The sequence below is a fragment of the Martes martes genome, assembly GCF_963455335.1.
Source record: "Martes martes genome assembly, chromosome: 3".
NCBI lineage: Eukaryota > Metazoa > Chordata > Mammalia > Carnivora > Mustelidae > Martes > Martes martes.
Window position 1 is genome coordinate 177,793,889 of NC_137890.1, and position 144,179 is coordinate 177,938,067.

Here is a 144,179-nt window from a genome sequence, read left to right on the forward strand (position 1 = left end):
TTCCTAATCCCAATAAGGCCAAGCAGTTCCAGCTACGGAGGCAGAATATAAAACACAAAGGAAGGACAGTGGGAGGACATCACACCATGGCTATCCTCTTTTGTGAGGAAAGCAAAAGCACCCCCCAAAATCCATACTCCTCTCATGTTATGGGTTGAATTGTGTCTCCCCACCCCTCCAAGAATATGTTGGAATATTAATCCCCAGGACCTCAGAATGTGACGTTATTTGGAGATAGGATATTTACAGAGGTGATCAAGTTAAAATTTGGTCACTTGTGTGGGTCCTAACCCAGTATGACTTGTGTCATATTGGACACATTTGGACACAGAAATGTGCAGACAGGGGGAACACCTTGTGAGTGGGGCACACTCATCTGCAAGTCAAGATACTGGGAGCAGATTTTTCCTTCATAGCACTTGGAGGGAACAGACCTTGCACACACCTTGATTTCAGACTTCTAGCCTCCTAAGCTGTGAGACAATACATTTCTGGTTTTTAAGCCATTGTCTATGGCACGTTGGTATGACATCCCTAGCAAACTCATACAGCCCATGAAACTTCTATTTACACCTCACTTGCCAGAATTGTGCCCTTGACCATCCCCTAACTTCAAGAAGTAAGTATGCAGGTAGCTGATCATATTCTAATGGAGGCATTAAGTCTCTGGTAGCAAATTTAAAAAGCAGTTGGCTGGAAAACTGAAAGCATTTTCCACAGGGGAGAGAGTGTTTGTGCTTGGTAAGTGGTGCTAGGGTGGGTAGCTCTGCCTTCAACACTGCTCAGATGTTTGGAGCAATACTTTGGAGATACAGTTGTTCAGTGAAAAGGAAGCAAGGGGTCTGGATACTTGCACGGATGTTGCCCCTACTTGCTATATGGTTTCAGAAGAGCTGCTTTAACCTCTAAGCCTCAGCTTTCTTATCTGACAAGTGGGAATAATAAGCAGTGCTCTGAACATTTTAAGACTAGCTACGTCATAGGACTGCTGGGAGTACCAAGTACAATATCAGAGATGAAGATGTATTTGAATGTATGATTGTCTATTCAGATGTGAAAAGATGATTAAAGAGGAGACATTTCAGCTTCCGCATCTTGGAAATAAAGGAAAGTTGGAACAAAATAGACTTCTCTTAGAAGTTTGGGGAAGTGAAAGGGGAACAGTCGTTCCTCTGAATCTAAATCTTACTGGCAAGAAGGCACCAACTGATAAAGTGGGAGTGCCACCACAGGAGAAAAACCCATGATCTCAGAATAAATAGGAGGCAGGTAGGTGGGTGTGGCCCGAGGGAAATGGGTGCTTTACTACAAGTTCAGAAAAAGAGAGGGCATGAGTCCTTGACCTATAACAACACTTCTCAAACTTTGTGTGTACACAGATCACATGGGCATTTTGTTAAAATGTATATTGCAATTCGGTAGGTCTGGGGTATGATTTGCCAATGTACAATTCTAACAAACGTCAGCTATGTTAATGCTGCTGGTCCAAGGATCATACTTCATTTTATTATTTTTTTAAAAGATTTTATTTATTTATTTATTTGAGAGAGAGATCAAGAGTGAGAGCAGGGGGAGGAGCACAGGGAGAAAGACAAGCAGAATCCATGCTGAGTGCAGAGCCCAGTGTTGAGTCCAACTCAGGGTTCAAACTCATGACCCTGAGATTATGACCTGAGTGGAAATCAAGAGTCGGACACTTAACTGACTGAGTCACCCAGGCGCCCCAGGACCACACTGTTAGTAGCAGGGTCTCTATCATTGAAAGAGAAGCTGAACCCAAGAGGAATAGGACACTTTCAAAACTGAGATTCTGACAAAATATCAGTGAGTGACTCTACTGAGGAGAATATGTAAAAATACCTAAAGATTCTGCCCTATCTTGGGGATATCTTTAATAAGCTCAGCTTCTAAAAGGATGTGTAGAAGTTGGAAGGAGAGACATATAACCAGGGACAATTATAAGCAGAGTGTAGACTTACCTAGAAGACATTAGAACCGAGTGAGCTATGATCTAAGAATTAACTGAATCTATAAAACAGTGTTAGGGGTACCCAGGAGGTAGACCCATGGCCAAGAATCCTTTTTTCTTAGTAACATGGGTAAGCTTATAACAATCTATTTAGAGACCCACCAAAATCACCTCCTGGGTCAGAGTATATTTTTCTTCTTCTTTTTTAAAATGACTTATTATTTCTTTTAGAGAGAGCATCTGGGAGAGCACCTGGTCAGAGGGAGAAGGAGGAAGAGTCTCAAGTCAAGTCCATGCTCAGTGTGGAGCCCAACTTGGAGCTCAATCTTGCCACTCTGAGATCATGACCTGAGCCGAAACCAAGAGTCAGACGTTTTATCAACTGTGCCACCTAATCACCCCAGATTATATTTTGATTCTAGACATCATTTCTTAGCAAAATTTTGGAATCAGTTATTAAACTAGTGGCTTCCACAGTCCCCGGAAAGGAAGCCACTATCCTCAGAAACCAGCATCTATGTCCCCAAATGGAGTCAGGTCCAAATAGCACAATATCCCTATTTGAGGATGACCTAGTCAGGCAAAAGGGTTGTGGACATGGTATATCTAAACAAAGTAGCCAGTGAAATCCTTCATTGTGTCCTCATACATAAGATGACAAGCTATAGAATGTGATAAATGGTCCATTGACTTTATAGTCCCCCCCAGTGCAGTCTCAACTTGGAGGATAGTCTTTAAAAGGGTTCAGCATTTTAGTCTTGTCTGTATAAGTTGCCCTCAGAGATCTGAGGGGACAAAACATAGGGTAGAGACTGAACATGCAGGCTGTGGATTCAGCTGTGTGGCGCACAGCTTCACTTCCCTGTGCCTCAGTTTTTAAATATGCATAATGGGTATATGATTAGTACCTAACTCAGAGGGTTGTTGTGAGCATGATACAATACATGTAAACACTCAGAACAGTGTTTGGTACCTAGGAGTCTTTATATAGTTAGCTGTTATTATTAGGTCTATCCAATTTGCAGGTGACATGTAATTTTAAGTGTTATACTACAAAATCAAGAACCTAAAAAGATTTTTGACACAAAGGAAATTTGAACTGAAAGCAACAAAATTTCCCAGTGAATAACCATACACTCACCATCCATATTCTATCACTAGCATTTTACTATCCTTGCTTGCATATCTGTCTATATATCATTTTTAAGTAGTTCCAAATAAAATTTTTTTCTGTGATATTGTCTTTAACTCATAGGTTATTTAATAGTATATTTCCTAATTTCCAAATACATGAAGACTCTACAGTTATCTTTTTATTATTCATTTCTGGCTTAAATCTCATTGTGGTGAGATAATCTATTCTGTATAGTTTTCACTCTTTGAAATTTGCTGAGACTTTTATATGGCACAATATATGGTCTATTTTGGTAAATTTTCTGCATGCAGTTGAAAGTGTGTTTTCTATGAGCATTAAGTGCCAGGTTCTATATTTGGTAATTAGGTAGAGAGACATCTTTATGCTCAAGTCTTTGTATCTTTACTGATTTTTATCTGTTTGTTCTATCAGTTATCAAAAAAAACTAAACTCTATCAGTGTGATTGTAGATTTTTCTACTTTTCCTCTACTTCTTCCAGTTTACTTAATCATTTTGAGTCTGTATCAATAGATCTAGAAATGTTATATCTTTAAGTGGACTATTGTATTATAAGGTACCTTTCTATGTCTACTTTGTTTACTAACCTCAAATCTGATTTGTTGAATATTCTTAGAGCTAAGACAACCTGGTTTTAGTTAAATTTGCATGGTTTATCATTTTTCTTCCTTTCATTCTCAACCTTTCCCCCATGTTCAATAAATATCTTTTATAAATAGCATCCATTTCTGATAAAAGTACTTAAAACTGACAATATTAGACCATTTCCAAACTACAAAATGGAAATTTCATTATACTTGAGTTTTGTTTTTTACTTAGTTAGACACTGTCTTTTAATTGGATATTTTAATCTATTTGCAATGATTGAAATAACTGAAAATTTGGGATTTAAATATACCTTTTTATTTTCTATTTTTTCTATTTATTTTATTTCTATTTTTACTACTTACCTTATTTCTTTTGGTCTCCTTTCCTGGATTAATCATTTTATTTCCTCCCTTTTATTAGCTTGTTATGTAAAATTCTTAAATTATTTTTTTAGGTTACCTTAGAAATTATAGCATTTCTCTTTGATTTCTTGAAGTCTAATACACATTAGTACTTTTTCTATACCCTGAGATGACTGGGATGATGCAAGGGTATTAGACTATTTTAACTTCATTTACTCCTCTACTTTTGTGTTATTTTAATTTCATGTAATTTAAAACCTCATAGACCTAATTATTATTGTTTTTTAGTAGGTATAGAAATCTAAATTGGCAGTTATTTTCTTGTAGGACTTTGAATATGCCATTCCCTTGTCTTTTCTTCCAAGGCTTCTGTTGCGAGTGAAGAATGAAGTCCTATCTTTGTACTCTTGAAAACAACGTGTCTCTTATGTAAATGCTTTTCATATTTTCTCTTTGATAGAAATTTCCCCATGAATCACTTAGCAATAGTTTAGTTGTATTATCCAACTTGGGGATGGATATCCATGGATTTAGATGTTTTTTGTTCTATTTTGGAAAATTCTCAGTCTTTAAGCCCTCACATGTTGCTTGTCTCCCAATCTTTCTATCCATTTTTATGGAATCCAGTGATGTAGATGGGAGAATGTTTCACCTTGCCCCATTTACCTTTTGCACTTTTTTTCCTTTTCACCACATTTTTCATCCCTATCCTTTTGCCTGAATATTTCTTGCTTACCAACTTCCAATTATCTCACCTGTGTTTAATATATTGTTAAACTCTGTATTAGTCAGGGCTCTCTAGAGAAACAGAACGAATAGTATATATCTATATATCTATACATCTAGATACATACAGCGGTATGTATCTAGATGTATACCAATCTATACATCTATACCAATCTATACATCTATACATCTAGATACATACCGATGTATGTATCTAGATGTATACCAATGTATGTATCTAGATGTATAGATATCAATGGGAGCTGTATATGAAGAAATTTATTATAAAGAATTGGTTCATACAATTATGAAGGCTGACAAGTCCCACAATTTGCCATCACCAAGCTGGAGACCCAGGAAAGCCAGTAGTGTAATTCAATTCAAGTCCAAAGGCCCGAGATCCAGGGAAACCAATGATGTAGATTCCAAGATGGATCAATGTCCCAGCTCAAGCAGGCAGGCAGAAAAGGCCAAATTCTTCCTTTTTCTATCTTTTTGTTCTCAGCCCTTCAAGGGATTAGATAGTGCCCATCCACACTGGGGCAGGCAAACTGTTTACCAAGTACAGTGATTCAAATGCTGACCTCATCCTGAATCACCTTCACAGACACATTCAGAAATACCTGGGCACAATGTGAGCCAGTCAAGTTGAAACACCTCAAACCCTTCCATTAAATTTTTATTTCCAATTGCGATTTTTAGTTCCAGAAATTGATTTTTTGTTATAGTCTCCAATTCTAGGCTAAAATCCTCCTTCTTATCTTTTAAAGATTTTATTTATTTATTTGACAGACAGAGATTGCAAGTAGGCAGAGAGGCAGGCAGAGAGAGAGGAGGAAGCAGGCTCCCCGCTGAGCGGAGAGCCTGAAGGACCCTGGGATCATGACCTGAGCTGAAGGCAGAGGCTTTAACCCACTGAGCCACCCAGGCGCCCCTCCTTCTTCTTATCTTTTAATTTCTTATTTATGTTAATGACAGTTGTTTCAAAGGGCAAGTCTAATAATAACAATATTTAGATTTCCTATGGGCCTGTTTTTATTAAATTTTTAAAATCTTGGTTTTGGGGAATTTTTACCTTTTTATGTTTTTAAATGAGTATTGGACATTGAGTATAAAAAATTGTAGAGTGAGTTCCAGTTCTGGATTATTTTTTTACAGAGAGGATTTATTCTCCTCTTCTGAAGGCAGCTTGATGAAAGGGGATTACTTTACTCCAATCAGGTATTGTTATAGCTCAAAGTCAGACTTCATTCCTGGTAAGGGATAGTCTTTTTCTGCCCCTCACATTTCTTCAACCTCTTGGCTAAACTCTAATACTTATACCCCAGGCTTTTGGATTTAGTAAAACCTTTGCTTACCTTCCTTTTCACTATATTTTCTGCTCAGCTTCATAGCTCAACTTTCTCTTAGGTAATTACTGCAGTGGGATAAAACCATGCTGATTTGGGGGCTTATCTCTTTGGCTTCTTTTCTTTTCAGGATCTAGGCTTGGTGAGTTCATGCTCCATTGTTACTTCTTCAGTACCTTCATCATGTAATTTTTAAATTTTTTCTAGATTTCCCAGTTGCTCTTAGAAGTTGAGGATGGGGATTGGTGCTCACCCAACACTAGCTAGTACACGTTTGCTGGAAGCCACATCACTCACTGGTATTTTTTAAGCTCTATTTAATATACATCCAGGGCTGGGAATATTGAGTTTAAGAGTGTTCTATGCCAGAAACTATGTTGAATCTCACTTTCATTTAGAGTTTAGCTCAATAATTCCTTATTATCTTGTCAGCTCATCAATGCTTATGTCCTAGAATTTTGGTTATTTTTACATAGAGAAAGTCTGTCCCAATAATCTAGTCTGCCATATTATCCATATTAGTTTTTATTTGTATCTTTGTTTAACATGTTTGTTTGACATGTCAGGTAAGAATCATATCTCAGTCCTCATTATAGGCCAGCCCCCAGTCCAGTGTTGGACAGAACAGGTGCTCAATAATTGTTGAGTAAATGAAATTATATGTCTTTAAATAGGACTACTTGGTCATCTTAGTAGAGTCAACAGAATTGAAAAATATGAAGCTCAGTTTTGCCAACTTATACACCAAACAGTTAACATCATAGAGGTGAGACTCTGTGCTCTAGGGGTATGGGTTCACATTAGGCAAATGTACAAGGAAATAATTTATAAGTAACAACATAGCTTGGTCAGTTTTAATAGGAGACACAGCTGAAATGGTAATAGATCCTTACTACTTTTCTTCTTCCCTCTTCCTTTAGTACTTGACTCCTGTCTTTTAGTTAATGCTAACGGTTTTTTGTATTATCATTTCAATGTTTTATTGTCTTTATTCATACTTCCTCTCTGAAAATAGAAAAATAATAAAATATGTACATAAATAAAAATAGACACTACAAGTTTACAAAAGGCAATCTCATATAAGTAAGTCCACTCAGAAGACCAAATTACAGGTTAGAAGGTTGCTATGGTAAAGACAAAACAAAGAGGAAATTCAGGGTTGTCAAATACTTATTTTCAAGTCTGCTAACATAGATCTCTTTATATTCTAAGTGATTTTTAAAGGCCATTTAGCATCAGGACATTCTTTATTCCAGGTCTGTGTGAAAGAAACTTAAATTTAACAAATTCTTGTTCTCTAGCTTTCCTTTTGCTGAATTGTTACTAGTTCCCAGAAAAGTCTGTTATTACACCACTTTGTGAAATGTTCTAATATTCAAGATTACAATCTCTCTTAAAATGTAACAAATGTAATAGCCACTGTTTCCTGATAGACTGGGACATACCTTATTTTAAAAAATATATCATCTCTGGGGCACCTCAGTGGTTCAGTTGGTTGAGCGTCCAACTTTTGGTTTTGGCTCAGGTCATGGTCTCAGAGTTATGGGACTGAACTCCGTGTTGGGCTCTGGGCTCAGCATGGAGTTTGCTTGTTCCTCTCCCTCTGCTCCTCCCCCACCCTCATGTGCTCTCTCTCTCTCTCTCTTTGTCTCTCAAATAAACAAATAAAATCTTAAATATATATATATATATATATATATATAGAGAGAGAGAGAGAGAGAGAGAGTCTCCAAATCACTCTGTGAGGTGGGTTCTTTGACAGTGTGTCTCATGTACTTTATGCAGATGTTGGTAATTTTAATTACAGCCATTTTTGCTAAGTGCCTTAGATCTTCTATTTTCTTTTGACCACATTTGACATCATTTGAGGTAAAGCCATTTCCTCCTATTTAGGCTAACTTAACAGAAGCCAGCACAAACAATACAGTGTCCAAACAATACTAGAGAAAGAGGAATATTATTTTTAAATTTTACTAACAACATTTTGTGTGATCTCTTTTAAGTTGGGTTTTAAAAAGTTTATGTGTACTATAACAGATATTAGATTCTCTGTAGGGTGATCAAGCAAATGTTCCCTAGAAATGTCTCATCTCAGGGTACCTGGGTGGCTTACTGGGTTAAGCCTCTGTCTTCGACTCAGGTCATGATCTCAGGGTCCTGGGATTGAGCCCGAATTGGGCTTTCTGCAAAATAGGGAGCCTGCTTCCCCCTCTCTCTCTGCCTGCCTCTCTACCTACTTGTGATCTCTCTCTCTCTCTCTCTCTCTCTGTTAAATAAATAAATAAAATCTTAAAAAAAAAAAAAGGAAAGAAATGTCTCATTTCTAAAGGGACCAATGCTCATGAATATGTGGAAAGGACATTTACACTCGGCATCAATTTAACACAGACAAACCTCCACACTCAAGAATCAGTATTACAGAAAGGCCATGGACAGATTAATGCGTGGCACAGAGAGAGCTGGGTAGAATTTCACATTTGGACACACAGGTGGAGGGAGTGAACCTCTTGGACTTACGCTGCCTTTTGGTCTTCATCAGTAGGACTGCCCTACCTTTCAAGTAATGATCAACCACTGAAGCAAAGCAGAAGAGCATGTCCTATGTGGGACCCAGCCTGCTTGAGAGGCCAAGATGAAGTGACTCTCTGTAAAACATGACCATATTTGCTTAGGATGGTCTGTGAGCATTGCAGAGCAGTAGGGAGAGCTGAGAGCTGACAGAGGGATGTGAAGCTATGGTAGACACTGAAGCAAACCTCCCAACCCCCATTTAGATCACCTAAGGGGAAGGCCAGGGCACTCGCCTTGCTAACTCCTGGAAAGAGCAGTAACCAATATTAAACACTGTGACTCAGCAGACTGTTCTAACCATTTAAATGAGCATCCTTCTGGTAAAGAAAATTCAGGGAAATTCAAATGAGCAACCAGTCAGCAAAAAACTGCTGCTGACATTATTAATCTTCCCAACTACCCAGATCTATCATACACATAAAAACTCATCATTGGGCACTTGTGGAATAGGTATCTCTCACTTAAAGGAATGGTCACTGTCAGCAAAGTTTGCGGCACAGAGACTTTCTATCAAATCAATCCTATTCTCCCATTGATTTCTATTACAAAATCCGAGACACTTGCTGTTAAATCCCATTAAGGGTGTACCAAACCTTTGGAAATGGCATGTTTAAAAGAAAAATGATAATACTCTGATAAAATATTGACAGTGATATATAACATATTAATAGCAATGCTGGGTTGTATTCAACATGTCTCAACAACAAAAAAATACTCAGGATGAAATATCACACAATTCTACAAACTGTGCCTCACATGCTGCAGAGGGTTATTACTAATCCTGAAAACATTAGCAACTTAATTTCTCACTAGCTTCACAACTGTCTTGGCATTTCTATCATTACATAACCGAAGGAATTCTTTTTATTATTTAAAAATCTTTTCTCATCTTCTGCTGGCCTCTTTCTCAAAATCTTTGTCCGGAGCCCCCTGAGTAGCTTATGAGGCTATTCTTAGAGGAAGAAAGTGAGCTAGGGTCAGTCATAGTGGTTTATCCCAGTGCCTGCTCAGATTTCCCCATCTTTGGAACAACTGGGCATCTCCTGGAAGGAATGTTGCAGAAGGAAGTAGTGGTCTGTGAAAGTTGGACTAGGTATTTCCCATGCCTTTTCAAACTTCTGAGATATAATACCACTAATGTTAGTAATGTGTCTTTGCTTATACTTCTGTTTCCAATGTATGCATTCTACAGAATGTTAAATGACCAAATGTTTTGGATAATATGAATGTTTTACATAATATATATTGAATAACTGATTGAATTTAGATGATGATTTTGTCCTTCATTAGAGGATACTGACACTTCTAAGTCCTGGTGGCTCAAGCTGGAAAAGTGACAACAGATATTACTCTCCATAGGAATTATGTGCCACAGGTCATAATAACATTAACTGTCCAATTCTAAGCTCTGGGCAGGGCATTCCTAACAATAAACTTTTAAAGACATTTTTTATTTCCTTACCTTTATCACTATGGTAAGTCAATTTTTGTTAAGCAACAGACTACTTGAATCAGAACAACATGCCATCACCAGTAGTGCACCTTAGGTCCTCTCTTTACCCCATCAGTGTGACCCAATATGATGAAGAATTCAACATTCAGGGTTGGCTTTAACATTCCATTAAAAAATTTTTTTTTATTAAGCTATAATATACCTAAAGAATTCCGAAAAGCCAACAGCAAGATTGGCATGTTTTCTGGAGATCAGTAAACTATCTGCCAAGAAATTTTGGTTAATTCATTAAGACCAGGATTTCCCCTCCCTCCCTCTCCCCCTCCCCCTTCTTCCTTCCCTTCCTTCTTTCCTTCTTCCCTCTCTCTTTCTGCCCATCATGTCCAGAAACCTCAACATGTCAGAGTCTCAATATTGAACACATCCAGGGAGCCAGACCCATGCTAACTACACTCACAAAAAATACAATTATAACTAAAATGTTTTTGTATTGACAAAACAACCGAAACTGTCACAATGAGCACCAGGCTCCTGTGGTTGTAGCCAGTACATTCTTTCCCTGCAGGCAGAACAAGTGGGAAACCAAATTATGAGCAGAAAGTGAGTACAGAATGAAAACAAAAGGAGATATCTATCCTTGAGGAATATTTTATCTAAGATATGAGAGGCCTGAAGAAGATGCCATCTTTTTTTTCCAAGCATGAAACAACTCTCTGGTTATATGTACATATGTACATCATTTATTGCATGACACATATGCACATACTTTTTCTTCCAGATTCAAACTGTGTCTCTCAGTCTTATTTACTAACCTCCACCTCTTTGACAGGCATGTTCCCTAAGTTCACACTTTCTTTCACCATAGTGAGATTGTGAAGGGAAGCAAAACTCATAAGTAGATCAAAATATTTATTAATGATATGGCAACCTATAAATTAGTTACCTGTCCAAAAATCTTTTAAACATTAGACTCCCCTCCTTCACTCCCCATTGTGGTAACCATTTATGACTCAATGCAAATATTCAGTTGTATTGTGAAGTGAAATTGCAAATCTTGCAAAAGGTGTAAGGTTTCATGGTATCAATGAAAGTGAAGTTGGTAAAGGAACTGGCAAACGAGGGTCTACAGAGTTAAACAAACAAGTGAAGGTAAAGTCAACAGGGATGATGACTATATTGATTCAGAAGAAATGAAAAGAATACTGTGAATATCAAAAAATTAAGTGAGATCCCTGGGAAAACTGATGAAGCCCTCAAACATTTTTACAAAACAACCCTCTTTTTGATTATGGCCTAAAAGTGAAATATGAAATAAAGCATGTTGTAAGGTGATTCATATCTGTTAGAAAAAAATTAAGCCAGCAATAATCTTCTTGATTTATTGTTTATTCATTCCATAATTAGCACATCGTTGTGCTTACAACATAAATTTTGTTCCATAGAAGATAGGCTAAATATATTTTAATAACACCGAGTTTTATTTTCAAATAAAGTCCACTTTTCACCAATTTCTCTGAAATTTAGTCTCTGTTTTAAATAGAATTATTTTAAGGAGGCTTTACCAATGTTAATCACACAAGGCTAATAAGGACTTCCTGTACTAATGAATCAGACTTTTCTAGTAGAAACAGTCTGATGTCTTGGTTGTGTTTATTTACATACTACATTTTTACTATGTTGTTCATAAAATAGTTCCATTTCTTAGTTTTGCTGGGGGAGGCAGGTTAACATTATTTACTCTTAGCTGTTTCCTATGGGATAACTTCCAGAAGGTGATATTATTAAAAGTAGTATTAGTGTCTTATAAGATTAACATATGCAGAGGACACAGACTTTGGAGTCATCTTGGATTCAGACCTATATTTGAATCTGCTTCTGCCACTTAACAGTAATGGGCAAATTGTGTGTCCTCTCTGAACTTTGATACGTTCATCTGTGAAAATCGAGCAATGACCACTCCATCACAAGATTGTGGTGAACACCAGATGAGAAGAACATGTATAAAATGCCAGGTACAGAGAAGGCATTCAATATGTGGTACTTATAGACATGCTCTTTATTATTGGTTTGTTTGACTGCCAAAGTTCCCTTTTGATCTTAATTTGTTGATTATTTTATACATTCAGATTCTTTGCATGTGTTTTACAATGTGAACCTAGGGTCTCAAGGCCATAAAAGTAGATAAATATGACTGATATTAAAAATGTGACTTTAGGAGTGCCTCATTGCATAAATTTCTCAGAATGCATTCTAAAACATTCTATAAAGCTTTGAAAAAAGTCATAATGAGGTCTTCAGAATTTATATTATAAGATTTTGGTTGAGTTCTTCTGTATATTAAAATGACTGATATTTACATGGAGAAAAAAACCTCAAAGGAAGCCCCCCTTCTCTATGCCCAAGCATTTTTATAAACAAATCTTGACTTGAAACAAGACACTTAAAGGCTTTCCCCACCCAGAGATCTCCATAAAGCACAGTCTTGAAAGTCAGATGCTTCTGGATTTGAACCCCTGCTCAGCTGCTTCCTAGTTGTGTGACCTTGACCAACTTGATATTCCTTTTTTTTTTTTAATTTATTTATTTGACAGACAGAGATCACAAGTAGGCAGAGAGGCTAGCAGAGAGAGAGGGGGGGGGGAAAGCAGGCCCCCCGCTGAGCAGAGAGCCCGATGTGGGGCTGGACCCCAGGACTCAGGGATCACGACCTGAGCCGAAGGCAGAGGCCTCAACCCACTGAGCCACCCAGGCGCCTCCCAACTTGATATTTCTAAGCCTGGGTATTCTCATCCATAAAGCTGGAGATAACAAAAGTATCTGCCTCACGTTGTCGTGAGGATGAAATGAGACATTGCATGTAAAAAACGTTTATGTGCCCATACAGCCTGGCACACTGGAAGTGTTTAGTTAACTATTATCTGTAAAATCTTCAAACTTAAAAGTTAAGAAGAATGTCATATTTTGTTTAAAATGGTAATGGTGTAATACAAAAAACAGAAATTAAGTTCACTTGAGTTCAAACATCAAATTACATGCTTTGGTTTTGCCTTGCCTTCTGCCTCTTGAGTTCCCTATGTCTAAGTTCCTTTCCTTCCCCTATTCACTGAAGAACTTGTTTTCTACCCCAGCGTTTTTCAGTGGCCTCTTTCCCATCCCCCCACACAATAGGAACATTACATTTGTAATACTTACAACAACTGGCAAGGGGCTTCTACCTCTCCTCTTTCTCTAAGACTCTGGTATGTCCCCCCATGGGTCTGATTAGTTCAGATATATTATTTAGTTTACTTAGCTAAAACCAGGAGATAATGATAGCTAACATTTAGAATCCACCTAAAAGCCCCATATACAATGCTAGGTGAGTTACAAATGTTACTTTGATTCTTCATAACAACCAGGCAAGGCAGATACCACCCTTTATATTTCTGAGATGGGTAATTAGAGCCGGTAAGCTCAAAGTCACATGGCTAGCAAGCAGCAGCACCAGTGACCATAAGGATCAAGTTAATGCATTAATTGGGATGTGATGGCTCTAAGTGGTTTTCTACTTCTGGGAAAGGCCCATCTGGCCTTTCAAAGAAAGGCCTTCTCATACAGGTGCTAACACATATGTGTGCTAGCATAATATCACCCTATTCATGTATGACGTTTAACCTTTTTATGCCATTTATCCCCTAGCACCACAAATGTGTATGTATAATATTAAATGCACTAACATCTTTGCACATCCCATGCACATAAACTCCAGCAAATATGCCGATTAAATTCCTACAATAGATGCTGTAGATCTGACCAACAGAATTCCAGACATCACAAAGTAAATAAACTAGACTTTCCTCAAATCCAGTAATTCCTCTTTGATTTTCCCTGGCAAGTACTGAATTTCGAATTGTGCTAATTCTATAAAGCAGAATTTCGTAAATATTATGATATGGAGTCCCACATATTCATCAGGAGGGAAAGCTGAGAAGGGCAATTAAGGTGGATGTGTTTCTTTCCTTACGTGCAGAATTAAGTTTCTCATCTGAGTAAGTACGAATTCTGCAGTCATTCCAAAAATGTAAGCTCAGCTCACAGAGCATTTTGGGGAAACTAGAATGACACTAACCACATAAGGTCAAACAACTGGTCGACCCTTTAAAAAAAAAAAAAAAAGAAAGAAAAAAAGTGTGTCGTGCAAAGTTTTCATGTAAGAGATAAAAGTATCTCCACCTATATATTTCTATACGCCAGCTCCAGAGTCCGATCCGGTTCCGCCTCTCACCACCGGAGCTCGGCAGACTCTTCTCTCGAAGCCACTTCGGGGAGCTTCAGGTTTGAACACCACCCCCACCCCCCCCATCCCCAAGCTGCCGGCTCCTGCTAGCGCTCCGCGTCTACCCGGGCGCCTTCCATTCTCTGTGACTCACACTCCAGCGAAACGTCCCCTTTCGATCAACTCTAACTGGGAGACTGGCTCCCGGCGCAGCACCCCCCGCGGGGTCCCAGCGCAGGGCGGGCGGGCGGCGGCGCGCACCGTGGCGCTGGCGCTGGCGGGGCGGGGCGGGGCGGGGACTGCGCGCTGCGCGCGGGGGGCGGGCGCAGGTTGTTCGCTCGACGTTGTTCCCCTTTGTTCGGTTCCATTGTGTGCCACTTCCTCCTCGGGCGCTTTTTCCAGCGCCCTGGCAGGTTGTGGGCAATTTGTGAGGGGGCTTTTGGTGCCTTTTGCTTTTTTCCTTCTCGGTTTGTTTTATATTAAGTGAGGCCCTCCTTTGCACGCCTCTCCCTCGCGGCTCTCCGCCCCCGGGCCCCGGAGGGAGGCAGAGTAGGAAGTCTCAGTGCCTCCTCCCCCACCCCCGACGGCGGCTCCGCCGGGCTCCCGCCCCGCTCCTCCTCCTGGAGGCATCCTAACCCCGCATTCTGGACTTTCACCTCCCGACCGGCCGCGTCACCGCCAGGACGGCGACACGCGACCCCACCCCTCCGAGGGACGCAGGCTCCGGCCGCCCAGGGCTCCGCCGGGCACCGGGGCGAGGGTCGGAGGCCGCCGCGTGGCCCCAGCCCGGCCGCTTCGGCGTCCCGGGAGCCGGCGTGAGTGTCGCCGAGGCCCTCCCCGTGCCTAGCGCTCGCGCTCCCGCTCCCCGGCCGCCGCGCAGCCGCCTCAGCCCCCTTATATAGCCCTCTAAAAATAGCTCGCCTCGCACCGCCTTGTAAGGCAGCAGGGAGATCCGCAGTCTGCCAATCCGCGCTCGCCGCCAGGGCCAAGCCCCGCCCCGGACCCCGCTCCGCGCTCCCCATTGGTCCTCAGTGACTTCATGAGCCCCCTGTTTACCTTACATGGTCACACGCGGCCTAATGGACGCCCTCCTCCGAGATCCCACGGCTGCGCGGAGCGCCGGGCGGAGGGGGGGTTAGTTTGGGGAGGGGGAAGAGCAGGAGGAGGAGAAAAGGAGGGGGGGAGAGACTACAAACTAGCAAGGATGGGGTGGGGGGTGGGGAGGGAAGGGAAGGGGGGGGAGAGAAGCGATCGCGAGAAAAAAAAAATGCAACCTCCCAAAATAAAGAGCAAAGATTGCATTAGGAGCGAACAGCGCTGCAGAAATAGATGGCAGCTTCGTGTCAGTGAGTTTGCATCCCCCTTCCTGATCCACGAGCTGGAGTGATTAGAGCCCTGGAAGGGAATTGTTACTCCCGTGGAGAAGTCCCCTTTTCCTGGCAGCCGTCTGCACTTGTACATGCTGGATGCCTCTCTCCATCCACCCCACTCACTCTCTCCTCTCTCACCTCCTCTCTTCCTCTCTCCTGCATTGATTTTTTTTTTCCTTTTTAGTTGACTGAAACAAAACAAAACAAAAGGGCCACTGGATGTCTGCCTTCTTGGGGGGTGAGCCAGACAGACTGACAAACAAACAGACCCAACTGTGTTCGGGGGAGGGTTTCTCCTCCCGTTTTGCCCGGCAGCAGCAGCATGGACGTGTTGGCTAGTTATAGTATATTCCAGGAGCTACAACTTGTCCACGACACCGGCTACTTCTCAGCTTTGCCATCCCTGGAGGAGACCTGGCAGCAGGTGAATGATTTAAATTACTTGTGTAAATCGTGTGGTGGCGGCGGAGACGCAGGGGCTGCGTTGGTGTGGGCTTGGGGTTGAATTTTTTGTTTGTTTGTTTTATTTTTTACCCCCTTTTTGGCTGTTTGTTGTCTAAAATGTTTTCGGAAACAGTCATCTGCGCTTACCTCTCCACCCACCCTCTAACCCCTTAGTGTGCTGAGCTGAGCAGCCGGTCTGAGCTGCCTGCGTTTCAGTCACCAACACACATCCTTGCGCACACGTTGTCGGGCTCACTGTCCCCAGCACAGACCTGCGTAACTTCTGGGGTTCGGAGGAACCGGGTGGGAAGCCCGTTTGGGGCTTTATGGGCCATCGATGACAGGATACTGCGTCCCTACATGCTGGAGCTCTACCTACTTGGTACCTTAAATCAGGTTCAGTTCTTTCAACTGGTGCTGACTACCGTCAGATGGGGGTCAGGAGGTAGGAGCATAGCGGAGTGTTTTCCCAGTAATTAGCGAGTGTCAATAAAAGATAGAAACTTGATTTTGAGAGGAGAAGGTGGGCAGAAGGGAGAGGAGCCCAGTGACAAAAGATACTCAAGGATATCTAGGAGGACGACGGGAAGATGTATCTCTTGAATGCTGACCATGCACTGTAGATTTCCCCAGTGCAATGCCTCCTTATGTATCCTTGTTTTCTCTTTTTTGTTTGGGGGGTCCCTCCCTGGCTAGAAGGCACAGCCTCTGACAAAGGGTGGTGTGTGCTTCCACGCCTCTGACTTTGTCTTAGAGGACTAGTTAAGAAACTCCTATGATGCTGAAGGGCACTGATGCCAAGTTGGCTAGGCATCCCACTGAGGGCAAAGTGGGTCTGGTGACAAGTTCACTGGGCTTTGTGAAGTGGGATAAAGAAAGTGCTGGTCAGTGGAAAGTGCTAAATCTGCTGCGGAAACAGTCGTTTTCTCAGCAAGGATTAGGAAGTGCTGAAGGGACACTCTGCAGGAAAGATGGTGGGTGGGGGGCGGGGGGGTATGGGTATTCTTTAAAAATACTCCAGTGTGCACCATGGAACGTCCAAGGAGACAGTCTAGATTTGCACATTGGAAGTGTGAACTCGCACAGTCCATCTTGAAGAAACCAGCCTGCCCTTGGGGAGGACTGCGAGAGGCTTGGTGTGTGGCTGTTCATGTAACTTCACCCAGTGACAGCAGCTTGTTAAGGCTAATGAACGGCTGAATTTCTTCTGCCAGGATCCGAAGCGGGATTTGCCAGCTTGAGGCTGGGATGTAACAGTTGCTGCTTTAGCGAGTGAGGTTTGGGTTTGCGTATAGGGAGCGGAGAGGCAAAGCTGATCCTCTGACTGTACCTTTGTTACTAGTTGCTCTTCTGCCCTTATTAGAGGCGGTGAGTTTTCCTCCAGGTGCTGGCCTCTGCTGTCTGTGTGGCCACAATCCATTGCTGTCCAAGGATGCGGGCAGAGACCCTCGACTTTGTCTCTGAGTGCACACATAGTTCACGCCTTCATAGCGCAAGGCGTTTCTTCAGTGCATCCTTTCCCTCATCCCTAATGAGACTGTCTCAGGAAGGGTCTCGCTAGATCTTTTCCTCCTTTTATTTCACATGCTAAGGAAGCCAAAATGTTGCCAGAGTTTCATTTTCTGAAATAGCTTTCCTTTCACGTTGTCAGCCCACTGGTGTCAAACCGGTTGCATATTAACAACTGTCTAGACAGGTTAGGGTAGGGAATCTGTTGATTTAGTCAGCCTGCCCAAGGCAGCCCTTGTTTGTGACTAACTGTTAAGCAGTGTTGGAGGGAAAAAAGTTGGCTTTATTTGTTACAGCGTTCCCTCCTGATGAATCACACAACTTTGTTTTGGTTCAAGTTTTCACAGTAGTAAAGCCTGCTTTTGGGGAAGGCCTCTCCAGAGGAAACCTGCTTTTCTAGATCTGGTTAGACCATCCAGGAGAGAGTCTGGATCTGTAAAGAAACATCACTGGTTTGATAATTAGGGGATGTATTAGATCTATTGTTTCCTCGGAAGCCTTCTGTGCTTTTCCTTCCCCTCCTCTCCATACCCCTTTCTACTTGCCTCTGTCAAGGAACCTGTAGCTTAGTTTCTATCTGCAGGCCAAGGAATCTCACCCCCCCCTACCCCCCATCCCCAACACACACACCTCCCTCCTTCTTGACTTAACCCTCCCCAACCAGCAACTACTCTTACCTTAAAACCCTTTGCCAAGCTATTTGAGAGGCATGCTCATAGTCCACACTGAAACATAACTTGTGGGGAAGCTCTGCTAAAGAAGATATCGCTCTAAGGAGCTCTCTGCCCTGGTCTCTGTAGTCACAACTGCTCTCTTGAAAGGTGACTGTGACTCTAAGTTCATGCTGATGACAAAACCTCCAACCTCCATCTCTTCCTTCCTCCCTCTCCTGCCCCCGCCCCTGCCGACCTGTCCCCCTTGCTGCTTCTGAGTGTAAGGAGGGGGGATGGTTATATGGAAGTGTCGGGGCCAAGTCAACCATCACATGGTGAAATTTTGAGACTCCTTTGCTCAAAATGGCTTAAGAAGATTGCTACAAAGAACCCCCAGGCAGGAGGAAGTTTCCTGATGCTCTGGGGTAATCAGATTTTAGAGGTCAGATGAGGAGCAATTATTAGATGTTCTCTGAAAGTGAACAGTGTACCTGGCCTTGAGGAGATGAGCGAAATACAGAGATTCCAATAATCTGATTTGGTTTGTAGAGAAAGAGTGGCTTGGATAATAAACCCAAGAACATCTGTGCATCTGAAAATTAAGGATGGACTCTTTGGGGATTTTATTTTAAACTGTGGCCTGGAATAATTGTCCTGCTTAACAGTCAGTGAGCTTGGGATGGTCCTCCTGTCATGGGGGTCATCATTTTGACATTGGGCTTTCAGGCAGTGATGTCTTTAGCAACCTACAGCTCCAACTCTGAAAATCATTGCCGGTGTAATTTTAAAATCCAGATGCACATCCTACATTAACAGCTCTCCATTCCTGGGCTCTGACTGCATACTTAAGCACTCGGCCCAAGTAACATCATCTCTGCCTGTCATATAACTGTAAATTACACTGTGCTTATGTGGTCTATTATTTTATGGAATTCAGCTGACGCACAACTCTTAAGGCTACCAGCCTTCGGTTCTTCGGAAACTTGCAGGAAATTTTCCAAGAGCCATCTGAGCAAAAGTAGGAAAAAGTCAAAGGTAGGACAGAAGCCGGAGTAGCTTATAGGGTGCCACTTGATGATTCATGAGTTTTGTTGCCTGTAGAAGTCGTGATTTTTCTGGACCCACTGCTGATTTGGAAAATAAAAAGGATTTGGTATGATACTCTTGGTTATTTTTTCCCAAGAAGCTACAAAGACTTTTAGAATTTGGATAGATTTTGTCTACCTAGTCTGCTCTTTCACGAGTGCAGGTCAAGTAATGAAGTTCTGAGTCTTATTTGCACTTAGCTTTGCTCCATGCCATTGAGGAGCATGGTATGTTTACTTGAAAACTCTTAGGGAATTATGCTTGTTGTTAATGCTGATTCATAATTGGCAGATGGGGTCAGTTTCAGGCCTCCTTTTTGCTTAGAGAAAATTTTCCACTGCTACTGGAAACAAATAAATAAATCATAGAACATTCCTCCCTCCTCCCCCCATTCCCCCATTGTTTTAAACTAATGGCATACTTGGCTACTGTACGAACTAAAGTGTCCCCATAACACTGCAATTTCATCTTGGTTTCAGGCACTGTGGAACGCTTTTTACAAGGGCCTTTGATATGAGGCATCTCTAGGGGACAACCTACAAAAATGGTTGCCTTCCAAGAACAGCCTCATGATACAAGGGATGGGATTTGTTCTGGGAGCCACATTGCTTCTTCCTCTTTATGGTGATCTTGCCTTTGCACTGACTTCTACAGACCTGAGCAGCGAGGTGCTGTCTCAGCCGGAAAGACAAAGCAAACTATAGGGTCCCTGCATCTGCAGGTCTGCCTCTGTCCCCAATTTGCAGAAAACCTTGTCATGAATTAGAATTTCTTGGCAACAGCACCACCCAGGGAAATTTGTAGACACAAAGGAGCCTTGCTAACCACACTGAAAGGATAAAATAGCTGGCTTTTTTTTCCTTTTTGTATGTTATTTGTATGCTCTTCAGTTACCATAAATCTTTTTTTTTTTTTATTTGAAACAGTGACTTGGTAGATGAAAAAACAAAATGAAAACTGTCCCGTTATTCAGATTTTCTATATAAGGATGCAACCACTAAATGTAGCTTTACAAATGAGAGCACATGTGAGTGCAATCAATCACACACTTAGCCTTTCTTTAATAGACTGGTTTCCATGTTCTTTTTAGTAGATACATCTTTGTGTAGATTTAGGGGCTCACAAACATTATCATTCGGTCTACCTGTTTGCAGTTCAGTATTTTAAAGTGAGTGGATGTTACACTGCAGATATTTTTACTACATCTGTCTTTCGTGGGAGGATAAAGGAAGTGGTGACTTCTTTGTTCTCCATGAAACTCCCACCCCCCCACTCCCTACCCCGAGGAGAATGTGATGTTGGGGTCCAATCCATTTAAAGGGCAGAGCAGAAGATGCACGGTGACAGCCTCACCCTGAAATGATTTATGTTATGGGTATGTCAGAGACCTTCAGATGTGGGCTCTTCCTCTCTTCCAGCCCATTCTAAATATAAATGCCAGTGGGGGCTATTTGCCTCTCCGCTTAAATGGGAAGAGTTTAGAGAGGGTCCTAATGGGGCTTTTAGTAGCCCCTCTTATAAATCTTCAGATTCTTCTCCCTTCTGAGGATTCCTGATTTTAACTTTCTGAGCACAAGAAGGCATTGCAGTCTTCTTCAATCACTCCGTGCCCATTGCGCGAAGAAGAGTACCGTTTACTCTGGCCGGCCCCCACTGGCTCATGTTGTTGGAATAGCTGACGCCCCCTATCTCTGCAGTTTGTAGTAGTGTGCAAGGGTTTTGTTTTGTTTTCTTTTCTTTTCTTCACCTATGCTGGACCCTGTGACTGGCCAATGCAGAGAACGCCTTCGTGATTCTGGTTCACTCAGTATATCCGTGAGCATGTATGTTGGAATTGGGATTTGCTGAAAGTTTAGGACAGCTCCCCAATTTAACCTGAGTGGTGCCAGAAGTGAGGGGTGGAGAGTTAGTCTCTCTACGGAACAAATCCCTTTGTTTTCCTGAATCATCTGAATGCTTACTTAGCGTAAACCAGTAGAAACGTTTTAACCCAAACTCCTGGATCTACCCAAGTACAGTGATTAGGAAGCTTTACAACTACTAATGGTTTAAAGTCAGTGGAACAGTTTACAGTATCTCATCATTAATGTCACCTGTAACCTGGGCAAGCCTGCCCAAGGCACTCCACCACCCCGTTCCGTTGTGTGCTCAGCCTAGAACATCCACTTGAGAAACCATCCTTTTTCAATTTAGTTTAAGAGTTCCCAAAATAAATGAAGTCTTGCTCTTACCAGCACATGCTTTTACCTAAAAATGGTCATGATCTTGGTTGCCTTTATCTGCAGCTGCTGATTTGGAGAATGAGTTCTACTGCCTTGAGTCCTTTTTGTTTTCCTTACTTGGCATTTTGGTGTGACGGAGGACTTGCGAAGTGTCCTGCTATTGTGGCCATTTCTGCCTCCATTAGAGCAACTTCTACTAGCCCTACCCACCACACATGTGGTCGATTGGTCTTACAGCCAAGGGTCAGCTGCAGCCTTGGAATATGGGCCTAGTGTCAGCCTGCTTGAGGTGTGGGGGACTTCTGATTTCATAGTGATACCATTCCTGGTTGAGCTGGTGGGTGCAGCCAGTCACACCTTGTGAGATTTCCTTTGTTTATGTTAAAATATAGAAAATATCTCACAGTAAATCCTTCATTCCTTAATTGTGGTTATGTACAAAAATACTCTTTGAGTGACAGTGCACGTATAGAGTCTGACCTGTAAGCTTGACTCCAATAGGGGAGAGTAAGCATGTTCAAAAGTAAGTGATACAGAATCAGAACGTAATTGCCAAAAAAAGAAATTTTAAGTCCTGTGAGTTTTCGAACACTGACCTGTGCTTGTCTGTATTTACCCACTTTTGCCACAAGCTTGTTTATAAAACATGCTTGAGATTTACTAAGTCTTGTTGCTCTTTTAGCTAATGGCACTTTGGGGCTGGTGGCGTTTTTTAGGGCAGATGAATATACAGTGTGAATACACATGTCTGTAATGGCCAGGAAACAGCATCCATGTCATTTGGAAATGATTAGATGTAATTAAAATAATGAATGTAGAGCCACATGTGATATCTATTTCTGAATATGGGTTTATTGACATTTCCTGAGGGTCATATTGAAAGTCAGGCCCCAGGCCTTGTACTAAACCTAGGACCATAGCTTCTTGGAATTTCAAATCATGAAAGGGGTCTGGGTTTCTTTAGTTCTAAGATGCTAGTGTTGGACCAAGTGGTTGTTAAAGCAGTTGAAACATTGAACTCTGCAAGGTCATAGCTATTGTTAACGCTGATGGCTCTTCCAGGACTCAGGACCCTTTTTGGATGCCCACATCAGTTTGCTTGCTTTTGGTTATACTGTCTGGATATACTTGGAGTCACTTCTCGTTCTTACCTCCTCTCTCCTTCCGTCCCTCCCCTTAAAGGGAACAAGAAAATCCCCCTTTTTTACTTAGAACACCATGGGTACATGGGATCTTGGAATTGTCTGGGACTTAAACCAAGCTATTAAATATCTTGGTAAAGGCTTATGAGTCTGACTGAATCCCTTTTCCACTTTTATAATAATGTGTGGTGACCTGGAAAATATATACTGTCCTGAAAAAAAAAATAAGCCCCCAGTTTCAACTCTAGTTTTACTTTAAAAAAAAGTCTGTCACGTCAGTGATAACAGGTAGAGTGGGAGTAAAGAATGTGCATGATGTATATGGTAGGGCTTTGGGATGGACAGTAGAACTGGGGTTTTATGTAGAAAGCATCCAATGTGAAATGGCTTTTTCTCTGACAGCTTGCCAACAAAGAGACCGCACAAAATGGTAATAGCAGTCATGTGCCAATTCAGGAAAACTTTTTTTGAAGTTTTTAAAAATTACTAGAGTAGGCTGGATGGGCATTGAGGTTGTAATATTTTACAAATTTGAACAAAAAAAAAAGCGACATATTGAGATAAGCAGTTGGGAAGAAAGTCAGCTTCTGTGCACTTTTCAAAATGTCCCTTTGGGGCTGGTGGATGAAGTAGGCCTAAGTCCACAGTATACCTCTGAAGGAAGGGAAACACAGGGTGCTCTTCACCCCTCTGCCTGGTGATTTTTTTACCTTCTCTACCCAGTCTTGGGGACTTAACGATGGTGAGAATTCTCTGTGGGAACTCATCTCACTGATCTGTTTCACCTCTACAACCTTAGAAACTGCAGTTTCCTCTCCAAATGGAGACTTCTTCATTTCTTCAGAGCTGTATCCTGAATCTCTAACTTCGGATATTTTCCTGACTTTCAGGTCCCCAATGCGGGGATGGGTTGCAAACATGGAATGGACAACAAAGGCTTTTGGGGTTGTCACATGATTACCTCAGTTGACTGTGTCACAAAGCTTGAACTCAGCAACATCTTTCCTCCTTTCCTGGCTGCCTAGTCTATTTTATTGAGATGGTCTTTCTTCTTGTGATCTACGTTTGAAGCTCTAGTCATCTTTGGCTGCTCTCTTCCCTTGCATCCAGTCAGAGGAGAATCCCACTGCACTACCTCACCGTGGGCTTCACCTTCCCGCTCCTTCTCCCATTCCTCAGGGTAGCCCTGACACCGCCCCTGACTCTGTTTCTACCTCCATCACCATGTTTTCAAGCTCTTGATGTCTCCCCGTTGCACACAGAATGAGGCCAAACTTCTAAGAGTCAGGATGTTCTAGGATGTTCAGCTTGGCCTGGGGAATTATCACGTTTCCCCCTTTTATGTGCAGTAAGCGCCATCCAAACTGGATCGCTGTGCTTTTCCTGCTCTGGTCTTTATTTGTGTAATTTCCTTCAACTTATTATTTCTTTCTGCCTCTTCCCTTCTGATTCTGTTTGTCCAAATTCTATGCATCCTTTAACTTTCAGATGGTTGCCACATCTTCCAGGAAACTCCTTTCCCTTCCCTTGGCCGATAGTAACTTACTATTTCTACACTCTTGTGTAGAACTTTTTAATTTTTCATGATGCCTTTTAGTTTTGTTTTGTAATAGACTTTCTCTTTATTTCCCTCCCTCCCTCTTTTTTCTTTCTCCCTTTCTTTCTTCCTTCCTTCCTTCTTCCCTCCCTCTATTTCCTTCCTTCCTTCCTTCTCTTGTCTTTTTTTCCTGTTCACTTGTTTTTCCAGTTAGGTTGTTTGATGTAGAGCAGAGTTAATGCCTTGCTTATAATTTTGATAATCAGCTTTTAATATGTAACCCTTTAGGTTCATAGAGAGCCTTGTACACAGTATGCATTCAGTTGATATGTAGGGATTATGATATGTTGGTGCGTTAAAATTTGACTATGTCTGCAGCAGTGGTTTTCAAGCATGGCTGCACCCCAGACCAATCAAGTCAGTATCCCTTTAGGTAGAATCCAAGCATCAGTATTTTTTAAAGCTTCCAGGTTATTCCAGTATGCCGCCAAGACTTTGAGCCATTAAGCTATGGAGAATTAATCTTAGATATATCAGAGTTGCAGGTGTCTGCTGCTTATATGGAAATTCCTGCTTTCTAGTGTAACTTGGAGTCCAAGTGTAATGGAGGTTTAGAATAAAGCAGGACAGTGCTGGTGGATGTACTTCGTCCAGCTCAGTGGCTAATAGTGATGGCCCAAGCGTTGTTTCATCCTTCTTGTTTTGCTTTCCCTTGCCTTAAAGTGTCAAATGCAGTCCCATTTGGCTCACATTCCTGTGACCCACTAGAGGTTTGCTTAACCTGGTCAAATTCCGTTTCTGGTACCTTTGTGGTGTTGGGCATTCAGTTGCAGCCATGCAGTGCTTCAAATAATTCATTCTCGGCAGGCCCTCGACCATGAGTTTCCACTTACCTCAGCCTGCTCTGTGGTTTTAAAGGGATGGGTGCATGCATGAACATCTGTGGGTGATGCCAGGTAGGCATTAGGTAGCAGCTCTCCATACTTACTGACCTCACTGTTTGGAAGTAGACTCTGTTTATAAAGGATTTCAAAGGACCCATGTTTCTAGTAAGAGGAGCAAAAATAAACTGTGGAAGAATTGCCACTGAGGACATTCAGGCAAGGAGGCTGCCTCCTTGTCCGTGGAAGGCTTAGCTCTTGTGGTAATGACCATGGCATGTGGTGATCTTCACAAAGAAGCCTTAGAAATGCCTCTGTTTCACACTGTGATGTTTGCAAAAATGTATGTACTATAGCTACATCCTTTTATCTATAAACTGTCTTTGATGGGGGTATGGTTGGCAAGAAAGAACATCATGAGAGGAGCTCAGAGCTTAGGGTTGAAGGATGCCTTTTGGAAAGCTCAACCCAGCTGTGAAAACGGCAATTAGCTGTGGAGCAGTTGCTGTGCAAGGGAGTGCCTGCCTGCTCCCGACCCTGCTCACAGACTCACCTTCCGGAGCGGTTAGCCGGAATTCAATGGAGTGGTCATAGCGCTGGCTCTTATTTTTGGAGAGGCGGCAAATTTGTCAACGTACAAAGGAGTGGAAATAGATTCCCCCTACCCACACCTTTTGAGCTTTCAGTGTTTGTACAGATGGCCACTATAGACCCTGTTCATAGACCCCAGTTCCTGCCTATGGTGGCAGGAGGGGTCTGCTGCAAGGAGGACCTATTTGGGGCTGATTCTCCTGTGAGCCACCGGACATGCTGCTCAATGGCAAACCGAGTTGCTGTTCTAAGGTTATTCAGCCCTTACTGGTGCGTTTGCCTCTCTACATCAAGGTTCCTGTTTTTTTTTTTTTTTTTTGTATGGACCAAGAGATCATTTCCTCCGTGATGGGGATTTTCCTATTTACTTGGAGAGTCTAACAAGCATCTGTATTAAGGGTTCAGTCAGAAGGGCTCCGAGTGTCTTGCTCATGGTCTCTTGTCATTAACACATTCTTTCTGTAACTAAGGAGCAGGGAGATATTGCAGAATTTCCCATTCGGAGGTGAGAAAATTGAAGCAGAGGAAGATTAAGCAAGTTGTCTTTTTCGCAGTTGCAAAGCAACTGCAAAACCAGTGTCCATGGAACGCACTTTCCTCTTCCCTCTTTTCTCTTGGCGACTCTTCCTGTCGTCATAATAAGCATTATTATGATATTAGGTATTAGATATTATTACAATATCTAATATATATAAAAGATTCCCTGGAAATGATCTCATTTGAACTCATCATATGCAGCATTTTATTTAATCCTCCCAACTCTGTGAGGTACAGATTCTGCATATCTCCATTTTACAGATGGAGACATTGAGGCTGGAGGTATTAAATGACTCGCCTGAGGTCACACAGCTTGGAAGTGAGGATCCAACCAGGCAGTCTGCTCAATACTCTGAGTTTTTAACATTTATACTGATGCTTGGCGAGATAGGAGACACCAGGACAGAAGCTAAAGGTCATGGCCTGGCAACTGATGGACCTATATGGATTTGAATAATTCTCTGGTCTGTCTTCTTCCTGGGGCTTGTTTTTTTCATCTGTAAAAGGACTGGACTATGCTGTATCTCCTTCAGGTCACAGTGTTTGGTGGTAGTCAAATTACATGGAAGTTTTGGAATAAGGCAGAGCTGAAACCTTGAGACTATCTCTGAGCCTCATTCTGTCATCTGTGGAATGGAGTTAATACTGCTTCCATAAGGCAGGCATGTTGACTCTCTGGCCCAATGTCTGGCATTAGCATCCACTTAACAAACGCTCATTTCTTCTCCATTTTCAACTATCTTTCCTCTCAATAGCAGTGCGAAGTGGCACAGGCTCTTTTTCTAAATGGTATCACTGATCTATGATACCAGTGATCCTGGAGTATCCAAGAGAAGGTGAATGATGGAAAGCAGGGCAAGAGAGAGGTCTGGGCATTGGGCATGGTATTCCTTTATCCATCCCACAGGGAAAGCTCTTATGAAGTCACTTGTACTTAGAACTGGGGAAAGACTAGCATACCCATTGTCCCCTGAAACTGGGCCTATGTGACATGTTGAAATTTGGCTGGCCTGCTCATGCACATTTCCAAACCCATTCCCCTTTCTTTGTCTCCAGTCTTACTTATGACTTACTTCCCTTAAGTTTTTCCAGCATGTGGTTATTTTTTTTAAGAGCCAGAATTAGGCATATATAACATAATACAGTGCTGGTTACTACACCTGCCATTTCTGCCTTACCTGATGACTGAGCTTACAGCAGCTTATGAGAGTGAATCAGGTTTTATGAGATCTATAAATATCTCAGATAGGATTTTTATTTCATTTTCCTCCTTCAAATAAGATATAATGGAAGCACTCACATACACAAGGAATATTCTTTCTGTGATAAAGTAGGGTGTTTTTGAATTGGCCTCTGAAAAGCAATAATTTGATGTGGTTGTTCATGTTGGGAGTTTTATGGGGGAGGGGGAAGAATCATGCATATGCTGCCATAAAACTCAAAGATTATTTCCTCATATTGAAGGTTTAGCCCAGCACCTATGGAGAGATTTATTTCAGAGATGCCTGCCGGGTGCACAGACTGCATTTCCTCTTTCTGAGGAGTGTGTGTATTTGTGTTTTCTTTGATACATAGAAACCAGGGAAGGAGGGCCCCATTGGCTGGCAGGAAGGGGGCTCCTGGAAGGAACATTTCCAGTTCTTTCTCTAGCCTGCTTCCAGCTATCCCAAGGGAGAATGTCCTCATCCTTCTCCCCACTTCAAAGATTTCCTGGGAAGTCTTCACACCACTTAATATATCAATGAGATCTTTTCCTGGAATTTCATTAAAAAAAAATCTTAAACTCTTTTTTTTTTTTTTCACATCCAATTTTTTTTTTTTTTTTAACTACACATCAACCAATACCAGGAATGGAAAGGATTTTTCTTATCTTGCTCTTGAGAAGTATCTAGGAGGAAACTTGAACATGTAACTTTAAAAAATGTATTTTAAAAAACAAGCTGTAAGTGTTGTAAGTACCCTACTCCATTTGCCATATCTAATCCAGGGCCATTGTGACAAATTTAACTACAGATTTAACTGTCTGACTTTCTGATTACTTAGGTGTTTTGGTTTGTTTTGTTTTGCTTTGAACAACCTCTCTCTACATACATCTTCCCCAGTTCTCGTAGCTTTGTGTTCAACTAGATGGTAATTTGTTCTCATGTGAACTTAGTATACCTGAACCAAAGACATGCAGAGGATTTTTGCTTTAGTATCATTTAATTTTTTTTTCTATTTAACATCATCTCAGTGTGGAACATAATCCTACCATTTTGGCTCTGCCACATATACCCACTATTTTGTGCTTATCTTCAAATGATGTGATCCCTTTCCTTCTGGCTAGAACTTAGTTTAGGGTAGAGCTAGGAAGAGTTAGATTATCAGGGACACAAACAGGAAGCTTCTAGGCTGAACTGGCTTGAAGAGGTGTTTTATTTGGCCAGCATACATATTTCAATTTTCTTTTTAATTTGAATGTTTTTAGACAGATTGTGTGCTCATCAGTTAACCTTATCTGCATTATTTCTACCTAACTTCATTTCTGATCTCTGACCTGGACAGCATACGTTTGGATTTGTGAGTCCTAGTCTGGCCGCTCTCTGAGGCACCTTCCCCGCCCCCCCCCCCCAAAATGCTATGATTTGGGAACAACCTTTATTTGTCCACCCCAGTCTCAAGCTGGATTGCTTTATACTCTCACCCAGAATTCATTTTCATTGTGTCTTCGATTTCTCTGCCTTATTGAATGTCTTTGTTTGGGAGTCTATTTTATAGAGCAGCTTCCAAATTGCATCTGAATTTCTCCTAGTCATCCAGGTTCTGTTGCAGATCTTTGAAATCTGGGGTGGAAAAGACCATCTGGTTTACCCCTCTCCCTGCCTGGGCTGAGCAGTTGCTCCAGAGCATGTTCATTCCTTACTGGTATTTGCAACATTTTCCAATTTGGAAACTGAGTTTCCTGAGCTTAAATCCATCCCCTTCTTGGTCTAAGTGAGAGCAAAATGGGACAATACCAAACAAAAAGTATTTTTTGGTCAGAGAGCCCTCATTACCAAATGGCTGCTATTGTCAGGGTTTCTTTTGTCTCTCCCGGAGACCCAGTGGGTCAGTAGTGGGAAAGACTCCTTTTTGAGGAAGAAAAACACATAACAGGTTTCTCAGTCTGACATAGAGGCATGTTGTACAGAATCCCATTAATTGCTTTAACTGCTTATTTTTTGTTGAGGTGGATTTTATATGACTTGTTTCACGGAGGAAATGATGCTTTTTGTGTGAAGAAGTCCAGGACATTATAATAAAGTACTTTCCTGAGAATCAAGTAATTTGCTTTCTTCCTACCCTTGGCACGCAAATACTGCCAGCAAGGCACTTGGCCTTCATTTTCTAATGCTTTCAGGATGCTGTTCTACATTAGAGGTATTTAAAAAAATTTATTATTTTATATTGGCTCCCTTATATTACTAAGGATATCACTTAGGTTGACCAGATGGTGAATTTCAGGGTCGTACTTTTCCTGTTTAAAAAAGCCATTTCTTTGAAATACTTGATGCTGAGGGTTTCTCCTTCCTTTCTCCAGTCTCCCAATTCCTTTTCCTTTTTTTTTTCTTTTTAAAAACTTGAGTGCTAAGTAAAGGTCCAGCATCATTATCCTGTTACTATACATATTAAATACTTTTTAGACTAATAGCTATTTTACTGTGCGAATTAGCTTACCATTAAAATATTTCCGAAAAAAATATTTCAAGGAATGAGGGAAAAGAAAAGAAAAGGGGGAAAAAAAAACAGGCATGTGGACTTAAAGTGTCCTTGCACAGTTTTCCTATGAAAGAGAAGCAGAATGCAAAAAAAAAAAAAAAAAACAAACCCTTCGTTTTCCTACCTAAGATGTGTCTGCCTACTTTTTCCTCCTGCTTTTACTTCCATGATCTCCTCTTTTTGTGCTCCCTCTTCCTAAAGACTAGAATTTTACAAATATTAGAATTTGAAGAGCATGGGACACCTCATTACAATCTCTCTTCCCCCTCCTCAGTTTGCAGGTAACCTCCCTGAGCCTTAGAGATCATTATTTCAGTCCAAGCCAATATTGGACCTTCAAGTATTGTGAGCCCCCTTTTCAATAGTTTAAATATATTCTCATGTTAACACAATGTGTGGTGCAGCATGGTTCAAGGCAGTGCCTCCCAAAGGGTGGGATGCACTTCTTAAGTTTCAAGAGTGCAGTGTTAAATAACAACAAACTACCATGGGAAGCGGTATTTTTCCCTTTTTAGTTTTTTTTTTTTTTCAATCCTTTTGACTAACTCAAGGAGAAAGACCCAGCTTTGTGATAGTATGTCCTTAACACCAAAGGCTTGATAATCTTTCTTTCTTCTCTTCCTCCTTCTCCATCTTCTCTTTCTGCTTTTTTGCTTTCTCACTTTCTCTCTCCCCTCCTCCTCCTCTTCCTTCTCTTCTTCTTCCTCTTCCTTCTTCCTCTTTTCCTTCTTCATCTTCCTCTTCTCAGAAAGAGAGAACAGATCTCAGAACCAGAGCTTCTGGCACACAAACATCCAGCTATAAGTTAATAATATCATTTTGGTTTGTTGTTTTTAATTCTATGGTTATCTTTTATGGATAGCATTTACAGGAAAAATATTTTAAGATATATGCAACCTTAATACATAACATCTTAGGCAATTAAAAAAGAAAATGATAGGGAAATGATTGTACAGATAGAATATTGATTTGGTAAAAATGCATAGAGGTGGAATGAAAATGAAGTTTGAGAAATACTGGTGTGGTAGAAAATTCAAGAGATTTGGAGTCAGAAAACCTGGAATTTTGTCCTGACTTTGGAAGTATAGACCAGGCAAATTGCTAAACGGCATTTTCCCATCTGCGATATGGGGATTATAATAATAGGATCGTCATAATCAAATGATATATGGATGTGAAAGTGACTTGTAAACTGTCACATGCTATACAATATTATTGTTTTCTATTCTGTGGTAGGAAAGGCTTTTGTTTCAACCTTTAAACTAGCACTTCTTGTTGGCTTGCTTCCTCCCTATGATTTCTGTTCAGTTTTCTGAGGAGTAGCTTTTTATTTGTCCAAATAAGGCTATTACTTGTGATATACAGCACTTGGAAAAACTTTTCCTACTGGTTGTCTAAAAGTGGGGACATTTCTGTGTGTGTGTGTGTGTGTGTGTGCATGTACACACGCACACATGTGCACTAGTTTTTACATAAACTTTGAAAAAGTAACTTTAGTTTATAATCTATGGCATGCCAAAACTTCTGGATAAATATAGCAAATTTGCTTAATTTTTAGGTGCATTTTTAAAAATTAAAGTATTTTACCATGCAGGAAACAGTTGTGTGTGTGTGTGTGTTAGTACCCAAGGATAAAGATTGGTTTGGGGTTTGTGTAGAAGTGAGAATCCTGGGGACAGTTTGCTTCTGAAAGTGGAAGTCTGTGTGGCTGAAATGACTCACTAACAATGTACTGTCACATGTTGTTAGATGATAAGAAGATGGGGACTTACCTGCGTAGGAAGTCCAAGACTTACCATGACTTCTTAGCTTGACTTCCAAGGAAACCCAGCTTATGTCCTATAGGTATTGGAGTGACAGATCACCACGCATGCTGTCTGGAACATGAACTCTTATCCCAGCCTAGGGCAACCCTACTAGGAGGTAAATTTAGATAAGATGGGAGGTTGATCTCTCTGATGAGGACCACACTGACTCCACGACGGATGCTGAGATCTCCGCGCCACTGAAGATAGGCGCCATACTGATGAGGATTTAGGAGACCAGAATGTCAGGTCAAAGGCTGCTCAATACCGCCTCACCTGGAGCACTGGTGGAAATGTGGGTACACTTAGATCTCTGCTTGTGAGGGGCCACCAGAGTTTAGTCCATCTCTTCTGGGGGGGGAGTGGCTCTGTTTTTTTTTTATCCCCATGAGAAGTAGAAGTTTGCACCTGGGATGGCCCTGGGAAGCGGCCTAAATGGTAGCTTGGCATGGGCCTCTCTTGCTCTGTCTGTTGGGTCAGATCGAAGACACAGCTCTCCCCTGACAGTGGGTAGAGTGGGCTGAGGTCCCTGAAGCTCACAGCTTCCAGGTTGCTCTAGCTCCAGACTTTCAAGGAAAAGTGAGGATGAAGAGGGTCAGGAATGTCAGCCTCCCAGCCTACTTCTCTAGGGACTTGTCAGGACATCCCTTTGGCTCAACCTGCCACATGAGAAATTTGATTCTGGGGTCAGGAATGTGACAAAACACTTGAGTATGCAGCTGGGTTTTTGCCGTCAGTGTGATTTGCAGGGAAGTGTGGCCATAAAATGCTTGAGATCACGAATTGGATGACTCCCCATCTGGAGAGCCATACCTTTCTCTGCAAAATTAAATATTTATGTACTTTTAAGGTTTAGTTTTGATTTTTTTAAAGAGGATAGAAACACACTCAACTATTAAAAAAAAAAAAAGACAGCATAAAATGCTTTAGATCTAGTGGTAACATTTCCAAGTTCATAACAAATAGCTTTATTGGAAAACATTGTTTTGTTCTTTAAAGAAAATCAAACCAGTCCTAAAACATTTCAAGAGCCAGCTGATCTGCAGCCCTGGCCAGAGGACACTGTGCAGGGAGCAGAGGCCAGGGGCTGACATTGGTCTTCAGCACATTATGTTATCGAAGAGTTTGGTCATTGTCGTTTCCTCCTCCTCCTCTCCCGCTTTAGGGTTCCTCTGCTGTGGCTTTCTCCATGAAGCCCTGACTTATTTTCCCTTTTAAAAACACTTTTTATTTTGAAATGATTATAGACTCAACGGTGAGTTGCAAAAATAATTCAGACTCCCATTCACCTTCTACCCAGCTTCTCCCAGTGGTGACATGTGATTATATAGTTATCCAGTGATGGCTTGGTTCCTTCTGAGGCCCTTGGCTCTAAGGGAATGGGGTGGGTGTGGGAGGAGGAATCACCTAGAAAAGGTGGGGCGGTGGAGGGAGCTATCTATGAGTTGGGGTAGAGTGGCAAGCTAGAAGGAATCCAGGCCTCCCCCACCCCAGCCTCTTTGCAACTGGGGTCTCTTGACTGTTAAAATGAAAAGCCAATTATCTTCTGCAAAGGAGAAAAAAGAGAATAAAAATGTCTATTGTACATGCTGATATGCTTAGCATTTCAAATAAAAGAATATACATAAGTACTTGTTGACAGTTTCAGGGAGAAGGAGGGAGAGGGTGCTGGGGGGTGAGGAAAGGGACTTTTTTTTTTTTTTAGAAGATTTTATTTATTTATTTGACAGAGAGAGACATAGTGAGAGGGGGAACACAAGCAAGGGGAGTGGGAGAGGGAGAGGCAGCGTAGCCTGATGCCGGATTGAGCCCAGGACTCTGGGATCTTGACCTGAGCCAAAGGCAGACGCTAAATGACTGAGCCACCCAGGTACCCCCATTTTTACTTTTTATATCCTTTCTGTTCCATTGAAATGTCTTTGCTTTCGCATATGTTCATTACTTTCATTTGTTTTTAAAAGAGCAGTTCAGGTGATGGAATAATGGGCCACTTATGTTTTCCTTGTTTTTTATATATATAAAAGTCTTATATGTTAGTTTAAAAACTACCAAGCTTCTTGGAAAGATCAATAATTTGGACTGTTAAAAATTATCTATAATTATAGCACAATTGCTGTTCTTTCATGCAACCAGTAAATGAAGTCTGCTTCTCCCCTCCCTAACCTATTTGAGAAAATAGATACAAGAACCAGAGAGAGAGAGGAGGGAGGTTAAATATCCAGTATATCATTGATAAAATTGGATTTAGACCCAGTTGGGAAGGGCCATTTCATTCTGGCTTCCTGGTATTTACCCTGTCCCCACATCCTGCTAGCTTAGGGGCAAACCCATCCAGGAAAGCGTGTGGTCCACCAAACAGCAGTTCACCAGGTTTCCCCAGGCCTACCTCTCCCCAAGGTGCTTCCCATATGGCATCGGATAGCGTCAAGCCCTCCAGGAAGGGGTCAGGTTGAACAGAGATGAGTGAGCACTGCACTTTTTTTCCTTTCTTTCTCTTCCTCCCCCTCCCCCTCCCCCTCCTCCTCTTCTCTTCTCTTCTCCTTTCCTTTTCCTTTTCATTTTCCTTTCCCCCTCTTTCCCCTTTCCTTTCCTTACCTTTCCTTTCAATCACCAATTACTTTCTTTCCTGAGCAGGAGTGAATAAAGGAAGTATAAGGAAATTTAGAAGCTTTGCTGCCAGGATATTCTGGAAAGTAGTTATTTCTGGGGGAGGAGAGCCCTCAGGGAAACAAAGTACAAGGGAAAGGCTTCCCCCTACCCAAAATGAAGTCTGACGAAGAGGGAGCAGCATGCCTCTAGAGGAGGGGAGGAAGGAGCCCCACAAAGCAAGGGGAAGGGCCCAGAGTGCAGGAAAGAAGACAGGAGGCCTCAGGGGTGGTTTTACATTGGTTTGTCTGACTCAGAGGAAAGGATCAAGGGCCCCCTATCCTTAGCCCTGGTACTTAAGAAGCCCCTGTCAGAGAGAGACTGGGAGTAGTGAGGGAAGGGGAGTGACCCAAAGTGTATTTGGTTCTTGTGGGTTTTGATTTCTACCAACCTCACCTTTAAGTGAAAATGGGAAGAAATTGAGGACTATAGAGCAGAAGTCTTAATGGAAGAGTGGTCTAGGTGAAGAGAATAGAACAGAAGAATCCCATGTCTCTAAAACACTCTGGCGATGGGGACTACTTTGTCCTTTTCCTGTCCACCTGTCCACCTGCCTTTTCTTGGCTACTTCACATCAGAACAGAACTCAGTCCTAGTCCCTGAAGTCAACTGGCCCTGCTGATCAGAGTATGTCATCCATTAACAAGGGATGAACATATTAGGATAATCATACTGGGACATAGTAAACCTTTGAGATTATTGGGAAGGAAGTAGAGAGTGCTTAATTTTGTAGATGCGCTTCACTTTTCTTCTGTGATTTTTTTGGGGGGGTTCTCTTTCTTTAGGAGTTTCTCAGTGGTGTCTTGTTGATGAATAGTTGTTAGTTGCTCATGACAGGGTGTAAAGTCAAGAACAACCCATGACACTGTCTGGATGGCATCACTCTCCTGGTTCTCTTTAATTCATACATTCAATTCCTCCCTCTCTTTCTCCTTCCCTTCCTTTTTTCTGAGGGCTCTCTATGTGCTAAGCACTGAACTAGGTGCTGAGGATGCAGTAGTGACCCAGGTAGACATTGTCCCTGCTCTTGTGGAGTTTAGAGTCTAGCAGTGGACCTGGAAGATAAATACACCCAGAAGTATATATCATGACGGGATATAAGGAAAAGAACAGGATGCCAAGAGAGAATATTTCTTTAGTGACTTTCTCAGTCGCATCAGAAATAGTCAAGGAATTTTCCTGTTCATCTCACAGCTCTTTTATATACTTCCCCTGAATGTTCTCAAAATGTTTTCCTGGAAGTTTACAGTTACCACTCAAAAGGAATCTAAAATGGAACAGACATTTGGGGTTGACAAAACTTGGAACCTTTAGATACTTTTATTTCATTTACTACTAGTCTCTTGGGTTTATAACTTCCCTGCTATATTTGTGGCTGGAGTTTTAGTCTTGCTACGTAAAGAAGTCCTTACATTCCATGTTCTAGAGATATTGTTAGCATTGAGTAAATGTATTACTGGTTAAAGGTTTTGTTTGTAACCTTCTTTTTAAATACATTTATGTTATTCCTTACACAGACAAGAAAATGAGGGAAGGAAAGGAAAGAAAGAGTTAAGAGTCTTTCCATGTCACACAGCAAATAGCAGCAGGCGAGAGATTTTGACTGTGCGTGTCAGTGGAGGCCTTTATGATATCTTCCTGCACATCCTTTGTAACAAAGTCTGTATACGTAAACTCAAGAGGTGGCTTATGGTCAGCAGTTGGTGCCAGTTTGTTTTTTTTTTTAATATAGATATTATGAGCATTTCTTTCCTCAAGTTCTTCCCCAGGAGTGATTGGCAAGTTGCCATTGTCCCTGTTGAGTGATGTGAATAGTATCAATAAATGTATCAAGCTGTATTTGTCTGATTTTGGCTTGGTATGTGGTTAAAGGGAAAAAACCTTTCTGACAAGCGTGATTCTTCTTTAGCAGCCAATGGATTGAATTGATGTAGGTATGATTTGCAACGGGGGATGCTTAACCTACTATCTAGATGGAGAAGCTGAAGGCAATAATGACTTTACAAAGATAAGACATTTGCTTGATCTGCATGATTGGAGGAAGGACTTTGGAATGAAGCTGTATCTGCAAATTTAGTTTACCTTTAATGTCTGCCAATTTGCAGCCTCGCAATGCTAGTTACTGTCACTGTTGAGGGATGGTGGCAGGATAAAGGAGAGACTAACGTGTGTGTCGTATTAAGGGAAAGATGAAATGAACCCCTCCCTGGTCATTGGGTGTGCACAGGATTTGTTGGTGACACTGACTTGGTGGTGGAAGCAGTGGAATTGGGGCATTTGACCTGTGTGTGGGCAGTGGTCTCCCAGCTGAGTGGGAGTCCTCAGCAGATTAGAGGTGACACAGTATAGAGTTGGTGGTTTCATGTCCATCCAGGTATAACAATAGCTCTGCATTTTCTTTTGGTGGAAACACTCAACATGTTTCTTTTGGTACTTGTAGGTAACCCAGGAAAACTGAGTGAAAAATTAGCAACAATGGGATGCTTTAAAATTCGCGACTACGGATGAAAGACTATCACATCTGAATGATGTATTTACAATTTTGTCTTTGGTTAGTCCCCTGGCATTACCTTGTGGAAGTCGGTACCATACAGAAACTCTTTGCCATGCAGACCTTGCTTTGTCCAGCTGTACTTGCTTTCACTCTAACTCCTCGACCAAGGGCAACATTGTTATGGGAGGCTGTCAACACCAGATTCATCTGTTGAGCTAACATGGCAGCTGCCTCCCCAGAGTTAAGACTTTAATGAAGCATCCTTTTCCTTGAAGCCAGCCCGTTTCTCCCTGTCTTCTCTCTCTACCCAGACAGAGAATGAAGCCTTCCTTCTCTTATGATATTGCAAAGTTAATAATGCTGCTCTATTGATTTTGTGAGCCTCTCAGTCACTGGGGGATGCGTGGGGGATGGGCCCAGCACTCACAGAGCGCTATCCTCCAACTCTTTATCCAGCCCTGGAGCTTTTGTTTTGAATCTGGAAGCTTCCAACCAGGGCTGGATTTCCAAAGGTCAAATGTGCCTGCACATTTTGTACTTAATGAGTTAGCTCTGCCCTGAAGCCCTTGCGGGAGCTCGCCAGTGTTCAACCTGAGCGGTAGGAGAAGTAGCTTCAGAACCAGATCCAGTTGCTGACACTCCACCCTTGAGAAGTGCCTCAAGGAGCCACAGAGGGTTATTGGCCAGGAGAATGTGGTCATAAATGCATGTCTACAGGAATGGGTGAGGTTTCCTCTTTGCTTAGAAAGCCAGAAAAACATCAACAGAGACTACAAAGGAGAAAAACATATCCAGGCACTGAACCTTTGGTCCCCTCACCACCAAAACATTTGATGGTTTTTAATGAGGGAATTTTACGTCTTTAAAAAAAAAAAAAAAGGTGGGGGGAGATATGTTTTTAAATTATCTCCTTTCTTCCTTTGTTCTTTTTTCCTCATTTTTCACATTTTCTTGTCCTCTTCTATTGCTTTAAACCTGATATGCACAGATCAAGTGATCTCCGAGGAACTGATGTTTCTTTTATTTGATGATGAGAATTTCTTAACTTCTTGTGGATCTTTTTGCCTTGGCTACCAGGATACTCAGGACTGAATTAAATCTGTGCTTGATTTAGTAGCTTTTTTTTTTTTAAGCTAAGATTTGGGGGGGTAATATTTATTTCTGTCTTCTTTTGTTCTCATTTTAAGGAGTGTTATATGTGTGCTTTAAATTAGGAGTATAAATCTGAAAAGGAAAGTGCCTTAGATGATCGTTTAAATCATTTAGGTTCAGGGATATTACTTGGCAACATTAATATGACCACTGGGCTTCACTGCTGTCTTTTGAGCTCTTAATCTTTCCCTGAACTACTGAGCATCTAGAGAAACAGCCACTGCTATTCATAAGTATAAAGGCTGCAGCCAGAGCCAACAGGGGTGACAAGGGAGGGGGAAGGCCCTGAGGCCAGAGCATTATCAGCCAGAAATATTTGGCATTTTCTAGGCCCTGGAGATGCATTTCTTGCTGCCCTATCACATGTACCCCATGCATCAGAACCCCTAGACTGCTCATCCTTTTCCAAATACACAGGGGTGCTTTCCTGTGTCTGCACTATTGCTCATGTCATATGTGCTTTCTAGAATGCCATTGCTCCCTTTCTCCACTTGACAAAAGCTCACTCATTTTGCAAGGTCTAGCTTAAGTGTGTTTCTTCGTATGGCCTTCACTGACCTCTCCAGGAGAGTGAATTGTTCCTTCCTTATGTTGCCATAACACTTTGTTTACTCTATTTATTAGACACTCATATACCTTGTTATCTTTAATTGTTTGCATTTCTATCCCTCTTTCCCTACTATACCATGGGCCCTTTGCCAGCAGATATTGAACTCTAGGATTCCCTGAAGTCTCTAGCAAAGCATCTGGTATAAAGCGGCAAGCTCAGTAAATAGCTGTTAAATTTATTTAAAAGACGTAGAAGATACACTACCTCCCCCTGAAAGGCCAGCAAAGTTCTAGTGGGTGTAACCTGCTTATCCTAGAAGAGTTCTTTCTCCTTGGTCATTATCCTGTTGGACAATCTACCAGTCTGATCAAGTCACTCCAGAGAAGAGCACGCAGTGAGAGGTAATAGTGGCTCTTAATTAAGATTTTAAAACAATCATTTAAGAAGTATTTATTAAGCAGCTGATTATGCCAAACACTGTGTGTTAACCCAAGGGAAGTTTAAAACTTGGTGCCAGACCTCCAGGCTCTTAGAGATTTGTCATAGTTCTTACTGTCTCCTGCGTGACATTTCATGGTGCCGCCTCTGCAGATTTCCATTCTTGTGACAGGATTCTTGTTAAGAGCAGAGATTTAGGCTGAGTGGTGCCAGGCAAGAGTGGCTGAGTAGAAGACTGCTGAAAGCTGAGTTTATCCTTAAATAAGGGATTGGATGGAAAACTGTGGGGAATGTTCACCATAGTCTCCACCTGTCCCTACAGTCATATTCCTTGACTATTTTACTAAGGGGTGCGCTCCTCTGGGTCCCTATAGGTATTTGAGTTTGTGAATCTTGACCTAGATTTAACAGGAAGGGCATTGTTAACTTCTGGAGGAAAGCATCTGTAGAAACAACACTTGTCTACCTCAGCACCTCAAGGACAACCATGTGGCCTTGTATCATGGGACCTTATCTAAGAGACAGGGCAGAAACGGCAGTCCAGAGTCTGAAATTGAGATAGTTGGAGACATGGCACCCCTACGGACAGAGGGATCAGAGTAGTATATCCCGTCTTCCTCATGCCTTGTTTCCCTTAGGCAAGCAAGATTTGATCATGAGAAGCCAAAGACCAAAGAGGAGCTGACTTAAGGAAGACCAAAGGTAATTACAGAGGACGAGCTGGTTAAAGTCTTCCCAACTTTGGTCTATATTCTCTCCATGACAGTGCACTGCCTTTGACCTTCTGTATTTGTAAAAAAAAAAAATCCCAAAGTTGAAGGAATAAATCCAAGATTGATTAGGTATGGGATCCCAATATAATACTAAATTAACCTGATTTTTTTTAACAAAGATGGTTTTCTACCAGCACACATTTCTGAATCACAGTAATGTTCTTCACCCACTGACCATCTTCTTTTCTAGTTTGTTACTACCAGATGATTATAAACAAAACCACTTTAAAATTAATGTTCAGGTTTCATGTAGGGAACAGGGCCAAATGTCAGTTTTGCCCTTGAGCTGATCTGTCCGAAGTTTGATGGATTCCCTTGGTTAGAGATGTGTAACCTGATAAGAGCTATTGGCATCCAGGATTTTTACATAGGAATGAGATACTTGCTGTTCATCTATTTTCCACTGCTGCTATTTTTTCCCCTCTTCTTGCTGCTTCTATTCCTTTCATGTCCTTTTTAAAGCTGTGTTTTCTGTTTGACTCTTGAACAAAAGAGAAGAGTGATTGATAATGATGGTGTTAAAAGTGGTCCCAGAACCACTATACAGAAGGACACTGGGTGGGACAAATATTGAATCTGGTTTACTTAAATTTGTGTTTTTATATTTATTACAACTAGGACGTTTTTCATTAAATGTTGGATAGCAGGCTTGAATTCCCTTTTAAAAAATGTATGACTTCCAGTTTTTATTTATTTGACATTATCCAATAAACAAATAAAATTAGGTCCTCAGTAAACAATTATGATAAGTTCTCTCAATTCTATCTCAAAAAAAAAATGATACTAGTTTCATTTCTTTCTTTCTCAACAATGACACTTGATATGGACGGGTTGAAATGATTGAATTCCTATTTACTTGTAACAATCCAAGCAAGATATAGAGCCATCAGAGAAACCTCAGGAATCTCTTAATAAAGGGTGGTGTCAAAACCAAGGCTCTTCTTCCAGTCTTACTGGCAGAAATTACACACTGATATGTAGTTGAAAAGCTGGTGATAACGTGTTGTGTCTCCAGTTTGGGGAGATCCTGAACCTTGGTCAAGGATCCTCTTCCTTCAGGGTTACTGAGGGATGATAGTTTGTTGAATTTCTAGAATGTTTTGAGGTCCTGGTAGAGGGTTTAGAGTTGGACCAGAAAAAGCCAGAAAGTCACCAAGAAACTTCTGGTTCTGTTTCCGGTCTTATTGATAGTATGGCTACAGAACTGTGGAAAACCGAGTTTTCTTTACTAGGTTAGGCTCCCCATAAATAGGATGGGGATTTTAGTCCTTGCTGCCTGGGTGGTCTCACAGGGGGACTCCAAGGTTACATGATCAAGGTTGATAAGCATTTTCAGAAGCTATATAGGAATTCTCTGTAAGAAAGTAGATGTCATTTCATGTGGATTGGATTGGAAAAGTCCCTGTTTCATCTGGCTGCTGTAGTTATGACTCTGTTCCTGATTCTGTCAGCCTGTTTTCTAGAGAAAATGGAAGGTTTCTATAGATCTCTGATTCAGTGGATTGTGGGTTGAGAGCCCAGATTGTGCTTTTAAGAACTGCATAGATAAAGCACCCTTACCTTATCGAAAGTGATCCTTTCATTCACATAGTTGTTTGTACATCCTGATAGTGTGGATGTCATTTTCATTTTCTTTTTCCAAAAAGCACATTCAGGAACTCAAGTTATTGAAGATCCAGCCAAATATGACCAAATTTCAGGTAGAGAAGCAACATCAAAGTATCTTCTTAATTAAGGCAGCGTCTCTGTGGGGCCCACATTCCAGGATTCTCAGTAGAGAAAACATGTTTTCTTTATAGGGGAGTTTTATTAGCAGCAGTGTTCCGGTATGTGGTTCAGGTTAATTAATGATGTAGTCACACTGGTGTCTTGCCATGAATTTTATTCTAGCAAGTAGGGTACTAGGAAATTGTATTGGCATAGCCTGTCATGCCAAAAAGGAATCCTTAATTTGGACCATCTCAGTGTTTAGAATACATCTTGGTGAGTTCTGTCAACAAGGTAGTTAAAGAATTCTTAATGTGGGTACTGCTTCGACTGAGAATTCATTTACCATCAAGTCCGTTGGTTTCAGTGAATATATCCTGTTCTAAAATATTTTGTTGGTTGAGATGATTGAGATCTCAAAGACACAGACCACCCACAAGCTCTGGGTAGAGTTGACCCTCATTGTGTAAGGAGATTTGTACCAAGAGCCACCTTTTCCCCATGAGAGTTTTTGTTAATTTTGAATCACGGTGGTGTTTTAAAACTTAATTTATGTTGTGCATATGTAGGAACCTTCCTTAGAGGTTGAAACAACAAAGCAACTGGATTGGAAATTAGATTTTCCCCCTTATGCCGCTAATGTAGTTCTTGTTCCTTTGGGATTTCCCCTTTGCATGGGCTGATGATTTCTTTGAAACTGTATGGAAATTGGTTCAGACAGGAACAATGGGGAGAGGGGATGGCAGTGATGATTCAAATTAGTGTCTCTTCTTCAATGAGGATCTGGTGTGCCTGAAAGTGCGTGTCACCCGATATCAGCTGAGCCACCTGAGGTTAAGCAAGGGCCCCGAGCTACTGGAATCCAAATGTCAGGGCCCCAGCACTTGATTCTTCCCTGTCAAGTTGGGTTGAATTGTTAATTTGAAACCTGCAACATTGTTATGCGGCTCCAAAATGGGCCAAGCACAGTTATACTTTTCTTTCCGTGATGGAAAACATTCTCTTCATTTCCCCCCATCTTTGTCCAGCCAGCATGTGAAAGATTCCTATTGCCTAACATAATGAACAAGAAAAGGAACAGCTTTGTGGCTCTGGGAACAATGATAGGTTTAGAGAAAGGCTTTCGGAAATACATGAAAAAGAATCTACATTTCATTGTCAGTGACACACGTGTGCATGCACACACACAAACCCTGTACAGCTATATTCAACATTCTCACCCTTAGTTCTTGCCTAGTTCAAACGCCATACCCTCTTAATTGGATTTTGGCTCACTTCCAGGTTCAGTGTTTGAGGGCTCCGTATCTGTGAAATAATGATCCTGAAATAAATAGCACCTCTCAGTAGAGATATCTTTTTATGTAAAATTCTTAAAGGGAATGGAGAGGAATGAAATCCTTCTGTGTTTAGGAATTTGTGGGAAAGTCACCAGAATGTGCCCAAACAGGAATTTCTGGGGACCTCACCTATGTAAGTGGTATGTGGCACTCTTTAAGGTGACGGAAAACACAAGTTCTTGATGACTGCTAGATTTGAATGAACCTCTTCTTTTAAGGACTGCTGGTAATAAGGATGCCAATGTTGGGGACCAAACTGATGTGACCGCTCACGTGCTTTGGAGACCAGTGGCCAGAGTTGCCTTTCTTAGGGAGGCCTTTTCAGGTGATAGAAATGGGAATACATGATCTAAGGTGGATTGAGCCTCGACCTTTAATCTATTCCCTCAAGGCACCAGTTAATAAGCACCTGGTGCGGAGGCCAGGTGAGGGGTGGGTTTTGTTCATCCGAGCGAGAGTGACACTTGGAGCATATGATGCAACGTGGACTGCTGGGAAGAAATGTCCTTTTGGCATCTGTTTGAAATGGGCAGATTTAAGGACCCAAGATTGATCTCTTTGTCTTGAGAAGAGGCTCCCATTTTACTCCCTTTTGATGAATGCACATCAGGGAGTGACATCTCAATGCTGAATGTTGAGCTGAGGAGGAGAAATGATGATGAAGCCTTCGTCCTAATAAAGTCGACATTTTAGGACAGATTTAGGGTAGACCAGCTGGTCTTCCTTGGAATTCCAAGATTAATTAATGGCTTGGCTGTTTCACTTGTTCATTCATTCGGCTAGTATGTTTTGGGTATCTTTTCCAGGTATTTTACTAGATTCATTGACACATGAGACTAACTCTCTATTCTCTTGGAACCTCCATCCCAGTACAGAAAGGTAGAGAATAAACATGCAAATAAATAATTTGGATCTTTCCAGGGCTTCGTAAAAAGCAAATAAAACAAGGTAGTGTGATGGAGAGCAAATAGGGTGTTTGGGCTACTTCAGGCAGATCAAAGAGGGATGCTGAATAGGTGGCAATTAAGCCCAAACATAATAGATTTAAAAGGAAGCAGGTATGCAATGACCTGTGGAACAGTGGCACTGTGGCTCTGAGAAAGGTATGAGCCTGGTCTGTTTGTGTGAGTGAGAGAGGGGTCAGAGATGAGGAGAACAAGGCCAGATCCTATAGCAGCTAATGGGCCAAGGCAAGGAGTATGTGTGATGGCAGGCTACAGAAGGGTTGTCGGCAAGTAGTTTGAGCTAGAAGTGGTCTATGAGAGTATGGGTCACTCATTTTGCAGAGAAGAAGGTGAACGCCCTGTTCAGGTTCAGTAGTTTAGTTAGTGGGGAGGGTAGAGACAGTGTGGGGAAAGTGGAGATCAAGCCTGATTCCTAGGCCAGGTTCTTTTCATCAATAAAGAATGAGAGTTGAAAATTGCATCTTATCTATTTGTCTTTATCGCTTCTCTTCCTGGTGGTTTCTGGAGGTCAGATGAGAAAAAAAGGACATAGCGGAAGAGAGGGAGATACTCTCTTAGGTGAGCAAATGGTTTTTACTTCCTACCCAGGTACATATTCCCAGGGTTGCCCTATAGCCTTTTAAGAACTTAAATGTGCCTCTAAGTTGAGAATACTGGATATATCCCAGACAGTAAACATTTAAAGATTTCTTTACTCAAATGAAAACACCAAGGAGACAAGTAAATATCACCTATAGTTGGATCTTAAAATACCGATGTATCCTACAAGAAATGTTGGTAATAAATGCATACACTTTGTTTCTGATGTCCTTTATTCTAAGAAGGAAGAATTTTTGGCTTTCATCATACTCTTGTACTCCTGCCTGCCCAGGATTGTGATCACTGTTGACTTTTGACCAGCTTGTTTAGGAGTTTTTCCATTGATTCATTCATTCATTCGATAAATCCTTGAGACAGGCCATGATTCAGTACTATTCCAGGTGTTCGAGGAGCCTCCATTCCAGTGAAGTTTATGTTTAGTTGCTGGTGAGGCTGATATCCTTGGGGAACCAGAGAATTAGTTCCACTGTGTCCTGGCCAAGGACCATCTTCTTCTAGAGTCTCCAACCGCCTTCCTCTCACCACCCGACTGGGCAGCAGAGCCTGTGTTCATTCCTTTGAGCCTGTTCTGAATGAACCATTCTCACGTTTGGTCTCTACCTTCCAGTGTTATTTCACAGCAACGTAGAACTCTAGACTAGTAAGTTCCTTAGAAGTCCAGCCCATTTGCCTGGGAAAAGAGAAAACTGAACCCTCAGTGAGACATGTCACCCAGCCAGAGTCCCCTATTATATGCAATGGGTTTATTTTACTTTGATAATTATTTGGTATTTTTTAATCTTCCCTTTCTGTGTCATGGTTACATATGATCATATTTACTATCTTCTTGGAAGTGCAGTGAAATAACCCTGGCTGGGTAACAGCCACAGCAGACATAGTATGGGTTTTAGGTGCTGTTAGAAGCACTTGACATGTATCAAGTGATTGGACTCTCACACACTCTTATATGGCAGGTGAGGAAGCTGAGGCACAGCGGGGTTAAGTAACTTGCCCAACAGCATTGCAAGCTGGTAAATAGTGTCACCTAATTTTGGACCCAGGCTGTCTGGCTCCAGGGCCAATACTCCTAAACCCTTGTCTTCTGTCCCTTCATGTGCACAGGGCGCTCTGTTTCCTTACCTGGAATGAGCAGCACAATGGCACATACACAGTCGCCTTAAGTATTTTGGGAAGTTGATTCTAAGTACCTCAAATTAAGTAAATGTACAACCATCCATGGCAGGAAAAGCAGTTTAGGGCTTGGTTTCATTGTATTTTGGGTTGCCATTTTACACAGTCTGAGGAGTAGAGCAAATACCCCTCCTAGTGAGTGCTCCCACATCAGCTTTACCTTTCCACAGTGGGAGTTTCTGAAAACTCTCTTGGATTTGAAAATATCCTCCGTGATCACCAGCCACTGAATTGCAAATCCCCAAGGGATTTGAACCTGTTGGTTTTGGGAAATTCACACTTGGAGTGTGTGTGTGTGTGCGCGTGTGTGTGTGAGAGAGAGAGAGAGAGAGAAAGAGAAAGAGAGAGAGAGAGTGTGTGTGAGAGTGTGTGTGAGGGAGTACATGCCCAACACACATGTGTCTGTACATTGTACATGTGTGCAACTGTGCTTTGGGATAAAAGAAGCAGTCATGTATGTATTTTTATGGGGGGTTAGGGGAAAAGTATATTTAATTAATCCAACCGAGAAGGATATAGCAATGTTCCACAAAGGGAGTCAATGAAATGAGTTTTGCTTTAAAAAAAAAACTTCCCAGTAGCCTGAGTCAGCCTGTGCGAGTGATTTGGGAGAGGCAGGGGAGATGATGTAATGGGTTCGGCATGTTCCCATCTTGGCCACTCAGTGCAAAGGGGCCCCTGGAGTTTGGGGAGGGTGTGTGCATGCGTGTGCAAAGTTAACGGGAGCAGGCGGGGGTTGAGTAAGAGTGGGTTGTAAAACAGGATTAATAACCCCTTGTCAGACCTTTCCCTGTTACTGTGTTTTTCAGTAATTTTGGTTTGAATGAAGGCTCTCTAGCCAATTAATGTTTATTTGTTTCCTTTGGCAAGACCCGTTGGGGGAAGGGATGAGACTGGTGAGTTTAAATTTTTTGTTTTGTTTTTGCATTTTGGAAGAAGAGACAAGTAATGTGAGTTTGGGTTTTCAATGAAGGCTCTCGTACCCCCACCCCCACCCCACCCCCTTAAGAGGCAGGAGGCAAGACATGACCAGCTGGTGCCTTGAACTGACACAGGTGCAGAGGCTGTGGGGGGTGGGGAGCCAAGAATAATTACAGGTTTCCGAAGCATCAGGCCCTGCCTGACACAAGCGCTCATCGAGAAAACTGCTCTTTATGGAAAATTAATGGTGGAGCTGAAAAACTGTCAGGGCCATTGTTGTTCTTGGGAAGCCATCACTTCTCAGAGGGGAGGCCTTTTCCCAAGGCCTTGGGTTTCAGGAGTTGTGGGGATAGCGTGCCTCCCTTCCTGAGCAAGGACTGGTTGGCACTCTCATGTGTGATGATGGGTTTTCCTTTAGGAGTACCTCTTCTGTATTTGTTTCTTTCTCAGACCTCATTGGAAGCCCGCATCTAGGGCTTTGTTCCAGTGTAGGATGATTTTTTTCATTGACTCTTAAGGCATGAATTTCATTTCCTCCATGAAAGCATCATGACCAAAGCACGGGCATCTCTTGAAACTAATTTTCAAGCTATAATGTAACGAATGGGGTTTTCTCCAGTGTGTGTCAAACCAAGTAGGGGGTTGGTATGAATGACAGCAGACCCAAGCATCTCGTGTGATCCCGCTGTTCAGGAGCCCTCCCAAGTTTGAATTTAGTTCTAGTCCAGCGGCCTGGTGATAGCGAGGGACCCTTCTGAAGGGCTGAAAGGAGGGTGGGCACAGCAGTTGTGGGTAGAGGCTAACATGACAGACTTGGAATCGGTATGCTGTAACAGGTAGCATCTGGGGAAACAACCCTGAACCGAGGTAAGAAGCCATCTCAGGGCATGGGCCGTCCTGTTCCTGATGGACACTTAATTTTGAGGATCACAGGTTTTCTGAAGGAGGAAGTGCTTTTTCAAGTTGTTGGAGGCGTGGGGGACCCCAGTGCCTTCCTTCAAGGAGCTTGAGACCTGGGACCCAGCTCTGCAGAGGTTCCGTGATTGTAGAATGCACCTTAACGTTTAATTTAGATTGGGGTTGGTTTGGGGATTTCTTGTATGCACGGTAAGTAAGGAATCCTTGGAAGATGAAAGGGGTATTTGAGGCCGCTTATTTCAAAGGCAGCTCCCACTCCCAGGCCTTTCATCTTCTGTCCTTCCTCCCCTTGCCTCCCCAAAGAAAAATATACAAACAAATATTTTCTTTGAATGTTAAAAATAGTTCAGAGAGGAGAGATTGCTGAAGAGGTTTTGGGAGAAATTTCCCAACTTTCATGTTTGTTTAGAATTCAATTAATTTTCACAGCATTGTCTCTCAGAATTTACAAAGGATGAGAGGGAAATATTTAATTTGGTTTCATCTCCAGCAACCAGTTGATGTGAGAAGCAGAGGGAAGGAATACGATCTGACGTGGGTTACAGTCCTGGGGTTATTTTTGTGGAGTTGGGCAGTGCTGGCAGTGATGCGTAATGCTGTTGCACCTCTGGGGTGTGCTATTGATGTGGGTTTGGGGTATTTTTTTTTTTTTTTGGCCTAATAGCTAAAACATGCAAGAAGAGATTTTCACTTATCCTATATAATTACTTACCTGTATTTTCTAGACAAAATCATTCTGTCCTAGCCTTCCACTCTAATATTTCTTGGCAATGAAAGTCAAGAAAAAGTAAATATTTGTTTAAAAAGACTCATTTTTTGAGACTTACACAGTTTATTCTTGTCACTGGCTCTACAGAGACTCTGCCATGAGTTAGTATTATATTCTCCTCCTCAAACTCACTTTGAAATGTTGAAACTCAGGAAGATGGGCAATAAAGTTCAACTACTTGGTGTCTGCGGTTCTCCCATGGGCTTAACTGAACTTATTAATCATAACCTTGGTGCTTCTTACCTCTCCTTTCACGCCTGAGAAAAATGGCACCAGAACTCTCCGACCATGCTGTCTGCTTCCTTTCCCATCTTCCAACTCCGACCTAATTTTAAAAGACTAGAAACGTATCAGAGCCATTGCATCATATTGTCTTTAAAGGGGGAAAAAAAATCACAGAATTCCCATAAATACCAGTCTTTGCAATCCTACAGAGTTGGTTTCAGGAGTCAGAGGAATAAGGATTTTGTTAAAAAGTGTGCAGTATACAGATATCTAATAAGGAGTTAGAAAAAAGTTGGCGTATTTTAGAAGATCTCTTAAAAGGAAGCTCGGATTTCCCTGCTATCCAGTAGCTTGTTTTGTGTCACTTTGTATTTCCATTCTGGGATGTGTGCGAGGATTTCAAAGTACAAAAAAGTAATTAAGCTTTGGGCCAATCCCAGGAGGAAAGTAAGGGATTCATCTCCCTGTTTCTGTACTTCATGCTCTCTGGGGATGGTGGCACCATGGTTAATAGCACGTGACAAAACCACACATAATAAATGTCAGGAAGGGGCTCCCATGGGCAGCCAAGTGCAGTCACCTGCGTGTGCAATTACCTGGGTGAGCATTCTTTCTGGGAACTAGAGTTCACCCCTTCCTTACTAGAAGCATCATCATCACCATCATCGCTGTCATCTTTGTTGTCATCATCATCATTATTAGGTCCAGGTCTGATCTCAAAAGGACATGACTTTGCAAGTTTCTATTGTGTTAAACTCTATTTCCTCTTATTTTTGTATTTATATTCTTTCCCCAATTTGCTTTATATCTTTGCCATTTTAACTCTTGGATATTTTAGGTATAATATAGGTAGAATGATAGGGATTAAAAGTAGCTGGCTAAAAGGACCACAGGTGACTAATTGAGTATAAACATAGATAGTAGTAGGTGGGTTTTTATTTCATTGACTCTATATTATTCCAGAAAAAAATCATTCACAAAATGCAATTTCTTTTTTCTTTATCGATTCATCAACTTGAGTATTCATGGATCCGAAGATGCCAAGTAATTAATCATCATGACACAGTAATGAGTGATGGCAAAAATATTGGACAAATGACTTTATCTTATGTTCAGATTAAAAGACAGAAATGAAAACAAGAACTTTTTATGTTCTAAACACTTGGTTTTTAAAGGGATGACATTGAGGAAACTGGACTAGAGTGTGCCCATGTGGACGTGGATGTAGTTATGGTGGTGGTTGTGCATGGGAGTTGTGAGGTTGTTATGGATGGGGGTTGTTGCTCATTCTTTTGGAAAGTTCTAACTCTCGCAACTTTACACCACTTTAAACACTGAAGTATCTTTGTCATCTGAGATAGCAGAGGTAGAAATTTTGTCCTAAAAGATTATTTTTATTGTTTGAGTACCCATGTGCGTAAGGAATATGATCATTGTTTTTAAGAAGATTGTAATTTTTAAAAATTTGTTAATTTTTTTTCTTCTTATTGAAAAATAATTGGTATATATCACTGTGTAAGTTTAGGGTATACACCGTGATGGTTTGACTTACATATATTGTGAGACGATTACCACAATAGGTTTACCCAACATCCATCTTCTCATATAGATAAAATAAAAAGAAAGAAAAAAAAACAAGGAAAAATTGTCCTTATGATGAGAATCTTTAGGATGTACTCTCTTAACAACTTTTCTTATGATCACATAGCAGTGTTAGCTGTAGTCATCGTGTTGTACATTTTATTTCTAGTTCTTATGTATCTTAAAACCTTTTGACCATCTTTTCCAATATCCTCTCCTCCCACCCCTCCTCTACCTCTGGTAACAAGTTTGATCACTTTTTCTATAAGTTTGTTTTTGTTTTTGTTTGTTTTTATATTCCACATATAAGTGAGATCATATAGCATATTTCTTCCTCTGTCTGACTTATTTCACTAAGCATAATTCTTTCAAGGTCCACCCATGTTGTCACAAATGGTAGGGTTTCCTTGTCTTTTTTTAATGGCTAAATAATATTCCATTGTATATATATTCTATAACTTTATCCATTCATCTAATAGTGGACACTTAGGTTGTTTCTATGTCTCAGCTATTATAAATAATGCTGCTATGAACATGGGGGTGCAGATATCTTTTTGACTTAGTGTTTTTGTTTCCTTTGGATATATTCCCAGAAATGGAATTGCTAGATCATATGGTAGTTCTATTTTTAATTTTTTGAGGCTCCTCCGTACTGTTTTTTATAGTGGCTGCACCAATTTACAATCCATCAACAGTGCACAAGGGTTCCCTTTTCTCTGCATCCATGCCAGCATTTGATATCTCTTGTCTTTTGGTGATGACCATTCTAGAAGGAAACATGGAATAAAACTCCTTGACCTGGGTCTTGGTAATGATGTTTTTGGATATGACACCTACAGCAGAAGCAACAAAATAAAACATAAACAAGTGGGACTATGTCAAACTAAAAAGCAAAAGAATCATCAAGAAAGTGAAAAAGAAAACTGGTAGGGGGGGGAGTAGTTGCAAACCATGTATCTGATAAGGAGTTAATTCCCCAGATGCATAAAGAACTCATAACTCAATAGAAAGGAAGCAAATGACCCAGTTAAAAAATGAGCAGAGGACTTGAATAGGTGAACAGGTACATGAAAAGGTGTTCAACATCACTAGTTATTAGGAGAATGCTACTAAAACCACAAGGAGATTATAATCTTAATAAACCAGGCATACCACCAATCTATGGACTCATAGATTCATTTTGGAGACACTGTTTAGTTGTGTCCAGGATTGAGGTGGTGTGTCTTTCAACACTTGGCAGTCAGCTTATTTTCTTAACTCCATTTTTTTCCTAGACTTCCTAAAGCAAATAGACTTTATGTTGAACTCTGAATGAAACAATGATTAGTGGGAGGGAAGTTGAAAGATTGTGTGAAGCATATGAACGTGAGGGAAAGTAAAGAGTGGAAAAATGGGTAAAGGAAACCTTTAAGAGAGAGTTTTGGGGGAAATGGCAAAAGCGACTGGAGATGTTTGCAGTCCTGAATGACAAATTTAATCTAATTTATGAAGAGAGAAGAACAGGTTTAATGAAAACCATTTGGTAACCTTGGCATCATCATGCCCATATATGGCCAAATTTCTTGTTATTTTTTGATCCCATGAAAGTAACTACCTCTTGCCAACAATGGAGGAGATTTTGTTGATCTTAATTTGTGCTAGAGACTTGGGTTGTCCTGTTCTCTGTCAATTTCTGCCTCTGGAGCCTGTCACAGAAGTAGTAGGCATGGCAGTAATAGATTTGAGGTTTTTTAAATTTTCTAACTAGGTCTTAGATTATCACTTTTTTTTTTGAGTTTTTAAATAAATTTTTAAAAAGATTTTATAAATAAATAAAATAAATAAATTTGTCAAAGAGGGAGAGAGAGAGCACAAGCAGGGAGAGTCCAAGTGGAGGGAGAAGCAGGCTCTCTGCTGAGCACGGAGGCCAATGTGGGACTCGATCCCCCGACTCTGGGATCGTGACCTGAGCCAAAAGCAGAGGCTTAACCAACTGAGCCACCCAGGCATCCCAGATTATCACTTTTAATAAGCATGTTCCAAGAAGTAATATGAACAAAATGGAGAGAGTATTAAAAAAGATTGTAGGATGATCATTTCAAAACCAATTTCAAGTGAAAACTTCTTAGGTAACTAGGAGAATAAGCCACATTCAAAGTTGAGATGTTGGAGAGTCTTCACAAAGCTCATATGTACCTTATAAATAGTAAGAAAATCACTTTGCAGTTGGGCACATTTCCTTCCTGTTGCTGACTGTAGTGGATGTTTGAGGGAATGGAGGTTGCTCCAGTGGCTGATCCCTTAAGTCTTAAGTTGTATTGTTAAGTCAGGTCAAGGGAAGCCTTGTATCTCCAAGGTGAAGTATTGGCAAGGTGTAATTTATGTAATTAAATTGACATCCATGGACTCCTGAGTTGGAGTTTGCTGGTTAGAGTGTCATTGGGACAGAGTAAATCTCTGGTTCTGGTACATAAACAAATAGTTGAACTTTACATGCAAATCTACAATCTGGAGACACTCCTATTTTGCTAATGGTTCTTTCTTCTTCTTTTTCTTCTTTCTCTCTCTCAAAATTATTTGGACTTACAAAAAAGTTGCAAAAATTGTACATAGAGTTCCTGTATACACTTTGCCCAGTTTCCCTTAATGTTAGTGACCATAATACAATGATCAGAACCAGGAAATTAATATTGACACAACACTATTAATTAATCTGTACACTTTATTTGTATTAAATTATTTTTTCCATCAATGTCTTTTTTCTCTTCAAAATCAATTACATTTAGTTATCATATCTCCTTAGTCTCCTCTGATCTGGGACAGCTTCTTAATGTCTTCTGGACAATCTCCTTTGTTCTACACGATCTTGATATTTATTTTCAAAGATTTATTAATTTTTAGAGAGAGAGAGACAGAGTATACAAGTAGGAGGGACAGAGGGAGAAGGAGAGAGAATCTCAGGCAGAGTCCACACTGAGCACGGAGCCCAATGCAGGGCTTGATCTCATGATCCTGAGATCATGACCTGAGCTGAAACGAAGAGTCAGATGTTTAACTGACTGTGCCACCCTGTTGCCCCCATTATCTTGATATTTTTAAAGAATACTAGCCAGTTATTTTGTACAATGGCCCTCCATTTGGATTGTTCTAATGTTTTCTCATGATTACATTGAGGTTATGTATTTTGGACAGGAATGGTGTAGAATAATTTTGTACCCTTTTCAGCCTTCATACTAGGTTACATGATATCAGTATGCCTTATTATGGGTGCTACTAACTTTGATCATATATTTAAAGTGGTGCATGCTAGGCTTCTTCACTGTAAAATTATCATTTTTGTCTTTGTAGTTAACTAATATTTTGCTGAGGGGGATGATTTGAGACTAGGCAAATATCTTGTTTTTCATTATACTCTCCTGTACTAATTTTAGCATCCATTGGTGTTTCTTGCCTGTAGTCATTGTTATTTTTTGTTTGCCTAATGGTGATTTTCTATTTCCATCATCCCTTCTATGTTTATTAATTATAATTTCACTGTAAGGAGAGGCTAACCATCTCCATTTGTTTATTGATTCAACTATTTATATCACCATGGATTTATAGATATTAATTTTATTCCATGTATTAAAATCCCATCATCACTATTCATTTCTGTTGCTCATATTGTCCAGATTTGGTTATTAAGAGCTCCTTCAAATTGGCTTCTGAGGTTTTTTTTGACATAGCTCTATCTCTTTATGAACACTTCTTACCTTCTAGTACCACAAGATATTTTAGACTCATCTTATATTTTCTTTGACTCAGACTTCGAATCAACTATTTCTCCAAGGTGCCCTGGTTTCCCTTTATCCTCTTATTACCATTATCCTTTGTATAATGACACTTAGAACCAAGATCTGTATACTAGGTATACTTACTGCTATTGGGGTGTCTTTCCTGTAGACTTTTCGTAAAGACAGAGCTAGGAAATATATGTATGTATACTCATAGATACACATTTATTTCTATATATACCTCTCTGTGTGTATGTATTAATATCTATGAGTAAATACCTCAGATTTTAATTAAACATTGTAGGCATTTCTTAAGGAAGTCCTTTGTATTCATTAAAGAAAAACATTGGAGGTAAACTTTCTCTTTGGCTTAGAAATAATCTAACATGAAAATTCTCTTCATTCTTGACATTTTAGATTTCCAGCACTTCTGATGAGTTTCTGGTTCACAAAATCTTCTCCTCTAAGTAGAATATTATAAGAAGTGGATTTCTCAAGACAAAAACCATTTCAGAATGATTTCATAGGGCTATCCAGTCCATCCTGATGGGTACTCATGCCTCTCTCATTCTCAGATGGAATAAGAATGCCCTGTATTGGGGTTGCAAGTGATAGCTGCTCTTAAGTGGTCCAGCATTTTCCACATTTTAGTAGATGTGTCTCTATCTTTAGATCATTATTGTGACCTGTGTGCTCCTGGGATTTAAACTAGGACATACTGGGTAGATTATTTTTTAACCTTACCAGAAAAGTATGTAAATGTGTTTAGAATCTGTTTCCCAGAACTCTGAATATGAAGAGATCTGAGCTTCTTAACGATCACAACAATTTCTCAGTGGCTTTCAAATCTTTGAGCTAGAAAGTATGTAAGAAGACATGACATACAAAAACTATCGAAAGACAGTGGTGACTAGGTTGTGAAATAGTCTTTGCGTGTGAGGCAGGGAACTGCCTCAAGGACAACTTATAACCCATGATTCAGCTGATTTTTACCTGAAACATATCCATGTCTCAGAAATCCGGTTGGACAAAGCTAAAGAAGGATTACAGTTGTGTTCCAGAAGGCATTTATTAGTGGTCATTTCTAAGATTGCTAGCCTCAGCATCATCCAGATTTGGGAGTCAGGAGATGACTTTCATGGAATGGAGGAGTTAAAATAATCAAAGTAATAGTATAAAGTTGATTTTGTCTTTGTCTGATAGATATATGTACCTGTTGGGTGCCAGGCACTGTGCTTGGTAGGTGAGGGTTTTAAAAAGGAAAGGAAGCTTTAATGGAGGCTTTAGGAGTAAGATCTCATAATTCGGGAGTGAATTGACTGGAGCTAAGCCCGAGGGTTTCAGTATTGGAGAGAAGCAAATGACAATTTCTAGCAACGAGATGGAAAAAAGGAAAGGGAAAATTTTTGAGACATGGAATTCAGAAAGGGGCAACTGAGGATAATGTAAATTTCTAAACCTGAGAATTCAGTAGTATTGGTTTCATGTATAAAGTGGTGGGAAGCTACTCAGCCAGAGCTATTATTTAATCAATACATAAAATAGAATCAAAACTGACTTTTCCAATAAGCTTTCCTTGATGAATGCCTTCATATTATAGAGTGTCGACCTCCTTGCCCACTCATCCCCTAAGAACTTATCAACACACTTTATAGTATTTTATTTGGTATCACTTTGCTTTGTAAATTCATGTCATTTTTGTAATTATTTATCCTGCACCTACATCACATGGATCTATTAAGATATTCTCCTTCCAACACACAGAAAACCTTGCCCTTTGCTGTGGACACAGGAGTTGAACAAAAACATATGCTATGAGTGTTGAATGAAGATTAGAATCATTGGTTTATGCTATTAAAAGTCAAAGGTGAAACCCAAAGTTGATTCATAGTTAAAAATCTGGTTTTCTTATTCTTAATGCACAGTTTTGCCATAAGGCTGATTAAAAACCAGTCTTCTGGTAACTAGACTTACTGTGGTGATCCTTTCGAAGTGTATACAAATATGGAATCATTATGTTGTACACCTGAAATGAAGAGAATGTTACAGGTCAATTATACCTCAATAAAAAATAACAATAACAAAAATAAACAGAAGACATTAGACAAATATATAACCAGTGGAAGAATATAAGCAATAATTTAAATTTTGAAGGTCGAAGTATATAAGGTGGTGTTGGATACTTTGGCAAATAGGAAAGAAAACTTTGCATGTAGAGTTTGAGTTATTCAGAAAACAGGAGTGGAGTGAGACAAGCAGGGTGGGAGGAGGTGGGCCCTTGATGTCATAAGGATACAGGTGGGGTTTGGTAGCCATGAAGGGCAAGCTGGCAGGGGATACTAAAGGCAGTGACCAGCAATGGATTCTGGCCTAGAGGTTAAATGCTAACCCTGGATAGGCAGCTAGAATCTTATCAAAATAGTGAGCATGGAATGGCTATCACATGCAGTCTGAGAAAAACAGGTAAAATGCTGACATGTGAACATGTTAGAGAAGCACAATCTACATAAAATCTAGACAAACAGCTCTGAAACTCCATGGTTCTATGATTCTGTATCTGGGAAATTGTAAGCCCCATTGCTAGTGCATCTCCTAATGGAGAAATTTATGGGAGAATAAATGGGATAAGAAAGAGGAGACAAAAACAACCTTTTGAAATGTCACCAAACTAAAATCTTTAGCAGATACAACACAACCAGGTATATCATTAAAATATATTCTTAACAGAATAAAAGCCTAAGATCCAAACATTGGTTGAAATCAAAGATGCTCTACTAGGGAGGCAGTAAAGAAGGAGCTAGTCTCATTCTAAATTTGCCATCAATGTTTCTTTGTTGAAGCCCAGAAGCCAGAGCAAATTGAGCTGATGGTGCAAGTTAGCACCATGGTTTTATAAAGGTTCTGGAAAAGCAGGATTCTTAACTGAGGAGAGCTTTTCAAGTATAAACTTAAATACCCACTTTTGCCTTAAGAGCGCTTCCACCATGTTACAAAGACTACCATGGATGAAGGTGTGTTCTAGCTCTGAACTTTTCAGTTCTTTTTCTCTATTTCTTTACCAGGTGAAAGCTTTATGTTGAAATATATTGGGTCCTATCTTTAGCAAGTCAAGTAGCTGTGTTTGAACTTATTTTTGTCACATAGAGATGCTAAACCATTGTAACTGGATTTACTTCTGCTCCTTGCCACAAAACAGGTAGCAATTGTATTTTGAATAACTTGCTGTAAACAATGGGAGTTTTGTCTTGCATATCAGAGGTGCTGTGAGAGCCATTCTTTAGAACAGTATCCATTCCCGCTGGTTAGAGAATCCAAGGCAGGGCTTGCTTTTGGCTGATTGTGACTGAGGTCACCTCGTAGTTGGGGAGGGTATGGTTTGTCCTTTTGAGCAAGTCAGAAAATTGATTTTTGCGACTTGCTCAAATCTATTTGAAAATTAAGTTGGACTATGGGAAGTCTTGTTTTGGTTAGAAGAGTCTTCGATTCTATTTGCTTCTTGGTTACATGGAACTCCTGGCAATGCTTGGAGCATCTCACCTGCTGACTTGGGTTGTGGAGCAAGAGGCCATTTTATCATTGAATGTCCTCTGGGATCTTGATGGTGTGAGAGAGCCCTTCTGGGCCTCTAGTTCCCCTTCATTAAACTTGAGTGATGTGACCCTCATGAACCCTTCAGAAGAATTCAGGGACTAGATAACAAGGTCAGACCTTTCACCAAGAGAATTTCAGATTCCAGCCACAAAACCATTCCTTTTGTCTCTTACTGCTCTGCCTGTCAACATGTGGCCTCGTGGTGTTCTTTGCCTCTGATGGCTGTTTCTCTCCCTCCCTCCTTCCCCTCTGCAGACATGCCTTGAATTGGAACGCTACCTACAGACGGAGCCTAGGAGGATCTCAGAGACCTTCGGTGAGGACTTGGACTGTTTCCTCCATGCTTCTCCACCCCCGTGCATAGAGGAAAGCTTCCGGCGCTTGGATCCGCTGCTGCTCCCCGTGGAAGCCACCATCTGCGAGAAGAGCTCGGCAGTGGACATTCTACTCTCTCGGGACAAGTTGCTATCTGAGACCTGCCTCAGCCTCCAGCCAACCAGCTCTTCTCTCGACAGCTACACAGCCGTCAACCAGGCCCAGCTCAACGCAGTGACCTCATTAACGCCCCCATCGTCCCCTGAGCTCAGCCGCCATCTGGTCAAAACCTCACAGACTCTCTCAGCCGTGGATGGCACGGTGACGTTGAAACTGGTGGCCAAGAAGGCTGCGCTCGGCTCGGTCAAGGTGGGAGGGGTGGCAACAGCAGCGGCGGCCGTGGCGGCAGCTGGGACAGTTAAAAGCGGACAGAGCGACAGTGAGCAAGGAGGGGTGGGGGCCGAGGCATGCCCCGAAAACAAGAAGAGGGTTCACCGCTGTCAGTTTAACGGGTGCCGGAAAGTTTATACAAAAAGCTCCCACCTAAAGGCCCACCAGAGGACTCACACAGGTAGTGGTACAAGTTGGCCGCACGTGGTTTCTTCTTCTTCTCCTTCCTCCCTTAGCCTCGCGGTGGGACGGGCTCTCGTGTCCCGTGTCCTGAGGAGTGGCACTGTGCTGACTTGGAGGTGGCAGCCAAGCGGGAGGGCTGGGGCGGGGCAGCAGAGTGACGCATGTGACCTTGAGCTCTGCAGATGTCCTGGCACAGGCTGTGGGCTTGTCGCTCGCTGGCTGTGTGATCCTTTCAGAGGCAAGACCAGCCACGGGGTAGGAGCACGCAGTTGCAAAGAGGCCTGAATGGGGCTCTGGCGGTGTGACTCACAGCCGTACACCGTACACACACTTGTCACCTCCCTGACACTTTCCATTGTTTTATGAGTGTAGCTCTGCAGTTTCGAGCAGCCCTGGAATCTGAGGAGGCACATTTGAAAGAACTCAGTTAAACAAGGTAGTTGGGGTGTCCCTATTCACTGTTTTCCCAGCATCCCTGATTTTTCATCAAAGTCACCAACAGCAGGAGGGTTTCAGAGTTCATTAGATGTGATCATTCTATAATTAATTGGCATCTCCTCTTTTGCATTGTTCTCTGGCGCGTGCTTTATGGAGAGATGGCAGAATTGCTTTTTAATGAGCTTGTTACTGAGAAGTTGCTAAAGTGATTACACTGCTATGTGTGTGGTAAGGGAGAGTGGGGACCGACGGGGACTGTATATTTTCCTCAGGACTTCTGCGGTGATTCCCCGGGATCATATTGATCGTTGGAGCAATGGGGTAATCTGGAAGAGTGGGGTTTATAGAGAAAAGAGTGAGGTTGACATTTTCCTTGAAACCGGTCTTTGTTCTGTGCTCTGAGATACAAGCTTAGGGCTGGTGTTTCTTCTTGGTGTTAGCATCCTAGGAGCAATTACTGTCGTTGGTGAGTTTTAAATGGGTCCCGGCTGTATCGCCTGTATGGTTTTGCATGCTGCTTGCGCAGGACAGCTGAATTAGGGAAGAGCTCCGAAAGTAGGAGCAACAGAGTAAGAGTGCAGTCGGGAAGAAACGGGTGATCGGGTTTGAGCCGGGAGAAGTGGCTGGTGGGAGTTGTGGTCTCGAGGCTGGTCTTCCTGGTGCTCTGTGGTGAGTTGCGGTCTGTGCCAACCAAGGAAATGTGCAGTGCAAAGCTCATTGCCTGGAAAAGCAGAAGAACCTGGGTTCTCATTCTAACTCTGCCGTTAACTAGCTCTGTGACCTTGAGGGTGTCCCTTTATCTCACTGGGCCTCATTTTCTAGATCCGTCAAACGGACTAGCTTAAGGTCCCTCTCAGCTCTAATGATCTGGGTTGTGAGAGCATGAAGTATCTCTGTGCAGTACAGAAGCACTTTTCTAAAGTCAGATGTGTAATATGTGTCTGGAAGAAATCACCATTTCGAACCTCAGAGTCAGTCCCGTGCATGGGAGGACGAGAACACACTGCTTCCCTCCTACACAGGGCTTGGGCAGGTACTCCAGTTCTGTACTTAACTTCCTATTTAGGTCTTGCTTGGTTCATGGGAAGGTCTCCTAACATGACTTTTGAACCCTGTGGCTCAAGTGCAGACTCTTGGGTTTCCCAAGAGTCTGAGTGTTCCACTCCACAGACACCAAGGCTAACGCTTCCTGCTCAAGTCAGCTTTTTTTCCTTTCTGACATTGTCCTGAAGGGCATTTTTTTATTTATATTTCTTTCTTTCTCAAGTCAGTGAGGAAAGTCATGACAAGACATTGCAGTGCTCCCAGGCTTTGATGGTGACTCACTTCCCGGTCTCCCCAGGAAACCAGAGAAAGCAGAATGAGGCAAGAATGTTGAGCTTTGTTGGGGGCATGGAAGTCATGATTATGGACACGTTTCTGAATTACTGACCTGAAGACAGGCTACATCCTGTCTAGCAGGAAGGCTGGACAGCTCTGGGGAAGCAAGATTCTTTTTTTCAAGGGGGAGTTCGGAGCATTTTTCTTTTTTCCTATCCCCTTCTCCCAACAGATATGTCAGAAGGAGATCTCTTTAGGAGGGATGCCTTATTTGGTGCTTTGTTTTTTGGGCATTGTCTACTCAGAGTGATTATCAAGGTGGAGCTCATTATGTTCCCCAGCACCTGCAACCACTTGCCCTATGGTGGACTGATGTGGAAAGACTCCTTCCCATGGGGAATATACTCAAGGAGGCACCCTGCCCTACTGAAAGGCAGAGTTGCGGAGTGGTTAAGAGTGGGGGCTTTGTTGTAGGTGGATTTGGGTCTGAGTTCTGGCTCTTTTTGTGACCTGGTTAAGGGATGTATCTTCCCTGAGTCTCAGCGTAGTCATTTGTAAAATATAGAGATAATTTTATCTATATCCTAGATTGTTTTGAAGACTAAATGAATCAATATATGTAAAACACTTGGCAGATCTTAAGAGCTCATTGAAGATAGTAGTGGAGTTGGTTGTAGTTATTATGATAGCTGTTGATATTGATTAGTGACAATTGTGTGAAAAAACAGCTCTACATAAATGAGAAATAAGGCAGTTAGCCAAAGTTAAATACCATCAAAAAGCGACAGGCTTTTTCCTCTCTCTGTGTGGAGGTTATGATGCTCAGGGACACCAGCTGTAGAGTGCAAAGGGACGTGCAGGCATTGGCTCATTGAAGATGGCAGCGCTGTAGACCTTGGCTTTCCTAAAACAATACAGAAAGCAATTATCTTGCATCCTCCCGAAGCATTTTGCCTGTAAAACCTTGCTCAGAGATCAGCATGGAAGGAAAAGTAGGTGCTATAAGAAGGAAAAACAGGAGGGGAGCTAGAGGTGAGGATGGAGGATGGGGAGAGGGAATATGAATTAATTTGGATTAAATGGATGAGGATCAGAAGTATTTATTTGGAATTGGTGTGAATGGGGCACATGGGGAACTGAAAACAAAGGTGATAATTTATGTGGTGTGGATGAACTAAGAATAATGAAAAAAGCATGAAGGATGGAATCACATTAAGTGCAAACATATAAAGGCAATGGACTAGTAAAAGCTTGAGGGCAAAGGTATATGGCGATGGGAATGCTGGTAGGGAGAGTGGCTGATATAAGCTAGTGGAGGGGCAGAGCTGCCCACCAAATGCTGAAATGGAGTTTAAAAAAATGGGCTGTGGTTGGATCGGGGCAAGCTGTTTTAACACTGGGCTCACTTTAATTCAGTGGAAGTATTTCTTTATCTTTCAGTTGGGGAAGTGTTTGGGGACAGGGAAAAAAAAAGAAGACGAAGAAGAGAAAACCGTCGGGTAAAAAGAGGGAAAATATTGGCATTCTTTTCTCCAGAGTCATATATATGCTGTATCTCTTCTATATGGTAATATGTTGAAAAGGAGACACAGTTGCAAAAGTGAAATAAAATAAAATGTGTGGGTCTCCCTCTATGCATAAGAAAGACAATACATTCTTGGTAACATGGATTTGCTTGCACTGAAGAATTTTTAAAATGTTATTCATTTAATCTTTATATAGATAGAATTTACTGAGCTGGAAAATATATGCCTTTTTTTTTTTTTTTTTTCTTCTGTGGCTGTTCTTTTGAGGATGCTGAATCCTTCAAACTTTTTGCCCTGGAGGATGTTAGGCAATGAGGTGATTTTTTTTTTTTTTTTTTTTTTAAGGTAGCAGATGTTCAAGTTGGTAGCTAGGGCACAAATACTGTTTGCCCAAGGAGGTGAAGTTGGGGATGGGGGAACCGAAGGAGGGGGAAGACAAGGCAGGGAGTGGGACAAAGGGAATATTGTGAAGTCGCAGGATCTTAGTGAAAGGAAGCATATAAAAATGGACATATGGTTTATTCATTGCAAAGAGCACTTAGTGCTGGCATGTGTGTAAAAATGTCCTTTAGCAGCCAAACCATTACAGACCTTTCTTTCCCTCTCTGTTTTCTGGTCTTTGTGTAACATATTTTTCTTGCTCGATAATTCAATCATTATTATCACAGGTTTATTCATCTTCTTTGAGTCAGCTAAAAATTCCTTGTATTTTGATGCAAAGGAAATCTTCACTTTTAATTTTTAAAAAATCACTTTAATATGCTCATGTTCAGCAAAAGTCAATTTATTGAACTGTTAGTAGTTTCTACATAAAAAGAAAAAGAATTGTTTTCCACATTTCTTCTTGATCACTTCTAAAAAGAAAAAAAAAAGCCTGTGATTAAAATGGCACTTTTTGTTAATTGAGCCGATTTTTCTAATATGGAAATTCATATAAAACCATGTCCATATTTGTACTTTTCAGCGTGAGTTGTGTTGATAGTCAGGACAAAGGCCAGCAATGAAATCGTTGGTCATTGGTCACAGAGGAGGGAGAAAAAAGGCCATGTTCTCACATGTTCTACTTGGAGGAGCCTTTTTATGGACAAGGGTAGCTGTTAGCATAGTCCATGGGTATGAATGAGGACATTCTGGATTTTGTACCAATGAATGTAAAGGGGTGCATTTTAGGTGGAAAGATAACACAAGGGTGCAGTTGAACAGTTCATATTGCTGTGGGGCAGGTCTTAAGGTGCTACCATTTTTAAGTTTAACTCGGATTTAGGGAAATAGTTTGTTTTCAAATGAAAAAGGTAGCTAAAAATATTATAAATAAAAAGATGAGTGTCATGTTTAAAAGACAAACAGAAGTGTTTATTTTATGCATAGAATGAAAGTTCTTTAAAGTTTGGAATATAATTTATTCAACAAAGATAAAGCAGTTGTTGTGTGCTAGGCATTGTTCTAAGTCTTTTACAAATACTACCTTTTTTAATCTGATGACGTAAGTACTATTCTTATTTTATAGTTGTGAAGGAGTAAGGCCCAGAGAGGTCAAGTAACTTGTCCAATGTCACACAGCTCCTAGGTGGCTGGCCCAGGATTCAAACCAAACAGTATTCCTCAAGTCTGAGCTCTTAATGTCTATGCTAACGAGCAAGGGGAAAAGAAATCAAGTTGTTATTCTCTTAATAACTCATTATTAGGAGGAAATGAGAAACAGTTTAAATACAAATTGACAATGAAAACCACTTTGAGAGTCTTCTAAACAGAATAAAGTTGGGAGGGTCCTTAAACATACTGCCTCATCAAGTGACTAAGAACCAGAACAAGGAAATTACAAAGGGATGGTCTTCCGTTTCTAGGCCCATTATTGTTACGGTTATAGTTATTGTTATTATGGTCATTACTATTAAACCATTTTTTTTTTTACCTTAGAATTAAAGAGAGACTTTGTTGTAACAGTCCCAATTCACTCATTAAAATGACAAATGCTAATACTCCATCCCTTTGAAATTAGGGCAGGCATTATCACATATGGGGGAAACTGAGAACCAGCAGTGTCAAAATGCCTTAGCTCAGGTTCTCTGACCTGCCCTTGGCAGAATGAAAATTTGACCCAGGCCTCCTGTCCCTGGGGCTTGCGTCCTATTCGATAGATCATCATCTTATTCACTTTGTTTGTTCTCTCGGTCATTCCCCAAATGGGTAATAAGTAAGCATAGATGTCAGGCGCTGTGCCACTGAGTAAGCAGTCCCTGGGAAAGGGACAGCCCTTCCAAGAAAGAGTGCAGAGGGAGGCAGCGCTGAATGCGAGTAGGGCTTCCTATCAGAGGTCTGAAGCAGTGGGGACAATTCAGAAAAAGTTGCTTTTCTCCTTTTGGACAGGGTGTTTATTCACACTATTCATCGTTTCAAATGATGCCAATGTGATAATACACTAATTTATATAAATAGAAGCCCTAATTCAAGGTCAGGCATACCAGCAGGATAAATTAAATACCTCAGTCTGGAACTGTAGGGGGCCCATCGAACACTTTCAACCTCCTCAGCCCCATAGATAAGAATTCTTTGAATTTATACAATAGCAACTGAAACAGGGCAATTTTAAGGCATTAAAAGGCCTTTAATATGCTGAGACACATGGCTGCTAATGAAGTTTATCCATGTGTTGAGGCAGAAACTCATTAAAGCCCTATTATGGGATGGAAACTAGAATAAGGGTTAACTGTTCAGTTCAGAAGGTGGAGAGAGTTTAATAGAAGGGTGTGATAGTTTGGATTTAGCATATTGGAGAGCTTAAGAGAAAGAGTTTGAAAAGAACGGGTGTGAATGAGATGAGGGAAAACAATTGACGGGAGAATTTTATGATTCAAGAAATTCTTAGAGCTTCACCACATGATAATTTAGCAATGTGCTGGCTCCTAACATTTATGAAGATAAATTTCGGTAAACCTATATTGGATGGAATGGTGTGAACTCAGCATATACACAGCAAGAACATTTATTTTATTATTATAATATGGTAATAAATGTAGGCTTCATGGGATGCCTATTCCAGATGTCCTTTTAATGGATAATTGGTAGTCATGAAGTAAATAAACATGTTAAAATGAGAATGGAAGGAAAAGAAAAAAGCATGAAATTACTAAGTATTTCATCATAAACAATATTTCTTGAACACCCATTACACTACACACTGTTCCTTCCCCCATCTCCGAGGACCTTGCTCTTTTTGATGCAGAAACCTGAAAATGGCTTTATAAAGTCACTATATTTGGAACCTGATCTCAAAAGAGAAGAGAGCGTGAATTGGGGGCGGGAAGTAGGAATGAGGGAAGAGAAAAGAGGAGTCTCACTTCAGAAAAGGCAGTGGAAGTAATAGCATTTTATAAATTCTAAGATTTAAAGGTTAGGCCAGCTCTGTTTGATGGAGAAGAGGAAAAGAGGATCGTGAATAGTCTGTGCAAATGAAGGAGTGGCATTGGGAAGGCCAAGGGTGGACTTAAAACCAAAACTGTTCTCTTTGATAAATAGATAATGTACAGAAGCTGTTTCTGTTATAGTAAGAATGTTAATGATGGTGATGATCATGGTTAACCTGTACATATTATACTGGGAGGTTTGAGGAGATTCAGTGGACTTTTGTAAAGAGTACAGGCTAAGTGACATTTTAAGAATGAGCTGGGGGTAGACAATACTTATGTCTCTCGAAATTAAAACAATGATGAGATTCTGTTTGAATCAGACAACAAAGGAGTTTAAGAAGGTCATGTGTAATTTAAAAAAAAAAAAACCCAGTTTTTAAACTGGAATAATCCTTTAAAAGGGCTTAGATAAAATATAAGGAGAGATGAAAATATATTTGTAAAATGATTGTCTTTTTTTGAAAAATAGCCAGTTTGAGTTTAGTACAAATTAGAGTTGAAACCTCGAAAATGGATCAAGAGAACACAGACATTTCAGGTAAGGAGGCTAGTTCCAATAAGCAAGTGGAACTCTTTGGGAATCCAGGCTACTGTGGGCATATATGTGTAGTGGGACTCAAAGCTGCCAGGTGACTCAGGTATTAAATTGTGAGAGCCCGGCTCTTTCCAACCAGACAATTTCTATTTATCCCCACCCTGATGGAGGTGAACTGGATGGCCTGGGGCAAACCTGTTTGCCCAAATCTCAGTTCCTTCTTCATGCCCCACCTAAGAACCTTACACCTGATGCTTGCCTGCACTGACTCACTTCCTGCCTTTGAAGCCTTCCTTTATTACCTGTCTTTATGTCGAAATGAAATTCCTTATTGTTATTATTTTTTAAAATATTCGACTATGGGAGGTTGTTAGTGGAATTTCAGGAATCTTCAAGAAGTAGGGAGGGAAGGTGGGATGGATTGGAAGCTGGGGCAGCATTTCCCACCTTGACTCCCTCCCCTTCTCTCTTCTGCTACTGGATTTTCTACATTTTCTAAGAGAAACTTCTTTTCAACCATTTTTAAAAGTCATATATTGACATGACAATTATTAAGCTTAATGTTAGTGGAAGCAAGACCATTCAAAGTAATCAAAAGTTAGTGACCTTTTATTGTGCCCGTTATTTGGCCAACCAGGGACAGAACTGTTCCTCATTCCTGCGGTGTCTCCATGTTTGGTTGCCAGTGTTAGAATCTGACTAGCTTATATAATGGAGGTCAACCCACTTAAATTATTTAAGAGTGTCTGCAGAGAGAATAAGCTTTTCATGGTTTGTCCCATATTTCTGTTCACCTTTCCTTCTCCTTCACCATCTGTGCTTATTGAGGTAGGAGAGTCAGGGACTGATGCAGGACTGGACCCCAGAAGCATTTAGGGATGGAAGACCAGGACACCCCATTTCCAGTTCTTTAGAGAGCGTAGGCCCAGCTTTGTCCTGAGCTAGGCCTAGTTGGCAGAATCCTCCTGGTCCCCGGTTTTTGTTTTTGGTTTTTTTTTTTTGACCCTGCATCTTCTCCTTTCTTCCCTTCAAAAATTACCTGCATTCAGGTTAGACCCCTTTTATTTTGTTTGTAAGATAAAGTGCATTTATCATTTAAAACTCATTTTATATTGTAAGCCATTCATCTGATATCATAAAACATAGAGGTTAGGCTTCTTTTGTTATTTCTGCCTTCAGAATGCATCCTCTTTTCATTACTATAATTGACATTTAATTTATGGAATTCAGTAAAGTAAAATTGTCAGGTATATTGTTTTCAGGCAAATGAGATACAGTTTTTTAAAATCCCAACTTTGTTGGGATCAGGTCATTTCAGCTGTTTCACTAGGTTACTTAAGTTGGTAGAAGCCATCGATCCTTTTGTTTTAGGGAAGGAAGCCAGCAACCCTTCAGCTGAGAAAGCCCTCTCCTTTCATGGTAGATTATTGCCCGCTTAAGTGTGTTATGGTATATAATGTCTTCCTCTGGATCCCTGGCTATTTTCGTATGAGGGAATGCTTTGTAAGAAGGACTATAAATGGTTTCACAATTGAAGGCACTGTTAAGTGAGAGAGGTTCTAGGAGTCTAATGGATGCCCTAAAAAAAAAAAATGTAGAATTATATAATCTATGCCCTGATGAATAGAACCCACAGAAAAGCTTGACTGGTACATATTCTGTATGTATGCTGCTCCAAGAGCAACAAGGTGCGGTAGGAATGTTTAAGAATAGCGGTGCGTAGTCGCTTCTAAAAGTTTTCTGTCTTCATTTTGTGTGTTCTTGGGGTTTAATGTCACCTCACTGGAGGTGACATTACTGGAATTATTACTGGGATTATTAATTTACCACGTTTGAATCCCCTAACTGTGGGCCAAACACACTCTTTACTTGTACTCAAGTCCTCTTGTAGAGAGGAAATAATGATTGTTCGTACTGAATTCTCAATTGGTCATGAACTTGTTGAAACTAGTATTGGTATTTTTAAAAGAACAACAAAAGATACATCTCCCTTCTCTGATGTAGGTAATAAGACATTTTATGTTCCTAGCGTTCAGGAGAGAGTGTCAGAAAATCAATATGAATAAACTCAAGCACACAGAGGATTCAGCCTCTTCGGAAATGTAGTGTATGGCAAAATGACAGTATGCATTATTAAATTTTTTTTTTTTTGCTTCCCTCACATGTAAATATTAGCATATAGAAAAGGTACCATAGGCTACTTACAAATTTAGGCAGAAGGCGATTTGCTGGCTTTTTTGTTTTTTTTCATTCTTTGTTGTTGTTGTTGTTTAGTGTCTCAAGGCTTACAGCTAATCTAAATTTGAAACTAAATACTGTCATTATGGAAGATTTTTTTCTGAGTTCTCCCAATTTCTCTGGGGACAAAATAATGGCCGCTCGAAGCAGTGGAGAAACAGTAATTAGGGCAAATAGTAATACTGTGCATGATTGAGGAAAATGTGAGGAAGGGAGGGAGAAAACGCAACAGACAGACTTGTACAGCCTGTTACTAGGAAACCACATCAGCATTAAATACAGTGTGCTAATTGGCTATCCTGTTTCTGCCTGGGTACCAGCCTGGGCCTGCTACACAGCTGTTTCTGCTCTTTCTGGTTGCTAGGTAACTGCATCATTTTTTTCCCCCCTCTTTGTATTCTGGAGGCTAATTGGCTACTTCTGCTCCTGGTGTTGCTGCTGGGTACCAGTCTGGGCCTGCTGCTCTGCTGTTTTCCAAAGGGATTTAAAGGGGGGAGGGGAGGAAAAAGGAAAAGGAAGATATGCTGGCAATTAATGGAGCATAAGTGCAAATTCTACACAATGTCTGGCACCTGCGTCCCCTCATCCTGCTTTCTCAACTAAATCTTTAGCTATGAAAACACATTCGAATCTTGGAGTCTTTTCTTTTCTCTGCATACCTTTTGAATGTAACTTAAAAGAAATAAGATATTTGAAGACTACTTAAAGGATGGATTTCGTCTTCTTTTGAACTAGCAAGTTGTTACACATTTATATTTGATACGGGCATTGATAGTATTTGCACAAATATTAAAATTACTAACTTAATAACAAAGCAGCATCTTTAACATCATAAAGGCAGTGCCACTTTATCTCTTAAATGGACCAGATTCTTTTGTAGCCAGTCTTCTGGATATCATACAGACTATAAAGTAAGAAATAAAATGGACTAAAAGCAATTATCAGGTTTTCCCAACTGTTTTATTCATTAAGAAGGAGTAAAAGGAGACTTCTAGATCCATGACTTTTCATTATGGCTTTCATTCCTCTGTTGTGCCCAGTAAATGTCTCAAATGCTTTTTGGTGGTATGTGCCTTTACCCAAAAGTAGTGCATGTTTTGCACACCTTATTTCCTTTCCCTATAGCAAACGAACAAATGTGGTGCAAAATAAACCTAAAATCAGTCTTGTGATCTTAAAAAAAAAAAAAGTGTAACTCCTTTCTATCTATCGTATTTCCTATTTAAGTAGAGGTTTCCATTTCTCACTGGAAGAGTGGGGAGAATTCTTCAGAAGTGAAGTGATGCTTCGTGAAGGATTCACTTTAAATGGTCCAGAAGGGGTATGCAAATTGAGGCCCTTGAAGAGGCAACTTCATTGCCCTGCAGAAGAGCTATCTTATTGAGAAAACTCTGAGCACGTTGTGTGACTGTGCTCAGAAATAGTTAGCAAAGGCAACTCTTATTTGACGCTAATGGCTGGTACTGGTTCTCCATACTAATGAGATCTACAATCCCCTCTGGAAAGTGAGGCAGGGAGAGTTGTATTCAGAGCAGCAAGCCCAGCCACTATCAGACCAGATTAGGCTCTGTGGAATCATTTCTGCGTTAAGTATCCTTAACCTAGGTAGGAGACCTCAAACTAGGCTAGGATGATGAAGAGAATATTGTAGTGTTCTACAGACCTTAAACCAGCTAACCACTAGTAGCTTTCCAACTGCAAAAGAAAACCTTATATCAGAGTAAAACTACAGAGCAGGCAAAATATTATGTCTGCTACCAGTTAATAAGCACTCAGAAGTGCTTCCTAAGTACTTACTAAGTAAGTCCTAAGAAGGACTTAGCCATTTGATTATGAGAGCCATCAGATGTCAGAGCAATCCTCCATCGCTCGACGGGTTTTATATTCTGACTTTGGGAGGGATTGGTTTTGGTTGTTTGAGCATTTAGTTTTTGTTGATGGTGGATTGTCAGAGTAACTTTCCATGTGTGTGTATATGGATCGTCCCTAGTCCACCGAAGCAGGATCTGGAGTGAAAAGTCCAAAGATCTCTGGGTGTTTGTCTTTTCCGCCACTCTTCTCCCATCCATTGGATGTGGTTACATATCTGCACTCTGGCTCCGGTAAGACCTGAGAAACAGGGGTTTTCGAAGGCTGAAGTAGTCATGGAAAGCCCCAGACATGAATGAACACCAGTACCCACTTCTGAACCTCCCGTCCTCCTCCTCTTCTGGGTGAGCTATCTTTATTTTTTGGGTGAAAGTAATTGTGGGAATGCAGGCATGCTTTGGGGGTTGAGGAGAGATGGCATTCCACCTACCGGCTTCAACCTTTCAATTCTCCTCAGTCATATGCTTTCCTGATTCTCATCTCCACGTAATACTGCTGCCTCTTATGTGAGGTAAATCAGTTGACAGACCTGGAAGAGAGGAACCTGATGGCTGCCGTCTGCCCAGCAGGGCTGTTGCTAACCCACATCATGCCTTTGTGTGAATCAGAAGCAGGTGCCTCTTCTGTGGGGCAGATTCAACCCTGTGCTGGAGGAGCGGAGCTGGAGTCTGTCCTTAGCCCTTCAGGGACACCTTGTGCTCACATCTCACATGGCTGCCTGCTCACCCCAGGAGCTGAGCCACTCCAGCAGGCCTTTGCTGACCCTTCAGGAACTTGTGAGGCTAATGAGGGTCCAGCAGGAACATGAAAGTCGCATGACTGTGTAAGGGTGATGGTGGTGGGGGGTTCCTGGGGCCTCCTCTCAATGGCTAAAGAGGCCATTATATGTGAGAGCAACCCTTTTAGCCCAGCCATTCTCCCCAATGTGAGATCATTAGTTGCCTAATGCACTGATTCTCAACTTGGGCTGATTTTTCCCCTCAGGGGATGTTTGGCAATGTCTGGAGATAGTTTTGGTTGCCCATCTTGGAGGGGGCTGCTGCTCCTGGCATCTGGTAAATGGAAGTCAGGGATGCTGCTGAATATCCTCTAGTGCATGGGACACCCCCCACCAAGAATCATCACACTCTGAACATCAGTGGTGCCAAGGTTGGGAAACCCTGGCTTCACGTCACCTTAGCTGTCCTTTGCTTGTCTTTGTGTTCCTTTGAACCATGTGCAAAATATTTCCTCATCCTTTTAAGACCACCCACCAGGCGTTGGTTCCCTTTTATGATCTTTTAAATGTTGACTAGGTATAACTATTGTATAATTTATTATTTTTGTCAGGACTTAGATGTGCTGGTCTCCCCCCTTATGACATGAGGGAAATCTCTCCACCTCTGCTAGATGCTTAGCTTTCTGAATTTCACATTTGTGATTGGAACTCTTCACAAGCGACATCCCCCGCTCCCCGACTTTGCGGAAGGCTCCTGACCTGTAATAATTTGAGATTTTGCTGAGGCAGGGATTTGAGTCACATGAGCTGCCAGGCCGGTGTGTGGGAGGGCAGCTTTCGACAAGTGGGCTTAGCCGACCGGGCACTAATAATCATCTTCTACCTGTCCTCAGACGTATAGCAACCTCACTGAATTACAACAGTTGTTTCCTTGTTATCAGAAAGAAGGTTGACAGTTAGTGCAGAAATAAGTGTTTTCAGTCAGAAAAGAGAACTTTGATTAGGAAAACTGCATTGCATTCAGATGGGCTCCTGGGTTTCCTACCGTTCACGATTCCGGTTCACACCAACACCAGGCCAAAAGTACTGAGAAGCATTCTGAGTTCTCAGGGAGAAAGGTGGTATCGAAGGTAAAGAGATATAAATGGCATTATCTAATGGACACATACTTTATGCTTACATTTTGTCAGGAGATGTGAATTATGCATTGACCCTTTCAGCTACATTCACATGCATAGAAAATAACATTGTCAGACGTGTCATCCCCACATACAATGGACAATGTGCTATTATAATTGTACGGCATTGTCCTTGCTGTTTGGAGATAATACTGCTGACATTATTCCTCTCATACATGTGAATGTGGCTGGAGGGAGTACGTGACATCTGTGTCTTTCACACAGATTAGCTTATCCCTTGCCTCTTGGAGGGATTGCGATTAGCGAGCTGGCCTCCTGGGGTCATGGTAAGTGCCATGTTTTGGATCACAGTTGTTATCGGACCTTAGTTTTAGGCCCAGTAGGGAATTAGGAATATTTAGCTTGATGACCTGAAGAGGCAGTTGTTATTGAGACCACTCCCCAAAGCAGATGGGCTAAAGAAAGGGTAGGCTGAGACATTCCTACTCGGATTGGCCTTGGGAATGAGAAGGCAATTGGGTACCCAGACTGGGAGTGGCTGCCTCCATATTATTGTTTTGTCCAAGAAAATGGGCCATAATATCACTTGCATTAGTCTTTATAGTTTACTAAGTGCTTTCACATACCGCATGTCATTTCACCATCACTCACCTGTAGCGTAAATATTCTCATTGCCCCCATTTTATAGACAAGGAAATGGAGGTTCATAGGTTTCTCTGCTGAGCTGTAGAGCCAACCTTATGCTGTTTTTCCTTTAAAAACCTTTTTTTTTTTTGCAAGTGTGCCTGAGTTAAAATAGGATATAAATGAATTTAGGTATATTGTCATAGTTCAGCAAAATAAATGGTCTAATATTTGTCATTGTACTTATTTCATACATTCCTAAGTAACACATGAGTTATTCTCTTAGTTGTCCAATATGACAGCAAATTCAGAAGAGCTAAGAAAACGGAATCATATAATGCATAGGAATATTGTATATTCCTATATCCTGTCTATTTTGATTGAACTTAGAAATCCTTGATCTTAGTTGTTTTTTTTTCCATTTTAAGAAAGAAAGCTCATTTCAAAGATGCAAACGTATACAAGGGGTTGATTCTTGAAGTAATATCTTAATACCAGTGTATTTGCATATTGTAGAAAATTCGTGGAGAGATGTCATAAACAGAAGCTTCACCCTGACCCCTTAAAAGAATGTACCTTAACAGTCCTCGTTTATTACTATACTGGAAAATCCAAATGAAGGTGCCTTCAGGAAGTTGGAAGAAGCTATGAATGGATGAATCTTGGTGTATAGGTTGCCCATTGCTGTCTTGGCCGTATCAGAGCTTTGCTGGGGGGGGGGGAGGGTGAACAAACAATTTGTGCTTTTACTTTTATTTGTATGATAAATGTAGGGTTAAAGATAATCGTGTTTTATCCCTTTTTTGCCCCACTTTTTGGAGGATATTAAATGTGTTATGGAGAAAAATACTTGCTCTGTGAAGGGATTATAAATCCCCTAATGGTCAAAGACCCCAAACTCAGGTTTAGATTATGCTGCTGTGTGTAGCAGTCTGTCCTCTGTATTCACAAAAGCACGCAGTGAGGGAGAAGAGTGGTTTTTCTCACATTGTCACAAGGATGTACAGGAACCTCCAAGCAACGGGCACTTTCATTGTCTTCCAGAGATCTGCAGAAAGAAAAGGTTTTTAACACTGAAAGACAGATCCCTGGAAGGTGGAAGGAAAGGCACATATGACCCCTGTGGGCTCTACTTTTTGAGGGTTGTTTGCCTTTAGATATTTATTTTTTCCCTCTGATCCTGTGTTCTTATATATCCTTGTATTTTCAAATTTACTTTTCTCTTTTATTTATTCTACCTGCTAAAGAAATAACCATCATAAATCGTTAGAGTTGGCAGGGCCGCCATCCCCCTTTGATATTTGCCTTTTGGTTGCGAAGTTTGCTGCCGATGATGCAGAAGGCTTCCTTAACCCACCTGTGTGCTTTCCTCTCACCACACTCAGGTCTCCAGGCTGTTTTGTCGTCGTCTTCGGTGTCCATCTTCTCCACAAAGAATGTTTAATAAGCAAAGGCAGGTATTGGAAAGAATCCTTTTGGCTAAGGAAACCTTGCATACTTCCTTCCCACTACTGTCATTGCTCGAGCTGGAAGGACCATAAGCACAAAGCTTATGGGATCAGTTACCACCGGCTCACTGTTAACCATTTAAAAATTTTTTTTTACTCTGTTGTGGGAAGAATAAAGCAATAATTAAAATTAACTGAACAGCTTTTGCTCTATTGAGGCGTTAAATCTTTGTGTAAACACAATCACATTGTGCAAACATAGGTCTTTTCAGCTGGCTGATTTAGACAGTGAGGCCACTGAAGTTTTGAGGTCTCTGGGTCAAGAGCCCATTTTGACACGGTTTGAAAGGTCACCTGCTCATTTGTGTCTCTGCTGTGCCGCACAGAGTGCCCTGAGCGGGTATGATCCCTTACCCAGTGACACAAAGAGGAGCCGGCTGGCATTTGACAGAGAGGGGGCTGAGCCGAGGGGGCAGGAAACCTGCACACAAAGCAAGACTGTGGTGCACAGGGCATGTGGGGAGTGCTTGCGAGCCCCCAGGGCCCAGGAAGTGAGACAGCTCGAATGTGGAGAAAACAGCAGTTATAAAATATAAATGTGTTTATTATTACGCTGGGCCCGTGCTGTATAACTTTACACACACTCATATTTGTGATTTACGGCCGCAACTCCATACGGAGGAGAAGCGTGCTAATTTACCCAAATTGATAGGGAGGCCTCTGAAGATGATCAAATTAGAAGCAGCAGTAACTGAGAATAAAGGGCCTCCTGAAACAACAACAACAAAAAGTGGCTGATGTGTCAGTGGCATCCTTTGTTCATTTAGTTTGATAAGCAGAGCTTTGCTTTAATTATTCATGATAACGCTTGCCCTGGAAGTAGCGTGCCTCTCATGTCCCCGCCGTGTGGCGTGGTGGTTGGTTCTTGGTGCGATGAACAGTGAACCAGCCTGCCCAGCTCTCCTGCAGTTTTATTGTGCTTTCACCTCTGAGAGGTGAGCTGGCTTAAGGTTGGAAGGTCCCGATGCACCTGTCACCCCTTTCTGTGGGCGGATGGGGCCAGCGAGGAGGAAGGCCACGTGGTTCCGGGTCTGGTTTGGGGCAAGGGTGCTGGTGCCCTACCTGTGGCCTTGTCCTGAACCCTCCCAAGGTAGGCGGGGCTTTTTCCAAGGAGGGAGGAGAAGATGTCAACCTGGAAGAGCCCAGGGGTACCCGGCTCGTCGGGTGTTGACCTGACTTCTGAAGCCGGTCTGCCTCCAGAACCCGTTCCCCTGCTGCAGTCTCCTGAAATTTCCCAGGAAGGACGCCAGGAAGAGGTCTGGGGAGCAAAGACCCCACCCTGCTTCCACTGTAGCCTGTCCCAGTTGTTGGGCTTTGAGCTTACTTCTTGGTCTCAGCAGCAGTGACCCTCAGCGTTTCCAACAGCTTTCCAAAGTGTGTGTTGTCTTGGCAAACTCTTGAGTTACTTGTTCTGGGAGCTCTTCAGAAGGGAAGCACTTTGGAACAGCATGCGCTGGTTCCAGAGTCCCCCAGAGGATCCGTGACCCCTGGCCCTTGCGGGGGAGCTTCATGCAGACAGCCTGCTGCCGTCCCAGGTAACTTGATGGGCCATTGTTACCCAATGTGTGCTTATTAGGGTGTGGAAGCTGAATGGCCACCCAGTCTTCACCGCAGAAACCCGGGGGCATCCCTGATCCGTACCCTTTCCTTTTCCCCTTATGCAATCAATATCCGTGTCTTGTTGGCACTACTTTCTATTTGTCCACTTCTCTCCATCTCTGCTGCTAGAGACAATGCCATCCGTGTTTTGGCCACCATCTTCTGTCACGCAGCCTGTGTAGAGCCTCCTCGAGGGCCCTCCCGCGTCGACTCATTTCCCTCTGCAGCCCGTTCTCCATTTTGTAGCCAGGGTGATATTTTGAGAATTCACGTCTGATCGCGTTATGCCTCAGCTTAATGGTTCACAATGGCCACCATTGTTCTTAGGATAAAGTCCAAATTCTTAAATGTGTCTTATATGATCACTGTCCAATAGAAATATATAGTGCAAGCCATGTGTATACTTACATATAAGTTTTCTGGCAGCTTTTAAGATTTTCATTAGTTTATTCATTATTAATTTATTAATTAGCTGTGCTAATTAATTACTTTAATCCTAGACTTTAACTCAATATATCCAACCTTACCATTTCAATACCCAGTCGATATAAACAATTGTTAATGGCCAATTTTACATCCTTTTTTTTTTCATACTAAGTCTTTGAAATTCAGTGTGTATTTTACATTTAAAGCACATGTCAATTCAGTTTGTTCATATTTCAGGTGCTCAAGAGCCACCTCCAGCTGGTGGCTACCAGATTGGACCATGCACATCTTTCTTTTTTTTTTTTTGAGAGGGAGAGAGAAAGAGAGCATGCTCAAGGGCAGGTTGGGGAGATACAGAGGGAGAGGGACAGAGAGAATCCCAAGCAGGCTCCATGCCCAGCACAGAGCCCTACGTGGGGCTCAGTCTCACTACCCTAAGATCATGACCTGAGCTGAAATTAAGAGTCGGATGCTTAGCTGACTGAGCCACCCAGGCACTCCTGGACCAAACACATGTTTAAGCCTTGTGGTCTTAAAGCACATCTTGAGGCCCTGCTTGGTTCTCCAGCCCTAGTGTGACTTTTGTCCCTGCAAGACACACACTGCAGATCCTCTGTGCCAGGCAACTGGGCTAGGTGTGGGAGAGGATGTGGCAGAGGGGCAGACAAACTCACCTCTGCTAAGGGGTTGGAGGTAATATCCCAACAACGGGCCATCTTCATTTTATGCTTCTACTCTGCAGGGCTCTCAGGCACTCCTAGGTATGGGTTAAGAATGAAGCCCTTGCTTAACTGTTGGCCTAGCGGGGGTTCCATTTTTGGTTTATCTCGGGGTAAGTCAGGCTAAACAGATGTTCTTTGAGAAAGTAGAGGGACTTAAATGGAGAAAACACTGGTAAAGTTGATATGTGGTATTTTCTGAGGGAAATTGGCTGCGTACCCCACATCTAGGTGCTGTAGCGAGCAGCGCTGTTCTGTGAGCTGAGGTTGGGCCTGGGGGCGTGGGCCTGATTGTAGTTCACGCTCCTGGCCTCTTGTCAAAATAGATTACTTATTTACTTATCCACTTTCAAAAAGTTGGAACAGCTACTGTAGGGGTACCTCTAAATATTTTGGACATCCTTTCCGGTTGAAAGATTTGCTTTATCAGAAAATATTTCCAAAGGGAATGTAAACATTTATTCTATTTTAATTGTTGGCATTTCAGTAAGAGTCAGAATAAGCCTGTGGACTGAAGGTAAAGCTGCCTGAGTTTAAATCTGGACTGTACCACTTATGAGCTGGAGAACTTGGTGAGTGGCTTTATTTCTCTGACCCTCAGTTTTCTCATCTGTAAAATGGGGAAGATACTAGCTTATGTCTCACAGAGCTATTGAGAGGAGTAAAAGGAAAGAATGTACATAAAGACCTTGGGTGCCTATAGTGCCCAGGACGTAAGGAGAGCTCACTAAATACTGCCCCAGGATTTGTAAAACACTACCATTAATTGAGGATAGATGGATGGGGCCACAGTCTTTGGTTCAGGGTGGGCATTCAGGGTGCTTTCTCTGAAAAGATACATTTATTGTCCCATTTGTATATAACGTTTTGTCTTTCTCTCACACTTAGTTTTGTACTCTATGTATATATCTGTGAGGAAGGAAAATAGACATCTCATCATGGTTTGAGTCTGCCAGTAGGAAAAGCCAAACATATTTCAGTGCCTGGTATATGAGGCATGGTGAGATATACACCATGTTTTATTGGTACACAGGCTTTGGGCTTCCTTTCTATATGCCGTGTTGGGTTTGTACTGTTTGGTCTAAACTCTTTGGCTTTCTAATCAAAGACATGTTGCCGGTTGAGGCCCCTGGGGCTTGGGGTATTGAGTTAAATGAAAGGCAGTTTGCTCCTAAGACCATAACACTGATCTTTAACCATTTTAGCTAAAAACAGTAACTGCAGGCCCTTTATTCATGGGGAAAGTATGTCCAGCCACTAGGTGTTGATATGAGCCACCTTGCATAAAGGAGGATATTTGTTTGGAATATTTTAATAACCGCCTTACCTGTAAGTGCTTTACACTATACAGAACGCTTGCACAGATAATCGTCTTTCTTCAGACTTCACAATAGTCCTGAAAGGCCAACATCCAAGAGGGGGTTAGGCCCACTTAGCAGAGGAGGAAAGTGAAACTCAGAGAGTATGTAACTTTCCTAAGATCACATAGTAAGTAGGAAGAACTGGGATTAGAACCCAGCTCTCCTGATTGTGAGTCCTATGTGTGTGTGTGTGTGTGTGTTCAGCTAAACTGTACTTGCACACACAGGACACCGTTTACAGAAGCTCTGGTAACCTTCCTGGATTAAAAAAAAGTGTGACTGAGATGTGAAATAATGCTTATACTGTAAGTGTGGGCCATTTAGGCATGTATCATTTTCATTCATCAGAATCTGTTACCCTTTGAATTATTAAGAACATAGATGAAGCTGTTTGTAACAGAGATGCAAGCTAGCAGAGGCTTTAAAAAGATAATATATATATTTTTTCTATTTCACGTAAAAATCCAGAATCTCAGACAGCTGTGCCCTGGGAAGTTGTCAGAAGCTCAGACTCCTTCTGTCCTGTTTGTCCCCTGTCCTTAGGGGCACTGTCCTTCAGGAAGTGCCCGTGTCCACACAATTCAAGATGGCTGCCACCAAGCCCACTTTCCAGGAACCTACTTTTCGTGCAGCTATTTTGAAAGTGGGAAGGGGAGAGGATGTCCCAACCTTTTAAAGTACAGCTTGAAATTGCACTTGTCACTTCCACTCACATCTCGTCAGCCAGAACTTAGTCATATGTTAACACACTACTGCAAAGGAGCTGGGAAATAGTCTTAATTTTAGATGGCAATGAGCCCAACTAAAATTTTGGGGTTCTCTTACAGAAAAAGGGCAAATGAATATAGAAAGTCAACTGGCAGTTGCACTATGCTCTTCGTCTTAAGAAGAATTTCTTTTTAGCCTGCAATACAGACATTTGAACATGAAACACTTGAGTTCTGAAATTCTAAATGTATAATATTGTAAAGGAAAAATTTTAGTATAGTTTGTGGCGCAGTGCAAAATCAAAATAACTGCATGAAAACTAGATTCCTGTGGAATGCCAGAAGTTCTGAATGGAAGCTTAATTTACATTTTGCATTTTATGAGAATAGTGCATTACTGGAATAATATGAAGTGCATGGGGAATTAATAACTTGAGAAAGCAAGCTTATAGGATCGAAATAACCATATCTTAATATTTTTTGCACGTTTCCCCTCAACAAAGTAAAAAGTCACATTGCCTTGACACTTTTGTCCCAGGATGAAAATTAAGTAGAAGAATAAGGAGAAAGTATTCTGTAGCTGTGGGTTTAGCACAGACAAAATTAAGGCTGTTTAAGGTTAGAGGTATACAGCTGACAGATTGTGTAGGGGTGTTTCTCTATATGTGGGTGTCAATATGTTTGTGCTGAAATGTTTGCAGATTTGGGGGGGATGTCGTGTGTGTGTGTGTGTCTGTGTGTGAGTGTTAATGTAGATTCTATGGGTGGCTTCAATCATGGTGTTTTCTCCCTAATTATTCATATTCTGGAGCAGCAGAAAGAGGATGTAGGAGGATCTAGGTTACAGTGTTTAAAGAAATTTGAAGAAGGTCTCGTAATGTATGTGCGTGTTCATTTAGTTAAGTTCATCAGGGATCTTTGACATGGCTTCAGCATCCCGAGTCTTGGAAATACTAGAGTGAATAAACCTGGTCTCTGCTCCTGAAGGGACCATTGGGTTTTGTGAGGCTATAGCATGTAAAAAATGACTCAAGCAGTATGATAAGACTCTTCTAAAGGAAGTTATAGGAACAGAGAGGAAGCAACACCCAACTCTATCAGAGTTGGTCTAGAATCACTTCCCAGAGGATATGCTTTTTAAAGTAGTAGTGCCACACACTGGACCAGGCCCTGAGGATATAAATATGCAGAAGCGTGGGTTCTGACCTCAAGGCAATCAGTCTCCTGGGGGGAATAACTTGTCATCGAGGCCCCATAGGGTCTGGCTCTTACCACCTCTCCAGCGATTCTCGAAATTCCTCCTTATACACTCATCCTTTACCTCAGCTCTAACAGACCACTGTCTCTCATCTCTGGGTCTTTGCATGTGCTGTGGCCTCATGCTGTTTATATGCACGCATGGGGCTTCCCTGCCTGGGAACTCCTCTGACGCAGAGATCCTTTGCTTCTAGCCTTTATCTCCAGCACTGTTGTTGCTCAGTACGTATTAGACTAATAATTAATGTAGATTGACTCTGCTTGTCACATTAAAGGGGCTGTATTTTCACCATGAGTGAATGAGACCAGAAGTCTAGACATTTGACTTTGCCTGCTCACCCATGGACAGAGATGAGGTATTTCCGAGATAATGCATGCTAGGGCTTTTGAATCTGGAAGACAAAGTGGTCACAAAGCTTTCTGTACTGTTAATTTTTGATTGATCACCAATCTGTTAATTAGCGAGCATCACATGGAGTACATATGATGTGCCTGAGCCTGTGCTGGACATTGTGGTTGATGACAAAGAAGCAAATGAGAATCATCTAGCCCTGTGCCTGGACACACACTGGGTTCTTAATCACAGTTGTTGAATTGGTGCTGTTAGGCGTCCCAGTGTTAAAAGCACTTCCTGTGTTGTGGGGGGGCAAGCCGGGCAAGGGACCAAGGCATAAGAAATTAAATATCTCACAGAACATAGTAAATAAGTCGCCAAAGACTGTAAACTCTGACAAGACTGTAGATTTCTATGGAGGAGAAACTAGGCTGGGGTGACGTGAAGATGGATACATTCTAGTAGAGGACATTCGAGAAAGTGGGACAGGGTAGGAGGGCTCTGTGAGGATGCTGGAGAGTGAGGGGTTTATGTAAGGTAGATTAGGGTAGAAAAATAAGTGAGATGGTTTTGGGGACATCTGTTTTTAAGTGCATACGCAGTGGTAGGTGAAGAGCACCTGTCTTGGGTTATTATTTGTGACACCTAAGTTTCCCTTCTGAGTTACCCTTTTCTTAGACTTCATCATCGGGTAAGGTACATATTTGGATTGCTTTAGCTAATGAGGAAATTCAGTCTCTGAAAAACAGTGTTTGATCATCTTGGAAGAGAGTTATGCAGACAAATTGATGTTTAAAGCTTGGCTGATTTAATATTTGCCTCTGAAAATCTCTAGAGAATTAGATCCATATCTATTCAACTTGAATAGTAGCTGGTCCAGGGGAGAGCGCATCTCTTATCATCTCTGTGTAAATTATCCAATTTGGGCTTCTTGGGGATTGATAAAGTTACCTTTTCCCTCCCTCCCTTCGTTTTCTTTCTTTCTTTCTTTCTTTCTTTCTTTCTTTCTTTCTTTCTTTCTTTCTTTCTTTCTCTTTTTTTCTTTCTTTCTTCTTCTTCTTCTTCCTCCTCCTCCTCCTTCTTTTTTGCTTTTTAATTTTAGGGCAAATTGCCTATAAAATAATCATGTGCTTGGGTCACTTTTTCTCCACTGTCTGCATTTATATAATCAGGGAATAATAACTAATATTAGCTTTAGCCTAATCAGAACACATTCAGGATGCTGAAGCCAATCATTTGATAGCTTCCAAAATCATATCTATGATGGTTTTTGGATTATCCACTCCCATGGGTTTTCTATACCACTGATGCATTTCTTTTCGTATTTATCAAACATGTAGCAAAAAGTTACCTTTCATCCTCATCGTAAATGATTTATATTTTCTCATTTTTAGTTAGTGAAAAATTCAGTATGCCTAGGACAATAGATTAGGCATCATCAACTACTGTGATATGTGCCAACTGATGACACGCATAGGTTCTGGGTCCTGGGTCTGGTGAGGTTTGTTTCAGCCTCCCCTCCATTCACTCCCTGTTTCCATGACTCTTAGGTACCAGTCCTTTCACACTGGCCTCAGGCCCCCTCCAGTCCTCTCTGGGAGGTAGCAGGTAAGCCCGTCTTCCTCAAAGCTGTGTGCTCCACATTTGTTCTTTTCCTTACTACTACCCGCCATGCAGAAGAATCTGTTTCTTGCGATACACACTCGAAGTCATACATCTTGAGTTGCCAACCTCTGCAATGAATTGGATCTTTGGGAGAAGGGTTCTTGTTGTGGGTTGGTTTACTACCGAGGGGTGCCTGCCTGCATTAGAGATGTCACTTTCTGTGTGGCTTGTTGATAACTTCTGATATTAACTAAGTTTGGAACATGTGTGGAGATAAGGTAACATTTCTTTCTCTGCATTCTTAAAATTAAATTTATAAAAGTGACTCAAAGATTAATAGTTTGGTCATTGTGGTGGTCATAGCCTGTGCCTGCATAATCCTCTGCAGTATGGCTGTCTTTATATTTGAATGCAAAAGACCAAAGATTGGCCATGAGTTTAAAATTCATATTTTGAAATAATCAATTTCCTATCTAAATACATCAAATTGAATTGTGGGAAATAGTATCTTTACTACTAAGTGAAAGAAGTGTCCTATAAATTTGTTTTCAACAAATTCACATGGTGTCGTCGTCGTCATCTTGACAGGAAAAAAGATGAAAGTTTTAAAAACTTTTTTCTTCAAGTTTAGTTTATATTTAGATTTGACTTTATCGTAGCTTTGATAATCACCAAAATACACTGAAATTTTCAAATTGACATTAAACCTTCTTTGGAGTGATCTCTGAAAAAGATGATAAAAATGATTTTTAAAAATTAATCTTGAGGGGCGCCTGGGTAGCTCAGTTAGTTGAATGTCCAACTCTTGGTTTCAGTTCAGGTCATGATCTCAGGGTCATGGGATTAAGCCCCGCATTGGGCTCTGTGCTGGGTGAGGAACCTGCTTGAGATTCTCTCTCTCCCTCTCCCTCTATCCCTCCCCTGGTATGCATGCATGCACATTTGTGCTCTTTCCAAATAAATAAATAAATTTTTCTTTAAAATTACAAAAAAATATTAATCTTGAATAGCAACAACAAAGACAAAAAGGATAAAACCAGCATAAGAAAAAAATGCAAAAAAAGAAAGAAAGAAAGAAAGAAAGAGAAAAAAAAAAAGAAATTAACCTCAGTGCCAGAACAGTAGGTAGTTTCCCTACCTGGTCATGCTTACCTGTTTCACAACCTGAGAACATATCACTTTAGGTATGAGTGTTGAAGTCTACATTTTTAAGTGAGTTTACAGTCTTTTGAGAATTACAATAATACCTATCCTAAGACTTGGGGTATTTTTTTTTGTTTTTTTTGGGGGGGATGGTATGGGTTATACGTCACTCAGCCCACTAAAAATATTAGAACACTGTATATAATTTTTAATTAAATAAAGATTCAGTTTGACTTTGAGAATATTATGAGAGCCCGTGGCCTAGTAGAAACATGCTGTGGTTTCTGAAACATGCACTGGGACCAGTGGTGGCACACTAAAAGAGCTCCAGTTGCCAACAGCTATACTTAATTCCAGCATCTGGGGTAGTTGCAGGTTTTTATGACCAACCCAGTCTTCCTCCAACATTTCAAACAAATTCACCAAGAATCTAACACCTCACTTCCAAAGACACCTTTTGGTAGAAGTGAATACTCATTAAAAATGGAAGCTGGCACCCAAAGATTTGTTTAATCTTGTGTATATCCTGGCTGTGCTTCACAAGGTAAGGTAGATTTGAGACGTGCCGCTTGGGCTCTTTAAGTCTCACGGAGAAGCCCCTGTGCCCTTGTCCTGCACACAGAGCTGCACGATCTCTGTGCCGTTAGCCTTCTCTGGCCTCTGCATGCCTGCACACCCTCTTCTGATATCACCATCATCACTGATGGCACCCTTCGTGAGTTTGGTCACTTCCATTTACGAGATTCCATTGAATCATCATAACTAGAAGGGAAGTAGGACAGACTTGTTTCTATTCCTTCCCCACACAGTTAAGAACAGTAAGTCCTAAGGAGAAGTTTACTGACTCTGCAGGGCCCTATTGCTATTAGGCAGCAGAGGCGGAACGAGAAGAATCTGGCTTTCGATGACGATTCCTTTTTTTGATAATGAGTCCATTTTTCTCCAATACAGTAACGATTCAAGTTTCATTGAGGCATCGAGGGATGGCTACCCTAATGTTCCTACGAAGTCTTAGGGATTTCCTCCTCCACATGTCATGCATGTGCCTTTTATCAAACACATGGGCTTTGTGTAGTTAGTATGCACTCATGGGCATCCCCCACCTGGGAGCTCCTCTACTACAGAGACCCTTTGCTTTTAGCTTACTCTTCAGCAGTGTTATCGCATGGTAGGGACTTGAGCCAACAATTAGTGTAGACTGAATCCAACTTGACACTGAAGAGGCTGTATTTTCATCATCAATGATGGGACCAGAAGTCTATGTATTTGACTTTGCCTTCTCAGCCGTGAAACCAGATGAGGTGTTTTGGAGAAGTACATATCAGAGTTCAGGGGTCTGGAAGGCAAGGTTGTAACAAGCTTTTTGGGCTGGGCTGGGGAGAAAGTTTATGCTCAAGGTGATGGTGGCATTTCCATATAGAAAATATATTTAAAAACAGTGCTGTCTAAAATAGAAAGCAAGTTGTATATGTAATTTAAAATTTTCTAGTAGCCACATTTTTTAAAAAGTGAAAAGGAATAGATAAAATTAATTTTAATAATGATATTTTACCTAAACCAATATATCTGGGATATGATCATTTCAACATAAAGTCAATTTGAAAAAAATTAATGAGATCTATTTCACATTCTTTTTTGAAACTAAGTCTTTGAAATCCAGTGTGTATTATGTACTTACAGCATATTTAAATCCATATGCTAAATTTTCAGTGGTTAAAGTTAAATGTAGTCCTATCAAAACAAGAGTATAAAATATTCTTTATAATGTTTCAGTTTTAATTTTAATTAAAATTAATTAGAAGTTCAGTTCTTTGGTCACCTTAGCCACATTTCAAGTGGTCATAGCCACACATGGCAAGTGGCTACTATCCCAGACACCACAGATGTCAGTAGTTGTGGGATTATGTCAAAATTCTTTCTTGCCCCTCTCCATATTCTGAAGTAGGAACTATCCCTTATTGAGGGTATGGTTTAACTTTTGGGTTGTACATTTTAAACCACCACTTTAAGGTGGTAACCCAGACTGTAAAGATTTAACCTGATCTAGGCCGGTTATTGTCTTATTAGTTGTTTTATGAATAAAAGAAAAGAGAGGAAGTGTGTGCTTGGTGCAATGACTGCTGCTTTATGCAAATTCAGCCACTCAGGGGTCCCAGCACCTTGGAACTTTTGGGTGAGCAAGTAATAGTCGAATGAAAAAATCAACATGGAACGCAAATAAATGAGTACACGTTTTGTTTTATGTAGTTATTGTAAATGCTCTTGAAGCTCTGGAATAGAAAGCCTTTGTCTCGTTTTCCAACAATCACCTAATCTAAAATACCGTGTAAAAAAGAAAATCGTGAAGATTCAGCTGGAATCCGGGAGGAACTCTGAGCCAGCTTTCCAAAGTAGAGTTAATAATTTGGGGTGTTTTTTACTTGCAACTGCTATACCCTGAGAAGGGATTGCCAAGCTGTGGAGTGATGTTTACTGCTTACTCTTTTTCCAGCGTTAAGAAAGCTTAGTGACATTTTCTCTCTCTCAGTGTCTTTATTCCCCAGGTGGCTTAAATTCTCTAGTGCTGCTGAGTGTGATGTGAGAGCAATCGCTGGGTCTTTGCTGATTTCCTCTAGATGTACTCAGAGGCAATACAAACTCATTACGAAGTATTCTTCCTCCTTTCCATTTTATTTTTTCATTTCCTGATCTGCAAAATTTCAGGTTCCTAATCCCAGTCCTAAGGAGACCAGGCCCTTGACATACCCAGATAACAGAAATCTAGTAACATTTTTTAAAAAGTAAAAAGCAATAGATAAAATTAATTTTAACAGAAATCTGGACAGGTCAAGGTCTTAGGCTCTCTAGGAATTGGATTAGAAACTTGAAAATTGGCAGATCAGGAAATGAATGCAGAAGATTTGCATTAACGATGTTTATTTTCAAAGGACGTTTAGACCTGGAATGCACGATTTTTTTCACATTCATATTTTATTCCACAATCTATATCTTAAAGCCAAATTTATGGTGCGGTACATTTGACGTATCACTCAGGCTTTCCCAAACACATATTCAGCGAAAACCTTTACAAATGAGTTCCATAAAATGACGCACTTGGTTTCCCAGAGGGGATGTTGCTCAGGAGACTGTGGTCCCAGATGTGAGCTGAATATTACAGGAAGATTTTCAGGATATGCCTTTCTTTAGGCTCGGGCAGATCGAAAAGAAGTGGAAGTGCCCTTTGATGGTGAAGAAATATTTAATCCATCGTAATTCCATACTTCATTCCCTGGAGTAGAGGGTTGGCCAGCAGATAAACATTTTCTACTCTGAAGCCATTTCAATACATAGAAAGCCAGGGGCTGAAATCACACAGGCTGCCCTGCCCTCTGTGTCACTTGGTTCTTTGTTGCAAACCAGGATGCTTTATTCATTCACTGTATTCTACAGGACTGAGCCAGGCCCTGCTTTAGGGCTGGTGTCACAGCAAACAAAACACATGCCTGCAGAAAACTTACGTTCTGGTGGGGGAAGCAGACAATAATACAAACAACATGCCGTCTAATTTCAAAGTGATTAAGTGGTGTGGAGAAAGTGACAGAATCACCTTTTTTTTTTTTTTTTTTTTTTTTACGGAGGATGGGTGAGGGCAGGGCTCTCGAGCAGGGACCTGAATGAGGTGAGGGAGCAAGGGTTCCAGGCAGAGGGGTTAGTAAGTGAAAAGGCCCTGAGACGGGAGTAGGAGATGAGATTAGAAAGGGGCCGGACCCTATAGACTCTATACCAAGGGCTGCACAGGCTTTTGACTTGAATTCTGAGAAGGACAGGAAGCCACGGCAACACTCACACTAATTTCTTCCCAACCTTGTTTGGGTCATGAACTTCTTTGGCAGTACGGTGAGGTCTGTGGAACGCTTCGTAGCATGATTTCAAGTGCACAAAATAGAATCCAGGGGATGTCAGAAAAACCAATTATATGGAAATATAGAGACTAAAGTCCCCTATGAAGGACCCACCTGCACAGATTATATTTTCAAAGGATTCCTTGGACTGCTGTAGGGAGAATGGACAGCGGGGACCAAGTCTGGAAGCATCAAGACCAGTGGGCTTAGAGACAAGCTGTTTCTATTTATCCTATGGGGCGGCAGTCTCTAAAGTAGGGTGGACAACACAGTCTTTTTGAGTGTAGGGAAAAAAAATGTAAACCTTCTATTTGTATTTAATTTACTCTCATTCCTCTTAATTTCTGTATTGAAAGCATATTTTATAATATCCTAACATATTAGGACATCAGTACATTTATACAATTCATGAATAAATCCTTTTATATTGGAGGCACACGTTCGAAGGTATTTGTGTGCATTTTGGCCAATCAGATTTGATGATCGTGATGTAGAGAGAGTTACTCTGGAAGAAACTAAAAAAAACTGCCATTCTGGTTTAGCCCACATTCCATTTCAGAGGCCATTCTGTGGGAGAGCATGAATTCTTGCCATGATTCAACCTTGCTAAATGTCAAGCCCTATTTCTCAAGCATCCTTAGCTCTCCTTAAGAACCCTCGGGTGGCTATAAATGTATTTACACCTGATGAGACCTACTATCACCTCTGAGGGACGCACGTCTCCTGGGGTTAATTTCCAGAAAGCAAAAGTAGATTTTGATATTCCCCTTGCAGTTCAGGGGGTTTCTGACAGTGTCTCCGTTTCTGGCCCCGTGAACTATGCAGGCACCAGCATGCCCCGTCGTCCATCCGGTTTGTGCTGTGCCCGCCTTCATCCACACATGCCTTCCAGACTTGAGTCCTAATGTTTTAAGCCTCTATCCCATCTGCCTGTCTCCTACAGACCTCTCCTAAACATTTCTGATCGTTATTGAGTCGCCATAAGCTGAAAGGCAGGCATTATCCCCGGTGCCATACAGTACAGCACTGGGCAAGGGTAAGCCATTTTCTGTTTTCTAACCAGTCATAGTGCCTGGAGTGGAGCGAGGAGAGCAGGTGAAAAGAGAAGGCAGAATGAAGGAAATAAGCTGATTTTGCATGAAGTTTGCTCCAGTCACAACTGACTGCCCTTTTCTCTTTTTTCCTCCCTCCTCCCTTTCTTCCTCCTTCCCTCCCTCCCTCTGTCCCCTTTCTCTTCCCTTCTTCCTTTCTTTTAGAAAGGAGGCCATTCTTCTATAAAGAGAGGAAACCCAAGCTCTTTATGACACACACAGAAATCTTTAGGTAGGCTGTTCAGATGAAAACTAATGCGTTGTGGATATAGGTGGTTCTGCCCCCAACATCAAGCAGTGGGTGCTGGTGTCTAGGGAGGCGTGATCTTGGCCATGCAACGTACTGCCAGAGGATTTTCACTGCTGCCCTTCAAGTAGACACTGGTTTACAGAAGCAGATATGGAACCTAGAAATGAGGCCAACCTAACCCCACCATTTCTGAGCCCTAAATATGAGGTCTTAGTCCCAATTCTTTCTATATATATTCTCTTGCTCCTCTGATCTCTGCACTCTGCCTGCATCAGGTGCGGCTCCTTCAGTTGGTCAAGTTCTTTCCTGGTTATTTTAAGGTCATATTAGTGAGTTTTTGCAGAAATGGCAATTTATAGGTAAATGAATCAGACACTGCAAAAAGAGCTTGGTGAAGCGCCATAATATATCTTGGTAAACTATCAGGACACAAAGGAACTTCTGCTGGCGGGAAACAATGTTAGGTGATACAACTCAAAGCCAAGTGAAACTATCTGTAGTCTCTGTCTATACACTGGCAAAAGGGATACTGAAATAGCCACGGGATAGGTGATTGGTTTGTTCCATAATTGAGTCCACACTATTTTCTGGGAAGTAAATAAATCCTTAATATTAATTGTCTAAACAAAACAAAACAAAACAAAACTATTTTTAAAAAAATTCGCCAAGGGGAAAACCAAACAGTTTGAAATAACAATTTTTCAAAAATACCCGAAGATATCCTCTTGAACCTCCATTTTCTCTCTGTCCTTCCTCTGTCCTTCAAAATGTGGTTGCCTATGATGGACGGATTAGTTCGATTGTGGGATTGATTCTGGGGACTAGATGTCTCTGCTTGTTGCTGTAGAATGTCGTGAGTTTTCCAGATGCCTTATTGCATTTGAGGTGTGTTGGGTCCCCCAGGTTCCAGGAACCTCCAGTGTTACTTGCCTTTGAAAACCTCAGGGAGGTGGAAGGCATTGTGAATTTCTAAAGCGCCTCATTCTCCTTTTTTGTTTGTTTGTTTGTTTGTGCCAGATTTCCTTGAAGTAATGGAGCCCGGTGGGCAATCAATCACTTTAAGTAAATGTTGCCAACACGCCTCTCAGGGAGGGCACACCTCTCTCCAACTGGGGTCTCTTCTTTCCCCTCAGCATCCCGTTCCTTCAGAGTAGACTGAAAGAGCACTGGGTTTTTCTGGCACATTCTCCATCAGTATACTGAGAAAATACTTAAAACTTAAGAATTCTGTTTTTTGAATATTTAGGTTGCCCAGAGTGATTCCAGACTCAGCTGTCTGGAGCCTGAGCTCCAGAAGTTTTGGGGGACAACCCTTAGACAGCTTCTGAGAATATAGGTGTATGTGGGAAGAAGAGAACTTGAAATTAATAGAATATTTATTTACCTTGTGTCTGGCTCAGGACATGTGTCCTCTACATAACAACATATTTAAACCTCACAGCAAACATGAGAAGCCCAGCCCCATTTAACAGAGAAGGACACTGAGGCATATTCTGTAATGAACTCTTAATGAATTCCGACCCCAGGTGTGTTAACTCCAAAGTTGATTTGACAACCCCCCTTCTGCTACTTCTCTTCGGCAGGCGTAATTTTCTAAAATTTTGGCTTTAAGGATCCAGAAGGTGAACTTTTAACACTGCTCAGTGATTCTTTTTTTTTTTTTTTTCCTCGTTTCCAAAACTGAATGGGTTTCCTCCTGTGCCTCTAGCCCTCCTTCATGTCCCCTTGGTTCCTTTTAAAAGAAATACCTGTATTTCTCATTCCTCTTCTCTATGGGCCTTATAGAGCAGTGGCTCACTAGGGCATCAATTTAATGAAATAAAATTTTCAATCATGTTTGGTTCAATTCTAGGTGATACAAATAAAGAATTGTGAGCACTTTGTAGTCAGGTTTAAAGGGAAGGAAAAAGGTGGAAAGAAGAAAGTGGGTCAAGTATAGTACCTGTGCGGTGTCTCCTTAAGCCCTGCCTCATGAAGGTCTGGCTATTAAAAATAGAGCAATAATGGGGCAGCCGTAGCAATACTTAGGCACCTGTGTGCCCTGAAATTCGGGGTTCGGCAATTTATAGCATTTACCAGGGATGTGAATCTTAAGTGAGCCAGCCAGCGTTCTGATTGATATGTAATACCTGTGGATATTAAGTTATGCTCTCCGAACACTTTGAGTTATGTACCGGTATTATCTCTAGAAGAACAGAGACACAGACAGGTTTGTTAACTTGCCCGGGGTTAGACAGTTAGGGGCAGCACCGAAGAGCGGGGTCTTCGGTGGTCTTGGGAGCTCACGACCACTGCGCTAACCTGCCTCTCAGTTACGAAGGCTCAGTAACTCTCATGATCTCATGGGGCTTTGAGGATTCTTTTTCTTCTTAATCAGAACCAGCCCACCATACAGTTGGAATGGTAAATATTTGCCATGTTTGGTGACAGACGTTGATGGGTCAAAGGAAAAGGTCTAAGGAAAAATCGTGTACTTTCTCTCACATACCCGTCCATCTGTATTTACTGTGCAAAAAGGTCACTTGAGCACAAGAGCTCGAATTTCGTACTTACAAGCAGCTTCACTGCGGCTAAAACCTTGCTTTACAAGTTGGCTTTAAAAATATTTTGTAATCCTCTCTCTCTCTCTAATGTGACTGGTCTGCAGCCGTTAAGTTAGGGGCTTCTTAAATAGGACTTTGTGACTGCTTTTTATATAAAGGCCAGGAATCTCAGGTGATTTTTGTTTTCCTCTTGAGTCGTAGCCCTCTCTCCAGACTGTCCCTCCACTCGCATTTACTGGAAGAACAGTGGTTCTGGGAGACCTGAGCTGTCTGCTCCCTGGCTCCAGTCCGTGGTAGGAGGGAGAAGGCTAAAAAGGCTGAAATGGTAAATTACTGTAGGTTCTGGGGGAAAATAGAATTAGAAGCATTTGTGGTTCCGATGAAAATAGCACATTTCCTTTCTGCTTGGACAGTGGGGGTCAAAGTGCTCCAGGGAATAGAAAATAAATAAAAATTGATCCCTCACCCGTTGAAGGAAATGCTCTGACTCTGGGAACCGAAGTGACAGCTCCAGGTTAGAGGATCCTGTGAAACCACTTCTGAAGGTTAAAACAACAGCAGTCACAGCAACAACAAAATCCCAGGAGCCTAAAGAAAATGTGACCGGCTCTCCTGGGAAATGTAGTCTTTCAAGAACGATTTATACAGCCCCTTTCCGAGACGGTGGGTAGGTGGCAGAACCGGATCGGGCGTGGGGCCCTTTTGTTCCCTTTGTTGATCGTGGTCGTTCCGTCTCTTCTTGCAGGTGAGAAGCCTTATAAGTGCTCCTGGGAAGGGTGTGAATGGCGTTTTGCACGAAGTGATGAGCTCACGAGGCACTACAGGAAACACACAGGTGCAAAGCCCTTTAAATGCAACCACTGCGACAGGTAAAGAAACACAGAAGCTGCTGGGATGGGGAGGGGAGAAGGTGAGGTGGGTTGGGGTGGGGGGGTGGGCTGCCTGTCTGCTCCTGGGGTTATCCCAAGCCTCTGCCTCAGACACTCAGGCCCGCGCATGCCTTTTAGTTCTCCAGAGAAAACCCAGGAGATGAGAGTGCCTTCTTGCGTATAATCCAGAGATGATATAAATTCTTGGTTCAGGCACGCAAGTATTTACTGAACACGGCGTTGGGTCAGGAATCGTGTGAGCCACTCAGTGGCAATGAGACGCAGTTCTACCCTCGAGGAGACGATGTGACAGATGATTTTACTATAACATGAAAAGTAATAGGACAGAGAATGGTCACCTGTAGCTGTTTCTTCTGATCTTTTTATTAACATCAATACCATTTTTCCTGATTCTTAATAACGTGAAAGAGTAGAAAGCCTGCTTAACAGAAAGGAGGTTACTCATAAGGCTTTCCTCCGGAGTGTTATTAGAAATGAATTTACTGGAGAGACTCCCCATTCTTTGGGGGCCTGAATCATTCTTTCTCCTTTGAAAATAAGTACAAAGGTCTAAAAGATGGCAAGGCTTTGAGAACTTATCCTATAATTCAATTTCCAACCTTCAGCATTTGATAGTGGAAGAAAGAGCACGTAGCAACAGATACTACACAAGTAATAGTATCTGACAGCCCTGGCATTATCAACCAATAAACCCCAAAATGGAGACTCTGCAGGCCAAGGTGAAGGCAGGATTAGGTTTAGACATAATCAAATAATGGGCTTGCATCTGAGCATGTTATCCTTCTAATCCTATTTCTGTGTTTAAAAGGAAGCTTAAGAAAATTAACCATCTTTTTAATGCAATACTAAAGGTCTCAGTTATGATGAGAAAAAATGCTTCTAATACGATAAAAGCCCTGAAAGCCTCAGGGTTCCCCAGCTTGCAGGATGGCAGGAGGGGTGTGCAGGATGTCCATAGAGGCCTGGCTCTCCGTGGGAGGAAATGTGATCTCTTTCCCATCCTGCCTCCCAGTCCCTGGGCCGGCCGCTCCCTGCACTAGGCCTTCCTCTGTCGTGGGGTGTGTGTGTAGAGCAGAGCAGTAGTGGCCAAATCTCACGGGTGGCCAGTTGGCTTGGTGCTCCTTTAAGATGCTTACGAAGGAGCATTCATGTTTTTCCTCCTTTTTTCCCTGCTTCCTGAAGAGGCTATTTTCCTCTTACCATCATTCTTTAAGAACTAAATAAAGCCCCCATGCCTCCTGGAGTCCAGAGATAACCTCCCGCCCCAGAGCTGAGGAAGTCTGCGTTAGGAAGCTATTGTCTCTCATTCCCTCTTGCCTCTGCTCCCCAAGAACATAACCCGTTTTTTTGTTTTTTGTTTGTTTGTTTGTTTGTTTGTTTTTAAATTTCTATCCCATTACCTGCAAGGCCCCCTGAATTGATGTGAATCAGTGGCTGTTTTGCTACAGGATTATATTTGGGTCATATTTCTCCTTATTTGACATCTTTCCTCAATTGCCACCTCAAGTTCATTTCTCTTTAGCCCCAGCCACTGATAAAGAAGCTGCATAGAGGGTGACTCTTTGCCCACAGTTCTTTGAGGAAGAGCATTATATAAACCAGGATGAAGATGAATCCCCTGTGAGTTGGCCAAGTATGGCGGTAGTAGGCATACACGAAAGTCGCCCATCCCTGAAGGGTGATAAGGCTGTTATGTGGAGATTGTGTGTTATGGACTACATTCATCCTTAGAAATGGACAAAGAATTCTTATTGGGAAATTGCCAGAGTTCGTATTCCTCTCTGCAGATCAACTGACCTATTGAAGAATTTACAAATGTCCAGCAGGTGATGTACTAGGATTAAATCTGACCATTTGTATGATTTGTATGGAGACATATTTCAAGCCAACTGGGTATTTCAGGGAAGGAGGTGTCAGAGATGGGTAATTTGGTTAGCCTTTTGCTTTATTTTTCTTCACTGAATTCTATAGTTCCCAGAGCTAGAAATTTGCTGAGCAGATGGTACAAATTCTATGACATGGTATTTGGGGGAGATTGTGATTTGGGGGGGATGGGGGTCAAAGTCCTGTGGGCTTTGGCCCAGAGTAAGTGCATTTTCAACACTGTCAGGAAAAGGGGTGGGATCCTCATTAGTGTCTCACGACCAGCAGCACCTTACGTTTCAACTGCAGTGACTGTGCTAAGAATAGAGCAGGTCCGGGAGGTGGCGTGGGGAATTGGAGTGGTCCCAAAGCAGATGAAAGGAAAGCCTGGCGTGACTGGGAGCTGGCATTCCTTAGAGGACTTTTACCTTCAGAAAAGAGGGCATCTGTAGCCCTTAGCAGGACTCTAAATCCTGTAGGTGATACAGTGCGTATAAGCCCAAGAAACCTCCCTCTTCTTATAATTGGAGAAATCAGACCACTCTAGAGGCTAAGCTGGGAGTGGGGCTTCCTATCTTTAAAGCATGTACCAAGTCTAATTTATACTTTTATTGTGCCTATGGGGTAAACTGAAAAAGAAAATAAAGGAGTTTTTCTTTGTTTGCTTTACTTATGTTTAAAATTACTAGATGCCACAAAAATGTCTGTATCTCTGGCTTTGTCTGGAAAAATCAGAAGATCTGGTAACACTGGGCTTACATTCCCATGTGGCCATAATTTTCTGAAGCTAAATAGTAATCACTCTCCCTTTGTGATGGCCATGTGATCCGTAATGTTTCACTGTTCCCACCACTCCCTGTGGTCTCCCCAATACGAAGCCAGGCCATCCATTGCCATGTATCATCACGCTTGCCCAGTTGTGTCCTCTTACAGAAAAGGAATATTTCTTCATATCTGAAGGTATGTGCTATGGTGAGTGCTGCGAAGTGTAAACCTGGCAATTCACAGACCTGTATCCCTGGGGCTAATAATACATTATATGTTAATAAAATAAATAAATTTTTAAAAAAAGGAAAAAAAAAGATAGACTCTGATAGTCCTTGACCCACTGTACTCATTTACTTTATGGCCTGCCCTCTGAACACATTGGGTTTTGTGATCTCTTGCTTCAGGTTTGGGTTGGGGGAGAAAACAGTGAGACTCTGCCACTTCCTCGCCATCAGACTGAACCATGTAGCCCATGGCCTGACCAGCAGCTGGAAGGATGAGGCTTGTTTCCCAGCCCATACAGCATGGGGTTGTTGGTGGTGGTCCACAGGGCTGCTTCTCCTGGTGGTGTTACATGGGCCATTGTTCTGCCAACTCAGTGCAGTTGTCATTTAGCTAGACTGCTATCAGGGTAGTACCTTCAAGATCTTGGGCCGTTGAGAGGACACATTTTGATCTTTGAGTCAACCCACTTATAGGTGGTGACAAACCAACCTATATCTAGCCCCTTTGGTGCTCTGGAGGGTTGCTGTTGGCTGAATGCCCACATGACCTAACTATGCCTTTTTCAGAAGTCAAAGGAAATGACAATAGTGGTTTGCCTAGTTCTCTGTAATGAACAAATTTCAATCATTAAGGGCCTTCTTATTTAAGGTCATCTGACTACTACATAGTCCTAAATACTCCTTGGGGGTGTATTACCCTTAGAATTATTTGATTCCACATTTCTAGATGTGAGTTTATCTATTACCTTTACTATTCCTATGTGGAGCTCAGTACGTGTAAATTAATAAGTATAAATTAATCATGACTAAGTATCTTGCTGGTATATTGAATTTAAATAAAACCCCAGTGGTGAGGGACCTAGTCTAAATTCTAAGCACCATATATGTATGCGAATTTGAAGAAATAACAATGCTGGTTCAATTCAAGAGGAGTGCAATTAGATTTCATACCATGTTAAATACTTCTTGTTGTTTTTAACTTTTCTTTTTCCCTGCAAGATCTCAAAGCATAAATGTAGATGTTTGTACATATATTGGTAGATGCCCAGCACACAGTGGGCAACTGGGAAAGGCAGAATAGAAGTCTGGAATGCATATATCACTGAAAGGTATCTGCAGATGAAATTCTGTATCAAGAATGCTATTTCCCTTAGGTTTCCAGGATATATAAAGGAAAGGAAAGAGGTTTGGATGCCAGGCCTGTCCTTCCCCACTACCATCCGCAATCCCTCTCTTCCTCCCTCAGACAGGCAGGATTCCTGGTGCCTGCTTTGTTGCTTTCTCACAGGTGCTCACTGCTCAGGCCCAACCAGACTGACTTCTGGATTCTTTTTCTAGTTGCTGCCATTAAAAATCACCACAAATTTAGTATCATCTTTATTTAACTTTACAAATGATTTATCTTATAGGTACCTTCTTATAGGTAACCTTCTCTAGGTTAGAAGGTCACTCTGGACTACAGTTAAGGTATTGGCAGGGATGTGTTCTTTTTTCTAGAAGCTCTAGGGAAAACCCATTTCCTCGTCTTTTCCAGCTTCCGGAGGTGGCCCATATCTCTTGCCTGCTCACCCATCCCTCCATCCTCCAAGCTGTGGAGTCTTCCCATGCTGCTCTCTGTGTTCTCTTTGAATTCCCTCTTCCGTTTTTAAAGATACTCTAAATGACATTGACCCAGCCCAGTTAATCAGGACTAATCTCCTGATTAGCAAATTAATTTCATCCACAGCCTTAATTCTCCTTTGCCACGTAACCTAACATATGTACAGTTTCTGGGGATTAGGTGTAGACATTTGGTTGGGGGGAACCCATTATTCTGCTTGCTATAATCTCCTGAAACTGACAGCTCAGTCTCCCTTCTCAGGCTAAAGAGTACATGTGGCTAGAACATGGGCTCTGGGGTCATACTACTTGGGTTCAGATTTTGGCTCTGCCTCTTTTTAATGACTATCTCAGCTGGTAGAAGAGATAAGAATGGCATCTTTTATAGAGTTCTTGTTAAGGATGTTAACTTTAAAAAGGAAATGCCTACAAAAAGAACTTCCCAACTTAGATCATCTTTCTCTGGGCGGTTTGGATGAAGGAAGGAAGGAGGGAGGGCAGAAAGGAGGCAGAGAGGGAGGGAGGGAAGAAAGAGAACAGGCAGTGGGCAATACTGATGTGCCCTCAGGACAGGAGAGGTCAGGGGAGTTAACTGCTGAATTCCCTAAAGGCTGTATTGCTCTTCTGTATACTGGTGACATCAAGCACTTACTTTTAAAGAATATTTGTCGCTGTTTTATGATAAATTAAATCCCCTTTTGATGGCATTCTAAGGGATTATCCAAATATCTTGCTTATATTAAATTAGGGCCTGAAATAAGTGGGTATAATTAGAATTATAATTATTCAATATGTTATTAGATTACATTATTTTCTAGTGTACCTTCCCATTCTTATGTGTTTCTCATTTTGCCTTGGTTCTGTTTTACTTCATTTCCTTGGGGTTCTATCCTGTACATGTGCCTATTTAAAAAATCAACACATACAGAGTGGGTGGAGAATGTTGGGGTCACAAGATAGGGTGGGTTTTTTGTTTGTTTTAAGAGAACAAACATGGGGAAATCCTGCATGGAACAGGAAATCTTCTAACATGAACAGGGCAACTTGCTAACATCCTAACAAGAAATTGGACTGTGAGCATGTCTTAGACCTTGGGAGAGTCTGGGAACATCCTCACAGGTAATAGTTGGCCAGTTTCAAGAGAAGAATCCAGAGGGAGAGCACACACTCAGTGCTAGGAATGATTGCTATCTCATGTGCTGATTTTACTGTGATTCTAGCCAGAGCCTTAGACTGTAGGCTACGGGGATGTGGAAATGCCCACTCCATTATACGATGCAGAAACCTGACTCAGGCTGGTGTTAGCTTTGAAGGGTATTTATTAGCTCAACTGACTAAGGAGACCAAAATTAGATTGGTCTTTAGGTTTGGCTGCATCTAGGGTCTCAGATGTTGTCATCAAGCCTCTTTCTCTCTCTTTCTCTCTTCCTGCCCATTTTTCTCCGTTGACTTCATTCTCAAGCAGGCTCTTTCCCACATGGCCATATGGACACCAGCAGCTTTAGCCTTCAGTCTTATTAGCACAGTAGCCCCAGTGGGAAAAGAGCTTCTCTTTTTGAATAGTTTCAGCAAGTGTTCCAGGACTGGCTCTCATGAGCCTTGATGGCTCACGTGACTGTCGCTTAATGACCACCATGGTCATAGCTTTAGCCTTAGGAGGAGGGTTAGCCCCATACAACTGGGAGCACAGAAGCACAGCTACCCGAGAGAAGATCAAGTTTCTGGTGGCAAAGGAAAGAGGGAGGAGTGAAGATGACCACTACCCTTGCTCTGAGACTGAGGAAGGCACTCAGTGTTGGCCTTCAGGGACCAAGCAAATTGGGTGTTTGAAAGGGTGGGCATTCGAAAGAGGGGGCTTGCATATCTGCCTGGGTTTTAATCCCAAATCTGCCACTAACAAGCTACGTGACCCTCGCCTCAGCTTCATTACCACGTGCACACACAAGAAGTGTGAACACTCAGCATGGAAGGTTGCCAAGAATGGTACTAGGTCATGTTGGGGAAATGCCTAGCACATGCTTGCATGTTATCTTATTCTCAATAAAGGTGAGCTCACTTCTCCGTTCTTTTTCTTGACTTGGCATAATAGAGACCTGAAGACACCATTGGATGAAACAATTTAATCATTTTCTACCATTCTTCTGGTATACGGGCATGTCCTGTGTTTCTGAAGCACGTCCCAAATAATAGGTTCTTCTTTCGTAATGACGACTGTGATAATAGTTAACATCCACGGATATTTACCATGTGACAGGCAATATTGTAAACACTTTATGTAGATCATCTCATTTAATCCTCAAAACCAGTCTATGAGGTGAGTGCTGTGATTATCCCCATTTTACTGAGGAGGAATGAAGGCACAGAGAGGTTAATATGCTCAGGGTCACACAAGGATTGGAAGAGCTGGGGTTTGAATCCATGCAGTCTGACCTTGAGCTCACCTTCCCCAAACAGTGCCTCATTTCTCAGCACATATGTACTGCCTTTCTTTGAGGTAGGGTTAATCATTTTCTAAGGGGTTCTGGAAGTTGAGTTTGTTGCCTGGACACCTCTTATATCCTTGTTGTTGTTTATATTTCCTAGGTGTTTTTCCAGGTCTGACCATCTTGCCCTCCATATGAAGAGACATATCTAAAACCCCTAAAGGCCAGAGTTGCCATGGCGTCGGCCGTTGTCTGAAGGAAATGCCGTGAGGCCGGGGGCTGGACTTCAGGCGGGGATCCATTGCCTCGCAGAAGAAAGTTCTCACTCATAAACCTCTGTGTACACACACACACACACACACACAGACACACACACACACACACACACGCACTCACATAGACCCACACACACGCACTGTCATGCACTCAGCTATATTTAAAATATATACGTCTATTCTTTATGCCTTGCCCTTGCCAGATGGTAGAAGACGAAGAAGAAGGAAACCAGGTGAACTCAGCAAGGCAGACTGGCTGCTTACTTCAGCACTATTGGAATTATTTCCCGCTGTTGCCAATGGAAATCAAAGAAAATGGATGTGACGTCTCTGCAGGTGGACGGCAGTAAGAGGGGCTTATTTAACTTGCTTCTCAGTGCAACTTGATAGGAGAATACAACGTCGTAAAGTTGCATATGTGTAGCACTAATGTTTCTTTTAAATAGTTGGGGGAAAATGACCTAGAAAACCAAATTGCAGTTTGGTAGCCAAAATTAACTCTTGGTTTTTTTGTCCTTTGTGTGTGAAAAGTCCTACTATTCCGTGCGTCCGACTTCCTCACAGAACTGTTGATCGGTTTTGGTTCTTCTTAGTACTATTGAGATCTTTCGAGTCGATACCAACGGCCTTAGCGGCGGCAGACTCTGGAATAACACCTTACACCTTTCTGGCCTGCATTTCTCTAGACTTCACTCTCAAGGGAGGAGTTTTCTTTTCTTACTTTTTGACTCTTGCACACCATATGCACTAGGGATTCTGGAAACTTCTAGCATGACTGCAAAGTGGCCAAGAGAATAAAGTCCTTGATGATAAATCACAGTATATCCCTTGAGCCTCACCTTATTGCCAGTGCTAGATTTTTTCTTTTTAATCTCTCTGTTTTTGCTAACGAAAACTTGAAAAGCTTATTTGGAAGCTTAAATGTTTTATCTTTTCTCCATGGACTAAACCTCTCCAGGACTCTCTCGGCACCTGGATGTCCAGCTCTCGAAGCAGCCAATCAGATGGGACATCACAGTTCTCTCATCCCCCTTGAGGCATCATGACCTCAGCGCATAGTGATCAACCCCGTGCTGTGAGTCATTGCTACCCTATAACCAGTTTCAGCATAGATGTCGCTAGTCTCAAAGGGCAGCTGCATATTTAACCTAACTCTGGGTTATGACCTGACAAAAAGCCAAAAATATCACTCTTTCCAGGAGTGGGGAAAATGGAGGATACCCCCCGAGTCTAGTGGCTTCAGAAAACATCATCCTGTCTTCCTCTCTCATACCCACTGAGCTCATACGCCCCCACTTGCTAAAACACACAATTCAAAATGCCATTGTGGGAATGAAGGGTGGACATTTAAGGAAAGGGTTGAGAAGTTTCTCTCATGGTCTGGAAGGAGAGACACGTTTCTAATTCTTTTTGGCTAGACCCATCATGACCTATGACCTAGAGCACCCAGGATCAACAGAGGCCTCCCATTTACTCTGCAAGCTGACTCCTAGGGGGTTCACATTCCTCACTTTCCATCCCACACACATCCAATATCGGTCTCTTATCTACCCGCATTCTTAGCTAGCTGGCATTGGCCTCAACTCCAAAGACTGCCTTTAGGACCATTAAATGGCCTATGCAAGCAAGCGGGGTGGTTATTAGGACAGATTGTATATTTTGTATATTCTGGGACCATCCCTTCAAGACACGTCTAAAAAACAAAAATGGCATTTGGTCCGCACATGGTTGCTGCTCCTTCCTACCAGCTGGCTCCCCTTCTGCCCTCCTTTGACTGTTTGACTCATTGACTGTTAAAATGCCACCCCATACCTATTTGGGATGCAAAACTGAAGTCTTTAAAAGGAAATAATAATATAAGAAACACAAATACATGTATGACAGCAACCTTCAAGATCCTTGGCATTTGGTTTCTCAGCTCTCTGCAACCTTTGATTTCCCTGAAATGTTGACAAGTGCCCATCAAAGGGTAAAGGAGCCTCCTGATCACAAATACGGTAGCTACCGATGGGACACCTGGGCATTCTGAGGTCTGGCCCTTAAAGTTTTCTTTCTCTTTTCCCCTTTTGCAATGTAGACCAAAAAACAAAACAACAGCAACAACAACAGCAACAACAACAACAACAACAAGAACAAAAACCAACAACAGCAACAACAACAACAACAAAACAAAAAGAAAAACCACCCTAAAACACACACACACACATTAATCTGCCCATTTGCTGGAGGCAATTCTGTATATGTTAGTTGGAGGGTATTTAAAAAAAGAAATCAGTTTTATTCCAAAGATTTAAAACTAGACATGACTTAGAAACATTTTCTGGAGCACTGCTTGCTGACAATCTCGTAGTTCTCTACTGCATTTGAGTGCGTTTTGTGGCCAGTCCATCAGGGCATATCATGGGATTATATTTGAATGTGTGGTGCATCCTTTCTGGATGGAGGATGTGTGAGGGACCTTAAACCTCAGCTGTATTAAACTGTAGCACCTCCAGTCAGTGCACTAGATGAAACTTTAGACACCCCAGATTTTGTTGGTTCGTTGATTTCCCTTTCTGTAGCAGCCTCCGGCATGAATGCACGCACGTACCAGTGATGGCATTAGCCGTGGCTGCCACGATTTACAAATGTTCTCTCCCTAGCTGGAGCTGCTCTTGCCTCTCGAAATGCTATTATTAAGGGTTTATAATACTGAATTTAATTTTTGAACTGACCAATGCAAGGCTCTATTAAAAAGAAAGTTTAAAAAAAACAAAAAGAATGCAAAAGAGTAATCATTGCTTGTTTGCTCCCTGTTGTCATCTGTGGTCTTGAAAAGTTCTCATTTGAATGTGGCGGAACAAAGGCCCTTTGGTCCTCACCAGTGTCTGAAATGTTCAGTGATTCCTCTCTCTTTTGTATCAGTGAGTTCCTTTGTACTGTGCTCCTGACCTTCCTCAGAGCGGGGCGCGCTGAACCATGATGGTGGGGCTTGCTTGCTTCAGAGTCATTTGTGGACGGTGAGAATTGGCCTGAGATTTGGTGGGTGCTAAGTATATGGCTTTGAAACTGTTCTTCTCTAGCCTGATTGACACCTGTGAACGATAACTTATCCATAAAAGCGAGGGTAGCACCAATCATTTTGGAAGTGGATTTGCGATAAAATGTCCATCATCTCTGAAATGGCAGAGATGGTTGGCAAGAGCCCGCGAGAGTGAAAAGGCTCTCCAAGAAATAACCGTCGGAGGATACTTGGCTCCCAGGAGGACAGGTTATTTAAAACAGTGCTTTACTGGACACTTAAAACACACTAAACCATTGCTTTCTCATTTAAATCGTTACCTCTTGACATTCCTGGGGATCCCAAATTTGGAAGGAAAAACCTGGCGTGGTGTTTCGTGTGGTGGTTCTCTCAAGCACATTTGATCCAGGGTTCAGAGTTTGCTGTATAGAGAAAGCATGTTTCTAAGCCATTGACAATTTTCTTTATTTCAAGTTGTGCTTCTTTCTCCTGCCACATGGCTGTAAGTCAAAGACGTGGAAACATGAAATTATAATGCTTCTCCTAGCTACTGGCCTCCTGCCCCACTAATGGTTAATTGGCCCAGATTAAAGCCTGGTGGTGACGAGTACTGTGTCCAGAAAAAGAAATGTTCAGATTCCGTGACAAAGCTGCATTTTATAAAAATATAGGAAACCCCAAAATGAACTTCATGCTGACCATTTCCCTCTTCTCTCTACGTGCTTTCCCTTGCAAAGCCCTTCAAGTCCCCCTTCTCCTCCCCTCCTGTGCCCCTTGTGCCCTTTTTACATCTTAGGTTGCCTGATTATAACAGGGTAAAAAGATAGCCAACCTCACGCACAATTAGCAGAACTGATTCCTATTTTTAAAAAATCTTCTTTGAATCTAGAAGCCAGAGAAGATTTTTTAAGGACTGTAGTTGGGGATAAGCTTCCAGATTAGCCATGTGTATTTTCATCAAAGGGGAAATTATGGGACTTTCAGGGCAGCTCACCGAGTGCATTCAGAACATTCCGCCCATAGCCCCCATGCCTGAATTCGATGGCAAAGTCATCAGAAAGTCAAAAGAAGTCAAAGGAAATGAACTCCACTGGCAAGGATGGCAACATCTAGTGATCAGTTTCATTGGTTCAAAATGATTTCCTCCGTGGAAGTCACTTCGTAAAATGTAAAATCCGGTGCAAAGTGCTTTTGCCTTCTCTTTTGCATGAATCAGTTTCAGGAGAAGGAAGAAGGTAGGGAAAGTCGGCGAGGTGCAACATAAAGTTAACTGCAAAAATCAGGTTCGTTGTTTCTTTCTTTTTTAAAAGATCTTACGAGGGCCGGCATTTCTGGCCATAATTTTGCACCTGGGTCTTTGCCAAAGTGAAAATTCGCTAAGTAGAACCCGTTTGAAATGTACTTGTGGAAGCTTTCCCTGGCCTCTTCCGGAAGTGGCCACCTGCCAAGCGTGGGGTGGGGGCAGGAGGAGGGAGTTCGAATTCTGAGTCTGGGTTGCATTTCGGTAAACATGGTGATATCTCAGTTTGGAAACCAGAGGGGCTGGCCTGAGGGTACATCAATGCCTCTTTGATGGCCTACTTTCCTCAGTGAGGATCTTTGGGACTACTTGAGATGGAACAACAAAAATGCGTCCAAGGAAATGAAAACTGCTTGTCAGTGTGAGATCCCGTGACTAATGGCCTGAGGCTTCAGGGTTTTCTCTTGGTTTTAACACTCTTCAGTCCCCTCTGCTGGTTCCTCATAGATCCCGGAAAAGGGGGGAAATTAAAGCTGCAATTCACTTTCTTCTGCGCGCCCTTCCAATAGAGTACTGTATTCTTCAGGTGTTTTGCATTTGCGTTTGTAAGTCCTCGGGAAACAGGTATCCAAGATGGCAGAGCGAAATCCTAGGCCGTCACTTCACTCATATCCCAAACCAGATACTCTTTTCAAACAGGGCTCCCTCTCAGCGGTCGTGAGGGAAGGGTGATATGTTCTTTGTTGGGGACTGTTTATACACTTTTTTCCCACTGTAAGCTTTGGAATCGTAAATTGCTTTGACTCCAGCTTCTGTCTACTGCCATAAAATGGACCCCACGTCAGAATAATGAGGGTGGTATGTGTGCACACGCCTAGAGACGTGGGCAGATGTACCTATTGTACCTTCGCAGAAGGAAAACAGGCTACTGACGTTTAAGAGGAGTAGCCACCAGTGCCTAATATCTTTTGGGGGGGATGGATGCTTATAATGCCAGTATATTGAAACCACACTGGGAGTTCCACATGGAGGGGAGGGGCGGAGGGGGGGAGTGGGGACATTTTAATCCTAGGCCTTTGGACTGGAGGCGGAATGATTTCTGCAAATCTAGGTCCTGAAAGGCTTTGGGGCTCATTGGCTGGTTCTCAACCCTTTTGTTTTATTTTTCTTTTCCAGCATGCATTTCCTATCTAAACCCAGACTTGGTTTAATTTCCTTATCTTTCACTTCTGCTTCATTCCAGGGAGGAAAAATACACCTATTATGGCCAAGATCTCCTTGCTAACACAGAGGCAAAAATAAATGTTTAATGTTTTTGCAGCCTCCCCTTCCTTTCCATAAATCCCCTCCCCCCACCAAAACCCTTTCTCTCTCATCACCCTGTCCCCATTCCCACCACACAACTCCCTAGTCACCACCACTTTGCTTTCCAGTCTCTGTTATCCTCTTAACAGTTGCTTGAAGAAATTTGTTTTTGCACTATACATTTTCTTTTTGCCAGATGTGTCTAACAAGTGTGTTCGGAGAGACCTCCTCCCAGCCCCCTCCCCTCCCCCACCTCCCCCCGGTCACATTCTCTCAGGCCTTCTCTGGTATTTATAATATATCACAGAAGTACCCAGTCTTATAGCCCTCGGTTATGCCTTTTTTTGACATTTTATTTTTTTTAAGCTTTTTATATATATATATAAATATATTACTTTGTCAAGTTTTTTTGCTGTACAAAAGTCTTAAGATTTAAAACTATTATTTGTATTATATGATGGTGGTATGTTAATGTTACAAAATTATTAATGAAGAAAAAATTTATTTTTGTTACTGGTCTGTTTCATAATTCTTTTTTAAATTGGTATATTGTAAGATATCTATGCAAAAAATGTTATGTGACGCATTTTTATTTAAGAATGTAATATGTGTAATAAACAGTAGAATGTGTTTGGCCTTGGAATGCCTTACTGTATTTCTCCGTAGCTTATTTCGTTGGGAAGAAGGAAATCCTCAAAGAGATGCAAATGGGTCCTTATATACCTCGTGAGAGTTTTCATTCTCAGAGAGAGAAAGGGAAGACGGGATTATATTGGGTCATTTTTCTTGGTTGGGGAGGTTGTCAGTCATGTGTGTGCATGTGTGTTTTATGGTTTCACTGAGGTAGCTCAATGCCCAGATAAGATGAAACTCTGAAGACAGTTCATTTCTTTGAGGGGAGGGGAGCAAATGCTTGGAGGTTATGAAAAGCCATATTTTAGAATGAGGTGGATATGGGATGTTGTTTGTTTCAGGGGTTAGGAGAGGCTTATTGAAAGCAGTTTATTTGGTGAGAGACGGGGCAAGTTTGTTCTGGGACAGTGTTCAATAGGAGCATGTTTAGAAAGGTTAACTGGAAGCTGTCCGTGGAGGAGGGAAGAAGGGCCCAGGCTGGAGGGCATACGTGAGCTGAGGGGAGGAGGGAGTCTGCGTACAGGAGATGGTTGGGAACAAAGTGAGGAAGAGAAGACTGACCAGAGGTGGAGAACTTCCTCAGTAGCCCCATGGAGGGCAGGAAGGTAGATGCAAAACTAAGCAGCCTCAAACAGGAGAAGAGGCAGTTGAAAGCCCTAGGGACCCAGAGCTCTCGGACCCAGAGAAGAACACTCACTAAAATCTTCTCTTCCACGCACAACCTCCAGGCAAGAACATCAAAGTGAGGAGAAAGGTCGAGAACCTAACTGGTGTTATTGTCCCAGCATCCCTTGCAGGGTGATTCCCCAGGAGAAGTGGTGTCGTTCACTGGAAACAACAGTAAACACCTCTTTCACTTCCCGGGGACACCGCGCTCCTCAAGCTTTCTTCTCACGCTTTGGATTTGGAAACTGATACAATGGTGAGTAACTTGAGTCCCTCATCAAATGAATCTGACAAGAAACTCTTCCTTAAATTTTCACACACACACACAAAACCTGTGGCAGCAGTGACCGAACTTACTACATTGGCACTGAGACGTCCCAGTCTCTGAACAGGAAACCAGGTGGTAGGACGGTAGCAGTGGGTCTGGAAGGGGTGCTGGGTGATTGTGTCCTCACCCTAATAAAAGTTAAGCTACAAGGAACAGTAGGTGCGGCAGGGGCCAGGAAATTTGTGAAAATTGTAAGTATCAGCTGCCACATCTCCCGAGCAAACAAGTGAACTGGGCAACAGGGCAACCCAAGGGTGACTGAGGAGAAACTCTGGGATCCAGGGGGAAAGTGCTGGCCCAGAGTCCACAGACCAGTCTCCTGGTGCCTGGTCATACAGATGCTCCATAACTAGATGAGGAACTTAATTCTCATAGCCAAAGTCATTAGCCTAGAAATTTCTTTGCAGGAGGAAGGATAAGATAGCTTTGCAGTAGTAGAACAAGCATTATGGGGCGCCCGGGTGGCTCAGTTGGTTTGAGTGACCGGTTCTTGATTTCAGCTCAAGTCATGATGGCAGGGCTCTGGGATCCAGCCCCATGTTGGGCTCCATGCTCAGGGGGGGTCTGCTTGAGGATTCTCCCTCTTCCTCTGCCCCTGCCCCCACTTGTGCTCTCTCTCTCTCTCCCTCTCTCTCTCTAAAATAAATAAATAAATCTTAAAAAAAAGGGCAAGGGTTATTATTCTATAATAATGAGCTGACTTACAAAAGGATAGCAAATTGGACATTTTAAGTGGAGGACAACCAGCACTGTGCTGGAATGAGGGGAAGGTAGTAAGTCCAATCATTTCATATAAGGAAATGAGATGGTTTACATAAGGGGTTATTCTAGACAACTGAAGCTTCCACATTTAGAGACTTAACTTTTGCTTAAAATATGTCTAAAAATACACTACCCACTTTACAACCTCTTTGAGCATCCATTTCTGCAATGCAATATAAGTTCAGGGATGACTCCAGGCTTTGGGATTACTGACCTCACACTAAATGACTCCACACTTTACACTCAGTGCCTCTACCTTCTCTGCTGTGTCCTCCCTATTAGAAGTTAAGTGCTCTTTGTGTCAACTTCTAGCAATATTTACCTCCTCGTCAACTAGCAGATCAGAGAAACAAGCTTGGTAACTTAGTAAGGGCAAAAATAACTATAATCCCAATTCAGGCTGTCATCTGAAAGTGTAGACTGGCTATCCTAGGGGTGTGAAGTGCATAAACCTTGTGACAGTTGTCATCTGAGGTTGCATATCCAGTTGAGGGTACTCGGAGCTAATGAAGAGGAAACTCATAAAAAGCAGAGCTCCGTGAAGTTGATAGATAATTGAGCATATCTAGCTTATCTTCCACTCTGATTTTAGCGCTAGAAGAGGAGAAGCAAGATTTCGAGGTGACTACTAGGTGATGGTTTTCTGGGGTTCCATGGTGAACCAATTCATGATTCCTTCTCCAACATTAAACATTTTATCTGAGCTATTGAAACTGATCAGTATTGACTGTCTCAAACTTAACCTATTAGTTTGTTGTTGTTGTTGTTTTTTAATATAGGCTCCATGCCGGGGCGCCTGGGTGGCTCAGTGGGTTGGGCCTCTGCCTTCGGCTCAGATCATGATCTCAGGGTCCTGGGATCGAGCCCCGCATCGGGCTCTCTGCTCAGCAGGGAGCCTGCTTCCTCCCCCCTCTCTCTCTGTGCCTGCCTCTCTGCCTACGTATGATCTCTGTCTGTGAAATAAATGAATAAAATCTTTAAAAAAAAAATATATATATATATATAGGCTCCATGCCCAGCATGGAGCCCAAAGCAGGTCTCGAACTCACAACCCTGAGATCAAGACCTGAGCTGAGATCAAGAGTCGGATGATTAACTGACTGAGCCACCCAGGTGCCCCTTAACCTTTTACTTTTTAAACAATTCTGTCTGATCACAATATAGTTACACATACCACCATACTATTTTAAAATAACAAAATGGCAATGACATTTGTTGTCAAATGTCAACAAATGTCGACAACTACGACATTTACAGAAAGGAGGTAGAACAAGGTTTAGGTTTGTATAGAATTTTCACTTCACATGCACTGCATTTGAGCCAACAAGACTGCATAGTCATGGAATAGGTATCATTCACCACCATGACCCTTTGTCCTCACAAATACAGAACTCAGGGCTCAAGAGGGCACATGACTTTGTGAAGGCTCAGGGAGCAGAGTAAATGGCAAAGCTGGCTTCTAGGTCCCCTGACTCTCAGTCCAGTGGACTCAACTGTATACCTCACTGCTTTTGGATAACCCAGGAGCTAACTTGATGTTTATTTGTGTCTAGCCATGACATCACCATTGACCACATTGACTTTATTTCCCCATTTCCTTACCATTATTTACAGAACGTAACCTTTAATATGGATAAATCACCATGTACAGAGTTGGAAGGGAAGTTAGAGATGTCTTTCAAAAATACTGTTGTACTTGAGTAAACTGTGGCTCAGAGAGGTTGCAACTTGCCGAAAGCTGTCTAGAACATCTTTGTAGAACAAAAGTCAACCCAGGGTTGTTGATATGCAATAATGCTCTACTAATATTGGCAGCATTTCTCAAAATTTCTTGAATTTTTTTCACTTGAGTATGACATTCAGGATTCTTGGGATATCTTTGCACTATTACTTCCTTAATATATATTTTTTAAATCAACTTACTGTTTGAAATCTTAAATACCTGTTTTAGTTTCTCCTAAGCAAAAATATACCTGAAAGCACTGATTCGACTGTTTTCCCTTTCAATACAAATGAAAATAAATGTATAACTCAAGATAAAAATGTTCCTCATTGGGTCACATTAAAAGACAATGACTACTGGTGGTAGTAGAGAGACACTGTTCTGTGCCGTAGTCTAAAATCTATTCTGTTCCATTTCTCTTTGGCTAATTATTTAGTCCATATGATGCTCCTTGGAGCACATTTCAAATTGAATCTAAAACTAAGTGCATGTGAAAATTTAATAAAGACTGATTTGATGACTGGGAAGTTACTTAAGGACCCAGAGGTCTCTTAGGAGGAAGCAGATAATGTGACCGTGAGTGAAGTGAGCATGCATTGTCTGCCATGTTTTTCCCATCCTCGGAACACCCAACTCCCCTCAGGGAAAAGCACTCTCAGTGGATGGGCTCAGGGCCAGTTCACGCCATTATCCAGGGAATGGAGCCCTGGACGTTAGGCATTGACTGTATCAAGGAAATCACCTTTCCCTTGTGCCCTCCCCCAATCAATAGTCAATGCCTAGAAACAAGTGTATATGCTAGAAAATATGATTTCAAAAATGTGCTTACCTTCATGGTATGTTTCTTGGAATCCCCAGGCCACCATCTGTACATGTGTGTACACACACACACACACACACACACACTGCGGTCCCCAAAATATTCTTCCGACTATCTTCCAGGCACTTGATAGTCTACTCCTAAATATTTATTTTTTGCCTAGTAGCTTTCCTGTTTTTAAACTGCAAGAAGCCAGAAAGAAGTAACGCTTTATGCCTTATCCATTGTGTGTACCTTAAAGTGCATGAGTTTATTTTCTCCTTTCACTAGAAAAAGCTTCAGGTGCAAGGCGGATGAGAGGTAGGGGGATTACGGATAGGAAAAAATACAGAAGCAGGTAGCTAACTCTGGGAACTGGAGGTAGAAAGCAGTAAGCAGCCAAGGCGGGCAGCTCTTTGCCCATCTCCACAAAACACCACGGGACAGTCAAATGACCTCATAAAGGGACTGAAGCAATATTTTGTTGCCGGCAAAGTCTGCTGTATGATCAAAATAAGAGTTTACAGGAAGCTGGTCTGTAGAGCTTATCACAGGAAACAGCTACCAGCAAATGGGTGGCCTCTGGTTTGATAATAATGACAATGACGGAACCCCGGTTGCTGGGCTGGGTTCTCTTCTTGAAGCACCAGCTTCCTGGGTGGTGGTCTTGTGAGCAGAAAGTCAAGTTCCCTTCATAAAAATGGGAATGTGCTTGAGTCTCTGGGGTAATGTTTAAAGGATCATCACTGATGGACTGTAAAGAATATGAAAGACGAGCAAGCCGATGTATTTTCTGCAGCTCCACAACACGCTCTCTTCTTCGGGTTAAGTTTGCAGACGGTTCTGAGAAGCACATGACCTGGGATTATGGGATCGCCAGTCAAAAGATCCAGGCTATAAGAAATAAACAACCTGATCTTATTTATATGCTCTGGAGAACTCACAGAAACAAAGATACAGATTTGCCACCTGAAACCTTACAGGAGTCACTCGTGTCAAATCTTTAACAAAATCATTTTCCATCCCTGCTTAGAAATAACTAATCACACCCTAATGTTCATATACGATGACAATATTAATGACTGGCTATCATTTGAATCTTGTCTTTGGCTCTGGGAACTTTTAATACCTTTCTGTTCTCAATCTTTTTTTTTTTTTTTTTCATTTTTGTTCCCATTTATTCTCTTTTCCTCTATTCTTTCTCCGTCCTCTCTCCCTCCTGGTGTCTTCAGAAAATCCTATATTCGTTCTCCCTCTCCAGCATTGTCCCAGTGACCTGGCCTCATCTTCCCAGGTGCCCCTTCTTCCTCCTCCCTGCTTCTTCTTTATCTTTATAGCATCGCTGTGTCCCAGTTGAAGGGGGTACATTTTTCAGCATCACTTAAATGGTGCTACTAAGGGAATGGTTTGGATCGTTCTCCTGGTTTCTCTGGGTACAGTTAGAAAACTGCAGGATGACATGGAGGATTCCGACACGTCTTCATTTGCTAAACACTGTGATGTCCAGGCAGTGGGTCAGTCACTCAAGATATGTGTGCTGTACAAGTCGTGTCGGCCACAGGCATACCCATTTGCACATTTCTACAAAGACACGTAAACAATCATGAAATAATAATAAAACAAATCTCAGAGTCAGGATTGTAAAATACCAAATGTAAATATTCTGTCTTAGCTCACAGTCTTGTCCATCACAACATGGAGGGCGTGGTTGGTTTATGCAACATCATTGTCCCCCAAATAGAAATTGAGAAATTGACTTCTGTTTAAATGCATACAGAAGCCAGCTGTGTGTGGTGTTTTTCAGAGTGTGAACCAATGGCCACCCACCTCAGAATCATCAAAGGTTCTTTTCAAAAATGCAATTTTCTGAGTCTCATCCCAAACCTGAATTGGGTTCTTGGGGGCGTAGGACTAGACATCCACATTTTAACATGTTCTCTCAGGGTCCTTTTCAGAAGACCTCAGAGTCTGTGGAACACTCACATGTAAAGCAAGGCAACATTTTATAATTTCATGTAACTGCTTTCTGGTTTTAATTCTGTAAAAATATGGATTTTCATATGTACTTATGATTTGCTCAGAGTATGTTCATCAGACCTCATTGGTTTAGGATCTGACACAATGCAAATGGTCCTCCCATCAGTTCCTACTGGGGGACCTCTCACAACGTAGCTGATCAGCTGAAGTCCCAGGGATCCTCTCATGCATGTGTGTTGAAACAGACTTTCTCTGGGAATTTTCTTAGAAAATAACTCTGGCGGTAACTCTTTGGGGATTGTCAGGTTCCTCTTTGCTGGTTTTGATTCGATCTTCTTATCTGGCCTTGACAGCTCTTGCCCTGTGCTGAGATGATCTCTAGGAGAGTCCTAACCTAAGCGTAGGAATGCCAGCCTATTACCAGGCCTGAATAACTCACCCCCTCAGGGCATAAGATCAAAGTCCGGACCCTGTCCTTGGCTCCTGAGACACCAACAACACTCTCTCTGTGTCAAGCCCTTTTTGTTTTAATTTTAAAACTTTACCTCCTTTATCAATGCCCCTTGATGCCATTGAAGTTCATCTTTTAAACAGAAGTCGCCTGGGACTAAAAGCTTGAGGACCCCAGAGGACTCTGCTGTCTCACAGCCCTTGAGCTAAGCCCAGTTTTACATCCAGGTTTTATCAACTGAACTAGAAGAAGAAATTCATGTCACAGTTGGAGAATATGGGTTTTTCTATATTCTGAGAAAGTTATTCTAAAAATAGGCCAGTGGAAGACCTAACAGAGAAAACTGGGAGGAAAAGGGAATTTTCAAAATGATTGCGAAAGCTCTCCTTGCAAATATGGACACAGCTTCCTGCTTATCTCCTTCCTCTGACCCGTAGCACCCCAGAGATGAGGTGGTTGGCTCTGGGAACAGGAAGGGAATTGCCATAAATCTGAGCTCATTTGGAAAGGGAAGGATGAAGCAGATACTCAGCAATCAATAGAGCGTCGTCTGGTTTTGTGGTAAATGTTTACGACTCTGTTGCTGGAATGTAATCCCCCTGCATCAGAACATGGGCCATTAGAGGTGAAATGAGTTCACCTAATGCCCCCCTGTGTAATTGGTATGCATCATTCTTCAATGTACAGCATCCAGAGTCCCTTGCTTCCAACTAGGGAAAAGGTTTTAGATGATTCTCCGCATCCTCTTTACCTTTTATTACTTCATGATTCCCAAGAAAGAGAGAAAAATGACCCATTTCTCTTTCTCTTCATTCCTCATCTTTGCAGGATGGGATGTACAAACACCACTTAACGTTTCCTTCCACTCCTGAAAGTGCTGTTGGGAACAAGCAAGGAACTGAAAACCACAAGAGAACAGGGACTAGATTGTTCCCTCTCTGAGTAAGCTCAAGGAGTGATGCATTGCTCAGCCGCCAAAGCATGTGTTTCCTTGTCATGGAAAGGAAAGGGTATAAAAAATGCTTTGACTGAAAAGCGAGTTCACTAATTGGTTGTTAATGACTATGCAGCCCTAAATGTCTGGAATTTGGTTTAGATTCAATGTAATTTGACATTTGCCAACCATTATTAAATCCCTTTGATGCTCTCCCTGCTCAGCGGCGATGAGCAGCTGATTGGCTCTTGGGGATGGAAAATGAGGCTGGCTGGGCACGGAGTCAATGGGGGATCTGGAAGGCAGCCATCGTCACCCAACTCCCCTCGGCTCTACCAGGCATTGGTCTTCCCCGATCCCCTGATCCCCTTCCCTGTTTCTGGAGGCTCTTTTGCTTCCCCTCATTCTCAAAGCGCTCTTCCCTTTCCAGCACTAGTTCACCTGCTGTTTTGCTCTCCCAGTTCTTCTAACTCAGAAGTCAACACCTCTTTGCAAAGAACAAAATTTATTACAATTGTATCGAGATAAAAAGATTTATAAAAAGCTGCAGGGGAATTTCATGATAACTCATTGTGGGTCAATTAACCCCTGAGGGAATTTGAGAGTCGTGGGGCTTCCCACGCCCACCTCCATATTTTATTTCTGTTCTGCTCTGCCGTCCTTCCACGAACGAGTTTCTTTGCTTCTTCAACCATTGCATATGGTTCTGCGTTCCTTCCCCACGAGCTGTCCCCAATAACTCCCTTCATCCCAACCTCTACAGGACCTTTCACCTGGCTATCCACAGGAACAGATGGTCTCTGGGCCCCAATTCTAATTTCCCATGAGGAAAAATGTAATTGGCCAAGTTCAGGTCTAGGGCTCATCACTGGCTGTTAGCTATTACAAGGGGAAGTGGGGCACAGAGGCAAGGCACATAGTGTCTACCTTTCCAAAGCTGGGAGTGGCCACAGGCAAGAAGGAACAGACAGTCGTGTCTGGTGTGCTGCTTCAGGGCACTGCACAAGGGTCTACCTCTTCATTTGTCAAGGGTCTCAGAATATCCAACACAGCCTTGCAGATGGTCCTGTTTTTTATGTTTCTAATTTACAATATACTCCCACACTTGCATTGACCCACTCGCTTTACCAGAAGCTCCAATTCCTCCTCATTCACATTTCTGCTACATCTCCTTTCAAAAGATTGAGGAACGAAGAGAGGAAAAAAAAAAAAAAAAAAAAAAAAACCAGAGCACCAGGAGAACCAAGAGAAAAGCTGCAACAGTGGGGAAAAACACAGAATTCTACTAAAGACAAAGATGAGTTTCCCTATTCATGTGTGAGGCAGTGCACGCAGAAAGAACAGGGGAGGAGGCGTCAGGAAACACTTTCCCAGTTCTCTAACTAGGCCTCTGGTGGGCTGTGTGACCTGAGGCAAATAAATCATTTAGACTTTCTGGGCGTCGTTTTCTTTTCCTAAAAAAAATAAAGAGAATAGATTAGATGAATCAGTAAGTCCTTTCTTATTCTTCAATTCTGCGATAATTTCAAGAAACATTTGATACAGAAATTATAGAACAACCATGTAGAATGGTCCCAGGGAATGGCTCCTCTTTTCATTCTTTCTTTTCATTCCTTAAACAAAAATTTATCGAGAATGCTTTAATGCTAGGTAATCTCTGCGCGAGGCTCTGGGTATGCAGATGGCAACAGCTATGATACTACACTCCCTGCACTCAGTTTAGAACGCTAAGGAAAACCATTATCATCGACATCGCTGGGTTTCTGAGGCAAACCTTCCCTTTAGGTTTAATGCTATGTTGTGTGAGACAACTCTGCACGCACTAATGATGCCTGGCTTCCTTCTCTGCCACATGGGGAATGAAGCCTTCCTTTTCTCCGTGAAACCCTTGGAAAGCCTAACATTTAGGCACTGCAGAAAAACACGGACATGGCTGCATAGAGAAATCGGTCCACTTCTCCATCTCCTTCTGTGTCAGATCTTTCTAACAGAGCTTCCTTTCTGGGTTTGAAATAAGTCCTAAGACTATTGGAAGCCTTTATGTCCAAAGATAATGTGAAACAGAATTAGACATCAATTATGGATGGTCCCCCATGTTGACGGTCTGAGCCTCTGTTCACAACTGGAAGATGGTTTTAAGAATCATGTGAGTTGTTACATGGACATGATGGGACTGGCACCTGTTACACGCTACGCTCAGCAAGTACTGACCTGCTGCGCGCTATGTGTTACGTATTAAAAACATGGAAACAATGCGACTGACATATGCTACATGCCCAGCATAGGCCATAGGTTCAGTTAAGTGCTGGTGCTCATCATCACTAATGGCAAGCTTAAACATTTCAGGGGACAGTTTCCTGGACCTGAATCTAATCATAGTCTTTGAGAAACTGGACATGTTGCTCACACTCACCCCAAATCTTGGACTGGCAGCCTCTGCTTTCGGGTCAGGAAAGAAAGACCACGAGAGGAGCTCCAGTCACCACACACAGTCTCTCTCTTTTCTCTCCTCTCTCGTAGCCACCCCATGTGTTGTGGCTCCCCTACCTTGCCCTGGATCACATTCTCCTTAACTTTGAAATTGCCAGAGAGTCTGGTGGGTGGCAGTGGCTAGGGGGGTTGAGTGTTTTCCAAGTTCAGTCTTTTGCTTTCTCCAAAGACTTCAGCCCCAAAAAGCCAATCAGCGTGTTCTCAGAAAACTCTACCCTGGTGTAAATGTTTGCCATTTTCTTTGCTAAGTGTTATTTTTTCCATATTAGAGGTCCAATTTCCTGCAATTCTTGGAGAGTACCAGGAGGAAGAAGGGTCAGGAAACTCAGCACAGAGGGGAGCAGTGATTAAGTGCCCACTCATTTCCATCACGACGGCAGGAAAGGGTTTTAAGATGTTCCTGCATTGGTTATTTTTGTACAGAAAGAACAGGGCCTTTGTTAATGGGCCCCAGACGATATGACAGAAGATTCAGCACTTTCCCTGTGGTTTTGTCACTCACCAGCAGTGGCTTTCCAAGAGCTTCATCACCTTGGGCTAGTTTCTTCAGCCCCTAAATGGGGACAATATTTGTTTGATAAGTGATTTGGATTTCCTTCAAAATAAGATGTCAAGCAAGTCTAACTTACTATTATTATTGTAAAAGGCTTCTGTCTTGGGAAGGAGCACTCAGTGAGTGGTGAGGAAAAGAAAGGAAACTTTCAAAAGGGAGAAGCACCAAAGAGAGTTACAGAAAAATATGCTGAGATATTCTCCACACGCCCCACCTCTCTTTAAAAGGAACTTTATCGTGGTTTTCACCAGCCAATCACAGGTGGCAGTGCTCAGAGTAGGAAACTGTGATAGGCTTGTAGGACTGGTTGGTTTGACTTGATTATTTAGACTTTTAATGGCAGCTCTCCATAGGTACAACATGAAGAAACATGACTTATCCAAGTACTCACTAGTGACATAATAGGATAATAACAGAGGTTATACCTCTTTTGGTTATTGTTTTAATAGATTGTCCATAGCTTTTAACATATTATCGCATTTAATATTCACAATACACTTGTGCAATCAAGAAGATAGATATTGTGTAAGCCTAACTCCCTACCCCTTCTTTGTCTTTTGAATGAGGAAACTGAAACCCAGGGAGGTTGGGTGACTTGCCCGGAGTCACAAATGGGCTAAGCAGTAGAGCTGAGGTGATCACATCACTCTTAATAGTCTTTCCCGTCTATCCTGGGCCAATCAGAGCTTCCTGAAGCCAATGTTACCCTACCGTTCATTTAATAGATGTTATTCTAGTTCATTTAATAGATGTTATTCTAGTATTGTGGAAGTTGGTTCAAAACAATCAATTTTGTTATATTTTTATGAGAGTAACTAGTCCTTACTTAAAAGGTAAAACCACAACTGCATTATTGGTTCAGTCATTTATAAGATTTTTATTTAGTATTGTGAAAAGTGAATGACACAGGAATTGGGATGAGGATAATTTATTAACTTATCTGATGACTACAATAAGCTAAAGACTATGTTCTATGTTGAGGATTCAAAGGTGTCTATGCAAATATATTAATTAGAATTGTATTTTTATGTTTATTTATCTTTGTTGGTGACAGAAATTCAACTTGAAGTGTTCTATGCACAAGGGGGAGTCCATTATAAATAATTCATTATAAGGGGTACAATTCACGATAGGGATCTTAGAGTACATTTGTGGAAGCCCTAGATGCGGGACATGACTTCTAGAAAAACTAGAAATGGGGGATTCCAGAGCTCAGGACCCTCCATCTCAGCTCTATTCCTCTCAGCTCATTTATTTCATTCTTCTCTTTCTAAACACTTCCACTTCTTTTGTGCTCATGTCAGATAACGTGGCTGCCAATAACTCTGGAGTTTATTGCTTTAAAACCAAAAGAAACTGGGCTCCTTTTCTCAGTCCAGTTTCCAAATTGGATCAGAAGCTTACCCTAGGCCAAATGACTCTGCCCTTTGGGGTGGGATACTTGGCTTTGGTCAAGTACTTGCTCCTAACCAGCCAGTGGGACAAGGGGTGATATTACACTGAATCAGCATGGTGGGTCCTATGATCACGATGTGCACAAGGGTAGAAATGAGCTACTAGTAGAGGAAGGGTGTGGAGAAGACAATCCTTTGAAGGATGGATAATCCCAACTCTCATGAGACTCCCAACGTCATTTGCTATAAACAGATAATGACACTATAATTACAGGAGCTCAATAAAAGAAATATATCAGATCACTCTAAAAAATACAGAAGGAACAATGATTCTGCCTGAGAAGTTATCAGGAACAGGGAAAGTAAGGTTCTAGCCAAGTCTTGAAATATGACACCCCCCCCCCCCCCCCGCCAAAAGAATCATCAGTAGGGAAAGGACACTCCAGGCAGAGGGAACTGCATGTCTACAGGCTCAGTGGTGCAGAACCAAGACATGGAAGAGTGAAAGATGAGGCTGTAGAGGGGAATAGAACTCTGTGTCCCCTTGTACCTATGACCCATCCACCTTCCCCACCCTCTATGGAGCAGGAGACATCCTGAAATGAGAGGAAGTACATTGTAAAGCACTTTTGGTTTCTTAGAACATTTTTTTAAAAAGATATGTTTATTTATTTTTGAGAGAGAAAGAGAGAGCATGTGGTGGGGAGGGGGAGGGCTGGAGAGGGAGAGAGATAGTCCCAAGCCCACTCCACATTTAGTGCCACGACCCTGAGATCACGAACTGTGCTGAAGCCAAGTTGGCCCTTCCCAGACTGCACCACTAAGGTGCACCTTAATAGAGCATGTTACATAAACTTTTTCACTGGATTCACACAATTTTGACATCATGTAGACAAGACATACATTTCCCACTCCCTTTTATTGATGAAGAGAAATTATTAGAGGACTGTGACTCAGCTAAGTATAATTCAGGGGAAGAACTATGACTAGACTTCGGTTTTCAGGTCCCAGCGCAGGGTTCCCTCTGCCCCTCTTTGGGCTCTCCTTGGGTGTCAGCATAAGGGGATCATATCCGTGTCACTAATGATTCAGTCTATTGTGACAAGCCACTTGAATAATACCAAATAAGCTATGTATATTTTGTTTTGGTCAGTTATTAAAATATCTTGCAAAACCTTCATTCCAGAAGATTATCTGAAAGAAAAGATTCTTCTCAGCTGGCGGGTGGGAGGAGTGGGATAAAGAAATAACCTCTCAAGAACTAGCTTATTCCTGGGGCGGCTGGGTGGCTCAGTCAGTTGGGCATCTGCCTTCTGCTCAGGTCATAATCCCGGGGTCCTGGGATCGAGTCCTGAGTCAGGCTCCTTGCTCAGCAGGGAGCTTGCTTCTCCCTCTCCCTCTGCCTACCCCTCTCTCTGCTTGTACTCTGCCAAATAAATAAAAATCTTTAAAAAATAAAAAAGAACTGACTTATTCCTATGATTCTTTTATTATAATCAGTACCTGTAGTTGTAAGCAAATCAAATAAAAAACATAAAATGAACTGGTGATCATTTTTCACTTCACCAAAGAATTGCCTGCTAGATTTTAAGCGACATGAAGACACACTTTTAAAGAATCAGTATTTGTTCAAAGAGGCCTGTTGCTCCTGGCACTTAATTTGTAAATGTTCAATAAATGTTTGATGAGTGAATAAACGAACCATCCAACTCAGGGACTTTAAAAAACAAAGACACAACATAAATCTCTAATTAAGAACCTTAGTGGCGGGGCGCCTGGGTGGCTCAGGGGTTTAAGCCTCTGCCTTCGGCTCGGGTCATGATCTCAGGGTCCTGGGATTGAGCCCCGCATCGGGCTCTCTGCTCAGCAGGAGCCTGCTTCCCCTTCTCTCTGTCTGCCTAGCTCTGATTTCTCTCTGTCAAATAAATAAAATCTTTAAAAAAAAAAAAAAAAAAAAAGAACCTTAGTGGCAGATGTAATTTGGATCAGTTTGAGGCTGTACCACCCACTACATGTGAAACAATCAGGGAATTATTGTCTAAGCTTCTACCTCCTTAGCTGTAAAATGGAAATAATAATGGAACTTATTCCCAAATTTATTGAGGACCTACTAGGAGCCAAGCACTGCTCAAGGTTCAGAAAGGCATTTCAGAAAACATAGGTGACAGGGTTCCTGGGCAATTAACATGAGAAGAAGTAAGTAAGTGAGTAATTAAAAATGTGATGCAGCACTCGAAGGAAGTAGAGGGTGATGTGGACTCGAGTGGCCATGTGTGTGACTTTAGATGGAGTGGTAAGAAGAGGTTTCTCTAAGGAGGTGACATTTGAACGAAGACCTGGGGAGAGGAGAGTGAGCACGCACATGCTGTAGAGCTAAGGAAGAGCAGAGGAGGCAAGGGCCAAGCTGAGGGCGAGGACAGGATTGCAGAGCTGGAAGAAAGAGAGGAGGCTCTGGGTGGGGCCAGAGCTCTTAAGAAGCAAAGGTGGTAGGAGGCAGGAGAGAGGCTGGAAATGGAGCACACAAAATGCTCTGTGGGGCAAGCTCAGCGATTGGGGCTTTGCTCTAAGAGCTGTGGGGATTCACTGAGGGAATTTAAACAGAGGGGAACCCGTACCTGATTTACATTGTTACACAAGCACTCTGCCTCAGTAAAGGGCACCAGCACCCATCTCCTTGCTCCTGTGAAAAACCTGGAGCTTGGCTCCTCAGCTTTGTTCCCGCTATCAATGAATCCAGTGAACTTGCTCTCTAAAATATTCCGCAGGCAATCTTGCTTTCTTTCTACCTCCCCTAAAACCACCTTCAGCTCAGTCCTTCTCTCATGTCTAGGCGATTGCCATGCCACTTTCCACACTGTAAGTGTGGAAATGTCGTAGATTTTCAAGGAGGGGGTGGGGGGTGGTCAAGGAAGTGCTTGGACATTTAAGACTAAAGGTCAGGCTGAGCTTACATGAGATAATGCACATAAACACTTGGCACAGCACCTGGCTCCTAGAATGTTCTTAACACACGTGATTTTTTTTTTTTTTTTTAATAGTATCCATCCTCCTTGTGCTTTGCAACACTATTAAAAGATCAAGGAGTTTGGAGCAGGAGACTTTGTTTCAAAGAAGTGTGGCTTTGGACAAGTCCTCGTTTCCCTGAAAAGCTGTTTCCCCTTTTGGGAAACGAAGATGTAAACACCTGTCTTTTCTATCCTACAGGTCTGTTTTGAGTTTCAAATGTGATGATGGATGTGAAAATGCTTTGTAAGCTGAAAAGCATCTCTTTATGAGCGATCAACTATATGAAATTATATTTAATTCATTTTGCCTTTGTACGTGACCTCTCGGGGTCCTACACTGTAAGGTAGCATTACAAAATAAATTTTATTACAGGGCACTGGGGTCTTCAGCTTCAAAGAAGACTGAGTCCCAGACTCTTAAACCTCTGCCTTATATAGTCCAAACCAGTGCTGTCAGTAGACCTTGCTGTTGACATGAAAATGGGGATCTGTACTGTCCTGTATGATGACCCATGGCCACTGCAGCTCGTGAGCCCTTGAAATGTGGTTATAAAGGAATATGATAAAGGAATGATATGATAAAGGAACGCTACATTTAATTTTTTTAATTTGAGTTAATTTAAATTTAAATAGCCATATGTGCTAGTGGGTTTCGAACAGGACAAAGCCAAAAGCTCTTCTTTCTCGTGGCCCTCACCTATCAAGCGAGGTCTTTTTTAGTTCTCTCTGTGCTTCTCCATACACAATTCAGAAATAGATAAGCCAATTTGAATAAAATAAGGGCCGAATCCTGAGTCACTTTTCTTATTCTTGAGTTGAAGATAATCCTTGATCTATTTTTTTAAAGTTCGTAGTTGATTAATTTATCAACAAGCGGGAAGACTTCAAACGGACGACAATAGAGTCTCCAGGAAAAGACAATTCTGGAAGATGAGCTACTTTCGAAACACATTCTCCCGGGAGTTATATTTTGGTATTAACTAGACTACTTATATCCACAGTTAGTGTTCCCCATTTTTCATTAAGAAAAAATCGCCAGGGAGAAAATATCTGGAATTGAAAAAAGCACGCGGATGGCTGCGGTGGGATTGTTTTTGTGATGCTGAGAGTCGTGTGGCCATCAGGGGTTTCCATGTTGAAGCCGACACTAGTTCTGTCTCTTCGTGTAAGGGCTGTGTTTCCGTTACTGGATATTTAGAACAGAAGGCGAAATATGGAGAGGAAGGGACAGGAAAGGAAGGTATCATGATTGAATTGTTTCCGGCAAAAATGAGAGCTCAGCAGAAAGGAAATCCAAGACAACAGTAAAGGACCAGAGATAGGGGATGGCAAGGAGTGAGAAAAGCTTTTGAAGCAGAGAAATGAATATGGAACTGAAATCAAGAAGACAGAGAGGGAACAGATGGGGGTAGGCGGGGTGAGGATCAGAGAAGAAATTCCAGATCCATTTGTGAACGACACCAGGAGCTGTCTGTGGGGGGAGAAAAATAAGGAGCAAAAATGAGGAAGACCAGGAAAAAAAAATTACTTTGGAAAGAAAGAGAGTGACAAGGTAGTGAGGACAAGGAGGGACAGCTGTCATCTCATTTAATTAAGAAATTATTAATGGAACAGACGGGACAGCCACAATGAGCCTTTACTGATGAGATGCTACTAAAATTCCAGATAATAGCAGCTGAAAGTTATTGAGAGCAAAAGTGGTGAGGATGCTAATTTCACTGATAATAACATACTTAGCGCAATGCTGAAGAATTTAAAAATCACACATCAAATAAATTTAAATGATTCTGGTTATCATCTAATTACGGTGGTTGTTTAAGTAATGTAATACAATTAAATGTTAAAAAAATGAAAAAGCCCTGATTAATTTCAGTGATCCCTTTTGTGTTCTGAGTCCTCCTTTTGAGCAGTTTCTGTTCAATCCTGCAGTCCTAGCGGAGGTATTACGCTGATGGCCATGCTCCTGGCAAGTGTAGATCGCTGTCAGGTCAGAAGAAGACAAATGGCAAACAGGTTCTCAATGCCTTGGTTTTTTTCCCTCCTTTGTCCCTTATTTTCCATTATCAGGATAGGCAGCTCCTCTCCTCAAACACTTTTTTCTTCTCCTCCCTCCCCTTGCCGAGCAGGTTCCCTGACAGTCTCTTCCCTTCCTTCATCATAAGAAAATGTGGTTTCAGAGCTAATAGGCTAAACAGAATCTGGTCAAATAGGAGCTCGTCCATGCGAGTTGTTTCCCCCAGGAAGCTATCTGGATGGCGTCATCGAAAGCCAAGAGCCATGGACTTGTGGCCGTGACCAAGTTGCTGACTGAGGCTGGAGAGAAACGCTGCATTTGCTCACCAAGCTCCTTTGTGGGAACAAGTCCTGAGAGTCTCAATTAGAGTAATGTCCTCATAGTGTGTAAAAAGGAAAAAACAAAGCAACGGCTTCATTTGAAAATATCTTTACTTTTTCCTAATAACACAGAAATATTGTAAATTTTTCCAAAAAAAACCAAAACAAAACAGAGAAAGTTAAAACCTATCCAGATAATCTTATAACCCTATCCAATTATCACTATCAGGAATTTGATGCATGTTTCCAGGAACTAACATGTATATAACATGATAGGATCTTCTCTATGCAGTGTTCTGTAGGATTCTTTTTCAATTTCAGGTATCATGGCCATATTTCCATGTCAATATGTCATGCTTCCATGAATGAAAGACACTTGTGATTGTAAGGTTATGTACCTGCAAAAAAAAAAAAAAATGCTGTAGATTATAATCGGCAGGCTCTGTAGATGATAAGACATACCCTAATTTCAGAGGAGCTAAAATATTAAAAAGGCAGTTTATAAATGATGAAAGAGAGTATTAAAAAATTACCTTAACCTTTTGACGGCTCCAGAATATTGCATTGTTATAGCCATATCATAAATTACTCAACAAATCTTTCATGAGTAGACATTTGTGTTGTTACCAATATTTTCAAATTTCTAGGAACTTGATGTCTATCTCTACCCACTTGTCGTATTACTTCCTCAAGGTGAATTCCTGGAAGCAGGATTGGTGGATTAAGTAAGAGTGTTAATCCTGTTTACACCAGGTGATACTGATTTACACTCTCGGCAATTGTGTCTCCCAGCGCTCACTTCCTCAGTATTGATATATCATCTACTGAAACCTCGCCTGGACCTCAACTAAGAAAAATCCAAACTGTACACCTCATTTGCCACCCACTGTCACTCTTATCTTTCTCCTTGGTGTGCCCAATATTTTAAAAACTTCAGGAACTCAAAATGGTGATATCCATAGACGATTTCCCAATAATGGACAAAGGCCCGATCTATTTAGCTGCAGAGAGCCACCCTCAACAGCAGGGGTATATTCAGTGATCAGCTTGATGACTTTTCATCTTATGCCAATTAGGGACAAGGCCTAAGGATCACAAATTTGGATGTGACTTCATGTTAATAATACCAGGAACTAAGAATTATACTGAGGCTACTTTCCTGAGCTCTTCTGTTCATTTGATCTGAAATCAGTGAACCCACACTGTGCCCTAGGCTGTACGGACACAAAGATGAACAGCTTACAGTTTCCTGCCCAAAGAACCTACAGTCTAATGGGGGAGATGAGATACATTCATATAAGGTTATAGAACAACAGAAGATAAGATAATCGATTTCATGAGATGGGATATGATTTAGTGTCAAATGTGCAGACATGAAGTCCAGAATTTGAATGAAATCTGAAGGCAGAATGCTCTGCCCCTCTGCGAGACACCAAGACCAATGTTAATGTGCCGTGACCCTCGGGAAGCACAGAGATGACACATGGTCGATCCTTTTCTAGGCAGCATCTGTGTCCCCTACCGTCCCCCAGGAGTCTAAGGCACATCGACAAATGCTCAATCTTTTCCTGGAGCACCAGAGGCCAGCTGTCTCAGTATCCTGTATGTCCTGGAGGGGAGGAGCCGAACCATTTGAATTCAGCCCCTCTTCAGGAGGAGTGCCTCAAGGGCAAGACAGAGAGTTCCAGGATCCTAAGAGCATGGGACTCAGGCTGTGATGCTAGGAAAGTGAAAATGCACATTTCCATGCCTAGTGGCATAGGGACTAAAGTCCCCATTCATAAAGCAAGCTTCTTAGTTAATCAGTAATTCAAGTTTAGGGACATATGCCTCCCAAACCAAATTTCATGAGAGTAAAAGGGGGAGGGGGAGCTCTTTTCTTTCATTGTTTCTGAAGCCAGATACGCATGGCTTTTAAGAGGCACCACATCGTGTCCTGCTTCAGGGCGCTGATTTAATAAGAATTGCAAGAAACAAACGACTCACTTGCTAATATTGAAAGAGGGCAAACACTCCTGCCCCAGGACCTCCAGGTCAGGACATATGTTTGTAAATGACATGCAGGCTGTAAACCCGTGGGAGGAGCCCTGGATGGAGAGACAACTGGGCTCCATCAGTGGATCTTAATCAGAACTGTAGGTCAGAATACCAGAGAGTTTCGGAATAGATGCAGGTCTGGACACATCCAGACCACTTGAAGCAAACTCTTGGTGGTGGGGGGGGGGGGCATTGTTTTTCAAGAAATACCACTGGTGACTCAGAGATATTCCTCTGGTTAAAAATCACTAAGGGAATTTCTAACTAGGAATTATCAGACTCATATTTGACTTTTGGGGGCTTCTATGTAATAGAAAAATCAAGCGAAGCTTAAAAATTGTTCAAATAGCATATTTTGAACCCATAATTTGTGTTTACATTTAACCTAATAACACTTAATATAGGATTGCAATGCAATTTAATCTCACAAGATAATTAAAGATTTATGAAAAATAGTTATTCTTAGGGAAGCATAGGCAGTCTGATCCAAAAATGGAACACAAGTTTGAGGTTGTATGATGAATAGCTTCTTTCAGTCCTGTCAGAGGAACTCTGCCACTGAAGATACCATCTCATTTGGTGAAATGATTAAAGTATAAATTTGACCCTCTTCATTAGCGGGGAGCCCAGGCCCACAGTTGTTCTGCCTCCACTTCCTCCCTCCCCCAACAATGAAAAGTCCTACCATGAAAATCCTGGGCTTTAGCTGTAATGATCAACGATCCCTCAGTAGAATGGTAGTCATAATGCTCTAGGCTGACTATTTTACCACCCGCCCAGAGGAGAGTGGTTAATGATGATATTAATAAGAACAGCTAACATCTGCTGAGCTCTTACTATGTTTCGGGCTCCATGCAAGGGGCAAAACACTGATTTTCTTTCCTATCCCAGGAATCCAGGTCTCTGAGAGTTTACAATTCAAGAGAAGCAGACTGTTTTCCAGAATAGTCTCCTTAATCATATTACAAGTGTGAAATACGGTTGTTTCCTACACTTCCAGCCAGTGTATTGGCTTTCACATAATTATCATCTCTGTTTAGGACGCTCGAGGACCATTGAGGGTCCAAGCCCATGACATTGGACACAATCTTATGATTTAGTGATTAAGAAACACACAGAGCAGATGAGGTAAGACTAGATACACAAATAGGAGCCTCCAAAAGAAACAAGAATAAGAGAGTGATGGCGGAGACCTCACAGCTATGCAGCCTGAAGGGTCAGTCTGGTCCTCCTGGGGTCAAATTTCTTTCCAGCATCATTTGAGACATCTTCAACTGAAACTTTTCTGAAACTTGACACTCCACATTCCTAAAATCAAATCTATCCATTTTCTTCACATCAAACCCAACCATCTTTTTCTTCTAACTTACGTATTTCTATTAATTTTTTGATCTTTTTTTTTTAAGAGAGGAGAAGTCTTTTTTTTTTTTAATTTATTTATTTGACAGACAGAGATCACAAGTAGGCAGAGAGGCAGACAGAGAGAGAGGGGGAAGCAGGCTCCCCGCTGAGCAGAGAGCCCGATGCGGGGCTCGATCCCAGGACCCTGGGATCATGACCTGAGCTGAAGGCAGAGGCTTTAACCCCCTAAGCCACCCAGGTGCCCCTAATTTTTTGATCTAAGACCATTTCTTGATCTAGCAAGATCGAGGTAGAAACATACCAACCCCCAAGATGGGCAGAGAGGGAGGAAGAGTGGGCTCTGTTCAGTCATTCAGGACTCAAGCAGATAGAGGCTTTGCCACCTTCGGTGCATGGCTTCCAAGGAATTCTCAGGGGCTGACACATAGATGGTAAGATGAGGAAGGCCAGTGAAAAGATCTGTATGGGAAGTTTACATTGGCCAACTCCGGAAGTGGCATGCATCATTTTGTTCACATTCCCTTGGCTAGAACTTGGTCACACGGCCTAGTTGCCAAGGAAGCTGGGTAAGGTTATCTAGCCATGTGCCCAGAAGGAGATGGGTTTTAGTGAGTAGTTAGCTGTCTCCTATTCTTCTTATAACCTGAGTCCAAAGCCTTGCAGGAGGTATCCCTTATGTCTTCTTCTTCTGACTGCCTTCCCTTGTCCAGTTAGTCCTGAGGTCCTGTTAGTATTTCCTCTATAATGCCGCTGAACACATCCAGCCTCTCTTTTTTGTCCTCAGTACCATGATCTTACCTCAGGCCCTTATAAACTAACTGGGTGACTCTAATGATTTACCTCAAGTCTTTCCCTTTCCAATCTCTCATGTATTCGACAAATATTTAGTATACACCATGTTAAGTAATTAGGGGAGAATGAGGAAATGAATAGACCTTGCCCCTGCATTTACAATCTCGTAAGGAATATAGATGAATAAATGGCTCTTCCCACGTTAGCTGATTAGTACCTGTGATGCGGAAGTGCAAGGTTCAAGGGAAACAGTTGGAGGGGCCCCAACTACCCTGACCACTCCACTGAAGCAAGACATACCGTGCCCCACTCACTGACCCTTCCCCCCCCACCCAATGCTCATATTTGTCTCTGGCCCACCATCTTGTTTATTTCATCACGGTCCTTAACAGCATCTGAAATGATCATGTATACTTATGGGTTTATTTTTTGGTTTCGTGTCTTCTCCACCAGAATGGGTGTTCCACCAACAACAGAAACCATGGCTTATTTGTCATCAGTGTGGAGATAGGATCCAGAAAAGTGCTGACATACAGTGCAGTTAAAAGGGACCAAGTTGGGGGAGGAGGGTAGGAAAAGGGTCAGATTGGGTTTCCCAAAGAAATGATCTTTAGATTGAAGCTTAGAGGATGTGTAGGAGTTAACTAGGTTTCCTGGGGTAGGGAGGAAGGTGGAGTAGGAGTTATTGCTCTAAACTGAGAAGAGAAAGAGCATGGCTAAAATTCAATGCTGGAAAGGTGAGAGCTAAGGGATGGAGGTGTGAGCATGGCCTTGTAAACCGTGTGTGTGGGTTTGGATTTTCTAAAACCAACGAAGAGTCATGAAGGTTTTTCGCTAGTGAAGCCACATTATGATCCAAGTAGAGTTTTAGATTCCTCTTCTGCTGCACTTTGTAGAATATACAGGAGGAGGGCAGCATAGAGGGCAGGACAACCCGTGAGAACCGAAGGGCCGATCCTAGTAAAATGAGCCAAAAGAGTGCATTTCATGTTAATTTTTCAAAAGTCTTAGTTCAGTCAATACCATTCTCTCAAAGAAAAGTCTCCAAATGAACATTGAGAAAAGTAGGATGATTACTACATTTTTCCACGTCTATTTTATCTGCCCTTCCAGCTTGAGTCCTACCTCCTCTCTGAAACTTTCTGATTTACCCCTACCCTGAATTGTGACATTTCATATTTATGTAATTCAGTTAGCATGAATGCACTGTTCTATACTTTTTCTAACCTTTATATTCATCCCCAATCTTTCCCCCAAGAGATTGCTAGCATCTTTGAAAAGTGAGCCTTGTATATTATTTCACAAAAATGTGCTTTTAGGAGTGTAATTTGAATTAATCCACATTAGGGTGTTTGTCACTAATGACAACTACCCTACAGTGTTGAATCCTGAAAGGGAGAAAGAGTTCTTTGGGGAAGGAGAAATGTTTAGCCTAGTCTCTCTGAAATCATATCTCCTTAGGATGCTCCAAATTGCAAATATAGCCCATCAGTTTACCCCAGGGCTACAAGCCAATCTTCATGGAATTTCTGGCACTTCTGGGGAGATATGTTACGTGAAGCCACTGTAGAGGCAGTACCTCCAAGGAGAGTCTGAAGCCAGCATACCAGCACTTTCCTAGAGCTCCTTCTTGCCTCAGAACATTCAGATGATGACCATCGGACTCCGCAGTGGGTCTGAAGTGGCTCAAGATAGCACGTGGCCCTTTGTCTGGGTCTTTTGTTGGCAGGCTCATAGAGCAGGGGAATATGTTTTCATTTCAGCTGATGTTGGAGGTCCACCCGATGCTGAAAAGGAGATTTTTGTCTTAAAGGTAGTCCTTCTTTTCCTATTTCTATCCTTCAAACTCAAGGTCCATCAAGGCCAGGCTTGCAATTCAAAGAAAGAACACTGGAGGAGCCAGTGGGTCTTTATGTCGCAAGTGCTTTGGCTGCGAGCAGTCAAAGTGAGTAGGGAAGTGTTTGGGGGATGCAGAGTAATTGTCACCTGGGAAGCCAGTTATTCACAAACTCCACGAAGTAGAAATGAAAATGCCCTTTTATGCAACTCCTGTCTCCCTTTGTCAGGGCAGAATATGCCAGTGATAACTGCCGCTTAGGCGAACATCTCCATGTTAAGATATCATTTATTTCCCCTTTTCCTTTGTTTTTCAATCCACATGCGTGTTCCTTCAGCTTACTCCATCTGCTCTGAGTCTGTTTCTTTTTAATAATAATGAAACTAGCAGACACTTATCTTTTGTAGGAAGTATCTCTGGATTTGTTTGCATTTTTCATTTCACATCATCCTTGTATTTATATAAAAGTGTTCCCCTTTCATAAAAGCTGCATTCGCAATAGCTTTTCTGACTGCAGTGTTAAATCATTGTGGCAGTTGTTGGCTTTGGGTGTAAAAAGATGTTGTGTGTATGCAGCCACTCAAGCGCGAACACCCATGTACCGTGTACCCATTTGGGCAAGAAGGTAAGCAAGAATAATCTTTTTCCTCCCCTTCACACAGTTAAATGAAAAATCTGGTGTCTGTTAGATAGTGAGATCTAAACTAGATTTTGTGGAGGGGTTATCCATACCTCTGATCTTTTGATATTCAAAAAATGTTTTGTGCATTCAAAGGAAGAAAGAGAGGGGAAGGAAGGAAGAAAGGAAGGAGGAAGGAAGGAAGGAAGGAAGGAAGGAAGGAAGGAAGGAGGAAGAAATGTAGGGAGGGAGGGATGGAGGGAGGGAAAGGACAGCTAAAGAAACAATCCCAGTGTTGCTTAGAAGCAAGCAATCACATTGACCAACCTGCTAGTGTTCTCAGTCCTTTCCCATTGCCTGCCTCTTCAGAAGGAGTACTGAAGCAAGTAGCTAGTGGGGGAGAACAGGAAAATGAAATTTTCGCCAATCACAAACTGGGTAAGCAGCCTCAAATAATAGAAAATTGACTGTCCTTATTTCTTGACATACCCTTGGACTGAAAGACCAGAGGTGTTTTGTGCCCTCCACGAGAAGCTGGGGGCTTGCGGGTTCTCAGCAGGGCCTGTTTCCCAGAGGCCAACGTAGCATGTTCCTACGCTGCGTGACCATCTTGGACTTCAGACTTGGCAGGTTTTCATTGCTTTTACTCAAAACCAGACCCTGAGAGGAACATGAACTTGATCCCTGCAATAAATCAAGTTCTAATACAGGGCGAGAGCCTTAACCCTTCTCCTCCTAGCCCCTCTCCTGTGGCGTTCTTCCACATGCTTCCAGTGCTAGTGAAATGATGCAGAGAGCTGAAACAGGCTGTTATTTTTATCATTCAGTCCCAAAGGTAAAATGTTTGGCTAATTTGGTTCTTTTTCCTGACCCTCAACCCCCTCCCCCCCATATTTAGGCATGGAAGGGGAAGGAATGCTTAGTCAAATCAGTCTGGAAACAAAGCTTAGAAAAAACAAACGGAAGGAGGAAGGGAGAAAGAAAACCAGCAGGAAAGATGTAACATGTGTCTGGACAATCCCCCTTTGTTTTCAAAGCCTCCCTTCCTCCTCTCAGGACTGTTTCTTCCTTTACTCTTATTAATTTTTCTCTGCAGCTTATCTCTTAGCCGTTAGGTAAGGAAAGATCAGAGCCCGAGAACTCTGGGCAGCCAAGCCTGCAGGGAGCTTAGAGAGCACACTCGGCAGCTGAGAGCAGCAGGCATCCAGCGGGCTCCCAGGCTGCCCTCCCTGAGAAGAAGACAATCTCCTCATCCCCCACCAGCACCCTGAGGGCCGTTAATAGCCATCCTCAGTGTTGGGCATTTGTTTTTTCTTCTATGTCCTTGATGTATAGAAAATATCCACTTTAATGCCTCTAAACAGAAGGAATAACACTAAAAGGTTAAAATAGGGAATGGATAGTGTTATTCAGAGACACGCTGCTTGGAAACCTTAATGACTATGCTCTGGAATTGCTGTGTCTTCTCAGTGTAGTGTTGGTCATCAAAATTATCACAGGGCCGAAAAAGTAAGGGCTTGAAAGGATCATATTTTCAAATCAATGTTTGATTCTTGTTATCTCTGTGACTTTGATGAAGTTACTTATACTCTCTTAGACTCAGTCTTCTCATCTAGAGGATGGGGGGGATAAAACTACTACTCACCTGGAATGCTTTGAGATAATTGGATGAGCTGATGTGAATAATGTGCTTAGTATGGTACTATTTGCCTCTAAGGACACCACCCACTCTGGTTGAGTAGTGGGAGATGCTACTATTATTGTTGTGATTGTATTATTAATTTTAATTACTGACAAGATAATCTGAAATCTGAATAAATGTGTAGTCTGTATCTGTATCCGGTAAAGTGTCTCAGAAAAGAATCAAATGGGTTGATAGGCAGGACCAAGTCAGGAAAACAGTACTCATTTCTAAGTATTTTAAATGGAGGGAAGGAATTTAATACAAGAATTGATTATGGAGGTGGTGGAAGGGATGAGAAGCCAAACAAAAGACAGTGAGCTACCCAGAGGTCAACAAAGCAGGAAGTTGCTGCCACGCTTAGGATTGAAGAAATACAGGGACAAGGTGATGTTACAGAGGCCAGAAGCCAGGGACGGCCTTATAGAAAGTAGGACATAAGAGAACGGGGTATGAGGAGGATGGCTTGAACCACAGTTGTCAACTGTCCCCTGAAGCTGACAGAGCTACCCTGAGTCCTCTGTTCCTCCTGCCCTCCTCTACCCTCCCACTGACTGAACCTCGCCAGAAGCCTGTTGATGAGGCAATCTGGGAAATGAGGTTTGCAGAATCATCAACAGAGATGGGTTCCAACCTTGGAGGAAAAAGAAATCTTCAAGCCTACGAGGTATTGACTGAGGAACTGCTTCATAGATTGAAAAGAAGCCATTTCGGTTCTGGGTTTCAGCATTTAGCTGGAATGACTAAAGACCCAGAAATTTGAAGCCAGGTGATTATTTTGTTATAAGTGTACCTGTTGCATAAGATGTTAGAAACACAGGAAAAGGAGGGGGATGACAATCTCACACCTTTTGGGAAGCTGCTTTTTATTTTCCACTCATCTGGAAAGCCCTTAACCATAATCTTTCAATAACTTTCACCAAAAAAAAAAAGCTCCGTTATATTTACCCATGCCATCTGTATATGTTATTGATCAAACCACTATTGACCATGGTAAGAAAATGACTTGCCATCATGGGAGGCCAATGATGATTCTTTGGCACATTAAAAGGTGCAAAGGGGAAACAAAAAACTGTTAGTGTCTTTGCTTTCTGGAGACTTGCTTTCAGGCTGACGGATGTCCCTTTGAAAATGTATTAGTCTTAAGAATGAGAGAGGGCACTAGATAGATTCAATCTCATACATGCTCTAAATGCTCAACTAATACCTTGGCCTCATCTCTCCATCCTAGACCATAACACTTGTTTCTTATAAAGTGCCAGATTCTGGCTCTCTTCCCAGCACAGAATGGGCTCCCTAGCCATTTCATTACCAGAAATTACAGTGATCATCTGCCTAACTGGGAATAGCATTATCTGAAACACAATTAGAAGTAAACTGAAATTCTAGGTGGGTCAGTGATGACTAATCAGAAATATGACTGCCTGGCACACCACACCAGATCATATCTCGGGATCATTACAGGTTGTTTTCATTTTCAAGAGCACCGCGATTACCATTAATGTTGCTGGAATGTATGAAGCAATTATTAATATCTTCAACTTAGGTATCAAGGAATGGAAGCACACAAGTCGAGGGCCATCAGGATCAAAGGCCTGGGTCAAAACATTTTCTAAGTAATGATTTGGTACAGTGTGATTCTAAGTCTGGAATTCTCACCCAGTGAGGTAGGGGGTAGAGTCACCCTGAAAAATTGGACTGCTCAAGGCTAGAAGAGAGCACCCTAATCTAATAAGGTAGGAGGGCACATGCTCCAGGAGAAACATGCTACTGGAATTTCTCAGAAGACAGAAAGTGCTAGAGTATGGCTCTATTTGTATCTGGAAATAAATACAGGAAAAATCACCTCCATATGAGGTACAAGAACCTAGCCTCAAGGTCACTGACTCTACCAATGCCAAGTCTCCCCTCTTTAAGTCAAAACAAACAAACCAAAAAGGGGCTGCACATTTGCTGGCCACAATGGAAGAGAATGTTCCACAGTGTGTTGCATGCGTTAGGCCTTGCAATCATGCAGTTGCACGATGGCAGAATGATTCCTTTGTTGTTCCCAGTCTGAACTTTGGGCCAAAGCTCCGTTCAGGTGAACCTAAAAGGCTGAGAACCAAGAAGTCACACAGGAGAGTCAACTACCTATTTAAAAGAGAAGGATCAAGAGCCTTGACCATCAGTGGCCCAAACCACTCCAGATTATCTTTTTCTAAATTGCAAAGCCCATCAGAAGAGGTGGAAGTATCATTGTATACCAGTTGCCAATAGCCGCATCCAATGGGAACATTTCTGGAACTGACTAAGGACCGCCATGGTGGCTGGTAAGGCAAGCCATTCCTGTAACCAGAGCAAGGGTAAAGAATAATAAAATGAAGATTTCGTTTGTATCGGCACTCCCTGTACATTAAATATAAGAGAAGTGTCCCCAAATGAATTGCAGTCTTTTTGAAAATGATGCTCTAGGAAAAAGAACAAATATTGACTCTTCAATAATGTTTGCCCAGTAATCAGTGAGCTGTATACAGCACTCAGGGTATCTATGTTACTGGAATCAATTAGGTAAACGGAGAATTGATATCCTCCAATGAGAAATATATGGTAACTGCTGACATTACAGATAACATCCGCTCTGCAGATCATCTCTGAAGTCATAGGCCTACCCCACAATGTCACTGATGTTGAGGGAATCGGTCTGAGAACATAGCTTACTTCAGTGATGCTTCCCATTGCTCTTATCAAACACTGTCTTCCCTGATGTGCAGTTTCCATCCCCTGCAACTAATTCTTCCAATTCATTCATTCATTCATTCATTCACTCAGCAGATTTGTTGAGAACTTACCTTGTGCTAACACTACTTTAGATTAGACAGAGTCCCTGGTTCTAGGGGTTTTTGCAGGGGGGAGAAGGGCAGATGGAAACCGGGGTAAAGTATAAAGTGAGACACTTTCATATAAAAGTAAAAATGAAGGAGTCATGTGAAGATCGAGAAAAGAGTGAAAGAGTATTCCACCTAGGGGACAGCAATGCAAAGGCCCTGAGGTTACTCAACTGCCTTCTCTTTACTCTCCTGTTATGTTTAGTTGTTCTTTAGTCTCCGATTGTTTATCAGACTATTTGCTTCTTCTTTCTCTTCTTTATCCTTGCTTCTTTCATGTTATTACTTACCTATTACTTATACTCCCAGAGGTCTTTTAAGAGAGTCTAATGACTATGAAGACCTCACACCATAAAGACTTCTTTTCCCAAATAGAACTGTGTTCTTTTTCAGATGCCCTGCTCTCTCTTTTTAAATAGATTTTAAGTTTCTTGAAATAAGGACACATACAAGTATCAGATTTTTATGGATTTCCCAAAGTACCCAATTTAACAAGGACCATATAGGAGAGGCCCAGTATAATAAATGCTGGCTCAAACTAAAATGCTTAGAGTTGGAGAAGCTTCTTGAGATAAATTTGCCCACCCAATACATTTTTTTGACTGTATCTTCCTGATCTATTGTCTGTTTGTTACAGGTATTCAGTTAATCACCAGGGAATGAAAATTTTTCAAAGTGTTCTGGGGAAGAAACCCTTCGATGTTGCCAATGGTTTTCATTTAGCTGTGTTTAGAGTATCAGTTCTCATCCTGATAAAGTCTTTATTGATAAAGGGAATCCAGTAACAAGCAGTTTTTAGGTAGCAGGTATGTAAGTACAGTGTAATCAGGCCAGATGAAATTGAAAGGTAAAGCTCATTAGCTTCTTTTAATAGGAGATGCTTCCAATGAACCACCCAACGATTTATACGATGTTTGGGGAAAGCCCCAGTCCCCTGCTTTTGAAGCCCGTGAGAATGTCGTTCTCAGGCTCCTCTTTAGAGAAAGAAAGATCTCAAGCCCCTGAGTGAGATGGGGCTGGGGTGAGTGTTAACGTGCATTTTCAGTCTGTGGATTTCAGGATCACAGCTTTGGCCACCTAACCTAAAACTAGTGTCGATGAAAAGGGTTTTTATAGCAGCAAGCTGGTGCCATAGTGATAGGATGGTTGCTAAGGATGTCATTATCACTCTGATTGCAGGAATCGGTGAGTTAATTGGCATGACCTCATTCAAGTCCTCAGGGCCTACCTGTTCACAAATTACAAAGGAGACAAAAAGTTGATCTTTTTATAGTGTCGGGAGGCAGCACCTGTTAACATTTAACGTTAGAAACAAGCTATAACACACATTATTTATCTACCTGTTATCTTTTTCTCACACTGTATCCTCTTTCCTTCTCTTTACTACGTAGGATTAAGACATGCCCTTCTGAAAATTTTTTTCCTTGTTCTGTTTTCCCCATTCCCTCTAAAGGAAGGGGGATTTTTTTTTTCCTTTTTTTGGTCTAAAAATCAGCCATTAAACTGAAGAAGGCTCAAGGAAATGAACTGAAATGTCTCATAGGAAGAAAAATAGCACTATGAAGATGAAAAAAAGCCCAGGATAATGGAGATTGATCGCTCGATCTATCTATGGCCTCAAATAAAACTGATTGAATTTAACATGTTAGGTTACAGTTAAGAAGCTTAGTTGTTTCAGTCAGGGTAATATAGTTTCAGATTTTCATAGGGAACCATTTATTTATTTTTGCATTTGTGAGTCATTTAGTCATTCCCTTGTGAGTGAGAATACATTTATTTTCCAACTCCCTGCTGTTAGGCGTTCTATTAATACCACACTAGTTGAAATAAATGGAGCAGTAGAAACTGTTTGGTGGTGAATTTGTTTTTCAGATTTTTTTTTGATTCTGCTATTTTGGTAAGTTGGCTTCCTGACCTCTCCAGTGGTTTAAATAAAGTTTTAACTTCTCCTCTCTAGTTCCACATTGGAGTGTTGCTTTTGCTTCAGTATGGACACCTTCAAGGCGACCAAAAGCCCTATAATCCAAGAAATGCATCTTGAAGAGTGGGCGTATGATAAAATAAGTTTAATCAAACAATGAGATTGCCCAAATTATGGAGAAAGTGACAATTTTCTCAGCCAGAAGTTTTCTTTCCACCCTTTTGTCCTCTATCCAAAAAGAAAAATCCAACCTAATAAAGAGGGGAGTTAGTTCTACAGGTTATAAGGATGTGGCAAGGGTCATGTTTTCCAGGATTCTAAAAGAGTATTTTCAAATGTATTTGATGGTGCTTCAGCATAATAAGGTTTGCTCATGCGCCTTCCTTCGGAGTAAAGCTGAGCAAAGATAACGTCCTTGTTATTCTGGGCAGCTAATTACTGTCAGTAATTGTTGTTTGTGATGAACAAGATGCGAGATAAAGGCTGGCTGGGGTGGGGGTGCTGGGAGGAGGGTCCGCTAGGCTTTGAACCACAGCCAGCCCTCCGAGGCTGATTTGGCAGAGAGCCCCAGGAGGGCTCCTTTGGAGACACGTTCAGAAAGGCCCCAAAGGGGTATTGGAGGAAAGCATGTGGATCTACACATTTTCCGGCACTGGCAAAGGTCAGGCAAATAATCGAATTGCTCTTCCTTGGCTTTCAGTTCATCGACTGCCCTGATGGAGATGGGGGAGGAAGGGGGTGGAGAGGGAGTGGTAGTAGGTAGCCCATCCTCCTCCTGGCGAGGGGGAGGGGCTGGTCAAGGACATTCCATTCCCTTTGCGACGCTCAAGACTCAAGCCTTGGGAAAGACAAAGACTGACAAGGATACAGGCATGCAGGGCACGCGCATTCACAAACACACACGCAGCCCTTGCAATAGGGAGTCAACACGAGCAAGGATAATTTATGCCCGGGCTTGAAATACTGAGAGAAAGCCAACGAGGAGGTGTAACGGCGGGGACGGTTGGGGTGGGGGGGGCGGGGATGAAGACAATCCCTTGCATTTCTAAGTGTTCGCCATTCCCTAAGCTCTTCTGTTATACCTATGCCTGAGATAGGTACACAAGGGCTCGCACCAGAAACTGACAAATGAGGAACTGGAGGCTCAGAAAAACAAAGAGAGTCCTCCGAGGGCCCAGATCACAAATTCAGGCAAGTGACAACTCCAGGTCAGGGGTGTGTGCTGAGCTGGTGTTCACGACCCCCTGCACAGGTGTCAGTAGCTGAGAGTAGTGTGTTAGAGGAAGGACCAGAGATCCGGAGCCCACCGGCTAGACTTCCACCTGCTTCGTATAGAGACTTGTGCCTTGGCAAGGTTCTAGACTGTCTCCGAGTGTTTTCACTTGTTTTATGAAACCAATAAAGTCAAGTCAATGAAACATTTTACGGGCAGTTCTGGGTATCTCCTAATTGGTCTGTAGTTGGAATTCCCATTATTGCCAGGGAGAAAGCAACTGCTTCAGCTCCCTAAAGATTACTTAGGGGTAGATTTATGAGAAGGAAACAGGAACAGGGATAAAGACTCAACTTCCTAAAGCCATTTTCCTTTATAGAGGGGGAAGATTTGGCCACCAACTTCCCGCCAGTGTTCCTAAAAATTTTCACCGAGCTCCCTCCTCCACTCTCATTTTCATCAACACACTCCAAATCGCTGAAATGGACTTCCAGGGCCTACCCCCTCCAGAGGTGGACCATCCCCTAAGACAGGTCCCAATCACATCCCACCTCCGTCTTTGGGCCAGGCTGGCTGCTTGCTGGGAGATCGGTGGTTCTAGTGCTTTTCCTGCCTGGCCTCCCCAAAGTTAGTTGATGAAACGGATAAGGAGGTGGCTGTCTCTGCCACCCTGGCCACAGTGACTTTGCATTATGCTGGGGACAATGAGGGTAGTGTTTGCTGGCTATGATTCTCATAAGAAAATGTCACTGAATACGTTTGGAAAGAGCATACTGCTTAGACACTGTCATGCTGTAGGAATCAAAACTAATGAGAAAAGGAAGAAAAAGCGCACAAGCCTGTTATTTCTTCAGCTTTAGTGCACAGGGTCTGGACTAGGACCTACATTCAAATCTCAGCTAAAGCAGACTGAGAATCTTGGCACAGTTATTTCACCTCTTTTGTGCCTCAGTTTCCTTATCTGTAAAACAAAACAAAGCAAAACAAACACAGGATTAGTACCTAATTTACAAGCTTATTATGAGGATTCAATTATATTATTTGTGTGAAGCAATTAGCACAGAGTCGGGAACACAATTAGTACTTGACAAACCTTAGCTTAACAAGCCTCACTCCTTCCGAGGTCCCTGTGTCTCAGCTGCCCTTCCACTCTTCAACTCGTAGAACATAACTAATACCTTCTAGGTAGTCATGCTGAGGAAACAATAGCAGGAAAGGATTTAATTTTGACTTTTATATTTCGTTGTTGCAGATGTTTCTTCTAAATACCTCCCACTGAAGTGGTTACAGAGAATGCTGCAGAACGAGAGAAATGTTTATAAAGTCTTACAAATGTGGACTTTCCTATTCTGCTGAATCTCATGATTTGGAACATTCACATGGAACGCCTCATGATTGATGGATTTGTCATTATTAGATAGACATTGTCAGGTGCCCGTATAATCCCCACGTAGTTTTCATGTTTTAGCAGCTTTGTTGTCAAAATGAACAGACTCCATTTTGGTGGGATGTGGAAACATTCAGTCTCACATTTAGATGTGACTCCATTTTCTGCAGGAAGTTAGAGCAAATAGCACTCACCAAGCCTGCTTGTGGATGTCCGCTCAGATTTCCCAGGGACACGGCAGATGCTGAAATATAAAGAAAGTCCATTCTGGCTGGCAGGTGAAAGGTGGTAGCCTAGCCATTTCCCATCAGCGGAGGGATTAACACATTAGGGGATGGTTAGGTGACAGCATGAAAGGGAGGAGCCCAGAGACAGAGAACTCAAAACATTTGGACATCTTGGCAGGTGGGCAACATCAGGGATGTCTTTGGGGAAATGGGAGGGGGGCACAGACACTGGTTTTCTTCTCACAAGAATGGGTTGAGATTGTACAGTCTGGTCCAGGCCCTAGTTCTAGAGACTAAATACTAGGCAAGTTATGAAGATAAGAGCTTCAGGCCTGAGGTTAGGAACCAGCTGCCAGGATTAGAGAACAACTGGGAACTACATCTTAATGAAAGCAGTAATAGCAATAATAGCACACACTCACATAGTACTGACTACATACCTCCACCCACCATATGCCTTAGCTGTGTGAACTAACCCTCACAATATGCCTCTGGGTTAGGTATTATTGTTATCATGCCCATTTTCAAAGGAGGAAACTCAGGCATAGAGAATAACAAGGATGCACAGTAAGTACCAGAGTTGAGACTAAACCCGAACTATCTGGATCCAGCATGCAGACTCATCCACCGCATCCAATGTCCCCTCAAAGCAGATGCTCTTTTAATTTCATAGTGTTCAAGAACCTTGGCCAGGGTATCGCCTGTGAGTATTGAGAAACACTGGCTATGGGGCGGATGGGACCCAAGGTGTAGGAGTTAGACTTACCCTGACACTATGTCCCAGTGTCCCTTGAGTGTCAATGACCCAAGGTGTAGGAGTTAGGCTTACCCTGACACTATGTCCCAGGGTCCCTTGAGAAGATCTCAGTTCTTCTCAATAAGTGGTAGTTTATGTTCCAGTTAGGAGTTTTCTACCCTCCAGTTTAGATCTAGGGATTTTGGCTCAGTGCTCAGTTCTTCCTAATCCAGAGATTCCCCTAGGAAACCAAGTAATTTCTGGCATTGACAAGTAGAATTTAAGGCTGCTGTAACAGATGCAAAGATCCATCTGCTCTGGGGTCAGACCATGATGAAGTTCAAGAGAGAAAGTGAGAAGTATTTGTATTTTACTGTATAAATACTTTTCTTTGAAGAAGAGAACTTCAATTTATTGCAGGCCTACATATGCACTTTACATAAATAATTGCTTTCAACATTTGTAATGCATTAATTTCCCAAGGCTACCATAACAACAAATTGGGTGTCTTAGAACAATGGACATTTATTCTTTCCTGGCTCTGGAGGCTGGAAGTCTAAAATCGAGATGACACCAGGACTATACTCCCTCTGACACCTGTAGGAAAAGGATCCCTCCTTGCCTCTTTCTAGCTTCTGGTGATTTGTCAGCAATCTTTGGCCTCCTTGGTGTGTGGATTCACCACTCCAATCCTTCTTTACATGGTGTTCCTTCTGTGCCTCTTCATATTGTCTTCCTTCTCTGCATGTTTTTCAGCGTCCAAATTTCCCCTTTTTGTAAGAATACCAGTCGTATTAGATCAGAGCCTATCTAATGACTTCATCTTAACTTGACTGCATCTGCAAAGGCCCTATTTCCAAATAAAGTCACATTCTGAGATTCTGGGGATGAGGTGTGTGGTGGTGGTGAGGGTATGCACAACAACCCTATTCAACTAGTATTCCCTTTTCCTTCTTGCAGATGAGGAAAATGAGGATCAGTTTCACTTAGCTACTCATTGGTGGAGAACAAGAATCATACCCAGTCTGATTCCAAGGTCTATACTCTTCCTATCCATATTATTCTACCTTCTTAGGAAAGCAAATAGTTTGATTCCTTAAGTGACACTGAATACCTTTTAAGAACCCATGTGTTTGTTTATGACATGACTCAATCTTGCTAGTGACCTAGAAGCTCTGTTGCCTACTCAACACTGGTTCTTTGAATAAGTCTTCTGTTCTTGCTGCTGAATAAACAGGATGTACACCCCATGTTATCAAGGGGACTCGTAGATGAACATGTGCTAGGTGCCTCTAAAGGTATATGCTATATCCCAAAAGGTCTGCACTTCTCAGGAGAGTTTCTCACACTATCTAAACACAGATGTTATATGATATGTTTTATCCTGGAAAGCAGCATTTGTTGTACAAGGAGTCAGAGACTTGGAGAGATAATCCTATATTGGCACCTGATGCCTTGAAAAAAAGTGTGCAGCCTGGGGTCCCTCACTTAACCTCTCAGCCTTACCACCTGGGGCCTGGAGGTAATGATAGCCAGCTCCTTGGAGGAATAATTTGGGCAGCTTCAGAAAGACCTAGAAGACTTCGGCAAATGGAAATTCTATATTGACAGCAAAAATGTTAGCTGAAAATAATTGGTATTGATAGAATGCCATTCTTAGGGATTCCACGTTTCTCATGCCTGATCCCCATTTTCATACCTCAGGAATTAGAAGAATTTACCTGGAATATTGTTAAAATTAACTTCCCCCCAATCTTCTTTGCCTTTCTGTTTTCAGTTAAAATCAAACTTCAAATTCTCACTGAAAACTGAACACTGGGCCAAAGGGGAGGTTTGAGATTATTAACTACCATCCATCTTCTGAGAGTGAATGCGTTTCCCCATCAAATTCTTCCTTCGATTTCCTTCTTTGATAAAATGTATTCAGCATCTAGTCTCAGAGGCAAGCTCCTCTCTTCTAGTCTTCCTGACTCACTCAAATTATTTAATTATATTGTTTTCACTATCCCTTACTGTCTGGCTTTTGGATACCCATGTAATTATCAGATTAGCTCCTATGTAAACTCCTTGCTTTTGGTTTTCCTTCCAATATGCTAAATATACGTCTAGTGGCAAAGAGCTGGCACTGGTACATTAAGCAGCCCAGAATAGAGTGGAGCCAGATGTAAAAGAATCTCATTTCACTTGTATTAATAATGCTCCAGAGCTGTAGAGATTCCTGCCTATGTTGAAAACCCGCTTGGAAGAGAATGGCATCATAGCACTATTCTGCAGCTTGGGTCCCATTTATCTTTATTAAGAACCAGCCCATTCATAAGTTCCAAATAAAAAAGGCAATGCAATCCCATTATACTAATTTTTCCCTATGAGCAGGAAGATGACCAATTAAAATTATTAGAAGTAACACCTTTGGGTGGGTCTGAACTTTCTACTTGCTTAGAGTTCATGCCCTTCTCAGTGTCTCTACTTGCTTTAAAAAATGATAGACAGATTTGAAGCTACCCAAATTGTGCAGGAATGTTTCCAGCCTGTGCATTTCCTGGCAATCCATTAGTTGGTCAGAAATGTAGTTATTTGGTAGTCCTCATTTAGTCCTCAATGCTAGCCACTGCATGTGAACAAAGAGAAAACAATTTAACTTACACAAATGCCATTGTTCAATCACTCAACTGCCGCAAAGTTGTTCAAAACCAATAGAATATCTCTCTAGATCAGCACTATCCCACTGCTGCATATAAATGAATGATTAGCCCAGAGAATCTATAAATGGCATTGCTTGCTTTAATTCTACTTTGCTGTCTGTTGCTGGACTTCTTCAAGCACTTGAAAACATAGTTTCTAATCATAGCACTTTTTAAAACAGTAGAGAGAATTGTTTGAGGGACTCCACTTGCTGTTTATTATCTTAGGTCTACAGAATTGAGACAGTTCATGAAACAATCAACCTTGCAAGGCCCCTGTTTTATTATTTTCTCTCATCATGTTTTATTCTGTTTCTGCCTTGGTTTCTATCCCCCATCCACCCTGGCGCTCCCATCAGCAACTCCTCAAATGTTTTACACAGATTCTTCCAATCCACCTTCCATTGTTTATTTAGTTTATTAGTGTTTATTTAGAAGATTGTGTTGTGTCACTTATATATGGTTTTTAGTTATATAGATGGTAGTATGCTATAAATCTATTCTCTTACTTTTCACATAACTTAGTGTTTCTGACATCTATTTTTCTCTATACAAATCCAGTTTATTGCTTCTTAGTCCTGGAGATTATGCCAGTACATGCATATACCATTTCTGACTCTTGCATGTACCATATTTCACATATTCATTTCCCTAGTGGACATATAGTGGATACCTAGATTCTCTAGTGGATAGTTAGATTGATTCCAACTTTTTGGCACCACGAATAATGTTACAATCTTCCATCACCATGTTTCTGTGTGGATCTCTGAGCAAGAAATTCTCTGCAGTATATTCCCAAGAGTAGAATTTCTAAATTGTGAGGGTATACACATACTAAGTACTTCCAGATTGCTGTACAGAATGTTTGCACCAATTTATAATTTCACCAACAGTGAGGGTAAAATTTCCTCACATCCTTGCCAGCACTTTCTAATTTTTGCCAATCTGGTGGGTGTAAAATGGTATTTCACTTTTTAAAATTTGCATTTCTCTGATTACTAATGAGGATGTATATCTTTCATAACTCAGTAGCTGTTTTCATTTCCCCTTCTGTTAATTGCCTGTTCCTGTCCATTGCCCATTTTTTTTCTTTTGAATTTCTGTCCTTTTTCTTTTTTGTTTGCTTGCAAAGTTCTTTATATAGTCTAAATATCAATTCTACATCACTTCTGCAAATATCTTTTCCCTAAAATTTGCTGATTTGTTTATGGAAAAATGGAAATATTTTATTTAGATGTGGTCAAATCCATCAATTTTTTTTTCCACTAACGAATTTTCATTAGCAACCCCTATATAAAATCCTTGTTTAAATTTTCCTTCCGATATGCTAAACATACATCTAGCAGCAAAGAGTTGCCTCTGGTGTATTAAACATGTGTTTTACATGTATCTTTTTAGGTCAAAATGTTCCTGAAATATATGTATTTTTGAGTGTACATAATTTAAAAATTTTTATAAATAATACTTACTGTATTTTACCTGTCATTCTATTTCTAACTTTTTTCATCAAGCATGTGAACATCTAATCCTTTGATTCTAACTGCTACATAATATTCCATATATGTACTAATTATTTTTTCCTACCCACATTCACAGGGATAAACACTCAGGGTACTTCCTAATCCCTTACATGTCCCCTTACAGAACCAAAGAATCATTTCCTTAGGATACATGCCTGAGTGGAATTGCTTGCTCAATAAGATTAAGGAGTGACAAATTGCCTTCTTGCCTTCCCTTACTCCAGCAGTTCATGAAAGTCTCTCTGTTCCCACATCCTCACTTGGCATTTATTTGGTATTATCCAACTTCCTCTATTTTTTTGCCATTTTAATTGTTTTAATTTGAATTTCACTGATTACCAATGATTTTGAGCATCTTTATGGATGCTTATTAACTTTTTGGGCTTCCTCTTCTATAAATTGCCTGCTATTTTATCTATTAGAGTTGTTACCTTATTGATTTTTAGGAGTTCTTTGTGTATTCAAAACAAATTATCCCTTTTTGGGTTAGATGCCACAGATATCTTCTATTTTGATAGTTACCTATGAGCTTTATCCGTAGTGCTTTCAACTGAGCTAAAATTCTTAATTATAATGTAATTTAATTTAGTTCTTTTTAATTTTTATTTATTTATTATTTAGCCTTCTGATATACGCTTCTGAAGTTTTGTTTTAGAAGTCATTCCCTGCCCTAGGTCACAAAGATACTACTTTACATTTTATTCTGTTAACCTAATTGTTTTCATTTATTTACTTTTCTTATTTTTTAATGTTTTCTCAAATTATAAATGTAAGTATTAAACTTTATCAAATAGTGTTTTGCATCTGGGATGACAGGTAATTTTTATTTTTGTCCATTAATGTGTCAAATTATATTTATAGAATTTCTGATTCACTCATTGTTTCATTCCAAGGGTAAACCTGACTTAATTATGAATTATTTTTTAGTATACTATTACATACTATTACTCTACCATTTAGTTTATTTGAAGATATTACATTTATATTTATACATGAAACTGATGT

At 41.7% G+C, this 144,179-nt stretch overlaps 1 protein-coding gene across 2 annotated transcripts; it reads left to right on the forward strand.

The window, feature by feature from the left end:
- Positions 1 to 15,645: 15,645 nt before the first annotated feature.
- KLF7 (KLF transcription factor 7) lies at positions 15,646 to 101,443 on the forward strand. Of its 2 annotated transcripts, none has more exons than XM_080797962.1 (4): positions 15,646 to 16,221; positions 57,787 to 58,417; positions 91,403 to 91,526; positions 98,585 to 101,443. In XM_080797962.1, exons 1-4 carry the CDS (start codon positions 16,120 to 16,122, stop codon positions 98,634 to 98,636), a joined length of 909 nt encoding a protein of 302 aa, XP_080654088.1. In that variant the 5' UTR covers positions 15,646 to 16,119; the 3' UTR covers positions 98,637 to 101,443. The 2 variants fall into 2 exon arrangements, with proteins under 2 accessions (XP_080654088.1, XP_080654089.1); XM_080797963.1 differs by having other exon boundaries at positions 16,097 to 16,221; positions 57,787 to 58,215.
- Positions 101,444 to 144,179: the final 42,736 nt, after the last annotated feature.

Excerpts from the sequence above, each read along its gene's own strand:
- KLF7 (XM_080797962.1), top strand. The coding sequence starts at position 16,120 with ATGGACGTGTTGGCTAGTTATAGTATATTCCAGGAGCTACAACTTGTC. Across the intron at positions 58,418-91,402 it reads CCACCAGAGGACTCACACAG|GTGAGAAGCCTTATAAGTGC; the intron begins GTAGTGGTACAA and ends CTCTTCTTGCAG. Across the intron at positions 91,527-98,584 it reads AAATGCAACCACTGCGACAG|GTGTTTTTCCAGGTCTGACC; the intron begins GTAAAGAAACAC and ends TATATTTCCTAG.